Consider the following 115206-nt stretch of genomic DNA (forward strand, 5'->3'; position numbering starts at 1 on the left):
CTCCGTTCCACCACGTTCCAGCTGAAAAAAAGCCCTGGATCTAACCTCAGATTGCTTGTCGGGTTCCCAGGCTGTGACCTCCAGGTGAAGTCCTTTTTTTAGCCTGCTGGAAACTGAAGTGTCACTGGGAGGAAACTGGGGAGAAATGGGGACTTTACCATAGAGTTTTTGCAAATCCTATAGCATCTTCCTGATATCATGCTGTCACTTGAGGTTTTCAGCGGAAGTGACATCATCAACCAGCATGTCAGTGCCCACCCCCAAAAGGCTTCCAGAGGTTGCCAGCTGTGGTCTGGCAGCTCTAGATTTGGTAGATAATCATTGGTGGCCTGGAATGTAATCATGAAAACAGGCCAAGCTGCACATGTGATAAAATGGGAACACGTGGAAGTCCACACATTAAAATAGCTGATTTTCAGTCTCAGCCATGACTATCTTAAGCCCTGGACGCAAGCCAATGTGTATAGAGGGGTGGTTGGGAGCATGCATGCTGTCCCCATTTTCTGCCTTCACCTGATAGCGCTGGCCTTGCCTCCCCTCCCCCACTCATGCATGTTTACCAACATGGATGCAGCATGTCTGCATGTTCAGTGTAGGGTTGTCAATCTATGGTTGCTGCATGTTCAATCTAGGCTGGCAACCTCTGGGAGCATTGAGAACAGGGTGGAGATGCTGGAAACTGGCATCACGTGATGCCACGGCACCACTTCCCGTTGTGTACATCACAACATCATGTGATGTTTTCCCCTTCCCCTCCCATTTTTGCTCTTGCTGCTTCATCAAGTAGGAGCTTGAAACGCAAGGGCTGCAGACAACCCAGTTCAGTCTGTGCTCACAAAAATTGTAGCCCCAGGATCCGGAACTTCCGAAATATTTCCAGACATAGGGATGAAGCCACAGAACATGCAGTCGTAGCTGCTGAGCATACAGTGCCTAAGCATTGTGTCTATGGGCCAAGCTACACATGACGAATGACACTTGAACGGCAAGTGTATTTCTCCCTGTTCACTTGCCCTCCACTCAATCCACTTGCTGTTCAAGTGTCATTCGTCATGTGTAGCTTGGCCCTGAGTCCAGGTGAACACACATAGGAGGGGGTGAGGATTGATCCGGCTTGCTTATTCTCAGCCTTCCACCCCGGTGTTCTTGGGCTAGTTGCTGTATGAATCCATTAAACAGAGTTCATTTAATGTACTTTTTTCCATAATAAAAGGCCCATTTGATAGCCGCTATTATGCTATTTCTTTCATCAGGGTATCAAGTACAGGAAATATATATATTTTTCATGGCCACTGAGTCATTACTATAGAAAAAGCATCCACAAAGGTAGCTTGGCTTAGTCAGCCGGCCCAGAGCAAGCTAGGACGGTGCTGAAAAGGAATTGTAGCCTGTGTCATAAAGCAATGCTTTCATAATTCATGGCTGGGGAGACCCTGCTGAGCCTGTCTCATTTTTTCAAAGACTTCCCGTTGATTCAGAATGCTGTTTTTTATCAAAGTGATTTTCTTTTGTACTAAATAAGTGAGCTGCTCAGAAGATCATTGGACACAAATAGAATAGAAGTTCATCCGTTTTGCCCTCCCGTGGAGAACGTCGATGCACCAGAAAATCTATCTGTTTCTACTGGCGTGGATTTCTGCAGTTTAATAAAAATATATTAAGGACGTTTAAGCGAGAATCAATGTACTGATTCTCTGTAATGAAAGCCCATTATGACGCTTAGAAAGTATTCAAGTACTCATACTCTGGGACTTTATTCAGGAGTGTTTTTGTTGTTTTTGATTTTTGATTGTTGTTTGTTTTGATTGTTGTTTGATTTTTTTAGTGAGAATTTCTCGCTCTTATTTATTTATTTATTTATTTAATCATATTTATATCCTGCCCTCCCCACAAACAGGTTCAGGGCGGCTCACAACAATAAAAGAACGATACCGTTTAAAAACAGAATAGAATTACAGAAGTTAAAAGTCACAAAACTCCATAGATAAAGGCGTCAAACATCAAATGGTAAAACTGCGGTATAAAAGACTACAAGCGCCACCTTGATGCAGCATCCAGGGCTTCTACACGGAAGCGAATATATACAAGCTGGACTGGGTAAATGAACAGAGGCCGGATCACACTATGGCTGGAAAGAAGCAGACAGAGAACCCAGAAGGACATTGGAGATGTGTTACTATTCATTCCTCTCGGACACCTGAAAAGATTAAAAGCAGGTGATTAAAGACTTCTGTGGATCATATCACAGGAGTGAAATCTCATGCAAAATCTCCCTTCCCAAGCAGACCTCCCAATTCCTATGCTACATCACAGGCAACTAGGATTGTCGGGCCGTTTTCACACGGCCATGCGCCCGGAAGATCGTGCGAAACTCACTGCATAAAAGCGTCTTCCTAGCGCAATTTCCTGGCACAATCCCATTTAATGGCCTTTTTTCTGATGTCATCGGGCCATTAAAGGGGATCGTGATGGGAGATCATGCTGAGAAGACGTTTCATGCTGTGAGTTTGTGCCATCTACCTGGGTGCGTGTGAAAACGGCCCTGGCTTCCTGGTAGGGCCTGGAATTCTTCTGGAATTACAACTGATCTCAAAGCTACATGGATCCTGGAGGAAATACCAGCTCTGGAGGGTGGACTCTATGCCACTACATCCCTGCTGAGCTCCTTACCCTCCTCAAATTCCATCCTTCTCAGTCACCACCCCCAAACCATCAGGAATTTGCCAAGCCAGAGGTGGCAACTCTAAGGCAACCCTCTGTTGACTGCAGAAAGCACTATAGATTGAACCCTCTCAGACAAATGGCATCAACTCAAGTGGCGTTAAGTTGTCTGAAGGACTTCAGCATTACAGTTGAATCCAAAGCCCACATACATTGGTCAGGTCATGAAAAACAGTTGGAGAGTGGACAGACAGCGATGGGCTGGGGCTTAGGACTGGTGGAAGCCATGCACTCTATAATCTGTACTGATGGAGGGTGAGGGCAAGGTTGCAGATCTGGGGAGAGGGAGAATAGCAGGAGACAGATGGGTTTGCCACATGGCCGTAGCTCAAAAGAAGAACGCAAGTTTTTCCTGCAGAAGTTCCCAGGTTCAATTTTTGCCTTCTCCTAATGTAAGGATTTCAGGTGGCAGTGCTGGAGAAAGATGCTCGCCTGGGACCCTGGGAGAGCCATGGCTGTTCAGAGTAGACGAGACTGACGTAGAGGATCTGACTCAGTACAAAATGTTTTCATATACTCCCTTCGTAGAACTCTTCAAATAATCAGTTCACCACCACAGCGGTCCATGTGGTTGCTTGCAGCAGCATAAATAAAAGACAGCACTGCAGTGGAAGATCACGGGGACAGTGGATCCATTATCATCTTCCAGAACTGTGCCATTGCAGGTGGGGTCCAGTGTAGGTTACTGAGGTGCTGGCAGACCCTCTGTGGTCATTCTTGTCCCTGGAGCTGATGACATAGCCTATGCGTCCAAATCTGCAACACCAACACCCAGGTCCTGCTAACACCACTATGGCCTAGCTTGTTCTTATTAAAAACGAAGAAAAAAAAGGGGAGGGGACTCAACCCAGAAAAGTGAGTGCTTTTTAATTAACTCTTTGCATCAGTTTATATTTATATATGCTTTATTTTAACTGATGCATATTTATTTTCAGTACAGCATTGAATATAATAGCCAGATGTGTAGCTGAAATTACTATGAGAAACAATGCAAGGTTCTGTGTCTAAATCCTAACCACACATCATGTAAGTTAATAATGGTTAAAACTTTGGTTTATAAATTCCATAAAAAGCATCAATGAGTTTTGAATATATAATAGTTTCGTTTTCTCTTCCTCTCTTTGACAGTTGCAGACAGTAACGCCTGGCTTTTAATTTTTAATTTTAGTATAACTATTATTGGGTTTATTTACATTGACCACTGAGGAAGGCATTTTAGGGGCTGAAACGCATATGGTCCATTTGTTTTTCGGTAGTCTATCAAGTGTCTATGAGATACTATTTATTTGGATGTAATTGTTATTGGTCGTTGGGCAATCCATCTTTATGTATGAAGCATTACAATCATGTATGTACTTACTTGTGGTCTAATATTTAGACTTTTATCTTTTTAAAATTTTTAAATTGTTGCTTTTGTGTACACTCTATAATAAACACATCTAATTTTGTTATATTTTTGTAGTGCTAGCTTGACCTTCTCATCCTACTAACTTGTTCTTGCAACAAGCATTGGCCCTGCTTGGATGGCAAAAAGACTTTGAGCCACCTTGTCTCTGAGAAGGTCTCCAGTGTAAGCCCCATTGAAAACAACCACACTGTTCTTTCTCATTTCAGTTCACCTTGCCCTTCATTAATTATTATGCACGAGTGTTTGGCTTTCCACCTCTGGCACCAAAATATCTTGGGCCAACCTTGCACGAACGTCCTTTCTCTTTGGTGCGGGAGTGAAAAAGCTCCCAAACCTCTCAGTTACAGGGCTTCTATAGAAAATCTCACTTGCCTTTGGCAGGAAATAGTAGTGGGTGGTTAAAAAGATGAGACCATTGATGGTGAAGAAAGCCCCACCAGTGGCCAATATCCGTCCCCAATTGGTGCCTAGGGAGGTGAAGAGAAGAGAGTTGCTGGTTATAGAAGGTAACGAAAAGTTGCCACATCCATCATCTTCTGCAGAATGAGCCAGGTGCTCTTATTCATCATCACGTCAGACCGGCAGGCTCTAGTATGATTCTCCCAGTGGTTATTACTCATTGTTAAGAAATCACGTGCTGTGATTTACCATTCCTATCTCACCCCTATCTCGCAACCATCTTGTGAGATAATTAGCTGCACCATGGGGTTCTTCCCCTCCGTCCGAAGCCCTCCAGACAAATGTTGAAGAAAGAATAACTTCACACAACTCATTGTGAAGTTATGGAATTCACTGCCTCCTGGTGCAGTCTCAGCCTTTTTAACTTTAAAAGAAGGGTTTAACAGATTCGAGGAGGACTCCTGAATGTTCGTTGGTTACGATGGCTACACACAGCTTCTAGGTTTAGAAATACTGTTCTTTTGTGCATTGGTGTATCAACATCAAAGGGAGTTTGAGGAAGTTGGGAAGGCAGGATGGAAGGAAGGACATTCTCAAGAAGTTGTCAGGGGCCACTCAGAACTTACCTGCTGGATCAATAAAGACAGGGTCGCTCTTCTCAGAACGGACATTTCGCCCAGAAATTAACTGGATATAGGCGCACATGAAGTTCCCTGTGTCCTTTGGTTCTATGATGTTCAGATTGTATGTGTCTGTAACAAGATCCACACTTATGGCTTGGATCGTCTGTCTGTCTCCGTAGTACTGGAATTCCTTGATGTCCTTTGTTTCATTTGGAGCTGAACACACCAAGTTCACAGAATCGCCCCACTTGTACTGCGGGAGTGTGTGATTCAATGTAAGGGATGGCTTTTTAGGGGCCTCTGCAAAAGAGAAAGGTCTGTCGTCAGGATTTTTTTTTCATGTCATGTAGAGACAGAAGACAAGCCCACCACTCCACTGAAGCGTGGATTTTCCACATCCATTTGGATGCCAATGTTTTCTTCCTAAAACAAACAAGCAAACTAACAAACAATGGGAAAACTGTGATGTGATTGTTCCCAATTTCAAAATCTCCTCATATTCCCAAATGGGCTTTCTGAGGCGGTCAAGGTGCCAAAAAATGAATGCAGCATAGTCACACAAATAACAATAACAACAACAACAATATTCGATTTATATACCACTCTTCAGGACAACTTAATGCCCACTCAGGGCCAAGCTACACATGACGAATGACACTTGAACGGCAAGTGTATTTCTCCCTGTTCATTTGCCCTCCATTCAATCCACTTGCCGTTCAAGTGTCATTCGTCATGTGTAGCTTGGCCCTCAGAGTGGTTTAAAAGTCTGTCATTATTATCCCCACAACAAACACCTTGTGAGGTGGGTGGGGCTGAGAGAGCTCTGAGAGAGCTGTGACTGACCCAAGGCCATGCAGCTGGCTTCAAGTGGGGAATCAAACCCATTTCTCCAGATTAGAGTCCCATGCTCTTAACCACTACACAAACAGAAAAAGACCAAAAGGTTAGGCTTTATCTGCATATCTTTTTATTTATTTATTATTCTCATGGTACCCAAACTCTGAAACTTTCTCCCAGGTAGATTCCTCATTTGTTGCCATCTTTCACCAGCAGGTGTTTCATTTGGCAGTCCTTTAGTGATCCCCTCTTCCTTTCCATTTTTTAAATTGTTATATTTTTTGTGTGTAGTTTTAGCTCTGTTTTTAATTGCTTTAATGGTATGTTGTTTTTTTGGGGGGGGGGAGGTTAATGGTTTTACAATGTGATTTTATTATGTATGTTTTGTTAGCTACCCTGGTGGCCTTTATGAGGGTAGACATGGGGGGTAGACATTTTGTAAAACAAACACCTCTGTTTACCAATTCACACACAGTGTTCAATGTAATGCATTTATATGCATTGATAAAAATCTCCCCCCAAAAGCAATCAATTAGTTTGTATGTATGATTGTATAAAGATACTTTTGGTGCAGTAGAACAGCAGGATTTGAGTCCAATGGCACTTAGAGACCAACAAGATTTTCAGAGTATCACAGAATATAACTGTGTGTGTGTGTGTGTGTGTGTGTTTGTGTGTGTGTGTGTGTGGTGTTCTACATACAGAGTAGTGTGTCAGGTTATGTAAGTTAGGTATAATTGGGTTTCCCTAATCCTGTTCTTTTATTTTTTGGGATTTTTTTGCTGTATATTGCATTTCATTCTCCCTGAATTCTAGTAGAATTTCTAAAAATAATTTCAGAGTAGAGCACTCTCGGTCTGTTGCTATTCCCTCAGAATCTCCTCACCCCCACATATGTACATATTCATATGCACCTAACAATTGCTTTTTTTGTGGTGTTTTATCAGTGCACATTTTAAGCTTCAGTAATGTAGAAGGAAAAATATATTTCTGAATGGGAGGAAGTAGGTGTGGCAAACTGCCCATGTACAGTTACAAAATTCTAGATGAGATTGTGTGAAGGGTCAGAAAATACCACCCTCTGACAAGCTGCCTGACAGTGGATAAAATGTCCTCCATGGCAGCCATTTGCACACAGGCAATTGCATGAGCCTTACTTCTAATTCAGCAGTTTCTCCCTCTAGGGTGGAGAGACAGAGGTAGAAACAAGTAAGTCACCAAGGGCCAAGCTACAAGTGACGAATGACACTTGAATGGCAAGTGTATTTCTCCCTGTTCGCTTGCGCTCCACTTAATCCACTTGCTGTTCAAGTGTCATTCGTCACTTGTTGCTTGGCCCCAAAACATGAAACAAACACTCATGTCTGATTTGCAACGTGTGTGGTATAATGCATTTTCTAATTTTTTCCTACTCCACACACCAGTAGAAAACGTGTCTGCCTTAGGAATCACACTGTTTCCTACTCTGAAGCCGCTGATTTATAACCCAAATGTACCAACCAGCTGTGAAAGAATTTGAAAGCACAGATAGCAAAAACTGGTCTTTGCTGCCATCCTGTGGACAAACGGTTTTCGGTAGCCCCGTGAAGGCAGACAGGAGAGGTAAAAATCTTGCAAATTGTAACATAAAGATACATCCCTATCTTTTTTGCAATTTCATCACAAGTGGCTTGCTAATAATGAAAACAGAAATAACAGTAATTAATTTTAGATGTGAGTGGTTTGGAATTTCCGCCCCCCCCCCCAACTCAAATGAATCGAGAGCTCTGCTTTTATTTTCTGATCAGCAGAAATGCCCTCAGATGAAGCTTGTCGGACATATCATAATGTGAACCAAAACTATACCAGTAAAATGTGGACATCTGTGCTTTGTAACCCCCAAAAGGTCGCTTACTCTGCCCGATGTTATTTCTGTGGCTTGGCTTCTATGAAGGATGTGTAGGCCTGCTGTGCATAAATGGAACATTGTCTTCCTCCCTCTCTCACTGCAGTTTATAAACCCTGAAATTGTGCTTTTGTGGGTAGTTGGACACCCTGGGAAACTCTGGGGGTTGAAGTGGAGGGATGCAGTGTGAGGCAGGAATGAGCAAAAATCACCCTGCTGAATGAAATGACTTTGCCTGACTGGAAAGGGAAGTCAGGACTGGGGAATGTATATGGAGCCATTCCTACAGAAATGGTCTCAATAGCAACTGGGAGTGGTTAACTCTTCACCTAAGGTTATTGTCCACAGGTTTATGCACGCTATTCATTCTCTCTGCCCACTAATCACCCGTCTGGAATAGTGCACTCCAGTTCAGATTGGACTATTTACTCTTCTGACTTGATCTTGTTTTTGTCCATGCCCCATACGGCCATGTAGTATGCCTGTCTCTCAGATGGCAGAACTGTACAGCCTCACCCCTTATGCCCTGTTCCTTGTGCATATTTCCATCTGTCAACAACAGGTAATGCTGCTTTGATGAAGGAAGTGATCTGTGGCCGACAAAACCTTATATCATAACCAGTGGTTTTCAGCCATCACAAGACACTGATGGGCTGTGATGGACTGGGATCTGGAAACCTGGCTTCAACCCCCCCCCCCCATTCTGCCCCCGAAGCTTGCTGGGTGGCCTTGGATCAGTTGCACTCTCTCGGCCTATCCTACCTCATAGGGTTGTTTTGAGGATAAATGGAAGAAAGAGGAATGATGTAAGTTGCTTTGGGTCACCATTGGGAAGAAAGGGGGGTATAAATGAAGTGTGTAAGTGAGTGAGAGCCAAGCTACGGGTGATGCCTGACATGAGTTAGACACTTGTCAGCTTCCCTTAAGTTTTGATGGGAAATGTAGGCATCCTGGTCTTGCAGCTTGGCTCTCCATTTAATTAAAGTTTACAGAGAGGCAGTCTATAGGAGGGAGAACATGCAGTCAAGAGGGGAGTGCAGGCGTCGGGCTCTTGCTGGGCGCCCCCCTTCCCCTCTGCTGTGTGTGTGTGTGTGTGGGGGGGGTGTCTGTAAACTTCAATTAAATGGAGGCCAAGTTGTAAGACCAGCATGCCTACATTTCCCATCAAAACTTGAGGGAAGCTGACAAGTGTCCAACTTGTGTCAGGGGTCACTTGTAGCTTGGCTCTGAGTGAGTGAGTGAAACCTTCAGACCAGAATCCTGGAATTGGAAGAACCACAGTGAAAGACCATAAAAGCAGTGTTTGTTTTTCCCCAAGTCAGCTTCAAAATGTATGTTTCTCCTTTCTCGAGAAGCTAAAAGGAGTATGAGACATATGCTCAAGGGATACGCTTGCTCCACAGCTTTGAAGCTGCATTGGAAGAGGTCCTGCTACTTCTTACAATTAAACTAACCTCTTACTGATCTCTGACAGGTGAGTGTTGCAGGGGCTCAGATGGGGATCAGGAAGAACATTGCCTCCTCCAAACCAATTGCTGCTTGCCATCTTCCTTCTCTTCAAAATGGTGGCAGCCACCATTGGTCCCTGACAAGCATTCTCTTTGCCCACCCGGGCCCAATATAAAAAAAAATCCCAAACATTCATACATGATTAAAATTTGCCTAGGGAGGTGGTGAGTTCCCCTTCACTGGCAGTTTTCAAGAAGAGGCTGGATGAATATTTGTCAGGGATGCTTTAGGCTCATCCTGCATTGGGCAGGAGGTTGGACTAGAAGGTCTGTATGGCCCCTTCCAACTCTGTGATTCTGTGAAAATAGCACACACGTTTCCATAATCTGAAGAGTAATCAGGTCTCCTGGGCTGTGTCTCTTTCCTGGCAACCCTTGGAAGCTGCAGGCTGTTGTATTCAGTATCCCATGACACTCCCATAATGCCATTTCGAGCACTTGGAAGACTTGTAATGGTGTTCAGAATACTCGTGGTTCACAGTAGCTCATGCCATATTATGAGCAAGCACCCTGGATTGTCCATCTTACCCATCATTGTAGGAAATATAAACCTACCTGTCACTTGCAGGGTGATTATATTGCTTTGTGGCGATCGGACCTCTTTGTCAATCTCCCCTGTCCAGTAACCGCAGCTGTATTTTCCAGCTTTCTCCTTTTGAACTTTGACAGGCAGCCAGCCATTCCCAAAGCCATCTAAGTCCATTTCATGTATCACAGCCTTGCTCTCGTTAAAAAATCTATATCCTTTCACCGGCTTGTTGATCTTAGCAGTGCAAATGAGATCAATATTGTCACCTTCATAATACTGACGATAACTTGGATTCACAGAAAGTTGGGCGGAAATTAGCTGTTCTCCTAGAAGAGAAACTGAAACTGAAGCTCAATCCGGACAAGACCAAGGCAATGCTAGTTGGGAAGGCTGATGTTCTAGAGGGATTGAATCCACTTGTCCAGGGGAGAGTGAAGCTGGCTTTCTCAGAGCAGGTGCTAATAAATCCCGCCTTGCTCTTTGAAAAGCAAGTTGGCATGATAGCAAGGGATGTCTTCAATCAGCTGCATTGAGTTCACCAACTCTCTCATTATCTAAACTCAGCTTAACTGGCCACACTGATCCATGCTTCTGTACCCTCAAGGTTGGATTACTGCAATATGCTCTATGTGGGGCTGCCCTTGAAATGACAGCTGGTCCAGAATATGTCAGCCCAACTATTGTTAGGGTCCAGTCTCTGGGAACGTATGCTGACCATTTTGAAACACGATGGTTACTGGTCTGTTTTCAGGCTCAATTCAAGGTGCTGATTATCAGCATTAAGGCTCTTTACAAAGTGGGACCCACATACTTGAAGGACCATCTCCTTCCATATGTCCCTGTTCACCAACTACTGTCCTCAGGCAGCCATTTGTTGGCTGTCCCACCACTTAGGGTGGCCTGTCTGGCACAGACTGGAGCCTGGGCCTTTTATATCATGGAACGGGCTTCTTGAAGAGGTGAGGGGAGCCCCCTCCTTGGAGATCTTCAGGAGGTGCTGCAAGCTTTGCTTGTTTGCCAGGGATTTTGAGGGGGCATGTCAGGTAGACTTCTTTTAAGGAGGAGAAAGAGGGGGGAGTAATTATTTTATTTTGATAAAGGTTTTTACCTTGCAAATCCTGTAGGTCTTCAAGGTGCAACTGGACTCTAATCTTGTTATTTTATTTTGGTTTTAATTGGAAATGGGTTTTTTTAATGATTATTACAAGTCATCTTGAACCATGTGGAATGCAAGTTATAAATGTTTTAATCTTTAGATAACATATATTTAAATGAAGGGGTCTGTTTAGTGGGCAAGATGTAGAAGGAAAACATGGTCCCAAATACAGATACAAAATGAGAACACGAATGTTGGCACAATGGACTGGATCCAGTAGTTCGGGGATGCAAAGATTGCAGATATTTCCTGCATTCCCCTTCGTCCAGTGATCCTGTCTGACTCTGAGGGCCAAGCTACACATGACGAATGACACTTGAATGGCAAGTGTATTTCTCCCTGTTCACTTGCCCTCCACTCAATCCACTTGCCGTTCAAGTGTCATTCGTCATGTGTAGCTTGGCCCTGAGTCATTTGACTCACACAGGAAATAGCCACATGTTTCAGGAAGCTGCTATGGGATTGGGAACACAATTGTCCTCTCCTCCCTGTTCTGTTTGCCTTCCTCTGTGCATAGAGCAGGGGTAGCTGGGGGAGGTAGCTGTGAATTTTCTGCATCGTACAGGGGTTGGACTAGATGATCCATGGGGAAACTTCCACCTCTGTGTTTCTATGTCAGTGGAGATAGAACAGGCAGGGGGCTGACGGAAGAGGCAGAAATGGCAATTTTGCCCCCTTCCTCTCCCAACTCCAACCTACAGTGATAATTGTTTTATGTGTGCTAGGGTTCCCAGGTGCCCATCGGAGGTGGGCAAACTCCCAAGGGTTTGCTCCCTTTTCCGACAATCTTGCAGCAATCAGCCTCTGGAAGTCACCTGCCACTGGCGGACAACCCCAGGTAGCCCACACGCTCCCAGAGAAGTGATGCCGTTACTCCTGGAAGTGACATCGTTGCACCAGCTGCGGGAGCACTCCCACACTTTGTTTTGGGCTGATTTTGGCTCCAAACAGGCTGGATCAGCCCTGCATGGAGCACAAGAGTGCTCCCATGGCCGGTGCAATGACATCACTTCCAGGAGTGATGTTATCGCGCCAGCACCAGAGCTGGAAAAAAAAGACCACACTCACAGCATGATGTAAGTGCCAGGTCCCCCTTCTCTCACCAGGTGGGTATAGGGACCTGGCAACTCTTCCCTCGACCTGGGGAATAAATTTTCTAGGGGTATAGAAAGGACTTCTGCTCTGGGGGAAGAGGTGTGTGGGAAAGATCTATGATTATCAATGCCCTCTACAGTGTCTGGCTGGACCCAACTCAACATTTCCTGGGAGATGCAGAATCAGAACCAGGCTGCATGTTACATGGAAAGGATGCAGAAGACTGAAGTGGCAGGAATTTGGATGTCAGCTCAGACAACAGATTCAGATCTTCATAATTTGGAACATTGTCCTCAACCCAGGAAAAATAAAGACCCTGCATGTTATTGAAACCAGGGGACAAGCTATCTAAATCTTTCTCCATACTGTACCAGCTTTTATACAGTAAAAGAGCTGTGGCTCTCGAAAGCTTATGCTACAATAAAGTTGGTTAGTCTTCAAGGTGCTACTGGAATCTTTACTGTTTTGTAACTACAGACTAACATGGCTAACTCCTCCGGATCAGTTTTTATATGTGCAGGGAGTTTTATTTTATTAATGGGGAGAAAGTTCCAAATGAGGATGCTCACACGCAATCTGGAATTGTACGATGATGACCAACTTATGCTCTTACCCATGTTTCCTGAACAGCATGAGTCACCACCCCATGATTTGAAAGGGATTTTGAAACACATCTTTCTCAAGAAAGTTCCTCCGTTTATGAAAATTAGAAGGCATGTTTTCCTTGGTTAGTTCTGTTCTCTAGTGGTCCTAGTTACGCCTCTAGCTGAAGTTAGGGGTGTGATCTCTGCACCTTTCATAAAGCGCAGAAAGAGGGGTTGTTAGTTTTGAATGCCTCCCTATGTTGATAAAATTCCCTGCATGTAAAAATACTTACAGTGCAATCCTAAGAAGTGTTACTCCAGTCTAAGGCCATTGGAATCAGTGGACTTAGACTGGAGTAACTCTGTTTAGGATTGCGCTGTTTGTATATCAGGGAGAAAGATTTAGTGCAGGTTTCTCTGTAATGCACTAGCTTTCTGCAAACAATTAAAAAAATTAAATTAAAAATTAAAAATACTGATGTTGACCAGATGCAAACATGCCCCCGTAAGCTACATGTTTACACATATATGTAAATATTCAAATTCTAAAATTAAGAATGATATATTTTGAGAAATGTTACCTATTGTTGTCTAGGGGTAACCTTTAAAGATACTCTGAATTGGAAGATACATCTTGCATTGGTTAAATCCTCAGCATCAAGGATTGTAGGGTCAATCATACATTTCTTTTATACAAAGAGGGGTCGGCTGATAGATCCAGCACTGAAATTATTTAAGAGCAAGGTAGTCCCTCACCCCCTATATGGAGCTGAAGTGTGGGGTTGGAAGGAAGACATTCTAACCAGTCTTGAGGTAATCCAAAACCAATTATTGAGATGGATTTTGGCTTTGCCCAAAGGCGCTCCTGCCGCTGTGATGAGGGCTGAAACAGGACTCCCCTCCCTTAGGGCGTGGGTACACCTTGCAGTATTAAAATACAGGAAAAGGATCAAATTTTCCAGTTCTGACTCCTTAACTTGCTAATCAGTAAATTACTTACTATCCAAAGACCCCCCACATGCCCTGGCTTTCTATCCACCATTTGCCAAAGGTATACCATCCCGGATGACCTGTTAGGGGTCTCAGCCAACAACCTCCCACTTAAGGAGTAGATCTACAAGTCAGATGCAGTGATGGATCGGCTATCAATATTAAAATCTAAGGCAGCTCCTTGGTAAAAACTAATCAAATTTGACCATTCAAGATCTCCCTACCTAGCCAGTATTTCTCATTACAACCTCAGAGTGTCTTTCACTGCTTTGTACTTTCAGGTGATGCAAACAGCTCTTTTGGCAGGGCGTTATTCTCACATCCCTATGGAACATCACACCTGCATTTGTGGATTACCTACAGTGGAGAACCTTTCCCACTACCTACTTTATTGTCCATTATATAGTGTACCCAGAACTAATTTTTTGGCTAGAATCTTATCAGTGACAAACACATAATCTGAAATCGAGAAGATTGTGTTTTTGTTATCTGACACTGATAATCATGTGTCCTATAGAGTCTTTCAGTTTGCACTCACAGCCAAAAAGATAAGATCTAAGGTGGTACTGAATGAGGCTGTTTTGTGACTCCTGTGATAGTTTGGCATATGTACTGTCAGAAGCCCTGGGTGGAAGACCTCTCCTTGCCTACAGACAGCCCCCCAACCTTAAACAACTTCTCACTTACAATCATGAATCGGCTAGCAGAGTCACCAGCACAGGTACCAAGCCCTGCAACAGACCCAGATGCCAGCTCTGCCCCAGGGAATACAATTACAGGACCCAATGGCATCAACTACACTGTTTCTGGCTCTTACAGCTGCTCATCCTCCAATCTGATATATGCCCTCATGTGCCAACAATGTCCATCTGCTCTGTACATTGGACAAACCAGCCAACCTCTACGCAAAAGAATAAATGGACACAAATCTGACATTAGAAATGGCAACGTCCAGAAACTAGTGGGAGAACACTTCAATCTACCAGGACATTCCATCAAAGACTTAAAGGTCACTGTAGTTCAACAGAAACCTTTCAAAAACAAAATCCAACGGGAAGCTGCTGAATTGGAATTCATATGTAAATTTGACTCTGTCAAGCTGGGACTGAATAGGGACTATGAATGGTTATCTCATTATTAGAGGTAACTGATTTCCTTAACAGAAGCAAATTGATCTCCATATCAGAAGGAGCTGTTTGCATCTCCATATCAGAAGGAGCTGTCTGCATCTACTCCGCCCTCCCCACTCCTCCTCTATATCTGACCAGTTTCTTTTTGTCCTCCATGCATCTGAAGAAGAGAACTGTGATTCTCGAAAGCCTATGCTACAATAAAGTTGGTTAGTCTTAAAGGTGCTACTGGACTCTTGTTGATTTTGTATTGTTTTAATTAATTTTAGTAACCTATACAAACTGTGATAAGGGATTTAATTGTTTATTAGTCAATGTTTGGTGAATTGTGACGGCCTATGGCTATAGACAATAAACTCTTTTGACTTTGACTTTGACTATTGGCTGATTCTGCACACGTTGGATAATGCACTTTCAATGCACTTTATCAATCGTTTGAGGCGGATTTCTTGTTCTGCACACAACAAAATCCGTTCCAAATGATCTATAAAGAGGATTGAAAGTGCATTATCCAACATGTGCGGAATCAGCCATTGTTGCAGATCTTACAGTGCAATCCTAAGAAGAGTTACTTCAGTCTATGTCCATTGGATTCAATGGGCTTAAACTGCAGTAACTCTTCTTAAGATTGCACTGTTAGAGTCAGAATCCTTCCCTCTTGGAATTGCAACCCACTTGTCGGAGAACTGGCCCCGCGTTAGTGTCACAGCCCACAGTTTGAACCCCTGCCACAAACAAGAATCCTCCCATCAGTTCTCCCTCAACTGACATCTCAATGCAAAAAAGATTGAACGTTACCTGCAGTCGAGGCTGGTGAGATCTCAGCATGGAGGAAAACTGGAGAAGAGAACGAAATAGAAAAGGAGGAGAGTTGAGCAATTCCCTTGACTTAATTAGTAGATTAATCAGCTAGTGCCTTGAGTTTTTGTAAGAAAGCATGGATTATAGCTGATAAAAAGAGTAAATTAAAACTGTCAATTCATAGCACAATCAGGACTGGACCCACCATTCAACTTTCCATGATATTTCTCAATGGGTTGCTAGTACCCTCGAAGGCTGCTAGTGTTGAAGACTATGCAGAGCCAAGCCTGGAGCAAGTGAAGCCGAGTGGCTGTTTTGGCACTGTGAGTTATTGCTGTAGGGGCCACTCATCTCTGGCTCAGCACTGGCGATCTGTGCCCGTTTGTGGAAAACCACAGTGCTTGAATTGATGTCTTTGTCCTCACTGCTGGCTGGGTCTATGCTAAGCACTCCCTGCCCGGTTTGCCGACACACAGTGCTGCAGAGTCCATTGCAGGTTTGCACTTGGGCTATGTTCCCAGTCTGCCCCCCAAAAGTGTATCCCCCCCCCCAAAAGTCATGTGCAACAAACTGCAGGCATGGCACATAGGCCTGTGCAGTGTTAGAATGTAGTAATAAATATTTGGCGAATGCCCAACGGCAAATCTCATGTTCTTTTGGTCTGCCAAACTATGCTTTCCAGCTTCCACGGTTAGCAATGAAGGACTCTCTCTCTCTCTCTCTCTGGGCCAAGCTACACATGACGAATGACACTTGAACAGCAAGTGTATTTCTCCCTGTTCACTTGCCCTCCACTCAATCCACTTGCTGTTCAAGTGTCATTAGTCATGTGTAGCTTGGCCCTCTCTCTCTCTCTCTCTCTCTCTGTGTGTGTATAAAGTGTTGTCAAGTCACATACAGTGAGCCCAGCACGGGGTTTTTAAGGCAGGCAAGAAGCAGAGATGGTTTGCCATTGCCTTCCTCTGCAGAGTCTTCCTTGCTGGTCTCCCGTCCAAGTACAGACCCTGCTTAGCTTCTGAGATCTGATAAGATTGGGCTATACCATGCTGCCTTCCCTCCCCATAGAAAAAAATATATATATGAGAAGAAAGCTGAGAACCTAAGGGGAAAAAGAGGGGAAATCTGGAAGAAAAAATGGGAGGAACTGAACAGGTTTTTTTTTTTTTTTAAATGTGTCACATACCAAGGATAGGAACCAGGAAAAGTTGCTCCATGTTGTAGAAAGATCTCTTGTCCCTTTGAAACGCAGTTTGGATCCTGTCCTTCTGAAGTCTGAGAGTCGATCTTCCTCCTTGACAGAGCCAGTCCAAGTCACTTCTAGAGAAGAGAAAGCTGCCTGTTTCAGACTTGCATAATCATGCTGTTGGGAAATGGTGCCATTGATGGGAAGATGGCCAAGGGTCCCCTGCACAGTGTCACTTGAAACCGAAAATGGAAATGGTTTGGGTGGATTGGACGAGTCAGCAGTTGTTTTGACTCTCTGACCACTAAAAATCAGCAATTCCGGTTTTGTGTGGTGAAGGCACTTCATGCAGCTAGCATGCAGCGAAGGCTTGGATGGGTTTTTTTTCTTTGATGGGGGGATGAAGTTTCATTGACTGTATTGAAACTCTGCCATTATATACCAGAGAGGTTTAGGAGGCATAAGAAATGTAATATGTCCACCTGATCCAACACTTGATATCCAACAAAGAACCAACGTGATGCATGGAATGATGTATTGGCTGTCGAATGTATGAAGCTGCTGTATACAGAGTCCGGCCCTTGGTCTATCAAGTTCAGGATTCTCTCCTCTGACGGGCAACAGCTTTCCAAGGTCTCTGCTGGAAGTCTTTTGCATCATCTACTACCTTTTAACTGGAGAAGCCAGCTGAACTCAGGTCTTTCTGTACGCCAGACAGATAGTCTGCCACTGCATCACAGCCCCTTCCCACATTCACCAAGTTGTCCGAGTTTCTGAGGAAGAGTTGCCAGGTCTCCGCACCTCCAAGTAGTAAGAGTTTACCATCCTACTGCTTGTGGATTCTCCTCGCACTCACGGCCCCATGCCGGTGTGCTGACGTCACTTCCTGAAAGTGATGTCATCGTGCAAGGCTGGGATAATGTGCATGCTTCACTGCAGGCCAATTTGGGCCCCAGATGGGCCCAATTCAGCCCATGTGGGACCCCAATTGGCCCGCAGCAAAATGACGTCTATGACATCATCGCACCAGCCCTGGGAACATGCCCAGGAGTCCCGTTCCCTGCCTTCCCCCCTGCAAGGGCAAAAGGTGGGAACAGGGGATCCCCTGGCCCCACCGGGGAATGGGATTCCTATTCTGAGGTAAACTAATGAAATTGATTAGAGTTGCTGTAGCAGAGTGATTAAATGGTTGGTCTGCAAATCAGCACTCTGCTAGTTTGACTCCCGCTACTGCCCTGAGGTCAGCAGGTGGCCTTGGGGAAGGCACTTTTCTTAGTTCCAGCTCCCCAAGTGTATTGTAGGGATAATCATGTTCACTGCTCTGAGTGGGGCATTAATCTTTCCAGAAGGAGGTGTATAAGCACAGTGTTGTTGTTATTAAAGGTAAAGGTAAAGGTGCAAGCACTGAGTCATTACGGACTCATGGGTGGACGTCGCATCACGACGTTTTCTTGGTTGTTATTGTTGTAGTTATTATAATCCTCGGTGGTGTCATGTCATGTCTGGTGGAGGGGATATAAAATAATATCAAAACAACCCAGGTCAAATTTCTGTGCCCATGCCTGATAAGTTTATAAGAATTTTCTTTGGATATCTGCTTAGGTGAAATCTAGAATTTGCGAAAGAGAGAGGTCTTTGTACCACCAAAAAGAGTAAGCCACAGATCATGACAGCCACGTAGGCATCAGTGTAGACAAGAATCAGATGAAACACAGAATAAAAATACAGTGGGATGAAGCTCCTATTTTCTTAGAAAGCAAACGTTGATCATATAAAGATTATATATTTATCATGATTTTTAGAAAAAAATATCTCCTGCCCTTTTGGTTTGCAATGGGGGAAATTATCCCATAGTTGCTATTGTTTAATCAGTTTGTTAAATGATACTATTATTTTCCCAACAAGTATCTGAAATTAAGAGCATTGCTTATGCCAACCACACATTTATTTTATTTTATTTCAGTTCAGCGAAACATGTTGAAAGAGGCACTGAAATTATCCTTAATATTCTGTCAGAAAAATCAAGATGACTCTCACTGAAATGCTGCATGCTGGTAGGCAAATATCAAACGCTTGCTGTGTTTCCAAACCTGTGATACAGGCAGTATTTATTTATTTACTTACGACGTTTGCCTTTCTCACTGCAGCTCAAGGCGGATCACACAGAGTAAGATAATTAAATCCATGGGAACAATTTGTTCACCAGGCTACTAATTTAAAACACAGGCGCATATTTGAAATAGAGAAGGGAAGCACAGAAATAGATTTGAGAAAAATCACATTTTTTTGCAGTCAGCTCTTAGCAGCAAAAAAGCAAGCTACCTTTCTTTCTTTCTTTCTTTCTTTCTTTCTTTCTTTCTTTCTTTCTTTCTTTCTTTCTTTCTTTCTTTCTTTCTTTCTTTCTTTCTTTCTTTCTTTCTTTCTTTCTTTGGCAGGTGTTGGTTGCGGATGATTTTTGAATTTTTCTTCCTATTTTGCTTTAAGCAACCAACCATCACTCCATTTCTGTGTTGCTTCTCCTTTCTGTGAATTCAGTTCATGGAGTTGGATTGAGCCAGCTTTTCTCTGGGTGAAAAAGCGAGGAAGAGTTCCCTTTGGCTACCCAAAAGCATATGCTAGGAATCACGGGACGTCTATTGACAGAAGTCATATGGAATTGGGGCTGTAATAAGGGTAATAAAGGGCTGTAATAAAATTGGGTAAGATTGAGTGGCAAAGTTGGCTGGATCCAATCCGTTATTGTTTATTTCAAACCATTTTCCATGTCTTTGCCATGAATTTATAGGAAGTTTATTTTTATAAAATTGATGCATTTTTTAGTGTTGCTTGCACTTCAACAAATCAATGTCATACAGAATGCAAGAAGTTCCGCTCAGTGCACAGTGGGACTTTAAGGTAAAAGAGGCACGTTCCGCTAGTGGAAGGCTTCTTGCCCTGTCGGAAGGTTTGAGCAGTAGTGGAACAGGTGATGCAAGGTAAGAGTGGAGTAGGATTTCTGTGCTGCTGTCCCTGCCACCTCATAGGTCTTCCAATGAGTTCTATAGCACCCCCATTCAGATTCAATTCATGTTGTTTTCCGACTCTACCTAATAGTAAGGAGTCCAGTAGCACCTTTAAGACTAACAAACTTTATTGTAGCATAAGCTTTCAAGAACCACAGCTCTCTTTGTCAGATGCATGGCCCATGCATCTGATGAAGAGAGCTGTGGTACTCGAAAGCTTATGCTGCAATAAAGTTTGTTAGTCTTAAAGGTGCTACTGGACTCTACTATTTTGCAACTACAGACTAACATAGCTAACTCTTTTGGATCTATGGCATGACTCAAGACGTCTTCCAATTCTCCCAACTCCATAGAAATCCACGACTCTGAATTTTGCCTCAAGGCTGGAAGAGATTGACAGGGGGAATAGCTTGTAGGAGCTTCTCATTCTAGGCTCCTACCAAGGCATCAACAAAGCTATAAACTGGGATCTTAGAATCTCTCATGGCATTCCAAAAAACAGTGTGGATCCATTCGTCTCTGCAAGTGGACCATTTTAACCAACCCCTTACTCTGGCAGAGTAGTATTGCAGGAGTTCACCTGCCACTTGAAGTGGCAGTGGTCAGACCATAGCACAGTCTGAACCTCCAGACCAGAACTTCCCCAAAAGATTCAGGGCAAAACAACAACAACAACAATGAGGAGGAGGAGGTATGTCCTTTGCATAGCATCCCATAGAGCCCCTATTAAAGTGACAGGACATCCCCCCTTCCCCTAAGGTGTTGCTAACCCTAGACATGACAGAAGTGTGCCTGACTGCTTCCTATCTTACCTTTGATAGGCTCACAAATGCTACTTACTGGTGAAGGAAGGGTGACTCTCAGCTGGAGCTGCATCAAATGTTATTATCCAGGCACTGAAGGAGATGCTTCACCCAGTGATTCATCTTTTTTCTCCCTTTCGCAACATACCAAAATGTAATGGCTCAAAACAGGGAGATCGTATCAAACGTTTTTCCTGGCAACAGACTAGAAGTCACCCTAACCACTAAACTCGAGACTGCAGAGCATCTTCTTTCTACTGCTGGCTAGGATGATTCATCTTCTTTCCCCGTTCAGATCGTAGTAGGAGAGCAGCTTTAGGCACTATACATGCTCTACAGCCTAGTTGCCCTGTGTGTGCAGACGGACCGGAGCCAACCCCCAAGATGCCTGCCCCCCTGTTAAGAAAGATAAACAAATTTATCTTGCTGAATCATGTGTCCAGCCCTGCGCCCGCCCCCCGTGTTCCCTCTGTGCAGGCAAGAGCACTAGTTATCGTCATGCTTCAAGCTGGTGTCCACTCAAAATCGAGGGAGAGTTGGGAGTTTTCTGCTGTTTTAATCTGAACATCTCTATTTTGATTTGGCTTTTCCCTTCTGTGGATGGAAACTGTTGCAGCTTTTGTTTCCTCGCATAACTGACACTGTTTGCTCGTAACTTCAATTAATATTCAGTGCTGGAAAAGGATTTCTCAGAGACGTAGTAGACTGGGAAACAGCATCCAAGCACCATGAGTCGGAGAACATCATATTCCAGTTCAGCTAGTACGACACATAGAAAAGTTGCCATCGTGTTTGAATCTGAGGTAAAACTTCTGTCATGTTCCCGCGGCAGGATTAAATAAAATCTATAGGTTAGAATTTTGGAATCTATTCAAAGGCAGATTGGCTGTTTAATTTATGGGAAATTTCCTGGTGGGCCTCTGCTTGAGAGACAGGATTGCTCACCTCCAGGTGCATCTGACAAAGAGAACTGTGGGCCAAGCTACACATGACGAATGACACTTGAACAGCAAGTGGATTGAGTGGAGGGCAAGTGAACAGGGAGAAATACACTTGCTGTTCAAGTGTCATTCATCATGTGTAGCTTGGCCCTGTGGCTCTTGAAAGCTTATGCTATAATAAAGTTGGTTAGTCTTAAAGGTGCTACAGGTGAGGTCTGGAAATTTCCCAGGATTATAACAGATCTCCAGATGACAGAGATCAATTCCACCTCCCCCGCTCCAATGGCTGCTTCTGAGGGAGGACGCTATGGCATTATACCCTGATGAGATCCCTTCCATCCCCAAATCCCATCCACCATAGGCTCCACCCTAAAATCTCCAGGAATTTTCCAACCTGAAGCTGGATACACTACCTAGAGGGGCATTGGTGTCCCGAAACAAAGAGCCAAGCCTCAATAACTCTTCCCAAGCCAAAGGAGCCACTTCTCCTTGGTGATGGCAGTTCGTATCAGCTCAGAAATTGACTTCTCTGGTGCTGCTTCCAGCGAGTGTTTCTGAGAGTGTTTGATAGGCAAAATGGGCTCAAAATGGGCACAAGCAACCACAAATACAAACCCACACGTTCCCCACTCGTTCCATCTCTCCTTTGAGACACAAATGCTTTCCAAAATGACAGAGGAGTAACATGTGAAGGCATAGGCATTTTTGAACAGAGGAGAAGCCTCAACTAGGATACAATTTTTACTGCAAACTAATCTTCCCCATATTTTCCACTTCTACTTCCCACCAGAACTGATGAGAATTATACTTTGAGTGGCTTCCTTATCCTAACTGGAACATTAAGATTCATCCCCAGCAATATAATCAGTTATGAGCGAATGCAAACATTGGCTAAAAGTTGGTGTTCTTTATCTATTTTATTTCATTTATTGTGTATTTTATTTTATCACATTTATACCCCACCCTCCCCACGAACGGGCTCAGGGTGGCTAACAACAAAAGGATACATTATGAATTACGACCATACACAAATGTCTAAAAACAATTTTAAAAGCTAAATACAATACAAAAACACAAAAACTGGTGCCATGAAAAATACAGGCTACAATAAATATCTAACAAAGCATGGATACATGATGGGAACATTCTCAGTTGCATGCAAACGAATGCGCACAAAGCATTGTTCATTTTAAAATATGAACAAAATCATTCATACAAGAATACTGGATGCTCAACTTGGCAGAAAATGGGCATTGTGATCAAGAAGCCAGGTTGACTTTTTGAACATGTTATTTACTAGGATTTCAGCACTTGAGCTCAACATTCTGGGGAGACGTGGAGCTTCTGCTCTTCTGCAAAGAGCCTTCCACCCACAAAACCTCCTTATCGACTCAAGGAAGGCTCCATCATTAACACAACAGAAACACAACAGAATCATTTGTTCAGAATCCTTCTGAACAAATGGAAGAAACAATATATCTAAAACTGATGCCCAGTTTGCTCAAAAATAAGGAAATAAACTGTCTTTGTTTTTAAAAAACTATTGGAATCTTGAGAAATCAATGCTTACGTTAACAAATGTAATACTCAGAGAAGTTAAACCATTTAGTTATTAGGAATTGGCTATTACTTTTGAGTAGACATGGGCATGAACAGAAAAAAATACCCCGAACAAGCTGTTCATTGTTCGTTGTCATCCACGAACAACGAACAGTAACGAACATGACCCTGTTCACAAACATGTTCGTTGTTCGTGGCCCCTTAAAGATCCCTTTAAACTATCAGCTGGCAGGTGGCAGGGGGGATTCCCCCCTGCTGCCTGCCAGCTGATAGTTTAAAGGGCCCTTTCCTGCCATGTGCAAGGGGCAGGGCCCTTTAAGCATCCCACAAACTGACCTTCCCAATGTACAATACCCACCAAATTTTCAGGGGACATAGTCCTCACTGTCCTCTGAAGACACCCCAAGTTTCAGAGCAAGTGCACCCTGGAAAAAACATGATGCATGGGTCCCCCCCTTTTGCTGTCATTTTCTCTTCACAGTGGCAAAAATGGGACTGCCTGTTGGAAGGCAGCTACTTTGAGAGGTTACAAACTGACCTTCCCAATGTCCAATACCCACCAAATGTGCAGGGGACATAGTCCTCACTGTCCTCTGAAGACCCCCCAAGTTTCAGAGAGATTGCACCCCAGGAAAGGCATGACCAATTGGTCCCCCCCTTTGCTGTCATTTTCTCTTCACAGTGGCAAAAACAGGACTCTCTGCTGGAAGTACTTTGAAGGGTTAAAGACAGAAGGAAAGCCAGAAGGAGTTCAGACAGAGTTCAGTCCCTGCCTCTGTTGCCAGGGGAATTGATTGAAAAGCGCCAGGCTGTCTGGCTTGACAAACGGCTGATGAAGGCAATGACCGAGGCTTGCAACGACCACTTGTTCATTTAAAATGGGGCCTCACGAATGGCTTGTTCACAAACAGATGAACAGGCTTTTCGTGGGTTTTTTCTGTTCGTAATGCTGTTCGTGCCCATGTCTACTTTTGAGTGAAAAAATAATGTACAGTTACATATTTCTTTAGAATGTTTAGAAACGTATATATTAGTTGTATAATTTTGGCTGTCCAATATCTTTGTATCTGCGAAAGAATAGCCATCAATCTAAATGCAAAACAATAAATTACTGAAGAATCTTTTTCAACAGTTATACACTTAAAAAGTTTCATTGTTACAATTTTGCTTTCACTGGGACATTTTTTCAACTGAATAACCAAAGTTCAGTCTTTGCACAAGACACGTGATTTGTTCTATAGACTCCATGGGGTAAACAAAATTAGCTATAAAATGGGCTCCCAATACTTTAATGTTTTCTCCTTATTAGTTGTTCCCTTTTGTTCATATTAGGCCTCAACACAATAATGAAGCATTTGGGAGAAAAGATACAGCCCAGTAACCCAGCGCTGGAAGCCAAGATGGAGAAGATCTCCACCGCCACCATCTCTCTTCCTCTGGTGCTCAGGTAGGTTGGGACAAAGGACAGCCAAACACTGCAAAAGACCAACATGCTGAAACTGATGAACTTGGCTTCATTAAAACTGTCAGGTAATTTCCTGGCTAGGAAAGCCACAGTGAAGCTGATGGTGGCCAGAAAACCCAGATAGCCCAGGACACAGTAAAACAAGATAACTGACCCTTCATTGCATTGCACTATGATTTCTCTGCTCAGAGTTTGCATGTCCAGATCTGGAAAGGGAGGAGAAATTCCCAGCCATGCAGCACAGATGCCCACTTGAACAAGAGAGAAGAAAATGACAGCAGAATGTGCAAATCTTTTCCCCATCCATTTCCGGAAATTATTTCCTGGCTTGGAGACCATGAAAGCTACCACCACCGTGACAGTTTTGGCCAAGATAGAAGATACAGCAACTGAGAAGATGATGCCAAAAGCTGTTTGCCGGAGGAGGCAGGTCATCTCATTAGGCTCTCCAATGAAGAGCAAGGAGCAAAGGAAACAAAGAAGGAGAGAGACAAGGAGAATATAGGTGAGACTCCTGTTGTTGGCTTTGACAATGGGAGTGTCCCAGTGCTTGATGAAGATTCCAAGCACTATAGCAGTGATCAAAGAAAAGGAAAGAGCCATTAAAGCTAAAACAATGCCCAACGGTTCTTCTAAAGACAGGAAGTTTGGGGTCCTGGGAATGCACTGATTTTGGCCATTATTTGGACACTGATCTTCTGGGCAACTGACACAGTAATCCATGTCTGAAAAAGAAATTTATGCCTACATGAATGCTAGCAAAATTGCTATCAGCAGTTCAGTATTTTTCAACCCTGAAAGTCGGCAGAGTGGCCAATCTAATGTAGCCTGAGGGCCTTTAGCAAGTAATGTCTTGAAGAGAGGACTGAAAATCAGGACTTTTATTGAGAAGGTACTCACTAGTACTGAGTACCGGCTCCTTTAGAGGGGCTATTCCAAAGTACTGATCCTTGTATGTCAGCCAGCTCCACTCAGCCAGAGAAAGAGTGAACCCACAGAAACAACCTAGTGGGATCTGCAGGCAGAGAAGGGAACTGGACGAAATCAACTCAACCCTATATATGAGTACTGGCAACCCCCGTCCCCCCTGTATACCAGTGGCAATGTGGATGAGAATATAGATGAGATGCTTATCAAATCTACAGAAGACACAAAGCTGGGAGAAATAACTAAGATGGAGTCAGGATTCAAAATTATCTTGACAGGCTGGAACACTGTGCTAGGACCAACACAATTAATTTTAATAAGAATAAACATACAATCTTACGGTTAGGTACCAAATAAGGGCATGATCCTAAGATGAGGAAAACCGGGCTTGGCAGCAGTATCTGAGAAAAGATTCAAGGCTTCTTAGGGGATCGCAAGCTAACGTGATCTAGTAGTGGGAATGTGGATGTTAAAAAAGCTAATGTGATTTTGGGCAGCATTAACAGAAGTAGTGTCCAGGTCACAGGAAGCAATCACTTTCCTCTTCACTGGTCAGGCCTCATCTTGAGTACCACATCTCAACAAGCTACTGTGTCCCTGAGATTGTGGGGGGTCTCAATGTGTGGTATAGCAGTGAGCTTTGATCCTTGCTGGTGATGGAGAGTGTCCTCAAGTCAGAGTTGACTTATGGCGACCCCTGGTGGGGTTTTCATGCCAAGAGACTAACAGAGGTGGTTTGCCATTGCCTGCCTCTGCAACCCTGGTCTTTGTTGGAGGTCTCCCATCCAATTACTCACCAAGGCCGAACCTGCTTAGCTTCTCAGATCTGATGAGATCAGGCTCACCTGGGCTATCCAGGTCAGGGTGGATATTTGATTACATTCATATATTTAGCAGTAAGTCCCTTACCCTTCTGGTCTGAGATCATGTCTTCTGGACAAGGAGCACAATCGTAGCAGCAAAACTTCTCTCTCTCCTTCTTTTTCTTGCTGTAACCAGGATGGCAATGGTCATTGCACACAGAGATGGGAGGCACCTGTCCTTGGGTCAAGGAAGAATTTATCATTGAGAAAATGTTTGGGGAAGTTTTGGTTTACAAAAGATCTATAAGGAGGACTGTGATGTGACAATAAAAAATCGGTGACCTGACCGATAAATGGTAGAAAGGGAGAACTATGTGGTTCCTTAAATGAAAGGTGGGATTTAAATGCATTAAGCAGATGAACAGCGGACACATTTCATGGAAGGAATATTTACTATTGTAAGCATAATATGGAAACTTAATTTCCACATGAATTTGCCAAATGACAGAACATCTAGCTTAGTGGTCAGGGAGAACCCTCAGAATCCAGGTATGAATGGGAAGATTATCTAAGTTCTGTTGAAGACCATTCCTTGGTAGTCAGAAATGACTGGTTATCATGGCCCATCAATGAAGAAATCCATCTTCCAGACCTTGGGCCCACATACCTGAAAAAGCAACTCTCTTGATATGTGTTTTGAAAGACAGGTCTGTGTTGAATTTTAATTTTAAAGCTTTCCTGCTGAATATTAAATTACTCTTGATTTTGAAATTTTGTTATTTTGTGCTGATTTTATTGTTATTTGCCTTGGGTCTGAGTGATCTTGAAGAAAGTGGCAGGGTCATAAATGCTTTAAACAGTTGATGGTATTGTAAAAAGTCTTTTCCAGCAGAATTCTAAGAAGTTGCACCTTTCTTAGCTGATCAATTTCTATCCACATGAAAAAATGAAATCCTGCCCTCAAGTCTTAGTTGACTTATGACAACCCCTGGTGGAGTTTTCATGGCAAGAGACTAACAGAGGCGGTTTGCCACTGCCTGTCTCTGCAACCCTGATCTTCGTTGGAGGTCTCCCATCCAATTACTAACCAAGGGTAATCTTGCTTAGTCAGTTTGGTGTAGTGGTAAAGAACAACAGGACTCTAATCTGAAGAAGCAGATTTCATTCCCCACTCCACCGCTTGAAACCATCTGGGTGACCGTGGGTCAGTCACAGCTTCTCAGAGCTCTCTCAGCCCCACCCACTTCGCAGGGTGATTGTTGTGAGGATAATAATAACACACTTTGTAATCCGCTCTGAGTGGGCGTTAAGTTGTCCTAAAGGGTGGTATGCAAATGAAAAGTCGTCGTCGTCATCATCATCATCTTTGATGAGATCAGGCTCTTCTGGGTTATCCAGGCTAGGATTCAATTGGCATAGAAGGTTGAAATTCTTCTTAGGTCTCTACTTTGGACTTCTTGAGTTCTTGTGCCCAGATGACTAAAAGGTACCACCACACCTGTTAATACAAGTTCTAGAAAGCAAAAGGAGAAAGCCTTGGTCTCTGGGCCCTGTTTTCTGGCCCTCCTCTGACGAAGAGAACTGTGATTCTTGAAAGCTTATGCTACAATAAAGTTGGTTAGTCTTAAAGGTGCTACTGGACTCTTTTTGATTTTGCTACTACAGACTGATACGGCTAACTCCTCTGCATCTAGGGTAGTTAGTTAGCCACTGTGAGAAACGGGATGCTGGACTAGATGGACCGCTGATCTGATAACCCAGCAGGGATCATCTCAAGTTGTTATCTTGGATCCTACCCAGTTTTCTGTTACTGCAAAACGGAAGGCAGGACAATCTTCTGAAATTGTCCTCTTCAACGCTTCCCCAGCCTGTGTGGCTTTTTTGTCTGCAGGAATCCCACAATACCCGCCCTTGCTTTCAGGGTGATGAAAAGGGGGCCCTCTCCCCTCTTATGCTAGTGAAAAAGCTAGCCAGACCCAGCCCTCTAATGATACTTTCTAATACAACACATCCTGCCAATGGTTGTTAGAAGGTTCATGATGCATTACATGACAAAAGACTTCTGTTTCTTCAGCTTTAACTTTATTACCTGGCCATTGCAGTGGCTGACTTTTTTGTATAACTGAAGAAATAGTGCCTTGAGTATTTTCCCCACCTGTGTCAAGTTTCTGTGCCACTCAATTTTGCTGTCTCTGATGATCAGCTCTTGGCCTGGAGGAGCCCGAGGATCCAGCCTTCCCACTTGGACTCTAACATAGGAGTTATTGGGGAAAGTGACCAAGTTAGTAAGATGAAACCCAGCTTCTAATTCTCCATGATCGTTAAAGGAAACTTCATCTCCAGAACTGGTGTTGAACGAGATCCTCTGAAGAAATGAATGGAGCTACGTGGAAGGAGAAAGAAATTTAACATGTTGGGATTGGGTGGTTGAGATTTTCAAAGCCGTTTCCTAGCTCCCTTGCTTTCCACCAAAACTTGCTTATGAATCCAACTTATTTTGCAACTGAAAAGTCAGGAGAATGGAGAACATCCCACTTTAGGAACCAATATGGGACAAGAGTGGTAGGAATAAGCATAACTTTGTCAGCTTGTTCTGTAGTTGAAAGAGGAGGAAAAGGTGGCGATAAGCAATTTGTTTTCATGGCACTAATATCTGCAAGGATCACAAAAGAGTCTGAGAAGGTGGGACAAAGGATAGGTGTCAACTCTTTATAATAATATTCAATGTATATACCGCCCTTCAGGACAAACTTAGAATCCACTCAGAGCAGTTTTCAAAGTATGTTCTTCTTATCTCCACAGCAATCACCCTGTGAGGTGGGTGGGGCTGAGAGAGCTCTCAGAGAGCTGTGACTGACTCAAGCCACCCAGCTGGCTTCAAGAAGAGGAGTAGGGAATCAAACCCAGCTCTTTAGATTAGCGTCCCACCGCTCTTAACCACTATACTAAACTAGATAGATATTTGGTGGGCAATTGCATATGGACCACGGTATGTAAAACTTCCATTTGGTATCTAGGCCGTTATTTTTCTCAGTGAGGTTGGATTACCTGCCAGGGTTCTAAGTTCGTAGTCTCCAGGCTGCCTTCTTCCTTCAATGCTCTGTGATTTGATCTAGATGAGTACATGGTGTGCAGTGCATGTGCCACAACATAGACAGCAGTATAGATGCTGTAGCTATGGCTGGTCATGCTCATTTCAAAAAAAGGACCAGGAAGACTTTCTAACTTCTCTTTCCCAGTGCATGTTATATTGTCTTCTGTTGGCTCCGAAGAGTTTGAACAGTCAAATGCTTGCTCCCAGAAATCTTTGAAAAAACCATTTCCTTTTGCCCCCAAACATTCTATAAACTGAAGAAAGTTCTGAAAGCCAGGAGGGTTATTTGAGTGAGGTGTGAAGGAAATAGAACCATGGAACATCTGGATGTCCCAGTCCTTTTGAAAGTGACTGAATGTGAAATCGATCTGCGCTGTTGTAATCCACACCTTTCCTGCCGAGATCTTTCCCTTATAGCTGAAGTCTGTCATAGGAATCACCAATGCTGTCACCCACACAATGGTTGCCAACCATGTAAAGGCTGCTGTTTCTCCATACACAATGAATGCATTCACTTTGCTCTCCATCACAACTGGAATGTGACTCATCATGTCTTCAATAACAGCAGCTATGCTGTGTAAGCGCATGTTTTTGGGAACTGTTTCTCTGAAGGCCAAACAGACTCCATTCTCGGAAAGCCTTGCCTCCAAAGTTTGGAAGAAACGTTCTCCACTTTCATCATCCATGGTCATGAGTCCAACCCATTTCCATCTGAAATGCAGAAGTAACTGGACAATTCCTACATACTGAAGGGCTTCATTGGGGGCCGTGCAGTAAAAGGGAGGGAAATGGGCATTAACACTCCTTCTTGTTTCAAATGAACCATAAGAAAACTTGGAGAGAGAAAAAAAGGAAAGAAAAAACGTGTTTTAGTGAATAATAGACGATCTGAGTATTCCTGCATCTGGTAGCTCCCACAGAACACCAAGAGATCAATCTTCAGCAGATCTACTCAAAAGCCTACTTAGCTCTATTTAATGAGATTTACTCCCAGGAAAGAGTTCTTAGGATTGCACTGTAAGTTAAGTGTATACAAGCTCACTGAACTCAGTGGGGCTTAGTATACTCTACTGGATTATGTCCACTGAGTTGGCTCCACTGCAGATTTCCAGTGATGGAGTAATCTTTCATTCTCAGATAGCTCCTTCCATCAATGGAATATCCTTTCGTCAATAGAAGGGCACAACTGAATACTTATTGAATTTCTAACTACCAAGGAAAAGAGGTGAGAAGAAGAAAAAAGGCTAAAGATGTATTTTTAGAGGAGAAGGAATTCTATCTATACTAGTGACGATCATGACCTCTGAGGGCCAAGCTACAAGTGACAAATGACACTTGAACGGCAAGTGTATTTCTCCCTGTTCGCTTGCCCTCCACTCAATCCACTTGCCGTTCAAGTGTCATTCGTCACTTGTAGCTTGGCCCTTAGACTCTGGAAAAATGATCTATCCAATTATGAGACATAGTACTTGTAGACTGCAGAAGTAGTACTTCTATACTGGTGTCTGAAGAAGGGTGCTCTGACTCTTGAAAGCTTACACTGCAAATCTTGTTGGTTTCTAAGGTACCACTGGACTCAAATCTTACTGTTCTTATTCAGACCAACACGGCTACGCACCTAGCTTCTATACTGAAGCTTTTGGAGACTCTGAGTTTTCCTGTAGATTTAGGGGCTCAAGCTAGGCATGCAGGTTGCCAGATCAGTGGGCCAAAAATGAGAGGAACACCACAGTTTCCGTGAGGAAGACAATTCCCAGCACTGTCATTGAGAAATTTATCACTTCAGTAGCAAGAGAAATTTTCTGGATTTCATCTTTCCCTCTATGGCCTCAAACTCATCTCAGCTTCCTTCCTCCTCTGGCTCTTCAGGCAGAAATTGCCAAGCAGCTGATCAAGAAGTGTGTTGACCCCTCCACTTTTCATGTCCAACCTAATCTGAAAATTTTTAGAATAATCTTGCTAACGTTTTGTTTATATGCATTACACACCCATAGGTATACTTTACCTCCCTGAAACAGTACATATTTCAATATCGATCATTGTTGCAATCGTCAATCCATTTCAAAATCATCAAGTTTCTACCAGAAACAAAAAAAGCAAAGATGAGCAACTCGTTTCTATAAGGATTAGGGAAAAATTTCCACGGCCTGCACCAATAGCTCTTACCTGTGGAATTTTGTAAAGATACAAAATGTCTGCCATGCAAGAGGAGATATCAAAATCAAGTCCTCCAATAACTCCTATTAGATTTTTTTGGTTCCTGCATCTGTAGTTGGGTAAAAACCTATGAGATGTGAAGAGCAGGCTCAGAGTGGTACGATAGGTCATTCTTGCATCATAATAGCTGTCGTAGATATGGAACCCAAGAGTGATATTGGGCAAGATCTTGGGATTCTTGTTGATCTCATGGATAGCAAACACTAAAGATAGAACATGCTGGTGGAACTTGGTCACCATGCTGCAAACAGAATTAGATGTTCTTTCATGGGAGAATTGTGCAGTGCATGAAATCATTTTATCATAGTGTCAGTTATTATACGCGGTAGTTCAAGAACTCAAGATACTGACAACGAGCCAGTAAATCGAAAAGAGGCAAATTAAGTTTGTACATGGCTTGTTTATACATTGTATAATATATGTTGCACATTGCAGAGGAAAATCAGATTAATTTACAATCTTCAGGAAGGGCGTTTTGGCAAGGCGCCTGCTAACCCTCTCCACCTTGAGGCAAGGCTGAAGAGTCTGGAACTATTCAGTTTAGAAGATACTAAAGAGAGACATAGTAGAGGTTTATAAAATTAGTCATGGGCTGGAGAAAGTGGATAGAGAGAGAGCTTTTTCATTTTCTCCCAGTACTTGAACTCAGCGGTACCCAGTAAAGGCAATGGGCTTTACTGGATTCAGGATGGACCAAAGGAGATACTTCTTTACTCTCAAGTCTCAATGAGTAATTAAGCTATGGAATTCACAGCTAGTGGACGTAGATGGCCACAGGCATAGATGGCTTTGAAAGAGGGTGACTCAACCAGCCATGGTGAATAAAAGGAACCTCCATATTTACAGGCAGTAAACCTCTGAAACCCAGTGCCAGGAGGCAACATCGGGGAAGGCCTTACCCTCTTTACTTTGTTTGTTGGCCCTGCAGGGCATATAGTTGGCCACTGTGTGAAACAGGATGCTCTTCTGATGTTCTTACAGTCCTCTCCCAGACATTGTCATGACCCACCATTTTATTGTACCTGTAGCACCCTATCATCCATCTATCCATCCATCCATCCATCCATCCATCCATCCATCCATCCATCCATCCATCCATCCATCCATCCATCCATCCATCCATCCATCCATCCATCCATCCATCCATCCATCCATCCATCCATCTCTCTCCCCAAATAGCTAGCTAGCTATTTGTGCACATGCAAATGTCCCATCACATTCAATTGACTTATGGTGATCCCAGCAAGGAGCTTTCAAGGCAGGTTAGCAGCAGAGGTGGTTTGCCAGTGCCATCCTCTGCAGAGTCTTCCTTGGAGGTTACCCATTCAAGTACCAGCTCTGCTTAGCTTCTGAGTTCTGATGAGATTGAGCTCCACCATGCTATCCAGCTATCTATCCATCTAGCAATCTGTCTGTCTCTGTCCATCTGTGCATCCTTGAAGCCATTTGTCTGGCAAAAGAGGGACAAGGGACTGACTGCTAAAAGGCTAGGCCAGGTATTGGGGTACCCACATGGGCGGAGGAGAGGGGAGCCATTCAGGAAGGAGAGAAATTAGAGAAGATTGCCTTTGGTTCCTCTCACACCTAGTTGGATCCAACCACATGGGATGAAGGCTGCAGGGGCTACATTGAGGAGGGGAACCAGGTTAGGTCAAGTAAAGAAACTGGTGAGATCTGACCCATATATATTAATTTTTTAAAAAAACCTTCCACATGGCTTTTTCTCAAAAGGGTGGAAGTAAAACATAGGCAAATCACTGAATCAAATTACTCCATTTCTAATGAAGAAGTAACTTCCTTACAGGGGAACGTTAATCTGCTCCTGAGAAGGATGTCTCTCAAAGGAAACTTTGGGGAAAATGTAAGTGACGTGAGATACAATCCCACCAATGAGGAGTTCACCTGGTTGGTACCACTCATGAGGAATCTGAAGAGGATGATTTCCGGTGCACTTCATAGTATGTACCATGCTCACAAATTGAGGAATCAGCAGCAACATCACGGATGCCATTCTAAGGTGTCGATTCCATTGGCTCACTCTATAGTTTCAGCCAGCAGGTTCCAATGGATGGTTTCTCCCCCAGCACAATATTTAAGCAGCCTAATCTATAATCTTGGAAGACAAAAGGGGCTGAACCAGCAACGGAACCAGCAAAAATAGATAATTACTCAAATCATGTAATGTTAATATGTAAACGTTCTCAATTTATGTAACATGAATATAAAAGTTTCAATGTAATATTCAATACAATCTATAAATACAACAATGAATCACTTCAGTTTCAGCCAGCAGGTTCCTATGGATGGTTTCTCCACCAGCACAATATTTAAGCAGCCCGATCTATAATCTCAGCAGTGTAACAAAAGCAAGCCTGAAATTTCAATCAACAGACGCTAATCTGAGGAAAACTTTTAATGATTCAAACAGACAGAGTTCAACCTTTCTCTCATCTTTAATCATTGCTGTGAATGGCATAGGAGAGTTTTTAAAATAACCATTTCGAACTTGTCAGAAGAATTTCACTGCTCAGTGCCTTCTCAAAAACCACTGAAGCTTTGGTCAGGTATGTGAATTACCATGATTTTTTAAAATCACAAGGCGGAGATAACCACTTTTGCAAAAGTTTTGGGCCCTGTGAGACATTATCAGCAGTGGCTGGGAGGAAAAAAAACATGTTTGTCAGTTACTGCCTCTAGGGACTAGCCCTTCTGGTTTCTTTTTGCTTTCTTATGTGTTATCATTATTATCTATTTACTCTCATTGATGGATCATTTGTTTTTTTAAACAGTAATTGATGTATTGTCGAAGGCTTTCACGGCCGGAGAACGATGGTTGTTGGGGGTTTTCCGGGCTGTATTGCCGTGGTCTTGGCATTGTAGTTCCTGACGTTTCGCCAGCAGCTGTGGACAGAGATCTCTCAGTTTTTTGGTGCTACACCTCTGAAGATGCCAGCCACAGCTGCTGGCGAAACGTCAGGAACTACAATGCCAAGACCACGGCAATACAGCCCGGAAAACCCCCAACAACCATAGTAATTGATGTCATGCGTAGGGTATGGATATGCCATTTATACATACATACAGGATTGCCTGGCCTTCTGCTGTGGCTGAAGAGACCTCTCACCACCAGCCCTCATTGCCCACTGCTGTTCTGACCATGGCAGGATTAAAATAATAATTTTTTAAAAATTGGCATTGTGTGCACCAAAATGTCACTTCCAGAGAAAACTCAGAAGTGACATCAGTTAGCTCTAGGAATCGCTAGAAACCTATGGTTTTACCATAGAGTTTGTGGCTATTCCTAGAGCTACCTGACATTGTGGAATACACAATGCCTCAGCACCCCCATGCCCTCACCCTCAAAGCTTTTGCTTGTTGTCAGGCATGGTACAGCATGGCAACCCTACATATATACCATGTTTACATGATTTATGCTCATTTGGCTAAGCAATGTAAAATAGGCACATTTTTAAAGGGAAGAACAGGCACAAAGAAAGAGAAAATGGAGTGGAAGTAATGACATGTCACTTTGCATGAAGAAGTGAAACTGAAATATGGAAAATGAATTGAACCCACAGTCTTGTGAAATAGAGACTTTTAAAATTATTGTTATTTTTATTCGAGTTTTTAGTATCTGTTGCATATGCAACATACATTGTTTGTATATCGTTCGTTTCGCATTGCCATTTTTGCCCTTTCCTCCCCCCCTACCCCTCCCCTTCCCCTTATAGTCTAATAGAGACTTATCCTTAATAGCAACATTGTTCTGCTATTCTGTTGGGGGTCTTAAACTGAGCAGTGAGCTCAGAAGGACCCATAATGTCCTCTAAGATTGATTCCACTGAGTGAAAGGAAGTGGCCATGCTCGGAATAAGTTTCCTTCTATGTACAGGTGCTCATCTCTCCTTCTTGAACATCGCCATTACCACTGGCTGGTTTGAAACAAGCTGGCTTGGATGACATCTACTTCTCCCAATATATATATTTAGATGAGAAACATATTGTCATGTCTGCACCCCTACATCCATAACATTGTTCTGTGCGTCAAACCATTGCTAATACTGTACCTTGTTGAACCATTGCTAAAGCTGTAATGCTGCTAATGCTGTACCTTGTTTGCATTTTGCAAATGCTCTAACCAACAGTTTCGTTTCTCTAACAGCCTGAGAACCCAGCTCTGTTATCTTGTTTCTTTGACCCTCACAGAAGTGACCTTGTACTGTCTGAAATGTTAGAGTTTACTTTCATGCATTCGCAGGCCCTTTTCCACGCAAATCTGTGGTCTAGCTGGGAGGGGGGGAAATGAATAGGTATTTAGAGTTGTACTTTCCTCAAGTCTCTATTCCTGTCAAGGAAGTATGTACTGCTGAGATGCTTTCTTGCCTCTGAGTAATTCTATGGAAATAGATATGGAAAGATTGGATTTCTGAATAAAACCATTTAACCAAGAGCTTGGACTTCTTGTTGCAATGGTGCAGGGACCTGTCTACCATATCCTGTCATCCATAGCCTGACTTTAAAGACTGTGCCAAAGCATCCCCCACTAAAAAGCAAAATGCGAAATGGGATTGTGTGGCATCCACAATGCATCTCTGCACTTCTGCACCATTTTGACTCAACATAGAAAAGATACTCATGCTGTGCTATGCAATTGCAGCTGTTACCGAAATAGTCTACATGTGCCTGCCCTTTATTACTGTACTGCCCCCTTCTTGGTGTGTCAAGCATCGACAAGTCTAACTGGACAGTTTATGGGATTTTGCCTATTCATACCAAGGTCTCAGTTAAAGTTTTAAAAGTTTAAGATTTTGGATTCTGGAAATTCAGTGCTTACTGGATGGATAGATTTGTAAACAATATGGTTTACTTTGACTGTAATAATTAGTTTGTATGTCATTACTCGTTTGGTCTTTGACCGTATCAAATATATTGATTGATACCAAGGTCTCAGATCTGGACAGCCTTTCATATCAGCGTGGGGAGCTTCCCAGAAACAAGTAGGCAGAAGACAGAATAACAATAAAATCTTTGTTGAAAACTAGCAACAAAGCCCATTGTGGGAAAAAATACAACGGGCTCTAGATAGGGGAGGGTGAGCAAGTGGGCATTCCCTCCTCCTCTATCACTGACCCTGGCTGGATGAAGACAGAGGGGGCGGGCATGGCTACCTCCTCGGCACCTGATCCTGGCCGAGTGAAGGAAGGGAGAGCATGTTGAACAGCGTGTTCAGCATGACTGCACCCGCTTTAGGAGAATCCAGAAAGAGTCCGCACCTTGCTTGTTTGGTAAAGGTGTATAATACAATTTATTTACAGGTGGATAAAGAGCAATATATATACAAGTTATAGTCCAGAGAGACAAAGTGCTTCGCCTACACCTGGACTCGAAAGAAGCCAAACCATAATGTACACAGTAGCAATTTATACATATAGACAACCAATCAGATGCATGAGTGAGTTTAGCTGAGTCATTCCCTCATGGTCTCCTGACCTTAGAACTTGACCACCTGACTCTCAGTCACCTGATGTGTCTAACTGTCATACAGATCGTTTTGATCTAGAGCCTCTGCACACTGGCTTTTGACATTTAGATTACAACAGAGCATTGCCACCTGATTTGCGCCTGATCCTGTCAGGGTGAATAGGCAGTGGGCACTGCCACCTGCTCTACTCCTGCTCCCAGCTGCATAAAGGGGGTTGGGCACTGGGGGTTGGGCATTGCCACTTGCTCCATTCCTGATCCCAGCTGAGTGAAGAAGGGACAGACATTGCCTCCTACTCTGCACCTGATTCTGGCTGGGTGAAGTTGTGTCAGGAATTACCTCCTGCTCAGTGCCTGATTCAGGCTGGGTGAAGAGGAATGGGCATTGCCTCATGCTCCACTCCTGATCCTGGCTGGGTGAAGAGGGCGGGCATTGTCACTTGCTCCTCGCCTGATCCTGGCTGGGTGAAAGGGGGACATTACCACCTGCTTTGCTCCTGATATCAACTGGGTGAAGATGGGGGGGGGGCAGGCATTGCCACCTACTCTGCGCCTGATCCCAGCTGGGTGAAGACGAGGGTGGGCATTGCCCCTTACTCTGCTCCTAATCTGACCTGATAGCAGGGAATGGGCATTACCTCCTGCTCCTCTCCTGATCTCAGCCAGCTGAAGGAGGGAGTGGGCATTGCCACCTGCTTTGCTCCTGATCCAAGCTGAGTGAAGAGGGGATAGGCATTTCCACCTGCTCCTCTACTGATCCTAGCTGGGTGATGATGGGGGCAGGCATTGCCACCTGCTCCACTCCTGCTCCAAGCTTTGTGAAGGCGGGGGTGGGGGCAGACATTGCCTCCTGCTCTGCTCCTGATCCCAGCTGAGTGATGGTGGGCATTGCTACCTGCTCTCCTCCTGATCCCAGCTGGTTGAAGGGGTGGGGGTGGGGGGGCATTGCAACCTGCTCTGCTCCTGATTCCAGCTGGGTAAAGGCAGAGGGCAGGCATTGCCACCTGCTCCTGATCTGAGCTGGTTGAAGGTGGGGGGCAGGCATTGCCGCCTGCTCCACTTCTGATCCCAGCCTGGGCTTCCCACTGTGGCGCGCACTCTGGAGGTCTGGCTACCTCATCAGGGCTTCCCTCCACAGCAGCACCTTCTGGTGGTGCACCTGGGTAGGAAGTAAGTTGTCTTGAATACGCCTATTTTCTTATATAGTAGGATAGTGAGAGGCACACAAGAATCCAGACACGCCTGCAAGCACACATACAGAGTAAAAATGATGAACCTAATACCTAAACAATACACTGAAAAGAAAGGTTGATTGTGTTCACATAAAATCCCTGACCAAGGCAGGATATGAGCCTTGGATGTTCAGCAGGCTTTTATTGGATCCCCCCTTCGATATGTCTGATAATTTGTACACTGGGTCACCCATCCTTCCCATTTGAATAGTCCCTTCTGGACATGGGATACCACAGTACTAACAAAGGTTTCCTTCTCCTCCTTTATCTTCTGATGTTCTAGGTTGTAGTTATCATTACATAAAGAAGGGGAAGGCTATAACAGTCTTTTAGGGATGAAGGCATGCAAATTTCGTTCCTGCACCTGCCTCGTCTAACTAGTGGCCTGCTGCAACAAGTTTACAGATAAAGAATATGATGTGATAACAGCCAGTATGATTTTTCTCCAGTACAGCAGATACAATCTTTGCTGTCTGTTTCCTGTGTGATAAAGAACGATTGCAGACTATTCAGGAAGACACCATCCTCTGCTCAGTCATTCGCTTTACCCAACAGATATTTATGCTTGTTGCCTTCAAAACATGCTACTCCAACACGTTTCAGATGTGAATGATGCACCATCGATTCCATGGTGGAACCCAACTACCTTTCCTGCGTGTGAAAAAAGGGTCGGCTAAAATTTCCAGCTGAAATGCAGAAGTAGCTTGGACAATGTCTTAGTACTGATGGGCTTCATTGGGGACTGTGCAGTCAACGGAAGGGAAGTGGATTTTGTCACTGTCTGCTTTTTCAAATAAGCCGCATGATAGCTAAAAAAGAACAAAAATGTGGTCAGATAGTTCAGACATGCAACATGAGTGTCTGAGGGTCTTTGTAAATATTAAGACGGGATCCTACACTTTTTCAGCTGTTTAAAGGCTGAAGAAGGGTTCCTTTGACCACCCAAAAGGATATGCCCGTGATCATAGGACACCCATGGACAAAAGGCACTTGTGCTTCTCGGAACAGATGCTCTGGAGTAGAAAGAAGTGGGCCCCAGGAAAAAAAAAACATTTGCAGGTATGGGTACCTCCTTTGGAATCTCTGCTACAAATCATTATACACATAGTGCTCTGCAAATATATATTCTAGCTTTAGTAAATCAAAGAGCTTTCTTGGATTCACAGAGTGGCATAGCGTGGGTTGCCAGTGCCCAGGGCCAGGCAAATATTGCACCCCCTAACCCATGGACCATTAGCACTCCCTGAGTCCCTTCCACCAGTCCAGTATTGAACCCGTTACTCCCCAAGCACATGTATTGTATTTTAAGAAAATACTGATATAATTGAAGTAAAATGAATTTAATGCCAATATATTTAAATTTATTTTAAATCACCTGATTTAAATTTCTGCAAATTTTTCAGTAACAGTATTGAAATCTACATTGATCTCTCTCTCAGGGCCAAGCTACACATGACGAATGACACTTGAACAGCAAGTGTATTTCTCCCTGTTCACTTGCCCTCCACTCAATCCACTTGCCGTTCAAGTGTCATTCGTCATGTGTAGCTTGGCCCTCAGTTGACAGTATTGCTAGACTACTCATTCTTTCTTTGCTCATTGTAGATCACTGATACACTTTGATTAAGTTTTGAGAACTTCTTCACAACTGGCACTTGAAAGAGTGAAGGTTACAAAGATTCTTAATGTTGCAACCAATTCTTAATGTCACAACAAATTGGTACTCCATTTATTAAAAGGGGAAACATAGTTTGATATTTTAAGATGAGATTGACTAGTAGGTGTGCCTTATGGCTGCAACAACTCCGTGCTGAGCTTTCTAGATCTGTATCAGTTTGTTCATCTTCACTGTAGACTGCCTCAAGGGAACTATAGATTAGAGATGGTCACGAACTGAAATATGAACCAAAATCAAGCATGAACCAGGCTGGTTCATGGTTCACGAACCACAATTTGCCAGATCTTATTTCTGACGAACCACCATGAACTTTTAGGCTGGTTTGTTTGGTTCAGTTTCCTAGGCAACAGGGAATGGACTTCCTGCAGACCTTCTGCTGACCTGGAAGTGATGATTTTCTGACCTGGGTGTGGTGTTTTCACGAACCAAACAAACCGGTTCGTGAACCAGGGGCAGGTTCGTGAAAGTTCATGATTCATGGTTCGTGAAATTTGATGAACCACGAACCACATGTTTCAGTTTTTTTCAGTTTGTGCCCATCTCTACTATAGATTGCCATCTGCATCTGCTAAAAGCTGTTAAAATTATATGGATATCATGAGTTAACAGTGTGAGTAAGCCTTTTGCACCTGAGACATACTTCTGAGTAATTCTTTTATTTATTTATTTACTTTACTTATAGTCCACCTTTCTCACTGAGACTCAAGTCAGATTACAGTCTGAGTCAGTACAGTCAATTCATTTTGAGCATTTTCAAATTGCCTCATAACACAGAAGTTATCAATGTAACTTATTTACAAAGCCATTTTTTTAGCATCTGCCAAAAGTTGTTAAAAATTTGAACTAGTAAAAGAGAGGTCTCAGGGATTTGCAGTAGCTGCTTGCATGGGCAGAACATGGTAAGAAGGGCAGAGTGAAGGCCCTGCTCCTGCGTGGAGGACTCCAAAGTCGATGGTGGGTCCTTGCCTGCCTGCCAATCTGAAGAGCATGAATGGGAGAGCCACCGTGATGTTTCTTGGTGGCTCTGCTGAGGTGACTTTTGTGAGCTCATCACCTCCCCAAAGCTCCTTCCTCTATTCTAGCCTTGGTGGCTCCCGGGGGCTGAGATGTCAGTTTTGCAAGGCAGCCTCCAGGAAATGCTGAAGTGAGAGAGGGGGAAAGGATCAGGTGGAGAAACAGGATTGCATATGTGAATCCATTGGGAGGAAAATTTTGTGCCCCTAAGAAATTGCACCTGGGGCAACCACCCCTCTTTCCCCACCCACGCTATGCCACTGGATTCACAGCCACTTGTGTCAATCTGTTCCTCACCTATGCACCTAGCAGCTCATCCATTAGCTAGTACTCTGCATATGGTCAGTGGTGTTGGGAGCAACATCAAGTATACAATGATAAAGAGAAGAAGACCCACCAGGGGGCAGCAAGGAGGAGTTAGGAATGTGAGGTCAGCACCACTCTTTCTTTGTGTCCCTTCCTTGTCTTGTCTCCTGATTGGTACTCACAGGGCAATATCCTGCTTCTTCTCAGTACTCTCTCTCTTTCTCTCTCTCAGTTAACTAGATAGCTAGACACTGTCTCTATCTCTCCTCTTCACTATCTAAGCATATAAGTTCCTAAATACCCTTTTCGTTACACTTAAGCAGTAATGCGTGGCTATTGCTGTACGAGGCTATAAGGATCTGCCAAGTAACTCTCAACAGACTTTACTGCAAGCAGTAAAAGAACGTTATTGATTAGTGATGATCTTACACCATCTTTGCCAGGAATGAAGGTTACAAGTAAGCGTCGGACAGATATAGGTTTCCTTAATGAGGCTAAAGTCTAGCTAAAGTCTCAAATACCTCCCCCCCTCCCAATCTATTCAAGCACCTAAGCGAGGAAAACATCAGGAGTGATGTATGGAGTTTTCAAGGTCGGAAAGGCACCTCTTTCCAGACTCAGGAGGAGAGAGGCTTTTGGTGCAGTTCAGAGAGGAGCATATAGATAACAGCAGGAACAAACACGTCCCTTGCATATTTTTCCCATTGTGGATACAATAAAGTGATTAACAGGTGCAGTTTAAGTAAAGAATAACTTTGGTGTTTAACTGTAACATAAAGCATTAGTCGATCTTCACAGTAGAGCATGGCTGGGCACGACAGGTGATGTCAAACACCTGACAGAGGCACACAGCCAACAAGCGGTTCAGCATTTTTCAAACTGCTGGTGAAGGGCAACCTTTTTTTACATCTGGTGGTGGCAAACCAAAGTAAGGGGAGATGGAAATGTTGATACTCAGCCAGACTCCGCCAGTGCCCCACATTATCCCCCTGGCCACAACAGGCAGTCTTGTATAAAACCAGCACTCCCGGAACGCGCGCAGCACGCTCATCTGGGTGCCGCCATTTGCCTCCCTGCATGGAGGAAGAGAAGGTGGCAAGTTCCCGGGCATCTAGGAATCTGCAGAGGTGGGGACTAGGGCCTCGGCTTTCAGCGGGGACACGAGCTGCGGGAACAGAGGCAGCGGCGGCACGGTTTAAACGGTGCAGCCTGGCTCTCCTGTTCCCTTGGTGGTGAGGCGCTGTGGTGCCGAAGGAGCGGTGGTGCAGTTTTCAGGGCGCAGCTCCTCTTTGAAGGTGGTGTGGTGTTTGCGCCGATGAGTGTTTCCCTTGGCAGGCTGAGAGGGGAGCATCCTGGGGCAAGGGTGGTTGGCAGCACTCGTCTGTGTGGCGGCGCAGTTTTGGGGAGGTGTGGCTGCTTTTAGCACTACTTTTTAGTTTCACTTTGGGGATTCAGGGCAGTGGGGATATTAGTCCCCTCCATTTTCTTTGGCAATCTGGTTTATCTGGCCTCGTTTTTTGCCTCCCCTCCCCACATTAAAGAGGTGTTGCAGCTTGCGACAGAGGCCTCTGTTGGGCCTGTTCTTTTTGGGCAGGCTCTTATTGTTACAGGAAGTTGGGATAGGCCTTGCTTTGCTTCTTCCCCCCTCATTACTTGGTGGCGGACATTTTGTCTTGTGCAGAGGAGCCTTCTGTGTGGCTGCCATCTCAATTTAGGCTTGGGTGCCTGCTGAACAGAAGGTCATTTTGCTTGCCATCAGTGGGCCTGCTGGGAGGTTAAGCTGCCTTTTTTCACATTGGGTTTTGTGCCAGTGAATTGGAAAAGGGCTTTATAATTTTAAGGTTGTTCTTTTTGGAGGATGTTGCTGGTCGCCACCATGCTTCCTAAAATGGGCGGTGGCATGAGTAAAGGCAAGGCCCCCTGCGAAGAGGGCTCTGCCATCAAACTCATCTTCCGACAATGATGAAGTGGGTAAAGACAGGCAGGAAATTTGGACAAGTTAGTGGTGCTTGAGAGGGCTAGAGGTGTGGTGCCTAGTCGGGCTTCTGGAGGCAGGAGCAATAGGGCAGCCAGAAAAGTTTCTGCTGCGACTTTTCACAGGGATATTATGACCCGTTTGTTTGCCCTTGAAGGTGCTTCATCGATGGACAAGGATGAAGTGAGCGGCCACCTGACTGACTGTGAGGTGGCTGGGACGAGTGGCAGTGCTGACCAGGAGGCTGGCTGGGGTTCTGATACTCCACCAGTTGCATTTGTGGTGAATCTGCCAGAGACTGAGAGTAAGTCCCCTGTGCAGCAGGACACACACACCCGACCTTGGGGACCTTTGGCAGCTGCCCAGCCCCCTGCAGGGGTTGGGGCAGGGCAGCAGCACAGCAGACAGCAGCTTACCCAGCAGCCAGCTTGTTCCACTTAGGCAGGCCTACCTTACTACTCTAGGCCGGCCAGTGCCAGTTCATGGCCTGTTTGGGGCCAATAGGCTTGGCCCTGGCAGTCAGTGGGCAGGGCACCTACCATAGCCCCACCACCGCCTGCGGGCTCTTCTGGCAGTGCAACTGGCAATCACCCTCTAGCACCTTCACCATTGGTATGGCCCGCTTTCACCGTGGGGCCTTATTATCAGGCATCTCCTTTGGGGGCTGTGCCTTACAGGGACATGACTTTTGGGGATACTGCGTTGTCCTTGGGGGATCATTTGACTCCTTCCACCAGGGATAAGATACTCCGTGGGGAGTTTGTTGACGTCTTTTCCCTTTTCTTCAGGGAGCTGGAGAAGGAGGATAAAGAGGAAATGGATAAAAGAGATAAGGAGTGGCTTAAGCACAGAAAGGTCATCCGCACCTGGGTGAATTGGTTGCCTGGCATGTTTACTTATGCTGGGGTCATTGATTGTGCCCAGCCCCTTAGAGCAGCCCCCTTGTTTTAATACATAGATACTATTTACAGGGGGTATATGGACTTTGTAGGTGCAGCCTGGCTGCAATATGATGAGGAGTTCCACATGTGGGCTGCAGTTAACCCCAATTTGCCATGCAACCAGATTCACCAGCAGCTTTGGCTGCAACTTATGGCCCTGGCAAAACCCAATCCTGGTGATAGATCTGACAGTGTCAGTTCTATGGTTGACAGGCAGATAGACCCCTGTACCCTCACAACAAGCACTCCATGGTCTTGGTTGAAAAGGCTTTATTCTGGAATCAGATCATGTTCATAGATATGTCCACAGGTTGATCAGAAGGTGGACAGGAATAACAAAATCGATACAAACTATTGTTCATATAGGTTCCAAGCACTCTCCCCGCTCCCAATAGGAAAACATAACTTTTGGCCCGAAGCAGCCCTGAGAACTCCCTAAATAGTTTACATGCTTTGTCTAGGCATAAGAGAGGCAATACATTAAGAATGAAACATGGTTATTCGTCTTCCCCCTGAGAACCATCAGGCTTACAAGGTCAGAGACACAGAGCTTCAAAGTACAAGAGATACAGCAGGCCTGTGAATGCAAGGCAAGTTATGGAATTAGCAATATGATATCAAGACACAGCATAGAACAATGGTTCAAAGTAACACACCAGCTGAAAATAATGGCATGGATGGCTGACAGACATGACAGGCAGCGGGCATTTAGTGCAGTGCCTTTCCACCCCTTCTGGCACCCACGCCCCCACGGGGCAGTTGGTTCAGCCCCGGCTGCTTTGATGGAAGTTTGCTTATCGGGGGTGTGTTCCAGAAAGGGGTGCTGGTTCAAGCACGGATGTCCACGGTGCAGTGGCTCCCACTCTTTCTCAGCTTGCACCAAGCCTTGGCAGTGGGGGAGCGGTAGGGGCTGGTCAGTCTTCCTCTGACAAAGGGTCCCTCTCTCATAAAACTGAAGGCACTTAAGCACTTATTGTGAGGCTATCCTTATCCTGTGGCTGCTAGGTTTTGGTTAGATGTGCTTACGGTTGGGTTCTGTATTCCATTTCAGGGGTTGAGGGCCCCCTTCATGACAGCCAACCTGCGTTCGGTGGTATGGCGTAAGATTTCAAGGGAATGTTCCAAGGGTAGAGTATTGGGGCCTCTTCCGGCCAGGTTACAGCCATGCACTTGGATAGCTCACGCCTGGGGCAGGGGGTGCTCACCCAGGCAGGTCGAGGAGGAGGTCCAGTAAACCCCTTGGCTCGTCCTCTACCACTAATTCTTAATTTACTGTTGGCCAAGAAATGGCCCTGTTTTCACCCAAGCCTTGTGTCTGTCTCTTCATTCTGAAGGGGGGGAGGGAAATGCATGATGATAGTCTTGTCTTGATGTTACTGAGGCACGGATTCACTTGGCCAGATTGGCTAGGTCAAGGTAGCTATTGCTGATCTCTTTTGATGATGTACGAACTTTTTTGTTGTTTATGCCAGATGCTGGATAGAATAGTTTTAATGTACTTGGCTTTGGATGGTTGTTATATTTTGATTATAGGTTTTTATCTATCATTTTACTGACTTTTAATATGTTAAATTCTGTTTTGTTGGCCTTTGAATGGCAGAAAAGCCGATACCATCAGTTGTATTTGATTCGTATCCATCCTACCACACCTATTTCTTTAAGCAGGATGTGTTTCAACATGCATGAGATTCTATCTTGGCTTCTCTTTCTTTTTTCTTTCTTTTTTTTATAGATCCATGTACTGTAGAAACATGATGATGATAAGGCTTTGGCTTCCTTTTTATCTTCCATGAGCAGATGTGTCTTTGATATCACTCTGAACTGAGATAGCCTAAAATATATATAACAGAAACTTTAATGTGCAAACGAGATAAGCATAACGCCTATTTTCATGTAGCCGTCAAAGGTTTTGATATGTATAGCGCTGCAAACTTGTCAACAGGGAACGAGAGTATATTCCAAGGGTGTATTTTATTATTGGCTTTAACTTTTTTAATGATGCATGTTTGATTTATAATGGTTTTTAAGATGGGTTTTTACCAGTATGTTTTTAATCCATGATGAGGGCAGAAAGGTGGAGTATGAATTTTGTAAATAAATAAAATAATAGTAGTAGAAGTAGTAATAAATTCACTGGAATTCCTCTAACTTAGATGTGTGTTCCTATTGTAAATACCTTGCTCCCTTACAAGGCTGATCCAATATCTATAATCCCATTGCTCTCCTTTTAACCCCTATGAATAATTTATAGTACTATCCTAAAAAGAGTTACTCCAGTCTAAGCCCTTTGATTTCAATGGGCTTAGGTTGGGGTAATTCTCCTTAGGATTGCTCTGTTAGTTTCCTTTTTATTAAGAGCGCTCCTCTCAATAAACTAAATTTAATTCTTCGTATCTGGAGAAAAGAGCTTTGACTCTCAAAAGCGTACACTCTGAAAATCTTGTTGGTCTCTAAAGCGTCACTGGACTCAAATTCTACTGTAGACCAACATGGCTACTCACCTCAATTTAATTTAGTGCAACTGTGCTGTGATTGTTTTAGTGTTGGACTTAAGGCTGTTGATCATGTTCTGCCCCTTTAATAGATGTTTAATATGCAGAAACTGTCTGCCGAAGCTTTTCATGGCCTGGAGATAAACAGCATCACCTGATATTGGCTGCAGATCAACAATATTAAAGGGATAGCTAGAGAGGGCAGTTCAGAATTCAGCAACCTTCTCTGGGCTTGGAGTAGAGTGACCAGTTTGAGATGCTCAGGATATTACTATAAGGAAGAAAGGAAGGAAGAAAAATGTTGGCAGCATTAGCCATAATCATAGGTGTAAAGTTAGGAGGACCAATAACAAGAGTAGAAATTGGCATGATAGTCGCTTCAAACTTTGCATATATGAACCTCAATTTTTGTTCTTTCCTTATCAAACAAACGTTGCTGTTTTTTTAAGCCAGCAATACAAACTATAAAACCAAGCTACAAGGGTTGAATGGGGGAACTCACCACAGGAGATTATGGTTTCTCATGCCACACTAGGGTAATCATCTTTTTAAGTGGCCCCTCTAGCTGCCCATTTTTGCATACTAAACCTCTATTAAATTTCTATTCAAGGGACAGGACATTTTTACCCGGCCAGTTGGAAACCTTACATGCCATGTTTAACATGTGGGAACAAAAATATCCTCCTTTTGTTACCCAGCCTGCTTTCATTTTCAGAGGCAACCTATGACTTTTTGAACTGGAAGAGCCTAAATACACCCACGTGCTAATGAAATATTGATAGCAATTCAGCTGTCAGTGTTTGTGAGAATTCACTTCTTTTAAAAATGTTGCGGTGTTTCAGGTGCTCTGTTTCACTCATGGAAACCACTGGAATTTTCTTTTGGGTGTATCTGGGGAGGGGGTGGCATATACTCATAAGAGGCTAACTTGAAGAAGCAGAGAAGGAGGGTTGACTGGGGCAGGAAGGAACGGTTAGAGATCTCAATTCTGATTTTTTTTTAAAAAAAATCTTATTTATTTAGAACTATCCATGGCTTTTCCAAAGAAGGTGTCCAAGGAGGCTTGCAATGTAAAGAATAAAACGCTATAAAAGGTTAACAATGAAGAGACTATTAAAAACCCAGGAATACATTCAAAACATAGAGAAGCTTGAAAGTCTCATAAAACAGTTCTCAGGCTAGAAGCGGACTATATAAATGATGTTGAAACATCAACAGTTCCATTTAAAACCCGGATTTTTAAAAAAAGGTTTGGCCTGACTTGTAAAAGAGAACAGGTGTGCCTCAAAGAAGGATTGCTGACCCTGGGTTGGGAAATTCTTGAATATTTGGGGTAGAGCCTGGAGAGGGTGGAGTTTGAAAAGGGGAGAGAGTGCAGCAGTGATGCGATGTCATAGAGTCTACCCTCTAAAGCTTCCATTTCCTGTAGGGGAACTGATCTCTGTCATCAGGAGAGCAATTGCTATTCAAGGTAGGGTTGCCAGCCTCCAGGTAGTGGCTGGAGATCTCCCAGAATTACAACTGGTCTCCGGGCCACAGAGATCAGTTCACCTGGAGAAAATAGCTACTTTGTGGGATGGACTCTATGGAATTATGCCATGCTAAGGTCCTTTCCCTCCCCCAAACCCACTTTCTCCAGGTTCTCCAGGTTTCACTCCTCAGATCTCCAGGAATTTCCCAACTTGGAGCTGGCAACCCTAATTCCAGGAGATCTGTAGGCCCCACCTGGAGTTTGGCATCCCTACTCCAAGGGAAAGTGCATTCCCCAAGTGAGGCACCACTGTTGAACAAGCCCCTTATCTGGTTGCCACGCTCCTCTCATCTGAAGGGGGAGGCACAGAGCAAGGCTCGTGAGGAAATTTGGTGAACCAAACTTTCTTTGTTGCAGCTGTTTGTTTCTGTATTTGCCAAATAGAACATTTACAGCAAAATCTTAAGCAGTTACACCAGTCTAAGCCCATTGATTTCAGTGAGCTTAGACTGAAGTAACTCTGTTTAGGATTGCATTGTTAATGTGGAAAGCACCAACTGAATAAAAGCGATCAGTCCTTTGATAACCCCTCCATGTATTAAAGACATATAATTTTACGCTGACTAATTTAACCCAGTTTTTAACATGGAATTTTTTAAAGGTTGCCAGCATCTGGGGGGTGAGATGGGGTGGAGATCTCCTGGAAGTGCAACTGATCTTCAGACTGTAGAGATCAGATCCTCTGAAGAAAAGTGCTGCTCTGGAGGGTAGGCTCAATGGTATTATGCCCCACTGAGGTCCTCCTCCTCCCCAAACCCCACCCATCTAGGCCCTATCGCCTAAATCTCCAGGAATTTTCCAACCTGGAGTTGGAAGCCCTAAATATTTTATGCCTTCTCTACAAAAACAGCTCTTGTAAGCTTCTTCTTCTTCTTCTTCTTCACCTTTTGCGATAGCCTAATTATTCAGGTGGCCGTTTCTGGCTGTGGTTCATCGCAAAACTTTTATCTCTTGCTGTACCCTAAGGAAGACTTAAATAAGAATTTTGCTGAGATGTAATCAAGGTATTGGTTTCGTTATTGCAGAGGGCTTTGAGTCTGAGCAGATTACTACTTCCCCTATAATTATCAAATAACCCATCATCATTTCTGTTTTTCTGTGCTTCTAGGGAGTTTCAGAAGCCACTAGCAAAACTATGAAGCAAGTCTTAAGGATGCTATTGATATCCCTCTTCCATGAAGAGACAGTGAGACACACAGGTCTGACCTTGACACTCAAAAGTTAATGGAGGAAGACATGAACAAAGATTGTACTAGAAGATGTTGCTGTTCATTGCTATGGTGTTATTCTCTCTGCCTCCAGGACGGTGCATTACTCCAGTGAGGAAATGTAGCATCAGCAACCTTCTCTCTGTGCTTCACAAGTATTATCAGTCAGGGGACCTTATCCTCTCTGGCATTATTTCCCAGTTCTTCATATTTACAAGTCTGATAACCTTTGAAAAATATCCTTCTCGTGGACACTTTGATAATTTGGTGTAAGAAATTTGATGCATGTTTGATCTATAATGGTTTTTAAGATGTGTTTTTACTAGTATGTTTTTAATCCATTATGAGGGCAGAAAGGCCCTCATCATATTTGAAAAATACCCTTCCCATGGACACTTTGATGATTTGATGTAAGAAGTTGGATTTTTTTTTTAAAAAAATATACATCTCACCAGATAATATTCTGGGAAAGGCTGAGTTGATAGACTTGGGTCACTTAAGTGGGGTAAGAAAGGACTGTTACAGCAGAAACGAAGCCAACTTCTCCCTTTGCCAATAATGATAATCATTAATAAATCATTATTGGTAGGAACACACTTTTGGCTCTAAAATAGAGGAGCCAGTTGCTGCCTTGGGGAAATTTCCCTTGGGGAAATTTCAGGATCCGTATGGGGAGATGGGGAGCAGGGCCAGATTTGTGCACAAGCTATATAAACTAACTATATAAACTGAGGCTGTCATACTTTGGTCACAGCATGAGAAGACAAGATTCTCTGGAAAAGTCAGTTATGCTAGGAAAAGTGGAAGGCAGTAGGAAAAGAGGAAGACCTAAAAGGAGATGGCTTGACTCAATAAAAGAAGTAGCGTCCTCCAATTTGCAGGATCTGAGCAAGTCTGTTTTGGAGGTCTTTCATTCGCCATAGGTCGGAGGTGACTTGATGGCACATCACACACATATAAACTAAAGCTTAGGTTCTCAGTGTTGCATAACGCCTCTTTAAGAAGCTAATCCAGAAGTCCTTGGGGCAAGCAGAAGAGTAGGAGGGACAAAGCATGAGTGGCGGGAGTTTGGGGCCTACATAGAGCAAACTGTTCAGAATCAGGCCAGGACAATACTGGGCCTAGTGGATAAGAGACATCTTATGTATGGTCCTCTCTCTTTTTTCAAGCCAAATTATCTGCCCTGATGTTCCAGCATTAATAAATAAACCATTAAATTAAAGGATCCCGCCGTATGTTGCACCAATGCTCTGATAGCTGTAATTAATAAAGTCCTGGCTAATTTTATCCCAACCCAGTGTGGAGGGTTCTCTGTGCTATGGTGCTCCCCTGCCCGTCACTTCACCTTTGGGCCCCAAAGAACTCCTTTTAGATTTTTCTAGGAGTCAAGATGTTTGGGGCTGACTCAGAACCAAGCTACAAGTGACGCCTGACACAGGTTGGACACTTATCAGCTTCCCTCAAGTTTTGATGGGAAATGTAGGCATCCTGGTTTTACAGCTTGGCTCTCCATTTAATTGAAGTTTACAGAAACCCACACACACACACCCGGCGGAGGGGAAGGGGGGCGCCTGGTGAGAGCTCGATGCCTGCAATCCCCTCCCGACCGCATGTTCTCCCTCCCATGGACTGCCACTCTGTAAACTTCAATTAAATGGAGAGCCAAGCTGCAAGACCAGGATGCCTACATTTCCCATCAAAACTTGAGGGAAGCTGACAAGTGTCCAACCTGTGTCAGGCATCATTTGTAGCTTGGCTCTAAGTTGTAAATTTTAAGCTGTCTAACCCATACCGGAAAGTTCCTATTCAGTTTGATATACTTTTGCATCAGCAAGTGACCCTAGTTCACACTTCTCGAACACATAGACAGAAGATGTGACGCAAATCTCTTAAAACAAAGTTAATGGGTTTGCAGTTGTTCTTGAACATAGTGCATGTGCATAATGTAGTGCATGTCATAAATGGCCGCGTCAAAAGTTGGGATGCTGTTCAGCTGATTCTGAGTACTTGAGAGCCCAGTGGTGTGAGCCAATGTGCCTCCATTCTTCTGTAGACTTGGGACTGTGCAACTATTTCCTGTAACAAAGAAATTTTGTACTGAAATATAAAAAAAAATTCTTCTTTCTAAGAATTTGATACACAGATTAATTCTCATTGCAGGACAATAACTCAGGTCTACCAGCACATACTTGCCTTGGCATTTGCTGTTAAGGAGATTAATGAAAATCCTCAAATCTTACTCAACTTTACCCTGGGCTTCCACCTCTGTAACAGTTATTTCAGTGCAAGCTCAATCTATCGGGACTCAATGGAGCTTCTATCTACACGGGAAAGATTCATCCCTAACTACAAATGCGATATCCAGAACAATCCACTAGTCGTTATTGGAGGACCCAACTCTGACGTCTCTTTCCACATGGCAAATGTATTATGCACTTACAAGATTCCACAGGTAGCCTGGAGAAGAGAAGTTTAACATGCTATGCATATTTTTCTTGCCCTTTTAGATGTAGTTTTGTAGTATGAAGATACAAAATGGAATGAATGAAGAGGCCCATGCAAGATGTTGCTTAAAGGACAGATTCTGAGCAAGGAAAAAATCCTGTTTTGATTCATTTGAACTTGTGAAATAAAATAGCTGATGGATATGTTTTTGATTAATATGTGTTACCAATAGAGAATGTGTTTACATACTCCTGGGCGACAGGAGTGTAAACAGTAGGTATTACTGTGAACGCAGATTGAGTTTTGTGATCTAATTTCCTGTGGTGGTGTAGAGTGCTGTCAAGTCATGGCTGTTTTATGGCAACAACTGGTGGGTATTTCATGTCAAGAGACTAGCAGAGGTGGTTTACCATTGCCTTCCTCTGCAACCCTGGTCTTCATTGAAGGTCTCCCATCCAATTACTAACCAAGGCTAACCCTACTTAGCTTCCAAGAGCTGACAAGATGAGACTTGCCTCATCTTTCCAGCTATCCAGGTCAGGGTGATCTAATCCCAACCCGCTTCCCAATGCTCGCTGGTTTGAGGAACTTCATATTTTTTTCAATCATTTCCTCCCTCCAACCTATCCTCTAGAAATTTATAATAAAGTGTCTTTCGGTAAGCAGTGGATTTCACTGCTGTGGAGAAAGGGAGATTATAGCTGAACGTGTGTTTCCAACTGAAATGACTATGACTGGTTTCTTAATATGATAACTTTCATTCTGATATTCAAGAATCTGACTCAAATGGCAGCATGCTCTGATTCATGGTGGTTCTAGCTTTCATGGCCATCAAGCCAGGGTCCAGAATGAGAAAATGAGTTCCGAATTGGCTGACGTATTCCATTGCTCTTTCTCTATTTGTGTTGAATGGCTGACAACATTCCCTCCACTCCCAGATTTTGACATGTGTTCACTGTCTGAAGAAATTATACTAGAATGTAATGAAGGATCAGTCACCATATTTTACTGTATCTTGGGCTCCATGGGCTTCCTGGCCATTGTTAGCTTCCCTAGTAGGTGATGGAAAAGCTGCAGGTGAGGTATGTTATCTCCTAAAATATTGAAACAAAATCTAGAATGGTGGGGGCTTTGTGAAATTTGAGAGGAAATTTCAGCCAGAATTGGACCTTTTGTGTAGTCGTCCCAAATATTAAAAAGGAAATAATGGTGACCCTCAAAACTGTCCTTTAAACTCGATCATTGTGGCTTATCAATTAAATCCCTGTTATTTATTGGATAAATGAATGAGGAACCAAAATTTTTAAAAAATATTAATGAGAAAGCAGCAGGTTTCTGCAAGAACAGAAGTACCAAAGATTGAAGTTTTGTACTGCAGGATCCTCTTCAGTGTGCTGTTCTTTTGTAGTGTCTGATTGGCCTTTATTGTGATGTATTTGAGCACCAAAGGCTAAAAATATGTTGTGATCTCCATTTTGGCTTCCAGGTTTGTGTGACTAGACGTTATATTTTTTCCTCTCATATGCTATATTATTGTAATGAGGCCAGAACTGATCTACAAACAGAAAGGACATGGAAAAAATAACAGATACAACTAAATTTTAAAATTATTAAGTCCCAGTATAACTAGACATGGGCACGAACAGAAAAAAAATGAAGATGGTGTTTGTTGTTCATTGCCATCCATGAACAACGAACAATGAACACTGACGAACATGATCCTGTTCATGAACATGTTCGTTGTTCGTGGGGGCGAGCAGGCTCTCCTCCAGCCATCAATCCCTACTGCACCACTCCCAGAAACCCTACTTGAGCAGGCAGCAGGAAATGTACTAATAATAAATAATAGCTTGGCTCCAGAGCCTGGCAGCAGCCCTGGAACTTGAAGGGGTAAATCCCTACCGCACCACTCCCAGAAACCCTACCTGAGCAGGCAGCAGGAAAGGTACCAATAATAAATAACAGCTTGGCCCCAGAGTCTGCCAGCAGCCCTGGAATCTGAAGGGGTAGATCCCTATCCAACTACACACAAAGAAAATTCAAGCTCCAATGCACAAGATTGAGCTAGCCTGAGCTATCCCGGTTGGGGTGTGAAATAGTTGCTATAATGAAAAATAAAAACAATAAGGAAAATAGTATCTTTGTCAACTCTTGTCCATCCAGCATTATATTTAATGTCTTTTTGCATACAAGACACAAGAGCTATGGTAAGGGATCCAGGTTTTCATTTGTCAAGCCAACAACATAGCCTAGGGTGAGTATGTTGTGCTAAGTGTAGAGGACGTCTATGGGAAAGGAAGGTTGCTAGGATAGGGTTGAGAAATTCTTGAAGGTTTGGGGGAGTAGAGCCTTGTGAGGGTAGATGTTGGTGAGGGTAGTGACCTCAGGAGGGTATAATGTTATCCTCCAAAGCTACCATTTTCTTCAGGGGAAGTGATCTTTATAGTTTAAAATAATTCTGGGAGGTCCAGATACTACCTGGAGGCTGGCACCTTTAGGTCTAAGATAGGTATGCTGAGAATTTCCAGTGAATACAGTTACCAAGTTCATATGCATACATGAGCAGAGCCCCATGTCAGTTTGTCCCTATAGATTGTCCATGGTAGCCCTTGTGGGAGCAGAAAGATGAGGATATGAATTTTATAAAATAAATAAATAATGTTGTTCATTGTCCTACTTTTATTTTGCATTCTCTTTTCCTGGGCATGCATTTGGCAAGATGCTAATTGCTTTAGGCTCATCCTGTATTGGTCAGGGGACTGGACAAGAAGGTCTGTATGGCCCCTTCCAACTCTGTGATTCTGTGAATTATTTTACTCTACTGGAGTTGAACAAGCAAATGTTGTTTACTGGAGAAGGACAACATAAATTGGAATATCAGTGGCTACTGCTTTAGGATCAATGGAAAACACTTCCAAATCCAAATGACATTTCAATTATTTGGATTTTGAAGTGTTTTTCATTTTGAGAAAGAGGCCCAGTTTGTTATACGGAAAGTTTTACTCTGTCTCTAAAAATTCATTTCGGAAGGCCTTGTTTTTTCTGGTGTCCTTTCTCGTTGTTCATTACAAGTCGGTGTCCCATTGAGGAAGTCCCGAGAACACATCCACTAAGATGTAATGAACAGTATTTTCTGCCAAGTTGGAGAAAACATATTCATCTGAGTAGATAAATTACCTCCTCTGTAATCAGCAAATTAATCGTCATTACTTTTACTTTTTTCTCCATCCTTTGAGAGTTTCAATGATCACTAAGAAAAAAAAATGCCACTCCAAGAGGCTATTAGTGTTCCCTCTGCCATTAATAGTTGGAAATAGAGAGCAGGACTATCTGTTTGCTGGTATTTTACCACTGAACCAGTCTATTGAGTGCCTTCCATCTCAGCATTTGCTACAAAGGAGTACTTGGATATTAACAAGAGAAAGGATGAATTGGTGTCTGGAAGAAAAAGTTCCATGGAAGGTGGTGCTAGTTGTGCTGTTAATAGTAGTGTTGCTGGTTCAGGCTGTGTGTTCATCTCCATCGATCCAAAGTCCCATTCCTAACCCACTTTCTATCGCTCACAAGTATTATCAGTCGGGAGACCTCCTCATCGCTGGCATCGTTTCTCACGTGTTTAAGTTTTCAGATCATGTAAACTTTGAAGCACAGCCCTCCCACAAGTTCTCCGATGGGCTCCTGTAAGAAGGATTTTCATTCACAGTATTGTTTTATTATGTTATTTCTATTGTAACGAAAGGCTTAAAGTGTGCTTTCCTTTTTTTTTTTTTTGAAAATTTTTTTATTGGGTTAGAATCCATTATTTTTACATTTACATTCAATTTTCCCCAATTTTTTCATCTCTAACCCCCTCCCTTTCCCCCCCTTTTGTTGACTTCCAACAGCTTTCCAACCCTTTGTCCCCTTTCCCTTACTTCTATTAGATTCCTCTATCTAAAACAAATATATATTCTCCATTAATCTAAGCAGTACATCCTTAACTATTTTTAACATTGTATGCCCAAACTGTAAGTCTTTGTTTCCATCTTAGATAAACAATTTATCCCATTTTTCAATTTCAAATATTTCTATATATCATAAACCATGTAAATCATACATTCATTTAGATCAAACAATTTGGCTTATTCTCTATATATTACTCATTCTATCTTTTTGTAATAATTCTATATATCTCTCATCACGTAGTCAATCAATTTGACTCATCTGTATCTTCAGACATTCAGTTTGGTACATTTTACAAAACTTACCAAAAAAAGAAAATATTGTTAGTTAATCAATCCTTATATTTAATCCTTATAGTTAATTATTTTCTATCTATATTCTGTTTGTTATATATGTCAATCTATTAGTCTAACTGCTTGTTAATTCACATTTATCTCTTCTCCCCCCGGTAAAGTCTCCCCCCTCTACTTCATTACTTCAGTAGTTCTCAAACTGCCACAGTTTTCCTCCCACCTCCCATTTCTTCTCCAGGTATTGTTTCAGCTTCTCCCAGTCTGTGTTGAACTGCCCTGAGTCCAGATCTCTCAGTTTTCTTGTCATCTTATCCATTTCAGCCATATACAGCAATTTGTAAATCCAATCTTCAATAGTTGGCACTTCTTGTACTTTCCATTTTTGCGCATACAAAAGTCTAGCTGCTGCTGTCATATAAAATATCAACGTCCTGTGTTGGGCTGGAATTCCCTCCATTCCCAAGTTCAGTAGCAGGAGTTCTGGGTTCTTATTAATTTGAAATTGTAAAATTTCACTCATTTCTCTTATTATTTCCCCCCAGTACTGCCTGGCTACCTCACACGACCACCACATATGATAGAGGGAGCCCTCATGCTTCTTACATTTCCAGCATTTATTAGAAGTATTCAAATTCCCTAGCGCAATCTTCTTTGGTGTCATGTACCAACGATAGATCATTTTGTAAATGTTCTCTTTGATATTAGTACATGTCGTTGTCTTCATTGTAGTTTTCCACAAGTATTCCCATGCCTCCATTGTTATTTCTTTATTAAAATTTATAGCCCATTTCACCATTTGTGTTTTAACTGTCTCATCCTCGGTATACCATTTCAACAGTACTTGGTATACCTTGGATATTCTTTTCTTATCTTCTTTAAGAAGGGTCTGCTCTAGTTCCGAATTCTCTATTCATATACCTCCCTTTACAGAGTCCGAAGTATATAAGTCTCTGATCTGTCTATACTGGAACCAGTCGTAGTTAGGTGATAGTTCCTCTTGCGTCTTTATTCTAAGTTTGGATGCTTCAGTTTTAGTTATTTCTTTGTACGTTAAACATTGTTGTTCATTATCAACAGCTCTCGGGTCTATCACCTCATACGGAACCACCCACAAGGGAGTTCCTTCTTGTAGATAAATTCTGTACTTCTTCCAGATTATGTATAGACTTCTCCGTACAAAATGATGCAGGAACATCGAGTTGACCTTTACTTTGTCATGCCATAGATATGCGTGCCATCCAAATATTTTTTTATATCCCTCTAGGGCTAGAAGTTTCTTGTTCCTTAATGTCATCCATTCTTTCAACCAAACTAGGCAGATTGCATCATGATAAAGTCTCAGATTGGGCAGTTGCATTCCGCCTCTTTCCTTTGCATCTTGTAAAACTTTCACTTTCACTCGAGGCTTCTTGCCTGCCCAAACAAAATCTGATATTTTCCTCTACCATTTTTCAAATTGTTTAGAGTCTCTGATGATTGGTATTGTCTGTAGCAGAAACATTACTCTTGGTAACACATTCATCTTAACTGCTGCAATCCTGCCCAACCATGACAAATTCAGTCTGTTCCATTTAATCAAGTCTCTCTCTATCTGAGTCCATAGTTTTTCATAATTGTTTTTGAATAAATCTATGTTCTTTGCAGTTAATTCGACTCCCAAATATTTCACTTTGCTTGTTACTTCACAGTCCGTTGTTTCCGTTAATAATTGTTGTTTCTGCTTAGTCATATTTTTACATAATATCTTTGACTTCTTTTTGTTGATATAAAAACCTGCCAAGTCTCCAAACTCCTTGATCTTATCTATCACTCTTGGCATGTTCTCCAATGGGTCCTCTACAATTAACATTATGTCATCCGCAAATGCTCTGACTTTATATGAATAGTCCTTTATTTTTATTCCACGAATTTCCTCATCTTGACGTATTTGTATCATCAGAATCTCCAATACTAGAATGAACAACAATGGAGACAACGGGCAACCTTGTCTTGTTCCTTTACTTATCATCAATTTCTTGGTCAATTCATCATTCACCACGATTGCTGCAGTCTGGTCTCTGTAAATTTCCTTAATTGCTCTGATGAATCTTTCTCCCAATTGTAGCTTTTCCATAGTGGCAAACATAAAGTCCCAGTTTAAATTGTCAAACGCTTTTTCAGCGTCTACAAAGAAGAAACCAACCTCTTTGTCACAACGCTTGTCATAATATTCAATAGCATTGATCACTGTCCTTAAATTGTCTCTTATTTGTCTGTCTGGCAAAAAGCCTGCTTGTTCCTCCTCTATAACTTCCGAGAGCCACCCCTTCAATCTCTCCGCCAATATCTTCGCAAAAATTTTATAATCATTATTAAGTAGCGATATAGGTCTATAATTTTTCACGTTAGTCAGGTCTTGGCCCTCTTTTGGGATCAATGATATATTCGCTTCACTCCAAGTGTCTGGAATCCTTTGATCCCTTAAAACCCCATTCATCACCTCTTTTAGGAATGGTGCCAGTTCATTAGCCATTGTCTTATAAAATTTAGCCGTAAGTCCATCTGGCCCTGGCGCCTTTCCTAGATTTGCAGATTGTATTGCCTTACTTATTTCCTCGTCAGTTACTTCACTGTTCAACTTATTCCTCCAAGCTTCCGAAATTTCTGGAAGTTTGGTTTTCTCCAAATATGACGCTATTGATTCTTTATTTACTTCTTTCTTATTATACAGCTTAGCGTAGAATTTATAAAAGGCTCTACTAATGGTAGTCTGCTCCAAATACGTTTTGTTGTCTTCACAAATTTTATTTATTATTTTCTTTTCCCTTTTCTTCTTCAATTGCCATGCCAGGTACTTCCCAGGTTTATTAGCGCCCTCAAACGCTTTTTGATTCAGTCTTTTAAGATTCCACTCCAATTCTTTATTACTCATTGCTGTTATCTGTTCTTGAAGTATTTTAATTTCCTGGTATACTTTCTTTTTCCCTGGTCTCTTTTTTAGCTGTATTTCTTTGGCTTTTATTTTCTCCTCAATCTCTTGTCTTTTCTCCTCTTTCTTCTTTCTTGCTCTACCATTTAAGTCCATTAGTATGCCCCTTATAACCGCCTTGTAAGCATCCCAAACTTTATTGGTTGGTACTTCTTTATTCACGTTGTATTGTATAAAAAACTTTGTCTCTCTTCTCAATATTTCCATATTCTCTCTTTCCTGTAACAAGTCCTCATTTATTCTCCATGATTTCCTTTTTCTCCTTTTTCCTAATTTCCACATAATTGGGTTGTGATCTGAGCCTACCATTGGCATTATTTCTACCTCCTTAGTCCATAACGCTAAGTCTTTTGAGGCCCAGATCATATCAATTCTTGATAATGTAGAATGCCTTGTAGAATAAAAAGTAAACTGTCTGCTTTTAGGATATTCTCTCCTCCATACATCTTCAAGAGTCTCTTGTTGAATCAACTCAAAAAAAAGCTTTGGTAATAGTCCTCTTTTCTTTTGTGCCGTTGTAGTCTTTTTATCTAGTTCCAAGTCTGTCACTCCATTGAAGTCTCCAGCAAGAATTATCTGGTCATATGCAAAATCGTCTAAATGCTTCCTCAAGTCCTCAAAGAAGCTTTCTTTTGCACCGTTAGGTGCATAAAGTCCGACTACCAACACTCTCTTTAAATTCCAAATACATTCCACTGCTACAAATCTAGCTTCCACATCTCTCATAACAAATTTTGGCTGTAGCTCCTCTTTTATGTACAGCACCACTCCTCTTTTTTTCTTGTTAGAGGCCGCTACAAATTCTTTGCCCAGTTTTCCAGATTTTAAATATTTTACATCCTGTTTTCTAATATGGGTCTCTTGCAAACAAACAATGTCACATTTTTGTTTTAGTAGCCAGTGAAAAATGTTTTTCCTCTTATTCGGTGAGTTTAGTCCATTTACATTCCAAGATAATACTTTACACTCCATACTCATAATCTTGTTGGTAAGTCTTTTTCATTGTCCTTAATAAATCGCTCCATCTCTCGCTCAGATCTGATGCGTTTTTTGGCCCCTCCAAACTCAAAGGACACTCCTTCTGGTAACTCCCATCTGTACCTGATTTTCATGTCCTTCAAAATCTGAATTAGCACTTTGTATTTTTTCCGATCTAATAACACTGATCTGGGCAGTTCCTTCATTATAATGATCGTCTTGCCATCAATCTCCAATGGATCTTGAAACTGTTTTGTCACAGTCCTCTCTTTCATATTTCGTGTTGTAAACTGCACAATCACATCTCTTGGTAGTTTCCTCTGGGTTGCAATTCTCGAATTCACACGGTATGCCACATCTAGGATAGCCACAACTTCCTCCTCCTCCTTCCCCAGGTATTCAGCCAACACCTCAGTCATCTGTTCTTGCGCTGACTTTCCTTCCACTTCTGGCAAGCCACGAAAACGTAGCTGCTTCTCCATATGTTTAGTTTCTGCAACTGACATTCTCCCCTTCACCAATCTCATCTCTGTTTGTTGCGTGTCTGCTAAATTCTCCATCGCGTCTTCTACTGTTTTAACTCTCTGCTGCGTTCCTTGTAATTCACTTCGTATTGTTTCCATACCTTTTTTCACTTCTGACAGCTCCGATTTTACTGTCTGTGTAACCTCTTTAACCTCTTTAATCAGCTCCAATTTCGTGTCCTTAAGTTCTTTAATCATATCTAAAAGTTTTTTGTCCAGGTTTTTATCCAGGTTTTCTATTGCCGATTGCCACTCTTTTTTTGACATCGTGGGGCTTGCTTTGGCTCGCTCCCACGAATCCGCTCTCTTCCTTAACTCCGTGGCGTAAAATTTAACGTTTTTCTGTTTTAAATGTCCCGGTCTTCTTGCAAAAATTAAATTTTAAAGAGTCCAAAATGTCGGGCGTCTTTTCTCTATGGTTTCTCTATAATTTTGTAATCCAAGATGGCCTACTTCCTTTTCCGCTGAAGCCGCGACCCTTCCCCTTTCAAAAATGGCGATTCCCTACTTCCTGCCCTCCAGCAAGGGCCGCTTCTCTCCAGCCGCTCTATTGTTATTACGCACTTCCTGTCTCCCGTCTTCCCACAGCAGATCTCGCAATGGTGTCTTTTTCTCACAGCTCCAAAGCCACAGGTATTCAAAACAATAGTCCGATTTCTTTAATAACTTCTTTAAACTTAGTCTCTTTTCGAATACAATTCCTGCCGAGTCTTCCCCTCCTTTTCGCTAGTCTGTTGCAGTTTAAAAATCTACTTTTTTTCCTCTCTGTTTTTATCAATCTGTCCCGTATCAGAAGATAATGATCTTTACCTTCTCTTCACTTTTCTCGGGTTGTAATCGCTGTTTCGATTTTAAGTTCACCTCTCAGCTTCTTCCCCCAATCGAAGCTTGGGTATGTAGGTCTTATGCCAGCTGAATTGGCCCCAAAACTGCCGCAGAGATTGTAGCCGACCCGTCGCAAGGTGGGACCTCAAGGATCGGGAGGGGACCCGTTGTGTAGAGCCCCCCCTCGTCCGAGATCTAGCTCACCCTAGGGTCTTGAGCGTTCTTTGCCTGCTCCCCGCCTGAGAGCAGTCGGCCGCAGGCTATTTTCACCCCACCGGCCGGTTAAAACGGCAGTCCGGTCAGCTCCGCAAATGGACCTGCGTTAGACCTCCATGAATCCCAAACCGGAAGTCACAAGTGTGCTTTCCTATACATTGCCCCCCTCCCAAGAAATAGTCCTCTGAAATTCTGTGGGTTTCTTTATTATATTCTTTATTATAAAATAAACTTTCATCTTCTGAGTGTTGATGCTTACACTTTGTAGAACTGGGAATTGAATCCTAAAGTTTGTTGTTGCATCTATGGTGGAACCTTCTCTGGGGGGGAAGATGACTTCCACCTGCAGAATGCACTTTCACTGGACAAGGGTCTAGTGTTAGTGGAATAGAACCTCAGCAGTCAGGATCTAAATCTGGGGGTTCGGAGCTGCTTGTGTCTCAAATGTAAGATTCCAAAATTTTATCAAAGCAGCCTATCGGTTTTGACCTCTCTTGTTAACATTTCTATTATTTTAGAGGTCAAGATGGGTAGCCATGTAGTGTGTCTGTAGCAGTAGAAAAGAGCATGAATCCAGTAGCACCTGTAAGACTAACAAAATATGTGGTTTGATATGAGCTTTCATGAGTCACACCTCTTCAATATCTGATATCTGAAGAAGTGAGCTGTGACTCATGAAAGCTCATATCAAACCACATATTTTGTTAGTCTTATAGGTGCTACTGGATTCATGCGCTTTTCTCTTATTTTAGAGGTCATTAATTCATAGGGTCACCATAAGTCAGAAGTAACTTGATGGCTCATAACATACACCACCCCTAAACAAGACTGCAATGAACAATTTGAGAATGTATTGCCTATGAGTGCACTTGCTAACTAATATATTTCAACATTGTTCCACTGTTCCAGAACTGTTTTGAGAAGTCAGAAGTCCAGCAGTGGGGAGCCCTCATAGTTACTGGGAGAACTTGGGGCTGTAGAAATTGTTTATCTTCCTTTTATTTAGTAAAGTGATATTGAACTGAAATGCATTCATTATTAACTTCTGAAGTCAATTTGCTGTGATACAGCACATCACTATCTTTGCAGAGTAATGACTCAACTTTATCAGCACATCCTGGCTTTGGTGTTTGCTGTAAAGGAAATCAATGAAAATCCTGCAATCTTACCCAATGTCACTTTGGGTATCCACACCTATAATAACTATTTTAGCCCAAGCTGGACTTATCATGCTGCAATGGAACTTCTCTCCACAAAAGGGATATTCATTCCTAACTACAAGTGTGACATCCAGAACAAATTAGTAGCCACTCTTGGGGGACCAAAGTCTAATTTCTGCCTCCACATGGCAGACGTTCTGTGCATTTACAAGATTCCACAGGTAAAATGTATTCGTGACTCATAAAACGTTAACAAGCCGTTTACATTAACTTTTGGGAATGGTTTTGTGGCCAGAAGGCAGAAATTGGCATGTTTGACATCCTGCGTGCTAACCAAGAAAAGTAATAATGATAGAACCAAGAGACAAAGTAATTCAAGGATATTGGGCTATGCAGATAGATATCATTATGATCATGGAAAACATTTGTACTGTTTCAAGACTCAGGCCATGTTATTGTGAAAAATTACACAAATTTATATCTTCAGCAAAATCCTGGTTTTCAGAGTGCCATTGTGTGTTTCTATGTTTTACCAGTATGCCGCAAAGGAAAGCTTAGCTTTCTGCATGACATGTATTTTCTTTGTATAGTGAAAATTTCCCATGGCATGGCATTCCAATATACTATTTCCATGGGTACTGCCATCCCATCTCCCTACTGAAGTCTGGAGTGGTCCAGTCCAGGCAAAACATGTACACTTGCTGAACCAAAAATCTGCCGCTTCTTAACAAACTTATTTTGTTTTATATGCTCGTGTATGCTTTTAAACAGAGAGGACTGTGGACAGAACAAGACTAGGTATTAGGAGAAAGTGTTGCAGCAGTTTTGGACCTGTGTCACAAATTCTAATTCTCTTTTATTATGTTCATATGGACTTTCTTCTTGTGTCCTGCTAATTAATTTCAGAGAGGAGATGATGGATTGATGGTTTTGAGGAAAGTCTCCATGGTTGGCCATCAAAGATCTAAGGAATAACCCATGAATAAGGTTTTTTTTAAAAGGACAATATTTGGGGACTGGTTGACAATAAAGTGGGCAATGAATTGTAATAAAGAACGTAGAAAACATTGCTAAAGGAGATTCCAAATGGCCATCAAGTGGGCATAACATCATGTTACCGTTCTTATATATATATGTCATCTAAAGAGGTGGAATATCTTCCAGAAACTAGCATAAGGGAATGCTCCAAAGGTTGACAACATAGGGAGTTGGATCCAACCAGCTTTTCGACTGGCACAAAAGGAAATAGGGGTCCTATTGACCACCCAAAAAGGGTATGTTGGATATCACTTTACCTACATGGATAAAACCATGTGGGATGGGAGCAGTAGTCAGGTGGAAATTTGGGTGAGAATGAGTGAAAAAGCTGGCTTGATCCAACCCATCATTTTTATGCACGGTCTTTCTCCCAGTCTGATAAACTCTTTGAAAAAATGTCAAAGTGTTTGTTCTGTATTAATTATCATTAGCCCTTCAAAGCTGAATCCTTTTAGGGAAGATATTGTTGCCAATTATTTGAAACTGCATGGTATCTGCACATTTCTCTTTCCTTATATGTAGTGATTTATATGAAATTTAATTGTTCAGTTATCATATTTGTTTGTCTTTACCTTATCTGAAAACTCCTTAAAAATGAAAATACAAGAGCAGAATAACTGCACTAGTTCCAGAGCCACATTGGGTGAATTTTTGGCTCTCAGATAATGTTGTTCCCAATCCCATTTTTCAACTGAGCCATGTTTCAGAGGATCTCTGTGTGTGCATGGGCTTGCATGTGTGTGTGTGTGTGTGTGCTTTTAGAGAGCCAAAATTCAAGTGGCCTTGAGCAAATTACTAGGTCTATTTTAAGTGTTGCTAGACATGCATTGCTAGAGAACTGAGACCAGTATTTTCACATTTCCCCCTTTTTTGGACAGATGCAGAACCTTCTACTGAGAACTATGCTAATGAAGAAGCCAGTTACTCCTGTTTCCAGCAGAAACAAGCTGTGCAGAGTCCAGATATGATTAGTTATGACTGCAGTATTTAATGCATGTTTTAATTCCCTGGGTGTTCTTATGCAAGCCATTTTTTCTTGACTTCCTAAAGCTTTGGAGATTCAGATCTCCTCCTTACAGTACGGTTGTAAAGATTACAGTGATATTGTATGTGAAGATATTTGAACACCAAAAGCATTTTACATGCTAAGGATTATTAATGAATACTAAGCTGTGAAGGCAAAAATTGCATTCTGGATTTCGATAAAATCTGGCATGTACATCATTCCTTCCAGATGCAATCATAGCCTTCTGTTCTCTCCTTTATTTCCTTTAGCTCATATATGGCTCTGCTCCAGTGATGAACAACAAAAACAAAGCCGTTTTTCTCTACCAGATGTTCCCCAATTGGGCCAATCAGTACATGGGGATTATGAAATTACTACTTTACTTAAGGTGGATATGGATCGGGGTGATGTATGTGGATAATGAACACGGACAGAGATTTGTACAGGAGGTGCTTCCCATATTTTCTAAACATGGGATCTGCTTTGATTTCATAGCAAATTTCCCAAGAATGACTTTTTCCAGTGCTTTTTCTGAAATGTTGGTCGGACGCAATGACACATCCACGATTGTCATGGGAAGCACAGCCAAAGCCGTGGTGATACATGGTGAAATTCAAACCATGTTAAATTTGCGACTCTTGCTGAAGGTTGCAGAATTTAAGGAGATACCAATGAAGACGGGAGCCAAAGTCTGGATTTTGACAGCTCAGGTGGACTTCACATCAGTTGAAATTCAAAAAGATTGGGATTTAGACTTCATCCATGGTGCTTTATCTTTGGCAGTTCACTCAAGGGAGGTGTTAGGATTCCGTAAGTGTCTTCAGATGAGAAACCCTGCTAGTGAAAAAGAAGATGGCTTTATTGGGGACTTCTGGAAGCATGCTTTTGGTTGTTCATTCTCCAGTACCACAGAAGGCAACTCTGATGAAGAACCCTGCACCGAAGAGGACAGGCTAGAGAATCTTCCTGCATCTGTCTTTGAAATGAGTATGACTGGTCACAGCTACAGCATCTACAATGCTGTCTATGTGGTAGCACATGCATTACATGCCATGTATTCATCCATGTTCAAACACAGAGTGGTGGCAGATGAAGGGAGAAAGAAACTTACGAGACATCAGCCATGGCAGGTAATACAGTGAAGGTGCTAAATGGAGGAGACCTCACCCAAATTGGGGTGCGGCAGACCTCAGACTGCAAAACACACCCTTGGCTCAAAGGCTGATGTTTTAGCTTCTATTTCACAATTGTTCAATGTTTACATTAAGGCAATAGCAGATTTGATTGCTTTCATTGTGCCCAGTGGCCATAACCCATTACTAATATTCTTACATACGGATCTGGTAAGAATGAATGATTCTTTCTTGCTTGCCTGCTTTTTTGCAATCAATTAGTTATCATATTCTTGATTTGGCTAGAGAGGAATAGTGGAGAGGTAGTAACAGAGACCATTACAATTCATTTAGGTTGTTTTTTTTAAGGATCTTGGATGCTGAGCAGAGTCAGCACTTGGAGGGAGGACCACCAAGGAAGACTCTGCAAAGAAAGGCAATGGCAAATCACCTCTGCTTCTTACTTGCCTTGAAAGCTCCTTGCTGGATTCACTGTAAATCGATTGTGACTTGATGGCACATAAATCTATATATTTTTTAAAAATAGGCTAAATAAATTGTAATTACATTTACATATTTATTTAGGTATTTTAGGTGTACCTTACTTTTCTCTCCAAGGGGAACCCAAAGAAGCTTCAAACATGGTTCTCTCCTCTTCCATTTTATTGTCACAACAACCCTGTGAGATAGGTTTTGCTTAGCTAACAAGCTTCCAAAGCAGGGCTGCTGTTTTTAGTCAAGAATGTATAACATTATGTCGACGTATGTAACTATCTGCATCCAAACAATAGCTACCTCTCGAAACCTGAACCCTGCCCGTCTGCTCATATGCTCCCACCCAATATGAAATTGACCTATCTTGGCATGCCTTTACTCCAAGTGGAGTCTTCTGGCACATTCAAGTTATTTTGTCTGCTGTAGTTTTTATTCTCCTCCACCACTCCCGCTGCATTGTTTAAAGCATGGCTGAGCAGTACCTTATCCAGAACGCGGTCCTCTGCTTCATACCTTTTCTATCCTTTCATAGATCCTTGAAGAAGTTCCATCTCACCTGCCAGATCTGCTCCTTTCCTTCAACTCCCCAACATCACTCAACCACCCCCAGCATTCTCCCATTCTCCCATGTCCTTTGAATCCAGAACTTCTCGGAAACCTGATGCAACATCATCAGTTCCAATATAAGGGTCACCACTATTCTTAATAGATTACTAGCCAGAACTCTCAAGTATTATTTGTACATTGTTAGGTTTCTTTTTTTTCCCCCTTTACAAATATAGTTGCATGAGTTTTTGAAAAGAGTCTCATTCAACAACAGCGCTGGGGATATGATTTCCTTTGACCAAAATGGGGAGTTAGCAACTGGATTTGATGTCATCAACTGGATCACATTTCCAAACGAGTCCTTTCTTAGAGCCAAAGTTGGAAGGATTGACCCAAAAGCTCCCCAAGGCAAAGTGTTCACCATTCATGAAGATGCAATCATTTGGCCCCATGTGTTTAGCCAGGTAGGGTCTGTCTGCTTTTCAGGTCATATGATCTTTATTTCCTGGTGTTCCATTAGTGGTTCCTCATTCAGACTCGAAAACACTTTTGTCTCTGTGTTCTGCCATCAGATAAGTCCCGTTCAGATCATAGTATTCAATTTGAAATCATAACATTTCAAAATTTGAACCCATGTTATATTAAACATTGGCATCTATTGTACATCTACTCAGAAGTAAGTCATGCTGCTTACAGTAGGTCTTAATTTCAACTAAAGCAAATAGGATTTGTTAGCCTTGTGTTGGTGGACATGTTTTCTTGAGATCAGTATAGTATACAGACATGTTTCTAATAATGGAAGAAATTCAAATATCCAATTGCATAGGTCTCCCGAAGATATGGTGTTATGTCATACCAGTAGCAACCAATTATTTACCAATGAAATGTGAGCTTTGAAAACATATTAGCTGAGAGTAAAAAAAACCCAAACCCATTCTCCTCTTTCATTTATGGACAGGAACAGCCCCTTTCTGTGTGCAATGACAAATGTCATTCAGGCTACAGAAAGAGAAAAAAGGAAGGGGAGCCATTTTGCTGCTACGATTGCCTTCCATGTCCAGAAGGGAAGATTTCAAATCTGGATGGTAAGGGATGTACACATCAAGTTTATCAAATGCTCCTTATGCTTGTTCTAACACCTGATTGGAAGTTGACTATTTTAATGCTGGCTTTTTGTGGCATTTACAGCATCGGATGTATTGTTGCTTTTTAATTTAAGGTTTTTTAAAAGAAGTTATAGAATATGATGTCTTGGAAAAGTGCAGCTAAGAGAATGCAAGATTCACTTTGTTCATATTAAAGAAATAAGTATATTAGCGATGAAAACTAATTTCCTTTTTTTCCCCCAGTGGTGGTTGTTGCAGATTTGATATAACAGGCTATTACAACCTCTGCTGTATGTATGATTTTGTGTGCTGTTTGTGTGATCCAACAGATTACTGGATAGAAATGAAAATGTATTTATATTCAGATAAGATAGAATTGTTTCTGAAACTGAAAGATGTGTTAAATGCTGAGGTTTAGTTTATTTATAAACTTTTCTAACAATATTAAACAAAAACAATACAACTATAACTTTGTTCCAAACATTAGTTTAATACATTATGAAAAATAACTCGATTACAAAACCAAATGATTAATATAAATAAAATTTGACATATTTCTTAGGCACAACAGTCTCTTGAGAGGTAAACCTTGCTATGAAGTTCAAAAAGGAAAGCCATCTCTCAAGAAAAAATGTCAGAAATTTTATACAAACTGTGCTATTCTTGTATCATTCATTAGCATGGCTTAAAAAATGCATTAGAATCATGCAAGGTTGAAATTTCCATGTAGCAGCCCTATGAACCCCATGATAATATGGAATTAATGCAGCACGCTATACAAAGTGCTAACATGTATCCTATACCCATGTTTCTTTTTCAGATATGAATGATTGTTTTCAGTGCCCAGAAGATCAATATCCAAATAATGATCAGAATTCATGTCTGCCAAAACATATAAGCTTCTTGTCTTATAAAGAACCTTTGGGGATCACTTTGGCCGTTTGTGCCCTTTCCTTTTCTTTCATCACAACTTTGGTGCTTGGGATCTTTATCAAGAATCAGGAAACTCCCATCGTCAAAGCCAACAACCGGAAGCTCTCCTACGTCCTCCTCTTCTCTCTCCTGCTCTCCTTCCTTTGTGCTTTGCTGTTCATTGGCCGACCTGAGAAGATATCATGTCTCCTTCGACAAACTGCTTTTGGCTTCATCTTCTCAGTGGCTGTTTCTTGTGTGTTAGCCAAGACTATCATTGTGGTTCTAGCTTTCATGGCCACCAAACCAGGGTCCAGGATGAGAAATTGGATGGGGGAACGTCTGGCCAACTCCATTGTTCTTTCTTGCTCCTTTATCCAAACTCTGATTTGTACAGTATGGTTGGTAACCTCTCCTCCCTTCCCAGATTTTGACATGCACTCAGTGTCTGAAGAAATTATATTGAAATGTAATGAAGGGTCGGTCAGCATGTTTTATTGTGTCTTGGGCTACATGGGCTTTCTAGCCACTGTGAGCTTCACTGTGGCTTTCTTAGGCAGGAAGTTACCTGACAGTTTTAATGAGGCCAAGTTCATCACCTTCAGCATGCTGGTCTTCTGCAGTGTTTGGCTGTCTTTTGTTCCCACCTACTTGAGCACAAAAGGAAAATACACAGTGGCTGTGGAAGTCTTCTCTATCTTAGTCTCCAGTGCAGGGTTGCTGGCTTGTATTTTTTGCCCCAAATGTTATATTATTGTGATGAGGCCTGAACTGAACAACAAGGGCCAAATTATAAGAAGACAGAATGAAAGAATATAAAAGCCCACAACACCAATACAGTTGAAGTAATTGATAGCAAAGGACTTAAGTTTAGCATGACTAAACCCTTTTCTTTCAATGGGTTACAATAATGTCTTATTCTAGCTGGACTGAGGTGAATGTTTCCTGCTGTGGTATTTATGTCCTCTGTAGAGTATCAGTAGTGAAGACAGATGGAGAAAGGGCAGCAGAAAGGCCTTGTTCCACTTTCCTGGATCTAGCTTTAGCCAATCGTCTCCTTCTTTCAGATACCATTTGCCAATAGTGAGCCTAAAAAGTGTAAGAGCTAGGCAGTCTTTCATCTTGCTTCAGATGAAACCATCCGAAAATGAAATTTGGCTTGTGTATATGTGTAAACCTGTGAGACTGGCCTTCTGGTAGAGATTGTGAGGGAATTTTACTTTCCCTCCTAAGGGGGAGATGTCTGACCTCTCTTGAATAAACCCTGTTTGTACTTTAACTTTTCCTTCTGAAAGATAAATATAATTAGAGGGCCTGTGGATTCATTCTGACAATTTGTTTTTTCTTTATTTTACCTGTTGGTTATTCCTCCTCAGTTAGGTGCCTTGAGCATCTACTCCCCCCCCCCCAATTCATATTTTTTAATTTCTTCCCTCAGCAATGTGTCACTAGGAGTAAGTGGATTTACTGTTCCATGATGTTCAGCTATCTGGGCAGCCTCTTTATGTTGCATTGACATACATAAACAAATATATATGAAAACTGTGGATACGATCTTGAAATGAATCTACTCACCTATCTGTACTTTCACATTTCACACTGAAAACAAAAATTATATAGCAAATTAAAGAGTTTTATTTTCCTAGTTCAAAAACCATGATCTTCTATTTCTACCATCCTTGAAACTATATTTTACAATTATTGTGCAATATTCAAGTCCAGTAACACCTTAAAGCCAACAAGATTTCCAGGTTATAAGCTTTTCAGAGTTAAGTTCCTTTTGTCAGAAACCCAACATGACTACCCACCAGAAACTAAAATTATGGTGAAGAGAGATGTACAAATCTGTCTTTTTTCTTTTATTCCATTTTCATTCCTGACTGTTGGACTTTCAATTTATCCACATTCATTGCTGATGTTCCCAATTAGTTTGTTTCTTTTTATGAAAGACATATTCTTTTTAAAGAGCCCCGTGGCGCAGAGTGGTAAAGTGCAGTCCTGTAGCCCAAGCTCTGCTCACGACCTGAGTTTGATCTTGGCGGAAGCTGGGTTCAGATAGCTGTCTCAAGGTTGACTCAGAGCCGAACCACACGATATGAATTACATGCGAATGACACGAAAGCTTACTTATATGTGTTCCAATGTTGTTTTCAACTACACGCGCCAGGACTGCAGGACCTCCATCGAACCCATGTTCGCAGTGGCACAGGTTTTCTCCATGTACCTTCAAGATATCCCATCATGCATCTCCCCTTTGCACAGATAGGAAGATATAGAAAATAAGGATGCTCTGCATTGCCGACTTACTGATCTTGACTGCGTACATGTGCCATCGCGGCTACACTGGAGCAGAAAATTTTGAATGTGTGCCTGGACCAGGACATGTGCTTATCGATAGAATGCTGGACATGGGCATTTGGGGTAGGACAGGACTCCTGACACTTGCATGATCTTGTGTAATTCATATCGTGTGGTTCGACTCTCAGCCTTCCATTTTTCCGAGGTCGGTAAAATGAGTACCCAGTTTTCTGGGGTTAAAGCGTAGATGACTGTGGAAACCAATGGCAAACCACCCCGTAAAAAATCTGCCAAGAAAACGTTGTGACGCAACATCCCCCCATGGGTCAGTAATGACTCAGTGCTTGCACCTTTACCTTTACCTTTATATTCTTTTTATATGCAATTGATAATAAAGTAATATTAACACTCAATACATGTAAAGGGGGAGATGAAGACTTATGGGTTTGAGTCACACAAGGATGAAGTAGAATGGAGCGCGGATTTTTATGACGAGACATGTGACATTGCCAGTATCCCAGTATTAGGCTTGGATCCTACACCTGCATTCTGGGCATCCTTCTCTTCATTGTGGTGGAGGAAATCCTCTACCACCAAGAGTGTCTCTATTATCTCTAACAATTTCACCTGCAGATGCTCATTGAGAAAAACTGATCTTGTGCAAGCAGTACTGGTGGCAGAGGAACTGTGTTTTCCACCGCAATCAGAGATAAGTGTGCATGGAAACGAGGCAGAGGATGCAAGTCATAGAACTTTTTTTTGAAATGTTCTTTTATGAAGTCCATAAATAGGAACTAAAAGATAACCCCTCAGAAAATTGCAAGTAGCTGAACTAATTGCAATTCAAAATGTCTTCGATCTTAACAATTTTTCATTTTCGAGACTGTAATGAAGAAATCAGAAGAAGATTGAGATTTGGAAGAGAAGCTGTGAGGGAGCTAGAGAAGTTCCGTAAAGATAAAGATGTCTCTCGGGGAACCATGAGCAAGATAATCCAAACTACGGTATTCCCCATTGCCATGTATGGACATGAAAGTTGGACAGTGAAGAAAGCTGACAGGAAGAAAATTGATTCATTTGAAATGTGGTGCTGGAGGAGGGTTTTGCGGATACCTTGGACAGCCAAAAAGAAAAATAAGTGGACACTAGATCAAATCAAGCCTGAATTCTCCCTAAAAGTTAAAATGACAGAACTGAGTATTTTACTTTGGTCACATCATGAGAAGACAAGATTCTCTAGAAAAGTCCAAGACCAAGATGGCTTGAGTCAATAAAGGAAGCCACGTCCTCCAGTTTGCAGGATCTGAGCAAGTCTGTTAATGATAGGACATTTTGGAGGTCTTTCATTCATATGGTCGCCATAGGTCAGAGGCAACTTGACAGCACATAACACACACACATCATGTCAATAAGTTAGAGTCAATGTCAATCCCCAGGCACAAACTAGTTAACTATGCTAACTAATTACTTTTCAATACTGGCAACTGATAGGAACACAGCGGAGTGGCTGCAGGATGGGAGTGATATTCCTGGTCCTGCCCATTCCCAATAATACCCGAGCTGCAGAATTTTGTATTATTATCCTCACAATACAGCTGGGGAGATGGAGCTGAGAGGAGTGGCTTGCCCAAGGCCACCTGCAGAGTTCATGGCAGTAGAGGGAGTCAAACCAGCAGAGTGCTGATTCACATCCCAACCACTTAGCCCCTACGCTACAGCAGCTCTGCTACATTGTGCTACAGCTTGTCCCCCGGCTTTGCAGTTGGTTTCCTTTCTGTGCTGAATGATTGATGCCACCCCTTGCATTGGGGGTCCTTATTATGTATACCAAGGGTTCATCACACTTTCGTAGCCTTGACGTCCATATGACTGAAATATATTTATTTCTCTTGTCATTAGAACCAACATGAGGTTTTAATTCTAGCAAAAGTAGTCTATAATTCCCACCAGAGGAAAAAAATTGTGAAAATTCCCTGCTGCCTGTACATTTCTCCCAGTACTTAGAGTGTTCGTGAATATTCCAAAGCACTCCATCTGCTCATCAGATAAGAGCAGTAAAGTGGGGGTGGGGGACACTAGAATCACATTGTGCATGTCTTGGTTAACGGAGCTCATGAGTACTTCTCAGCAAGCCTGACTCCAGCTAAACTTTTGTCATTTCTTGCTGCCTCCTTGAGTATGTCTTATGCGACATTATTGTCCTCTCTCAGGTCTGCCAGATAATGTCTGCTTGTGTGAGTGTGCAGGTGTGCATAACAAGTAGGCAATCCCTTTCCTGCTTGAGAAGAAATTTTGGGAACTTCCTTTTCCTTGGGAAGCAAGTCACTTTTCTTGTCTCAGAACCAGGGCTGCCAGCCTCTAGGTAGTGGCTGGAGATCTCCAGGAATGACAACTGGTCTCCAAGCCACAGAGATCAGTTCACCTGGAGAAAATGGCTACTTTGAGGGGTGGACTCTATGGAAGTATGCCATGCCAAGGTCCTTTCCCTTCCCAAATCCCACTTTCTCCAGGTTTCTCCAGGTTTCATCCCCCAGATCTCCAGGAATTTCCCAACTTGGAGCTGGCAACCCTACTCAGAATCCTTCACAGGTGAATATTTCCTCCAGAATAAAAGATCCAGTTTAAAAGGTCTGCCTCAAAGCAGATACAAAAACTGAAATGAGGGAACCAGTGTTGGACAATGCAGCCCTCCCGGCCAGCAGGCCTGATTGCTCTGGCTGGGGGCTGGGTTTGCCACCCTGGAAGGGGGAAAAGGCAGTCTGCCTCTTCATGGGCATCCAGGCATTGCTGGGGGGCGGAGCTGAGGGCTTATAAACTGGCTCCGCCTCTTCAGCCCTCAGTTGTCGCCTCATGCTCGGCCCACCCACCTCTCCCTTTGTGCAGTGCAGGATTAGCCGGTCACTGTTTATCGGGGCCAAGTAGGAATTTCTTCTTCTTCCCTAATTGGCTCTACAGGGAAGTTGTTTTTCACCTACCTTGCACTGTGAGAGTTTGTAATTGAGGTGTTGTGGTGATAATGTACATAGCTGGCCCCTGGCAGGGTAGGATAAAATTAGCAAGCCGGTGACCCGCTTGGCACATTCCCATTAGTTGGGAATTGGGGTCTGTCAGGAGCGGCTGGTGAGGCTGTACGGCTGTCAACTGCAAGGTCAGACTGCCTGGTGGGACCCCTAGACCAGGCCGCCCCCTGGGCTCCACAGCTGGTGGGGGCTGGTGCTTTAAAGGGGAACCACCTGCCTGGCTGCTGGGTCCCAGCCATCCTTTGAATGGAACACCCCCGGGGCAGTGGGGGCTTGATAAGACAGGTCAAGGCAGAGTTCCGGGGGGGGGGGGTCCCAGAGCTTGATCTGTACTGCAGTTAGATCCCTTGCCACAATGACAGGTTATGTTATGTTGTAGTCAATAAAGTGGCCCTTGTTTATACCCCAACCTTGTCTCTGCCTTTTACTTCGACTGAGGGGGCAATGCAGAACAGAGGAAATAAACGCAAACAGGCTGTCTGGGTGACTAAAATGTTGCCGGTTTTTCTGGCGATCGCGTTTCCCCACGCAGGAGGGCCAGGCAGTACTCCCAAGGGTGACCAAATCCCCTTGGTGCTGATAGCAAGTTCTCTCCCTTCCATGCCATGTCCAGCTTCCCCTAGGGAGGAGGTGTTAGCCGTGGGCAAATCAGAAACCGACGGAGAGGCTTTCAAATTTTCCCTCCCGGGGATCATGTTGCAGGGCAGATGATTGAGGCATCCCTGTCAGACTGCAGGAAATGCAACTATGGGCCAAGCTACACATGACGAATGACACTTGAACGGCAAGTGGATTGAGTGGAGGGCAAGTGAACAGGGAGAAATACACTTGCCGTTCAAGTGTCATGCGTCATGTGTAGCTTGGCCCTCTGATTGCCCTTGGGGTGAAGCTTGTCAGCCCACTGCAACAATTGACTGTGAGTCCCTCTACACGAGGTGCCTCAGCACGTGTTCATCAAGTATAGGGAGATGCAATGTTAACCTGGAAGCGTGGTTTTAAAAGACAGAGCTGGCAGAGATCACTCCTCAGAGGGTTTGTTATTTTCGTCTTAGCTTCTGGAAGGTTCTGTCAATCTCACTCCTCTAGTCTAAAACGGCGTGGGATCACAACCAGAGGCAGCGAGGAATGGAAATGGGCTGGAGCTGCCTTCCAGAGGCGGCTTGGACCTGAAGAGGTTATAATGGGCAGAAGTTTCCCTTCTGGCATTTCACAGCCCCTTCACACAGCTCCTTTGTATAGCAAAACCTTTGCCCTGCTGCTGGCGCTGTCTTTTAAAACTACTCTTCCCGGCTAACATTGCATCCCCCAACACACATTCTTCATGCGTCGGATGTCTCATGTAGAGAGATTGAGAGCGTCAAATCAAAGAACCACATCCTTTTCTGTCCCTACTTGCATACCAAGCCCCTGGCAGCAACATGCCCATCCCATGCCCCATTTCCAAAAGGTTCTGTTGCTTATGGTAACAGGCCAAGTAACAGATTACAGAGAGGCTACAATAAGTTATCTGTGAAGCTCTTGGCTGAAACATTAAAGCATTTGGTTGGGAAGGTTGGAAGGTCATCTGAGTTGCAATCCTCTCTCTTTGCATTGTGCTTGATCTTTGAGAGCTGTGGGTCAAGACTCATGGGGTGCCCCCTCTGACCCACAAATGCCAGTCTGTTTGGTCCTCGGAAGAGTCGAAGTGCTCAGCCACAATTCTGATTCTCCACCCAGTGGCACACTGCTCTCCCAAACCATCTTGCCCCTGAAAGGGTTTCCTTCTCTCTGTTCTCCAGTATGCTGCCACCAGCTGGTTATTTTAGTAACTACTAGTGGTGTGCATACAGAAAATTTTCATTGTGATTTCCTACTCTGAGCTGCTGAGTGAAATGTTTATTGTGACTGAGTTTTCCAGTGGGGTATTTCTGGGTTGGGGTAGAAATTTGTTAGTTTTTCCCCCCAGTTGAATTATTTTTGTTGTCGTTCTTTTCAAAGGGGAAAAGGTGGAGGGACTAACTGGATGATCTGTGATAGCTGTTTTTGTACTTAATAGCAGCAAACTTGCACAGAACACAGTTCGCTCTCCAATCTAAAGAACCTCTAAGGGCCAAGCTACACATGACGAATGACACTTGAACGGCAAGTGTATTTCTCCCTGTTCACTTGCCCTCCATTCAATCCACTTGCCGTTCAAGTGTCATTCGTCACGTGTAGCTTGGCCCTAAGTTTCAAAGAGATTGAACAAAGGCAGGGATTTTATAGACCCCAAAAGTAGGCCCCTCTCCGTGGAGCTGTATATTGTTCTCTGTACTCATTCCTAAAATGCCTGTCACGCTTCAGCCAGAAAGCAAGCAAAATATTAATTGTTGTAGCCATGGGCAATAACAACCTAACTCCATAGCACAATTCGTTTCAGTACAAGTTAGACAGCTTGTCATAACAAAATACAGGTAGCACAATTCATTTCAATAGAAGTCAGTCAATCCATCATAACAAAATACAAGTTAGTAGACTTTAAAATATCTGTAAAATGATGCAATAAAGCCCTGTAATAAAATATATTTATAATTTGGATAAAATTCTTGTAGAAACTAAAAGCCTTATAGGGAGAGCCAGGATTAGTCTCTTTTTTATGATAGATTTTTTGATAGAAAGATAAAAGTGGCTACCTTAAAAGTAACATCTGGGATGGCACCTGGCAGTAAAAACTTAATGCATTCCTCCTCTGAACCAGAGAAATCTGTGAGAAATGTATGAGCTAGTAGGAGAGCTCCAGCCAGCCATGTACACTTACAGAGGCGGGGTCTGGGGGAGCCCAGTGGCACCTGGCGTGGGCTTTCGGGGACCACAGATCTCTTTGTCAGATGCATCTGACGGGGAGAGCTGTGGTTATCGAAGGCTTATACTGCATTGGAATTGGATGGTCAAGCTGTTTTGCTGCTACAAACTAACACAGCAAACTCCTTTGAAGCCAACTGACCCCCACGCCAAAAGGAGATGTTTACATTTACTAGCAAAGGAATGTTTTGGTTGCACCCTCCCTCTCCCCCCTAACTGCATCTTCTCTCTCCTCCCCTCCTCCCCCCTCCTCTTCTATATTTGACCAGTTTCTGTACTATGCATCTGACGAAGAGAACTTGATTCTCGAAAGCTTATGCTACAATAAAATTGGTTAGTCTTAAAGGTGCTACTGGACTCTTTTTGATTTTGCTACCACAGACTAACACGGCTAACTCCTCTGCATTAAATAAAGTCCTGTCTGCATTAATTTCATTTCCCTACTCTTACACTGACTAACATTTTTTTTAACGTTTCCACTGCACTTCTGTGTTTTCCTTCCTTCTTTGGTACTTTTCTCACTTACGGTCTAAACCGCCATTTATGAGAATTCGCCCCGATCCCAGTGGCCTCGGCATTGCACCTGTTCGTTTCACACTTTTCTGTGTCAGCCTCAATTTTGCATCTGAGATGCGATTTGAAGCCTCGGTTCAGTTTCGTGTTTTCGGGGCTTCGAGGTGCACATCACTTTTTAAAAACTTTGCTTGTGCATTGTAATATTGTGACATTGCTCCCTCGTCTGCCCGACAGGATCTCGCCCCCACCCATGCCAATCATTCCTTCATTAAACTGAAAGAATCCCACCAAAATTGAAACAGCGAAGATTGGCTGTAAACCTTTGGCAGGAAAAATCCCAGTGCAATAAATAGGTACTGCACAGCTTCCCTAAAGTGCAGGTCATCTTTTATTTTTAAATTTGCCCAGGTGTTGTAATGTTGTGACATTGCTATCTTGTCTGCCTGACAGGATCCCACCTTCCCATGCCAATCATTCCTTCATTGGAAATAGGAAGCGTCCAGCAGTAAGCATATGTGTAGAAAGCACTCCCCATGGAAAAGAGCAAACATCGGGGAGTCTCCGCAAAAGCTTTTCCTCCCACTACAGTAACGATTCAGCGTTGCTTCCTCCCCACACATTTAAAAAAATAAGATTCAGTAATCGCTGCAAACAAACCTGCTGGAGTCCCACCATTTACTTCTGTCTTCTTAGCAAACATAATAATTTAAAATTACCTTCTAACATTGTAATGCAGCAACGTGGCTGTCATTTCAGGAAAAAAAACCCAAAAGGCAGAAAAAGTGGTCGAGGATCTGTGGAGGGTGGGTGTGGTTAGTTCCACATGGACCAATCACTGTGAACAAACCCGCTGGACTCCCACCATTTACTACTGTCTTCTTTAGGAAACGAGATAATTTAAAATTACTTTCTAACATTTCAATGCGACGACGTTGCTGTCCTTTAGAAAACCCCCAAAAAATTTATGGAAAAAGCAGTCGAGGACCTGTAGAAGGTGGGTGTGGTTAGTTCTGAATGGACCAATCAGCTCCCAGGGTAAAGTGGAGGGGGGAGAAGAGAAGCAGAATGGGAGTATAAGCATTCATACTGGCATTGTTCGTGTCAGCTACGACTTGCCTGCGGCTTCAAAATAAACTCATGGTATGTGTGCCGGGGGGGGGGGGGGAATCAAGGATACTGCATCTCATGACAACCTTTCAAATGTGAAAGACATGCAAACATGGGAAGCAGAAGGTTCTGAAACCATTTAAATTCCCAATGTGAAAAATACCTTTGTTGTGGTTTGTTGTTTGTTTCCTTTCAGAAAATGAGAAAGGCTTCCATTGAAACGCCTCCTGCCATTGTTTCACTTTCATTATTCCCCTCCTGGGAGTTGGAATTGTTGTTTGTTAATCAAATGCCATCAAAATTGCAGCACAGCGTTCCCTGCAAGACTGTCCAAGAACTACCAAGATTCAAGCGAATTGGACCAAGCCTTAGGATTCTACGGACCCCTGAACAAGCCAAGTTTCTCTCCAATGCATCAGGTGAGGAGAAGGGGGAAGGGAAATGGCAGGTGTCTTTGAGATTGGTTGGGTGCTCTTTTCTCTGCCCTTGCAACTATTTGATTGGAAGGGAGAAATTCAGTATAGATTCAAATTGCAGTACACTGCAGTACACTGCAGTACACTGCAAGCTCATGTTGCAGTGCTAGTAGTAAACGCTAGAACTTGCAAAAAAAAAAATTGGCAGTAGGGATTTCATGACTACAAAGCAGCTAGTACTAGTGTTTCCATACCAGAGAATCACAACAAAGAAACAAAAGCAGTTATTTCTGAGATTCTTAAAGCTGGTGATTTTCATTACACAGACCCCTAATAGAGACACAAATCTTTTGGTTACAGCTTTCTTCTTAATAACTGCCCTCTTTTGTTCAATTCAGGTCTTAGTAAAATGATGTAACATTTTGGAGAAAAGATACAGCCCAGGAGCCCAGCACTGGAGGCTAAGATGGAGAAGACCTCCACAGCCACCATGTATTTGCCCTTGGTGCTCAAGTAGGTGGGAACAAAGGAAAGCCAAACACTGCAAAAGACCAGCATGCTGAAGGTGATGAACTTGGCTTCATTGAAACTGTCAGGCAACTTCCTGGCCAGGAAAGCCACAGTGAAGCTGACGATGGCCAGGAAGCCCATGTAGCCCAAGACACAGTAAAACATGGTGGCTGACCCTTCATTACATTCCAGCACAATTTTCTCATTTATAGAATGCATGTCAAAATCTGGGAAAGGAGGAGAAGTTGCCAACCACAAGGTACAAAGAGAGACTTGAATAAGAGAGCAGACAATAACAATGGACTTGGCCATTCTATTCCCCACCCATGTCCTCATTCTGGAGCCTGGCTTGGTGGCCATGAATGCTAGAACCACAATGACAGTTTTAGCTAACACACAAGAGACAGCCACTGAGAAGATGATGCCAAAAGTTGTCTGTCGGAACAGACATGTCGTGTCCCCTGGCTGGCCGATGAATAGCAAAGCAGAGAGGAAGGAGAGCAGGAGGGAGAGGAGAAGGGTGTAGGTGAGGTCCCGGTTGTTGGCTTTGACGATGGGAGTATCCCGGTGCCTGATGAAGATCCCAAGCACCAAAGATGTGAGGAAAGCTAAGAAAAGAGCAGAAGTGGCCAAAGTGATCCCCAAAGGGTCTGCATAAGACAAGAAGCTGATATGTTTTGGAAGGCATAAATTCTTGTCCTTGTTCGGATACTGTCCTTCAGGGCATTGTAAACAGTCATTCATGTCTGAAAAAGAAAAGTGGAGATAGCTACACTAAAGTTCTTTACAGACCAAGTTGCAATCATCAGTGGTACGGGGCCCTCAATGAAGACTGATAGGTTAAAGGATGCATGAGAATTTTACACCTTGCTCATTCATTTGTATTTGCAAAGTGACATTCTCAGTAATGATCAAGGATCTTATAAAGAAGAGATGTTCACCCTCATCAATGAAGCTGTCATCTCTCACTGAATAGCACAAATCAGCAATTATTGCAACCTTTGCCTTTTCTAGATATGATTTTTTTTTCTAATACGAGGTAAATGCTTTTGCTAAAGAGTTCAAAAATGTGAACTAATATATTAGAAGAGATCCACTTTTCTGTGTCCATGGCCATCTCTGAGTTTTAAGTCACTGCTTGAATGTCAGGAAAATTAAGATCCATACGCCCTAATACTATATTATACACAAGATCCAGAGGAGTTAGCCATGTTAGTCTGTAGTAGCAAAATAGTAAAGAGTCCAGTAACTCCTTTAAGACTAACCAACTTTATTGTAGCATAAGCTTTCAAGGGCCACAGCTTTCTTAATCAGATTCATGGAGTGGTTCTTGAAAGCTTATGCTACAATAAAGTTGGTTAGTCTTAAAGGTGCTACTGGACTCTTTACTATTTTATTCACAAGGTATCCATAAACTCCATACATGACATCTCTTACCCTGTTTGCTTGATATCTTTCCTTCTGGACATCGAAGACAATCGTAGCAGCAAAAAGGCTTCCCTTCCTTCTTTCTCCTACTGTAACCGGAATGACAATTGTCATTGCACATGGAAAGGGGCCTTGCCTGCCCGAAAATTGAAGAAAGGAATTTGTTCATAGTCATAATAAATGTTTGGGGATTTATATTTTATTGGTAACATTTCAGTTAAAAATAGATTGGAGGCATAGTATGATGTCGTTGTTTCTAGAGCACTTCGTGGATTATTTAGTTTTTCTCATTTAAGGTGGGTCTTGGTGAATTGGGACTGCTGCCTCAAGTTTCCATCCAGTATCCAATGAAAAATGCTCAGATGTATTATAATACATTATGTTGTGCTTTGATGCAACCTGTCAGTTTTGCTTGATCAGTTTTTCTCATTGATTTTCATGCTGTTGAATGTTTATATATTCTTCGGTTTTAACTAAATATCTGAATGATTAAGTGATACCTTAATCCTTCTAAGACTGTTGAAATCAATGGGCTTAGAAGCATATAACTCTGTTTAGGATCAAACTGTTAGTATTCAAAAAGTAGTTAAGCATTATGTAGTAGTAGTAGCAGCAGAAGTAGAAGTAGGAAGTAGCAGTAGCAATAGTAATATATTAAAGCTCTTCCCAGTGAAAATATGAGTAGAAAATCATAGTTTGATTCTTCCTCAACTGGGCTTGGATCCTATGAAAGAGTTCCATGAAAACTAGGTGTTCCATCTTATGAAAGAGTTCTATAAACACTACATAGCCTCTGTTCCAGAGTGTTCTTTATATTACTGGTGCTTTGGTTCACACAAGATCCATGATTTTCATTGAGCCCTGGCACACAGGGAAGCCCTAGAAGCGGAAGTGTGCTGCAATGTAGAGGCTGTTTAGGGTGCTCAGAACACATCTTTTGGATCCCAGCCTCCATCAACAGAACACTGAGGGCCAAGCTACAAGTGACGAAGGACACTTGAACAGCAAGTGTATTTCTCCCTGTTCACTTGCCCTCCACTCAATCCAGTTGCTGTTCAAGTGTTATTTGTCACTTGTAGCTTGGCCCAGAGACAGAACCATTTCTGTGTGTGAACATAGGGATTCTATGTCAATTTTTAGGTGGGTGGGGATGACTACACATGCCCAAAGTGAAGACACATTCTACCTGGTTGAAGCTGGTGGGCCATACAATGGTATCCTCATGAATAAAGATTCTTTTATCACTGGGTACTTTGAGGTCTGTCTTTCCGACTTTGACTCTAAGAAAGGACTGGTTTGGGAACGTGACCCAGTTGACAATATCAAATTCAGCTTCTCTTTCCCCATCTTGGTCAAAAGACACCTTTTCTCCAGCACTGTTGTTAAATGAGGAACCTCTCAGAAAATGGTGAAGCTAAATAAGAAATCAAGCAACAGTATATAAGAATGAATAAAATATGACAATATTAAATAGGCTGATAAATGTTCAGAAATTATTATCTGAGTTCATGACCCTGTGAAAAGCTGTAGGCAGACTCATTATACTAGTAGTAGGGAGGATACTAACCCAAGCTTGAAGAATGGAAATTTCTAGCTGTCTTATTCCTGCAGTCAACTATTGTGCTCCCCAAAATACAATTCGGGAGGGGGGAGGTAACTGGAAAGCTGGGAATAGCATGAGGTGCCTGCAGGTGAGTGGGTGGGTATTTGTATTATGAGAAGCAGTGCTTTTTTTCAAAAAAAATGTTTAGGGGTACTCTCAGTTTGACTCAAGAAAATCACCATTTTATAGTTCAAATCAGAAAAAATAAATGCAGTCAATGGACAAAATTACCAAGAACATGCATTATCACATATTACACAGCTCACATTAACTTCCAGATTGGCATGAAATACTCGCTTCCATCTGAGACTCAGGAAACACTGTGAAAGGAAATGATGACAGAAGACTGTCGGTGATGAGAATTATGGGTATCAATATTGCCAACCAAGCCCCTCTATAGTGACACATGGCCACAACCAAAGAGTTTCGGTATAGACAAACTCTTTGCTCTCTTTGGGCAAAACGTACACAAATACACAAATTGGTTGCCGTCATCGGGGGTAGCAACAAGACTGACCAATCACCATGCTAGATTCCAACTACCAAAGCAACAAGTGGCTTAGAGAAGACTTGTTTGGACGTGTCTGCACCCTAATGATCACCGATTATGCCAGCAATCTCGGTGGCGTGTTCGATGCTCAAAGATGTTCCATTTTTTGTAAGATGAACAGCGCTCCTAGTGGGTTTAAATATAACTAAAAACATCTTTGTTGCCAACATACGCTACATAAAACTTAACAAATCACATAAATATCCATAATACATTTGGAGTTGGTTTAGCGGGAATGCCAACATTTTAAAATTTTTACTTTCTCTCGTTAGATTCACAAAATGGTTGTTGGGGTTTTTCCGGGCTGTATTGCCGTGGTCTTGGCATTGTAGTTCCTGACGTTTCGCCAGCAGCTGTGGCTGGCATCTTCAGAGGTGTAGCACCAAAAGACAGAGATCTCTCAGTGTCACAGTGTGGAAAAGATGTAGGTCATTTGTATCTACTCAGGAGGGGTGGGGTTGAGCTGAGTCATTCTGTAAGAGTTTCCCAGGGTGTGGAATGCTAATGGCGGGAGGCTTCACTGTAACCTGAGGAGGTTCTTTTGCATATGGATTGGTGCTTGATGTGCTAATCTTCTCTGCAGGGCTATTGTCGGGTGTGGAGTGTTTTGTTGGCCTGGTGTTTTTCAGAACTGGAGCCCATGCTCTGTTCATTCTTAAGGTTTCTTCTTTCCTGTTGAAGTTTTGCTTATGCTTGTGAATTTCAATGGCTTCCCTGTGCAGTCTGACAAAGTAGTTGGAAGTGTTGTCCAGTATTTTGGTGTCCTGGAATAAGATACTGTGCCCTGTTTGAGTTAGGCTATGTTCAGCCACTGCTGATTTTTCAGGCTGTCCAAGTCTGCAGTGTCTTTCATGTTCTTTTATTCTTGTCTGGATGCTACGCTTTGTGGTCCCGATGTAAACTAGTCCACAGCTGCAGGGTATACGGTATACTCCTGCAGAGGTGAGGGGGTCTCTGCTGTCTTTTGCTGATCGTAGCATCTGTTGTATTTTTCGGGTGGGTCTGAATACTGCTTGAAGGTTATGCTTTTCCATAAGCTTTCCCATCTGATCAGTAATTCCTTTGATATATGGCAAAAACACTTTTCCTGTAGGTTTTCCTGTACCTACAGGAAAAGTGTTTTTGCCATATATCAAAGGAATTACTGATCAGATGGGAAAGCTTATGGAAAAGCATAACCTTCAAGCAGTATTCAGACCCACCCGAAAAATACAACAGATGCTACGATCAGCAAAAGACAGCAGAGACCCCCTCACCTCTGCAGGAGTATACCGTATACCCTGCAGCTGTGGACAAGTTTACATCGGGACCACAAAGCGTAGCATCCAGACAAGAATAAAAGAACATGAAAGACACTGCAGACTTGGACAGCCTGAAAAATCAGCAGTGGCTGAACATAGCCTAACTCAAACAGGGCACAGTATCTTATTCCAGGACACCAAAATACTGGACAACACTTCCAACTACTTTGTCAGACTGCACAGGGAAGCCATTGAAATTCACAAGCATAAGCAAAACTTCAACAGGAAAGAAGAAACCTTAAGAATGAACAGAGCATGGGCTCCAGTTCTGAAAAACACCAGGCCAACAAAACACTCCATACCCGACAATAGCCCTGCAGAGAAGATTAGCACATCAAGCACCAATCCATATGCAAAAGAACCTCCTCAGGTTACAGTGAAGCCTCCCGCCATTAGCATTCCACACCCTGGGAAACTCTTACAGAATGACTCAGCTCAACCCCACCCCTCCTGAGTAGATACAAATGACCTACATCTTTTCCACACTGTGACACTGAGAGATCTCTGTCTTTTGGTGCTACACCTCTGAAGATGCCAGCCACAGCTGCTGGCGAAACGTCAGGAACTACAATGCCAAGACCACGGCAATACAGCCCGGAAAAACCCCAACAACCATCGTTCTCCGGCCGTGAAAGCCTTCGACAATACATAGATTCACAAAATGTTTAGGGGTATGCGTTGCCCCAGAAAAAAAGCACTGATGAGAAGACTAGAGGAAGAAAACTTTGATCCCAATATTCTATTATTAATAGTAACAAAATGAATGGCTAGAATTATTTTTAATATTATTTTTTAAAATAATACTATGCAGCTGAGCATAATCACCACTGTCTGATCAGAAAACATTGGCTCTCAGCATGCTGAAAGAGCATGGGGCAAATTCCATTTGGGCACTTGGAGAATGACCTCCTTCATTGCACAGTTCTACATAATGTGGGGAACAACTAGCCAAAGATAAATCTGTACTGAAGCCTTGGCACATTCTCTGCTCACCAGTTGTCCTACGATGGGTCTTCCCAACTTTCCATATTTCCCCTGTGTGGCAATTCTGTCTTAGGGTGGTTATTTTGAAGTTTTCCCTCTGTTAGCCAAACTGCCTTAAAGATGGGGAATTAATGGACAGTAGGCTGATATCAGGGATCTTGACCAATGTATACCAAGGTGAGAGTTCCTGGATTCCGCCCAATAAGAGAGGAGACAAATACCTCAATGAATCAAGGTTTTTACTTAATAACTTCTGAGCCTGCAGAGTACAAGAATCATACACACATTCAATGCAAGGCTAGGAAATAAAAGGGTGGAAAGCATGCAGTTGCATTAGCACAAATGTTATTGCAGGGCAATACTCACTTGTCTGTTGAGAAGCAGAGATCTTAGCATCAAGGAGAGAAAAGCCTAACGTGGTGCCTGCACTACGTTGTTTAGGATGGGGGGAATGGCGGGTTCTCCAGGGAGCGTTGGCCTCTCCCTTAAATAGCCAATTCTCTGTCCTGGGGTAGTACTATTGGATTGGGCTGTGCCTTGTTGATGGTTCTCAGGAAATTTACCAAAAGCAATAAATGTGTCAATTTAGCAGACACTTGATATCCATAAAGGATAATTTGGGATCTAATGTTTTCTGTTGTGACACCTCCATAGAGGGAAGGAGGGAGGGGAAGGAGAGGGGAGGAAGCAATTGAGTTTATTGAAGGCACTTTGTGTCACCTCTATGCAGAAGAAAAGATACAAATGGGGCATCATCTGCATTTTACTGAGCTCCGTTGTTTTGATAGTTGGAGGCGATCGTTTCAATGGGTGATTCCCAGAGTCAGAGGCGCATTGTTTCCTGGCCTTTGCTTTGGGTATCTACACATCAAAGGTGTAATGTGTAAACAGTTCGTGCCAGCTGCCCTGGCTGGCTATGGCGTCCACAGGAAAAGTTGTTGTCCTTTTGAAACTGCTCTTAGAATCATGGCTTCTCTCTCTCTCTCACTGCTAGTCTTGGTTCCTACAGGCACCTCAGTAGTGGCTGGCATCTTGGCAAGCAGGTCCATTCATCTGGGGGCAGTATGGCCACTCGAGAGTCTTTGCAGAAAGGGTGGCTTGTGGGCACTGAACAGGGGGTCTCCCTGCCAGTCCCATGATGTTCCCTTCTTCATGCATCATATTGGCCTCAGTACCTAGTCATGCATAGACTATATATATATATATATATATATATATATATATATATATATATATATATATATATATATATATATATATATATATATATTTAATCACATTTCTAGACTGCCCTCCCCGTCAGACGGGCTCAGCGCGGTTTAACAACAGTTTAAAACAGTAAAAAACATTATAAAAACATTAAAAAATTATATCAAAACAATTAAAATTGGCGGGTATAAAATATTAAAATACAGCATTTTCCTGCATGGGTGGTGGAAGGTCTTCAGTGGTATGGCCGGCAAGAGGACAGCCTAGCCCCCACCAAATGCCTGGTGGAACATCTTCTTGCAGGCCCGGAGGAAAGATAACAAATCCTGGAAAACAAATAAAGTCTATGTTCAGATTCTGAGAGGGAGCTTCAGGCAACACCTCTACTGCTGTATTGCCTTAAAGTGGAGGGTTTGGAGCCTACTTTACCGACCCTTCTAATCTTTAATATAGAAGCAATGCAACCTGTAATAAGCCATCATATATGCTTTCTTCAGAATCTATGTAAAGATTGATTCACTATCTCATTGCTCACATGTATCTGGCATGCCCACTATATATACATTCACTACATGACCTCTGTATGCATATTTTATGTTATCCCTAAGGACCCCGATGCTCATCTTGGATCGAGTGCTTCTTGTGTTAGGAGGTAAGCACCTGTTTCTATCTGGTCTTCCCTTCATGTCTTTCAGGTGTGCAATTTCTGTATGACCCAGCACCATTTCACCTGCATTTGAACTGCCAAATTGTATCATAGCTTCACTTAGACAACATGAAATATTTACCACATTATCTGGAAGATATGATGTGCTCTCAGTGGGGTTCTTCTCAGCTTTCTGTTCACTTTCCCATGAAATTCAGCAAAAACCAAACTCCAGCATTTCTGGATCTCTACCTCAATTCTATTTGTTCTGATATTGTATCCAAAGATGGGGCACATTCTCTTGCATTTCTGGGCTTAGGTTGTTACCTGCCATAGTTGTTGATCTCGAAGATCTAATCTTCTACCATCTACTATCCCTCTCTGTTGGTATCTGGAAAACAGCATGTTCTGCAGTGCATATGCCAGAGCATAGACCCCGTTATAGATGCTGTAGCTGTGGGCAGTTGTGATTGTTTCAAAAACAGATCCAGGAAGAGCTTCGAGCTTCTCCTCCCCAGTGCAAATATTATCATCGTTCTGGTCTACCACAGAGTTAGAGAATGCACAATTAAATGCTTGTTGCCAGAAGAGTCTGATGAATCCATCTTCCTTTTCTGAGGTCAGATTTTTCTCCCGAATAAATGTCTGGAATCCAGATAGCTGCACTGAGTGAATGGCAAAGGAGATGGCTCCGTGGATAACATTAATGTCCCAGTCTCTTTGAAAGGAAAGTGAGGTGAAGTCCATCTGAGCCATCATAATCCACACTTTTCCTTTTGCTTTAACTGATACATCCTCAACTTCTGCGAGGTGGAAGAATATTCTGAAAGTTATCATAGTCTGAATTTCACCGTGTAGAACCAAAATATTGGCACTGCTTCTCATGACAGTTTTGAATATTTCTATCTCTTTTGCCGCCATTTCAAAAATCCCACTGGAAAATGCTATGGCTGGGATTTTTTCTGTGAAGTCAAAGCAAATGCCGTTCTGAGAAAACATGGGAATAATTTCCTGTTCAAACCTCTCTCCAGTTTCATCATCCACAGATATCACCCCAATCCATGTCCACCTGAAATACAGCAGTAAGTGGACGATTCCCATATTTTGATGGGCCTCTTTTGGGAACAGCGGATGGAAGAAAACAGATTGGGCTTTGTCAGCCATCATTGGGGCAGAACCGTATGAAAGCTAGAGGGGAAAAAAACCAGAAGTGAAAAGAGATTTCTGAACTAAAACAATATGTAGACTTTATTTTATTCTATTGAGTGAATAAATCGGCTCACTATGGAAATCATTGTTTACATTAACATTCCATTCTTCAAACCACATTTCAAAGACAACTGGGGTGCACAGAGCTGTTCTTCTCCTTGACCACACCTTACCTGTGGCATCTTGTAAATGCACAGAATGGCTGCCACATGCAGACCAACATCAGAGTTTGGTCCCATGATGACTGCAACTGCATTGTGTCGGGCATCACACTTGTAGTTGGGAATGAATCTGCCCTGCATGCAGAGAAGTTCCATTGAGGCCAGAGAGGTCCAAGTTGCAGAGAAATGGCTGTTGTAGATGTCAAATCCGAGAGTGGTGTTGGGTAAGATCTGGGGGTTTGCATTGATCTCCTTCATGGCAAATTCTAAAGCCAAGATATGCTGGTAGTTCTGAGTCAGAAACCTGCAAGGAAACTTTCATGCTTCATCACAGTGCATCTATGTCAGAATTTAACAGTCTCAGTCCCTCTGTTCAATACAAATTGCCTATTCACATCACACTATAGTAGATTTTATTGTGGCACACTGGAAAATTGTGAAGGTACGCTGTCTCAGAATTAATGAAGAACCATGGTTTTATTAAAGTAACCACTTAGCATGACTATCATACGCAAGCCATTGCACAAGCTACAGACAATTAGATCAAACCAGCTTCTAAAAGTATGTTTTTTTTAAAAAAAAAATATCCCCACTTACTTTTAACTATGTTTTTGTGGGATGAATATTGATGCTTAATCCTGACTTCTGCTCCATCCCTACTCTTGCAAACTCGCTGGTTACGAAATGACTGGATAAAGGGATGGCAATGATGCGTGCATTTATCAAGGCAAACCAGGATTTAAATAAACCCTGGTTTAATGTTATGCCTGAATAGAGCTGTTGGCTTGCAGACTCTTGTACTTTCGAATTCTGCAATCAGCAGACTAAGGCCTGCAGTGCTTTGCTTGCTGCTTGTTGTACAAAACCATGCAAAACACTCCGTGCTAAAATTCAATATATTTATTTATTTATTTTATTTGACTTATATCCCGCCCTCCCCACGAATGGGCTCAGGGTGGCTCACATCATCATTAAAACACAATAAATTAATAGTCAACTTTAAAAACAGATTTAAAAACTTATATTAAAATACTCTGGCGCCATTATACATAGCCTACTTTGGATACTAATAAGAGACCTGCATATACTGCTTTATTGAATAATTTGCATTGTTTATGAGTTTATAAACGACCTTGTTTCTAATCATTGCAGAAAAAATTATTACTCACTGTCTTACCAAGTTGGTAGGATATATTCAACAGAAATTTGAAACATAGATAAATCATTCTACAATGATACTTGGAAAAATCTGTAGAGGAGATGCATTTGTAAGTAACAGTAAATGCTCAAGATATGGCTGACAAAACATTATCACAAACAAGAGATGAAACATTGGGGTGTGGAAGATGCTTTGTCACTTCTCCCATGTGAACCTATCTGGTGTCGATGAGGACAAATTTAAGCAGGAATGGAAAAGCCCCATAGCACAGAGTGGTAAGCTGTAGTACTGCAGCCCAAGCTCTGCTCATGTAATGACCTGAGTTTGATCCTGGCAGATGCCGGGTTCAGGTAGCCAGCTCAGGGTTGACTCAGCCTTCCATCCTTCCGAGGTCAGTAAAATGAGTACCCAGTTTCCTGGGGGTAAAGTGTAGATGACTGGAGAAGGCAATGGCAAACCACCCCGTAATAAAAGTCTGCCAAGGAAATGTCATGATGTGACATTCCCCCATGGGTCAGTAATGACTCAGTGCTTGCACATGGGACTACTTGTACCTTTACATACAACCATTAGCAAAAGGCAGATTCAACAATCTTCTCAAAGCATGAAAAGCTGGATTGCCTGCCTATACAAGACCTGCAATTACTGAGAAGAAAAGCATTAATAATAATAAATATAATATAGCTGGCAGGACTTCCATACTGAAAAGAGGGAGTGGGAGAGGGGGAGAGGGAGAGAGAGAGAAAGAGAGAGAAATGCAGCGCCAGTCACTCAATATCTTCCAGCATGTCAGTTACACCTGCAAGCACTACTTGTTTTCAAACTCTGTTTTCTTACAAAAGGTCATCCATCAGTTTTTCGGAGGGACGTTTTTCAAAAGTGATCGGATTCATAAATATGTAGATTTGGGATGTGATGCCAGCAATGACGAGGTCTCCTGATTTATAGTATTTATGAAGGATAGGAAGAGGATCCGCGATGGGACATGTAGCAGGAGGAGTTCTGCATACTGCCAGAGGCAGCAGCACCAAGATCAACACCACAAATGCCACCATCATGAGTGAACATTTTCACTTTGGACTCCAGATGAAATAGTCAAACTTTGCTGTGCTCATGTCCATGAATTTCTGGACTTCAATGCCGCACAAAGGCTAATTTGTACCTTGAATGCATAAAACAGTGGATATCAGAGTGATAGAGCCCTTTCTTTTTTTACTATTAATGCCAAATAATACCAGGGATAATAATAACACCCTTCATATCTGGATCACCTAGATGCAGCTGAGTGTCCCTAGAGACATGGAGAAGATGTAGAAATAATCATGGCCAATTTGATAATTGCAGGGGAGATAATCTCCTACCAAGAAAGAGAGAGGTTCTCTGTGAGGTTGCAAGGGGGGGAGGATGTTATGGCATCATTTCTTTCATACATTCATCTAATTCTTCATATGGATTTACTTTTTGAGTTATCAGTATAGGGAATATTTGTTAGCTGTTGTATCAAACTTGTACAGTCAGGAAAATGTGGAATGATGCATCATGAAATGTTCTTTGAGCCAGTACATTGCAATAAATAAAACTTACGTGTATTGAAGTTGATTCACATTCACCACATAGTAGCAGAAGAAAACACAGAAACATAATCTAAATAACAGTATTCTCAATTACAAATGGCCTGCTTATGTGGCTGGATGTGAATGGGAGTATGAGAGCTGCCTGTTGCAAGCTTGCACAGAAGAACTCTGTGTAAGCCTCTTGCTCCTTGCAAGACCAGCAGGAGAGAGAACAAAGGCATAGAAATAGAGGGAGGACTCAGACAGAAGCAGAGGAACATAAAAATATAGAGCTGGAAGGGAACCCAAGGGTAATCTATAGACATGGGCACGAACCAAAAAAAAATTATCGAACCAGCGCATCGTGGATCGGTGTGGACCACAATCCTGTATTCCTGAACAGCAACAAACATCTCCCGATCCCGAACCAAACTGGATCGTGGTTCGTGGAGGGCAAAGCGGGGCGCGCCCATGTTTCCAGCGATACAGGAACGGTGGGTGATGCCGGCAGCCGCTGGGCCTGGTGGGCACGGGAAGGAGGCGGGGGGTCTGCCCACTCACTGGCAGCACCCCCAATGTGCCCGCCCACCAGGCCAAAGTGGAGCACCTTGGTATTCCCAGCGAGGGCAGGAATATGGTTGAGGCTGGCGGCTGCCAAGCCTGGCAGGCACGGGGAGGCAGCAACGAGCCACGTCCCCTTTAGGGGGCGGGGGGTCTGGCCACTCGCCGGCGGCACCCCCCATGTGCCTGCCCGACAGGACAAAGAGGAGCATGCTGGTATTCCCAGTGTGGGTGGGAGAGGACATGTCATTTGGATGGGGGCCTGATCCCCCAGCAAGTGAGGGTCCTCACCCGAGGGTCCCACTGAGGAACAGGGAGGCAGCAGCCAACAGCACCCACCTTCCTGCCTTGCCAGAAAGGATGGGTGGGAGAGGAGATGTCATTTGGAGGGAAAGTGGGAAGATCCACCAACAGCCACGAGGCCTCCTCCAAAGCTCCCACTGAGCTACTCTGTGGTGGCAGCCAACAGTACCCACCTTCCTGCCTTGCCAGAAAGGATGGGAGGGAGAGGACCTGTCATGTGGGGGGGTAAGTGGGAAGATCCTCCTGCAACCACCAGGCCAAAGTGGAGCATGCTGGTATTCCCAGTGCAGGCCGGAAGGAGGGTGATGATGGCGGCCGCTGGGCCCGACGGTCACATGGAAGCAGCAACAAGCCACCTCCCCTTTAGGGGGCGGGGGGTCTGGCCGCTCACCGGTGGCACTTCCCATGTGCCCGTCCGACAGGACAAAGAGGAGCGCGTTGGTATTTCCAGCGTGGGTGGGAAAGGACATGTCATTCAGACAGGGGCCTGATCCCCCAGCAAGTGAGGGTCCTCAACTGAGGGTCCCACTGAGGAACAGTGCAGCAGCAGCCAACAGCACCCACCTTCCTGCCTTGCCGGAAAGGATGGGAGGGAGAGGAGATGTCATTTGGAGGGAAAGTGGGAAGATCCACCAACAGCCGCGAGGCCTCCTCCAAAGCTCCCACTGAGCTACTCTGTGGCGGCAGCCGACAGTACCCACCTTCCTGCCTTGCCAGAAAGGACGGAAGGGAGAGGAGATGTCATTTCAAGGGGTTGGAGTGCTTCAGAGAGGGACAGGTCGAAAGAGGGTCTGTGATGTCAGAAGATCCTACAGCCGCGAGGCCTCCTCCGTGGATCCCACTGAAGAACTCTGCAGCAGCAGCCAGCATCAACCACCTTGCCTTTGCGGAAAGGATGGAATAGGACAGGACCGGAGAGGTCGTTGGGAGGGGACTGAGCGTTCTGCAGAGGGCAAGGTGAAAAGAGGGACCGTGTACTTGTGTGGGAGAGGAGGGCCGAACCCGAGGCTTCCTGGCCGCATTGTGCAGCAGGACTGGGACAGAGGGATTCCACATCCACTCTGAAGGAGTGCGCAGACTGCTGCGGCAGAGGCTTGCCCACTCCCCCTGTGTCACAGTGGAGGCTGTCACCAGCATCACTCACCTTTCTGCCTTTGCGGAAAGGATGTGACTGATCGTGGTGGCATTACCTATTCACCCCTGCCCAGAGGGGACCGCTGCTGCTTTTGGCAGGGGCCACCGTGACGTGCAATTTTATGCACAACAGCAGTTGATCTGTCCCTCGTGGCCCAAAGCCGAAGCACTATACAGCACCCACCGTCCAGCCTTCATGAAAAGGGTGTGAAGGCGAGGGACCCATTCCCCTCTGCTCAGAGGGCGCAGCAGGTGCCCATGGAAAGGGGGGGGGGGTACCGTGCGGTGCCATGCTAACACCAGCAACAGAAGTAGAGCTGCTTCTCATGGCAGAAAGCAGCATCAGCTCGCAGCACCACACCTTCCTGACTTCGTGGAAAGGACATGACTGGTCATGGCAGCATTACCCATTCACTCCTGCCCAGAGGGGAAAGCTGCTGCTGTTGGCAGGGGCCACCGTGACGTACAATCTTATGTGCAACAGTAGTTGATCTGTCCCTTGTGGCCCAAAGCCGAAGCATCATACTGCACCCACCGTCTGACCTTCACAGGAAGGGTGTGAGGGCGAGGGACCCATTCCCCCCTGCTCAGGGGGGACACCATGGAAAGGGGGGGGGGTTCCGCACAGTGTCACTCTCACATCGGCAACAGTGGCTGAACTGTTCCTCTTGGCCAGAAGCAGCATCACCTGGCAGCATGGCACCTTCCTGCCCTCGCAGAAAGGACGGGGTGGAAAGAAAGGAGAGCTTGGGAGGAATCTGAGTAGATCCAGAGAGGTAGAGGTGTGAAGAGGGAAGGGGAACTTGACAGGGAGAGGAGGGCAAAGGGTCACCATCCATGGAAGCAGCCCCGAGAACTGAGGGAGGCTTGAGCCCGCTGTGGACGAGCTGGGCTGGCTACCACCCCAGGGTGGCTCAGACCCCGGGTAGGTCCAGGTCCAGGTCCAGGTCCAGGTCCAGGTCCAGGTCCAGGTCCAGGTCCAGGTCCAGGTCCAGGTCCAGGTCCAGGTCCAGGTCCAGGTCCAGGTCCAGGTCCAGGTCCAGGTCCAGGAGGGTGCCCCAGTAGGTTGAGGTTGATCTTGATGAAGGTCAACATGTCCACCAGGTCTGGGTGCAGACGTGAGCGGCGGGGATGGAGGAGGTCTCCCAGGTGGGAGAACACCCGCTCACTCTGCACGCTGGTGGGAGGGCAGGAAAGGATGTTGGTGGCGACGGACAGTTCTGGCCATCGGTCCAATTTCCTCGCCCAATACTGCAATGGGTTGGCATGGGGGGGGGCGGTGGGCTCCAAAAGGTACTCGTGCACCATGGCCCCCGCAGAGTCCTCCACTGGGTGGGATGCGCCTGCCGTGCTGCGGCCAACCACGCTGCCCACCAACGAGGCCCACAGATTGAAGGTGTCCGTTGGGGTGGCTCTTCCCTGCGTGGCTCTCTTCCCACCTCCTGCCCCTCACCCTCACCCTCCTCCTCCACCGCCTGCTGCTCGCTGCTGCCCGGTTCCTTCTCTCCTGCCCTCTGTCTCTGGAAATGGAGCACTGCTCTGCAGAGCTCCTTTTTCCAGTGCTGCATCTGACCCGCCTGGGTGGTGATGCTGCCCTTGCTGCGGGGGTCACAGAAGGAGGCAAGTTGGTAGGGCGCCTCATGGCGGAGAGGATGCAGGCATTCGGCAACACAGGCCTGGATCCTCTGGACAAATTCCCGGACCCTGGGGAGCAGCTCTTGCCCTTGCTGGAGCTCCTGGGCCAGAAACTGGTCAAGGCCATGGATCAGAGGGAGGACCTGACCCAGGCTGGCCTGGTAGGAGCACAAGAGCTCCGTGGCATCCTTGAATGGTTTCAGGTTCCGGTACATCTGTGCAAGGACTCACCAGTCCACGTCGCTGAGGCCCAACTCCTCTCCCCTCCTCAGCACATCTGAAGAGGACAGGATGTCTTGCACCATGCACCTCTGCTCCACCAGACGACATATCATGTCGTAGGTGGAGATCCAGCGGGTGAGCAGGTCCTGGAATAGTTGGTGCTCGGGGTCTCCTTCCTCCCCCTGCCTCTGGAGCAGCTCGTGGGATTAGTTGATGCTGAGGGAGAAGTGGGAAGCGATGCGACGGCAGCTGTCCAGCAGACTGCACATCCGCAAGGTTCCCTCGTCCCAGCTGTCCCTCGGCTTGCTCCCCAGCCCGAGCACATCCCGCATCACAAGGTGCAGCTTGTGCACCATGCACACCAGGCCCGGGAGGGATGCCTCTTTCAGGGCTGCCAACATGTTGGCTCTGGCGTCCATGACCATGAAGCCACGGACAAACCCTTCCACCGTGGACGCCCACTCCCTCAGATGGTGGTGGTGATGTTCTTCCATGTGTGGACCTCGTCCATTGCCCGAGACTGAAGGAGAACCACCCTGTAGCCCAGGCTCAAGCTGGGCACCTTTTTACAGCTGCCAGACCTTGGCCTGGGGAGGCGGAGGTCCTCTGGTTGCCACCAGTGGGCGGTGATGGCGAGGTACCCGTGATGGCAGCCATAAACAAGGAGTAAAACCAGCATCAAAAAGTCAGCTAAAATTTGGGGAGGCTGCCAATCTCTCTCTCTCTCTCTCTCGGATGGAAGATTTGGGGCAACTTGAACACAAAAATAACAAACAGCTGACAAGTTTTTGCAAGCCTAACTGTGCATGTGATATTTCCATTCCAGATTAAATAGACTCCTACCACTTAGTACATGCTGTAATGGAGAAACTAATACTGTAGGAGAATACATAAGCTAAAATGCCAGTGATTACAATTGGATATATTCCTGAGAGCTAGTCATAAGATTTAATTCTTTGTTTTATTAATTGTCCTCTTTTGTTCAACTCAGGCCTTAGTACAATGATGTAGCATTTTGGGAAAAAGATGCAACCCAGGAGCCCAAAACTGGAGGGTAAGATGGAGAAGATCTCCACAGCCACCATGTATTTGCCCTTGGTGCTCAAGTAGGTGGGAACAAAGGAGAGCCAAACACTGCAAAAGACCAACATGCTGAAGGTGATGAACTTGGCTTCATTGAAACTGTCGGGCAACTTCCGTGCTAGGAAAGCTACAGTGAAGCTGACGATGGCCAGGAAGCCCATGTAGCCCAAGACACAGTAAAACATGGTGGCTGACCCTTCATTACATTCCAGCACGATTTTCTCATTTATAGCATGCATGTCAAAATCTGGGAAAGGAGGAGAAGTTGCCAACCACAAGGTACAAATGGAAACTTGAATAAGGGAGCAGGCAATAACGATGGACTTGGCCATTCTATTCCCCACCCATGTCCTCATTCTGGATCCTGGCTTGGTGGCCATGAATGCTAGAACCACAATGACAGTTTTAGCTAACACACAAGAGACAGCCACTGAGAAGATGATGCCAAAAGTTGTCTGTCGGAACAGACATGTCGTGTCCCCTGGCTGGCCGATGAATAGCAAAGCACAGAGGAAGGAGAGCAGGAGGGAGAGGAGAAGGGTGTAGGTGAGGTCCTGGTTGTTGGCTTTGACGATGGGAGTATCCCGGTGCCTGATGAAGATCCCAAGCACCAAAGATGTGAGGAAAGCTAAGAAAAGAGCAAACATGGCCAAAGTGATACCCAAAGGATGTCCATAAGACAAGAAGCTTATACATTTTGGCAGGCATAAATTCTTGTCATTATTTGGATACTGATCTTTTGGGCACCGTAAGCAGTCGTTCATGTCTGCAAAAGAAAAGTGGATATAGATATACTTTGTGCAGCACATTGCAGCCATTGGTATTCTGCAACCCTCCATAAGATCAAAGGACGAATGAGAAGTTTGCACCCTTCTCATGCATTTGTAATTTGAAAGCGTCATTCTCAGTAATGATCAAGGATCTCAAGAGAAATAGGAGATGTTCAGCTTCATCTGTGAAGCTGCCATCTCTTACTGATTAGCACAAATCTGTAGTTATCGCAACCTGTATCTCTTCAAGATACATTTCCTAATGTAGGCTATGTGCTGTTCCAAATAGTTCACAAACATGAACAGAAATATCAGAAGAGATCCTCTTTTCTGTGTCCATGGTTGTCACTGAGTGTTAGGTAACGTTTTAAATGTCAAGAAATTACACACAAGGGTAACTCCATAAACCATGTCTCTTACCCTTTTTGCTTGATATCTTCCCTTCTGGACATGGAAGACAATCATAGCAGCAAAAAGGCTTCCCTTCCTTTTTTCTCCTACTATAACCAGAATGGCAATTGTTGTTGCACACAGAAAGGGGCCTTGCCTGTCCAGAAATGGAAGAGAGGGATGTTTTCATAAAAAATCTTTAGGAATTTACATTTTATAGCTTGATACCCATGCATCACTAAAGTACGTGACTACTTTACATCCAGTTATAATATTTATGAGTATGTAACAGTTTATAATTTGTGGTTTTGTAGTATAATACCATAGTACTCAAGCTTCACAAAGGTGTTTAAAGGAAAGTGTGTCGATGCTGAAAACTGATAAAGTGAATTTTGAAATGTAGCATTTATTGAAGAGATTTTTAAAAGAAAAAGACTGTAGTGCAATAAATAAAGGGAAAAATATGTACTACCTACCTACCACCTACTTACTGAAGCTTTTAAGTACCTGCCTACATTTCTATCTATCCAATCTACCTGTGAATAAACCTTCTGTTATCATTTAAACGTCAATAAGCCTTGTGTGCCAATTTCATTTCTAAGGGAAACGTAAATTCCTGTATTTCCTTCTACTTCAACTTGGCTGGGTAACAGCACAACGTATATGTTCCTTTTGGGTGGGGGTGGGGGGAAAGGTAAGTTAAGTTACAGACACAAACACACTACTGAAGGCTTCCCATCCCAAGAGACAGCTTCATATGCTTTGGGAGGAAGATTTTACCTCAGAGTAGGGAAAGGATAGCACCAGTTAGAGAAAGCAAAGGCAAAATGAAAACTCATTGTACCTGGTTTAAGCTGGTGGGCCATACAATGGTCTCCTCATGAATAAAGTTCCTTTTATCACTGGGTGCTTTGAGGACTGTCTTTCCGACTTTGACTCTAAGAAAGGACTGGTTTGGGAACGTGACCCAGTTGATAATATCAAATTCAGCTACTCTTTCCCCATCTTGGTCAAAGGACACTATTTCTCCAGCACTGTTGTTGAATGAGAAGCTTCTCAGAAAATGGTGACGCTAAATAAAAAAAAACAAGCAACAGTATGTAATGATGAATAAAACATGACAATATTCAAAAGGATGATAAATGTTCACAAAGTAGTATGAGTTCATGACTCTGTGAAAAGCTGTTTGCAGACTCATTATACTAGCTTTAAATTGCTTTTAGCTATATGTAATTTTATTGTATATTGTATTGTGTTTTAATCAGGTTGTGATCCACTTTGATCCTGCATTGCGGGGAAAGCGGACTATAAGTCTAATAAATAAATAAATAGTAGTAGGGTAGATACGCATGCTTGAAGAATGGAAACTTCAAGTTTCCCCTTTTCTGCTGCCCAGTATTGTGCTCCTTGAAATGTTGTTTGGGGGAGTGAGGAGGTTACTGGAAAGTTGAGAATAGCATGTGGTGCCTGCAGGTGAGTGGGTGGGTATTTGTAATCATAGGGCCAAGCTACACATGACGAATGACACTTGAACAGCAAGTGTATTTCTCCCTGTTCACTTGCCCTCCACTCAATCCACTTGCCGTTCAAGTGTCATTCGTCATGTGTAGCTTGGCCCTAAGAAGACTTGCCCCGTGATTAAAGGAAGAAAAGTTTGGATTCAATATTCTACAATTAATAGTAACAAAAATCAATGGCTAGCACTATTTTTTATATTATTTTTTTAAAATAATACTCTGTGAGTGAGCATAACACAAGGAGAAGACTCCTCCTCTGACTGAGCAGATAGCATTGGCTCTCATCTTGCTGAAAGGGCATGCAGCAAATTTTGATGTTCGGTTTGGGCATTGAACCAACTCTATTGCACAGCTGTACATCATATAGGGAAGGAATGGCTGAAGATATTTATTTAGTAAATTGATAGTCCACTCTCCCTACAAGCAGGCTCAGAGTGGATTACATCAGTTTATAAGACATCAAATAAAACAGATAAAACTGGTAGCATAGGAACAGGTAACATTTACAAATTCACGCTTAGCACATTCAGTCCCGTATACAGCTATTCCGGTTCCACGGGGGCTGTTGACAATCATTAATAACATTCTTCAGATCCAGATCATATTTTACCTAGTTGCTTCTGAGTCTCCCTAGAGATGTGGAGAAGCTGTAAGAATAAATGTGGATAATTTGATAATGACAGGGGAGATAATCTTCCCAGAGAGAGAATGGTTCTTTGTGACATGGCAGGGATACAAAATGTTATGACAAAATTTCCCCCATACGTCTATCTGTTTCTGCATATGAATTTGCTTTTTACGTTATCATTATTGGGGATATTTGTTAGTTATCATATCGAAGTTGCACAGTTGGGAAATTGTGGAATGGTATGGGGTGAAATAGTCTTTGACCCAGTATATTGTAATAAATAAAACTTAATTATATTGAAGTTGATTCACATTTACTTGCAGAGTGTCAGAAGAAAACATAGAAACCTAATCTAAATAACACTATTACAAGCGGTGTGCTTATTCGGCTGCATGGGAATGGGAGTATGAGAACATGAGTCTGCATCTTGAGAGCTTGCACAGAAGAACTCTGTATAAGCATCTTGCTTCTTGCAAGAACATTAAGAGAGAGAGAAGAAAGGGACCAAAATAAAAGAGGGAGTCAGATAAAACATAGAGACCAGGAGCTGGCTGGTATCCCTAGAATCATCTAGTCAAACCGTCGTCACAATGCAGGACATTCTAAAGCTATTGTCGAAGGCTTTCACGGCCGGAGAACGATGGTTGTTGTGGGTTTTCCGGGCTGTATTGCCGTGGTCTTGGCATTGTAGTTCCTGACGTTTTGCCAGCAGTTGTGGCTGGCATCTTCAGAGGTGTAGCACCGAAAGACAGAGATCTCTCAGTGTCACAGTATGGAAAAGATGTAGGTCATTTGTATCTACTCAGGAGGGGTGGGGTTGAGCTGAGACATCCTGTAAGAGTTTCCCAGGGTGTGGAATGCTAATGGCGGGAGGTTTCACTGTATCCTGAGGAGGTTCTTTTGCATATGGATTGGTACTTGATGTGCTAATCTTCTCTGCAGGGGTATTGTCGGGGATAGAATGTTTTGTTAGCCTGATGTTTTTCAGAACTGGAAACCATGCTCTGTTCATTCTTAAGGTTTCTTCTTTCCTGTTGAAGTTTTGCTTATGCTTGTGAATTTCAATGACAAAGTAGTTGGAAGTGTTGTCCAGTATTTTGGTGTCCTGGAATAAGATACTGTGCCCTGTTTGAGTTAGGCTATGTTCAGTCACTGCTGATTTTTCAGGTTGTCCAAGTCTGCAGTGTCTTTCATGTTCTTTTATTCTTGTCTGGATGCTACGCTTTGTGGTCCCGATGTAAACTTGTCCACAGCATGAAAGAATTCAGGACTGGACACACGTGCCCCGCTGTTGCTTTCAGTTTCTGTCTGAGCTGGAACCAGTAAGATGACATCCCTGCCCTATCCTGCTGCCGCCCCACACCTTCCCTCACCCCGCATCAGTCGAGAGAGTGAGGCCAGCCAAGCTGGTTCCAGCTCAGACAGAAACTGAAAGCAACAGCGGGGCACGTGTGTCCAGTCCTGAATTCTTTCATGCCCAGGATGAAGTGAGTTTCACTCACGAAACAGGTTAATGGTACTTGCCTGCACATTCCCGTCGGCGTTTTTTGAATAATTTAAATTATTGGACTGTGAATGACATAACACCTCTCTATGAATCTCCACCTCCGGCTTTCTATCAAAATAAGACACTTGGCACTATAACTGAATGAAACGAACTGTACGGACGACAAGGATTTTTCAAATGATAGGTTTACTGAATATGACTGTATTTTTGTATTGTGTATTTATTAACTGTATAATTGCACTATTGCACTTCTGCACTTTCATATGATATACAGATTACACAACTATTGTGAATTGGTTCCCTGGAGTTGTTGTTTGTTCCCTGTTATTTACGTTCCAGGGTTGCCCGTATTCTTTCCTCCATATATCAAAGGAATTACTGATCAGATGGGAAAGCTTATGAAAAAGCATAACCTTCAAGCAGTGTTCAGACCCACCCGAAAAATACAACAGATGCTACGATCAGCAAAAGACAGCAGAGACCCCCTCACCTCTGCAGAAGTATACCGTATACCCTGCAGCTGTGGACAAGTTTACATCGGGACCACAAAGCGTAGCATCCAGACAAGAATAAAAGAACATGAAAGACACTGCAGACTTGGACAACCTGAAAAATCAGCAGTGGCTGAACATAGCCTAACTCAAACAGGGCACAGTATCTTATTCCAGGACACCAAAATACTGGACAACACTTCCAACTACTTTGTCATTGAAATTCACAAGCATAAGCAAAACTTCAACAGGAAAGAAGAAACCTTAAGAATGAACAGAGCATGGTTTCCAGTTCTGAAAAACATCAGGCTAACAAAACATTCTATCCCCGACAATACCCCTGCAGAGAAGATTAGCACATCAAGTACCAATCCATATGCAAAAGAACCTCCTCAGGATACAGTGAAGCCTCCCGCCATTAGCATTCCACACCCTGGGAAACTCTTACAGGATGTCTCAGCTCAACCCCACCCCTCCTGAGTAGATACAAATGACCTACATCTTTTCCACACTGTGACACTGAGAGATCTCTGTCTTTTGGTGCTACACCTCTGAAGATGCCAGCCACAGCTGCTGGCGAAACGTCAGGAACTACAATGCCAAGACCATGGCAATACAGCCCGGAAAGCCCACAACAACCATTCTAAAGCTACCTCCCTTCTCCCCCCCTCCCTGTGACTGCTTCTCTATGCCTAGAAAGTACAAAACCTCCAGGATCCCTAGCTAATCTGGCATGGGTGAAATTTCCTTCCTGATCCCAAAGTGGCTATCAGCATTACCCTAGGCATAATAGAATGGGCAACATGGCCTTGACATCGGCTCATTCCTTCTTGCCCACCCTAGAATAGAGAGGAGCTTCCAGATTAAATAAAGAGAAGCATCACACAAATACACAGTCACACAGTTTGATTGTAGTAAAAGGGAAAATATAGCTCCCCACAGTGTCCAGGCATGATGAGTTGCCTCTATACCAATAATAATTGGTATTGATATATATATCGACTATAACAATTTGCAGAGTACGAGGAAATGGCTCCTTGAGTCCAAGGTGTTCCATGCGGCACCACTGAAATCAAGGGCATTGCTCATCCAAAATCTTGTTTTCTTTATATACTTGACATTTTAGACCTTCAAAAGAAAGAAAATAGTGCACCACAGCCTTTTATCAGCGTTTGGGGATTAAGTAGTATTTTTTTTTTCGTGCTGATCTGCTGGTTGATCCTTCTTTTCTCATTTTGATCACTGATTTCTTCAAGCTTGTAAATTAGGGGCTAATAAGGAGGTTCCAGGCAGGCTCCAGGAATGCAGGGAATTTATTGCCGTTTGGAACCCTTCAATACTATGGAAAGTGCTTTGCAATCAGTTTGGGGCTGTCAAATAACTATTTCCAAGGGATCGAATAATTTATTAAGCAGCTGTAGATACAATCTAAACATCTGGGGATGTTACAGTCAGTCAGAAACCAGAAAACACTAAACATTACAGCCATAAACAAGAGGTAAATCCAGCATTAAAAAGTCAGGCAAACTCTTTTTTTTTTTTAACATATGTAAGATTTTGGGCATCTTGAAAAAAAACACCAGATAGTTGACAAGTTTTTGCAAACCTAACAGTGAATGTGATACTTCATTTCCAGAATAAATAGTCTGTTTCTACAACGTAATGCAGAAACAAATATAACAGGAGAACACATAAGCCAAAATACCACTGATAACAGTGGAATATATTCCTGAGATCTAGTCATAAGATTTAATTCTTTGCTTTACTAAGTTGTCCTCTTTTGTTCAACTCAGGCCTTAGTTCAATGATGTAGCATTTTGGGAAAAAGATGCCTCCCAGGAGCCCAGCACTGGAGGCTAAGATAGAGAAGATTTCCACAGCAACCATGTATTTCCCCTTGGTGCTCAAGTAGGTGGGAACAAATGAGAGCCAAACACTGCAAAAGACCAACATGCTGAAGGTGATGAATTTGGCTTCGTTAAAACTGTCGGGTAACTTCCTGGCTAAGAAGGCCACTGTGAAACTGATGATGGCGAGGAAGCCCAGAAAGCCCAGGACACAATAAAGCATGGTGACCGACCCTTCATTACATTCCAGCACAATTTTCTCAGTCATTGAGTGCATGTCAAAGTCTGGGAATGGGGGAGATGTTGCTAACCACACAGTACAAAGAGTAGCTTGTAAAAGGGCACATGAAAGGACAATGGCATTGGACAGCTTTTTCCCTACCCATCTCCTCATTCTGGATCCTGGCTTGGTGGCCATGAAAGCTAGGATGACAGTAACAGTTTTGGCTAATACACAAGAAACAGCCACCGAGAAGATGATGCCGAAAGCAGTTTGGCGGAAGAGACAGGTCACTTTCTCAGGCTGGCCAATGAATAGCAAAGCACAAAGGAAGGAGAGCAGGAGGGAGATGAGGAGGGAGTAGGTGAGGGCCCGGTTGTTGGCTTTGACTATGGGGGTGTCTCGGTGCTTAATAAAGATCCTGAGCACCAAAACTGTAATGAAAGAGAAGAAAAGAGCAACAGTGGCCAGACTGATCCCCAAAGGTTCTCCATAAGACAAAAAGCTTATGTCTTTGGCCAGGCATAAATTCTGCTTTTTGTTTGGATACTGACGTTCTGGACATGGAGAACATTTATTCATGTCTGAAAAACAAAGAATCCTTTTTGGTACACAGAAATCCTATGATCAATTCATTCCAATTTGAGAAAGTCTTGAAAGTGAGCTACTCAGTCGAAGCCAAAACTAGAGATGGACAAGAACAGCAATACGAACAAAACAAAAAAAGCCTCAAGCATCCCAATCTTCTGTTTGCGAACAAGCTGTTCATGAGGCCCCATTCTAAATAAACAGGTGGTCATTGAAAGCCTCATTTGTCGCTGTTCGTTGCTGTTCATCAAGCCAGACAGTCTGGCACCGCAATCAATTCCCTTGGCAACTTAGGCAGGGATTGTCTGAACTCTGTATGAACTCCTGCTGTTGCCCTGGAAAACCCAATCTAAGGCCAATTTTGCTTGATAGGCAGGTCTTCCTTTCAAGTGTGGAGCTCCAAATTTGTTACAACAAGGGAGCAAAGACCAGAGGGGAGGGGGGCTCCCAGCTCTGACTTTGCAGACGGTAAAGAGACAGTTACTGTTGGCATTTTGATAGAGAGGCAAGGAGAGTGCATTGGAGCTTGAATTTTCTTTGTGTGTGGTGGGATAGGGATCTACCCCTTCAAGTTCCAGGGCTGCTGCCAGGCTCTGGGCCGAGCTATTATTTATTATTGGTACCTTTCCTGGTGCCTGCTCAGGTCAGGTTTCTGGGAGTGGTGCAGTAGGGATCTTGACTTGGATGATGGCTGGAGGAGAGCCTGCTGGCCCCCATGAACAGAAAACCATGAGCATGTTAGTGAACAGTGCCATGTTCGTGGTTGTTCATGATTCTCTGTTCGTGGATGGCAACAAACCACGAACATCATGTTTGTTTGTTTTTTCTGTTTGTGCCTATCTTTAGTCAAAACAGCTAAGCTTTCTGCTTTTACATTTAATAATGCAAGCAAGATTTTACACTCATTGTTTCCCGTTAGCATACTAGGACTTCCTTGATTGTTCCAAAATATTTTTCATTCCACTCAAGACATTGTAAAGTAGATTATTGCCTCCAACTTGCATGGATATTCTGTCCTTCTTTTTTCATTGAGCCAAGTTACTGTTTTTAAGAGTGCTTGTATATCTGTCTGTACGTTATATAGTTTCTGTTAGCAAAACCCAACACTGAATTGAAAGCAACGAGAAGGAACTGAGGCTGCCATCCTAAGAAAGCTCTCCTGGAAATAAGCATCATTGAATAAAATAGAACTTACTTTGGAGTAAGCCTGCCTAGGATTGTTTTGTGTTTCTACTTGCATTTGTTCATATTGAATTATAATCAGTATATCTGATACTTGGATCTCTTACCCAGCTCATTTGAAATCTTCCCTGCTGGACATGGAAGGCAATCATAGCAGCAAAAAGGCTTCCCTTCCTTCTTTCTCCTGCTATAACCAGAAGGGCAATTCTCATTGCAAACAGAAACAGGCTGCACCTGGCCAACATGGAAATCTTAGATGAAACTTATCTATACTTATAACACATGTTTCAAATTCATATATCCTTGGTTGAGCTGCATTTTAAACAATGTGTGGTAGTGGGATAGCATTACTTCTAGAGAACATTTGGAGAGCAATGGTTGGTTGAGTATCTTGGCAATGTCATAGGTGAGGGAGTCTTTGGGAAAATCCCTAGATCCCTAGTTGGTCACTGCAGACCGTGACCAACTTTGATTGAGAGTTTCTAGCAGCGGGTTTCTGAGACCGTTAAAGAATCTTCCTGGTCTACATTTCTTCTGGCAAACAGAAGATATGTTCCATGGGTCAGCTGACTTACATGAGCTGAACTTTGAGATGGATATTGCTGGTGTTGTCCAGAGGGATTTTACCACTTATATTAAGTCTGCTTTGTCTGAACATGCATTGGAATTCATACTTCCCCTGTAACTAAAGGATTTCCCCCAGCTGTATTAAGCCCGATTAATAAAAAAAGAGCTTCTTATGGATTGACTCTTCTGCATTAGGCAAAAGCCTCAAAATAGTAACTTTCTTGTGGATCGATTATAATCTATGAAACACTTGGGTGGGATTGGGGTCATGCTCCGCTACACAGGTGCTGTGCCCCTTTAAACGGTTTTGCTTCCTGAGATGTGTGGGTCCTATAGGTTTCCAGAATGTACTGACAGGTTCCCTTGTTTCTATGGCATTTGCGTTAATTGAAAATGACTACAAAATGCTTTTAATCTGATCTCATTCATGTAACTCAGTTTTACTGGATTTCTGTTTATTTTGGCTTTTTCTTTCTCAGCCAGAGTGAATATTTAGTAAAGTGGGTTAATTTTTTTTCAAAGCATAGAAACGTATGCAATTTCAATGCTTTGTCCAGTGTCCATTTCAATGGAAAACACTGTAATAGTTGATCCCATAAGCAGGAACCTGTGAGAAAAGCATGGGGAAATTTCCTCCCTTCTCCCTACTTCCTCATCTGCATTCTAACACCAACTTTCTCCACTCTTTCCTCCCACTGCCACCTTCTCATCCCATATTTTCTCTCCCATGTCATAGTCCTTCCCCTCCTTTTGCCAAACACTGCTCCCCACCTCCCCTTGTTCTCCTACTGCCCCTGCTTTTCTCAATTTGACCTCCCGACCACCTAACCCTATCATGCTCACCCCCTCTTTACCATTCTGCCCCCCTCCCCAACTCTCTCCTCTCCATGGGTGCCATACAGGCAGGCAACCCTCCTCACCGGCTCCACATCACCACCTTCTTTGTCCCATGTCCATCATTCTGATATGGCCCCCTCAGACTCTGCAGTATTCAGCACTTTAGCTGGACCCAGAGGTTGCTCAGACATGGGCTTGCTGAGGGAGATGGAGAAGGAAGCAACAGCAACAGTGGCTTTCAGAGGCATGTGGTACGCACATGTGCAAATGCCTCTTCATTTTGGCTGATTTCACTACTATCTCTCTATAACACTCAGGGTTCCAGTTTTTTTGTCAACCTTGGAGATCCCCTGAGGAGAACCAGTTTGGTGTAGTGGTTAAGAATGGCAGGACTCTTATCTGGAGAGCAAAGTTTGATTCCCTACTCCTCCGCCTGAAGCCAGATGAGTGACCTTGGGTCAGTCACAGCTCTTCTAGAGCTCTCTCAGCCCTACCCACCTCACAGGGTAATTATTACAAGAATAACAATAACATATTTTGTAGACAGTTCTGAGTGGGCGTTAAGTTGTCTTGAAGGGCGGTACATAAATCAAATGTTGTTGTTGTCGTCATTGTTATTGTTGAAAAATATATCTAGTCCACACATTTTCCTGATCTGTGGATTTAATTATCTGCAAATTTTGCCAAGCTGAAAATTAAATATATTGAAATGCTGTGCTGTGCTCATCCATCAGGATGTAGCTAAATTTGGTAACGTGTTTATATAATAGTTTCATAAACCTAATTATACTTATATGTTCCCCCCTCTTGATTTATGACTCACATGGGATCTTGATGACATAATGAACGTGGTGCAGTACAGTAGTATTTTTTCCCAAGTTTGCCCAACAAAAATTTAAGGAAGAAATTATTTTTTGAATGAACCTCACCTAATTAAGAGAACAAACATAGAGAACAACTTTCATGTTGTTTAGTTCTGAAGAAGTGAGCTGTGGCTCATGAAAGCTCATACCCTACCGCAAATCTTAGAGGTGCTACCGGACTCTTGTTCTTTTCTACTTTCATGTATGAACATTATATTTTGATTTCAGCACTGAGGGAAGTTACTTGAGATGTATCAAAGCATACACAAATCCTACCTGGTTGAACAAGGAGGGCCATGCAATGCTATTGTCATGAACGATTAACCTTTTGTCTGGGGGAGCAGTTGAATCTGTCTTTCCGATTTTGACTCTGAGAAAGGACTGGTTTGGGAATGTGACCCAGTTGACAATATCAAATTCAGTTACTAATTCCCCATTTTGGTTGAAGGAAATGGTTTCCCCAGCACTGTTGTTGAAGGAAACACTTCTCAGAAAAGCATGCAACTAAATGGGGGGAGAAAAACAATCAGTTCCCATGCAAATAAATAATAGGATGATATATTTTTAAACATGAAAAGTGGCACTATTGTTCCCCTTCAAGTGACGCCAAGACTTACAGCTGAGAACCTTATAAAATTTAATTCATTAAAAAATACAGAATTAAAATACATATAAACCTTAAAATATTAGTTAGCCATCTTAAGTTTCTAGTGAAAATCAGGGTACAAATATTTTAAGCAATAATTTGTTGTAGAAGTGAGTATACTTAGAATTTATTGTATTTACTTCAGTTATACCCCTCCTTTCTCCCCAGTGAGGACCCGAGATATATTATTCTGTTCTCCTCCATTTTATCCCCCCAACAAGACTGTGAGATTGGTTGGGCTGAAGGAGTATGACTGGTTCACAGTCACCCAGCAAGCTTGTGTGGCAGAGCGGGGATTTGGATCTGGTTCTCCAAGATTCTAGTCTAAAGCTCAAACCACTACACCACACTGTCTCTCATAACATTACCTCCCGCCATTCTTGATCTAGAAGATTCCATCCCCCACCATGTATTATTGCTCTGCGATTGAATCTGGAGAACAGCATGTCTTGCAATGCATGCGCCACAGCATAGACACCATTATAGATGCTGTAGCTATGAGCAGTTGTGATTGTTTCAAAAACAGATCTGGGAAGTGCTTCCAGTTTCTCCTCTCCAGTGCAGATTTCCCCATCCTCCTTGTCCACTGCAAATTTGGAAAATGAGCAAAGAAATGCTTGTTGCCAAAAGTGCCTGATGAAGCCATCTTCCTGTTCAGAGGTAAGACTTTTCTCTTGAAGAAATTTCTGGAATCGTGAGAGCTCCACTGAGTGAATTGCAAAGGAGATGGCACCATGGATAAAACTGATGTTCCAATTTCTTTGAAAGGGTAGTGAGGTGAAGTCCATCTGAGCTGTTAAAATCCAGATTTTACCTTTTGCCTTTACAGGTATATCTTCGAGTTCTGGAAGTTGAAGGAACAACCTCAAAATTATCATCGTCTGAATTTCTCCATGTAGGACCAAAATGTTGGCAGTGCTTTGCATAACCATTTTGTATGTTTCAACCCCCTCTGCCAACTTCAAAGCAATTCCACTGGCAAATGTAATTGCTGGGAAACTTGTTAGGAAATCTATGCAAATATCATTCTGGGAAAATATGGGAATAATTTCTTGTAGAAATTCCTCTTTAGTTTCATCATCCACAAAAAGCACCCCAATCCATGTCCACCTGAAATACAGCAGTAAATGTAGAATCCCCATATTTTGATGCATCTGATTTGGGAACATCCGGTGGAAGTAAACAGATTGTGTCTTGTTATCCATCTTTGGTGCAGAGCCATACGTGATCTAGTTAAAGAGAAGAGGGAAAGTGATTTCAAAACTAAAACTAGCGTCTATGTGGTTTCCAAATCACATTACTGAATACATAACTCATGTGGCCCAAGAAGGGTACATTCTTGCATTATCAGTACACAGTTAAGAAGAGTTAGCTAGAAATCATTTCATTTCACAAGTACCAAGGAATGTAATTAATTCTTTTCCAGGTACAGAATTTGCCTTTATGCTGCACCTATCTTTATAATGGTGCCAATTTTGGTCTCCATCCTAAACACATCTAAAATAAATAAATAAAGGTTTAATGGCTTGTTAAAATTTCATTCTCCTTGGGTATGCCTTGCCTGTGGCATCTTGTAGATGCAAAGAATGGTTGCCATGTGGAGACAGATGTCAGAGTTCGGTCCCGTGATGACTGAGACTGGATTGAGTTGGGCATCACACTTGTAGTTGGGGATGAGTCTGCCCTGTGTGGAGAGAAGTTCCATCGAGGCAAGGTAGGTCCAACTTGGTGTGAAATAGCTGTTGTAGATGTCAAAGCCCAGCGAGATGTTGGGTAAGATCTGGGGGTTTTCATTGATCTCCTTTACAGCAAAGACCAAGGCCAGAATGTGCTGGTAGTTCTGAGTCAGGAACCTGCAATAACAATAGATAACATCAAGCTGTAACATAAGGTTTCTTCTCTCTGATTCCAGCCAAGTATGATTGCTACCAATACATATCTAGAACCAAGACAGCAGAAAGATGACTCCTGTGGAACACAAAAAGTTATATTTGAGAAAACAGACTGCTGCTCTGCTCAGAGAAATAATATATTTCCCTCCAGGAAAGCAGCATAAAAATCTTCTAAATTACAAAAATCTTTCCAGAGATCATCAGAGTAAAAATAAAATAAAACCCATAAATACACTTTCCAAGCCAGCAGATGAGAATTTTTCTCAAACTATATATCTGATCTATATCTGATGGGAAAGCAAAGTAGCTCTATTTTGTCAGAGGATGATATACTAGATACAATTTTGCGGAACAAATTTTGTAAAATGGTTAATATCATAGTCATAGCTCTTAAATAACACTGAAAAGAAGGGAAAAGAAGGAAACATATACCAACAACTCCTGGGCTTGGAAATCAAAACTGAAAAGAGAATAAAACACAACGCCAGCCATTCTCCACCCCAGTGAATGTCAGTGCAGTCAACATGCGGGATCTGATTTAAAAGTCCAGTTTCTTACAAAAGTTCATCAAACAATTCCTCAGAGGGACGTTTTTCAAACGTTATTGGACTGGTAAACAGGTAGATCTGTGATATAACGCCAGCAATGATGAGGTCCCCTGATTTCTGGAATTTGTGAAGGATAGGAAGAGGAACCTTACACATTGCCAGAGGCACTAGTACTAATTCCAGCACCACAAATACTACCATGGTGGGTGAAATATTCCCTTCTGCGCACCAATTCAACTCTTCTGACGATGTTTTCAAGCATTCCTATATATCCTGACTTGAACAAACACCCAGCGAAGTGTAAGCTTGTGTTGCGTAGTGTCAAGGATCAGATTAATGAATCCATCTTCATCCATAGCCTCTGCTCTGAATTCCGCAGGGAATATTAATAGTGGGCTTCAGTCTTGGATTAAAGTTTTGCTGGCAACAGCTGGCTCCCTCTAAGGACCTGGAATAAACGTAGAAGCAATCGTCGTTAATTTGATAATTGAAGGGTGATGATAATCTACCCAGACATTGCAAAAAAAAAAAAAAAAAAAGGATTCCGATGTCATTTTCCTCATAGGGATTTATTTGGATTAAAATTGTTGTTGTACTTATTTATATAATGCCATCAAAATGCATATTTATTTATGTACAAGGTAGCTCTTGGCCCCAAATAACTTACAGTGGGGCCATTTGGAAGTAGGGTTACCAGATCCCCGTGGCCTCCTGGCAGGAGGTGGGGGACCCAGTGCTTACCTTTCTGGCCTTCCCATGATCCTCTACTTCCTTCTGGGAAATGACATCATTGCACAGGCACGGGGGTGCACATGCACTTCACTGTGGGCTAATTTTCGTTTCAAACAGGGCCTCTTCACCCATCTTGGATCAGGAGCAGAGCATTTGACAAAGCCTACCCCCCCCCCTTCAACCAGCTGGGATCAGGAGTGGAGAAGGTGGAAATGTCCACCTCCCTTCACCCAGCTGGGATCAAGAGTGGAGCAATGCCTGCCCCCCCCCCTTTACCTGGCCAGAATCAGGCATGGTGCAGGAGGCAATGTCCGCTTCCCACTTCAGCCAGCTGGGATCAGGAGTTGAGCAGGTGGCAATGCCTGCCCCCCTTCATCCAGCCAGGATCAGTGACCGAGGAGGAGGGAATGCCTCCTCCTCGGTGAAAAAAACATGGAAGATAGCATCTTCTTGCCCGAGTTTTCCGTGACATCACGCAAAACTTGTGCAAGAATACTCTGTCTTCTGCTTTTTTTTCACAATGTTCTGCAGCATTCCAGATGAAGGTGAATAGTGTGGTGAATAGTGTGGAAACAGCCCAGATGTGCAACTCTGCCATGGCAGAACATAAGAGGAGAGATAGTCATACAGCTATGAGGAGACAGACATGAAGGGCTTTGAATGACCTTGAATTGAGCCTGGTAACTGATGGGAGTTGGTCGATCATGGTAGGTTGGAGTGAAGATGCCTCTTCAATTACAGCATCTCAACTATAGGCTCTCCGTAACATTTCCAAATAAAACCTGTTTACCTCAGTAGAATTTTTCTCATCCTGAATTTGTTAGGATTAATCCAGAGGTTAAGGAGGACCATCTTTTCACAGCACATACAGTGCCATTCAAAGCCGAGCTGCAGTTTTCTCGATCCCTTAAAGTCAAAGGGCGTAGAAGCTTTCAACTGCTTATGATGGCACTGCTGCACTTGCTAATAATGAGATACATCTGACAGCTGAAAGCGTAGGCCTTGGAGAGAACGAAAAGGTACCATGAAGACATGTTGTGTAGGAGTCACATGATTTGACAGGACTGTGAAAAAAAGGTTACGCAAGTTTTGTCTGGAAGGAAGCGATGGTAAAATGCACCTCCCCTTATCTGTTTGTGCTGCCAGAGGCCCGTGAGCTTCATCACAGTCAGAGCTTGTTTTAAACACTCAAAGGTTTACAAACATATTTCCACATGAGGTGGATGTCTCTGGCGAGCAGATTAGCCACACCTTTTCCCATATTAAATCATTGACATTGGGTCTGTGCAACATTTTCTGTCCATTGTTTTTAAAGGAAGGATCTCCATTAGTCCAGTCAAATTAGCAGTTCTTTCTTGGATTGGTGCTTTTGCAGGGGGGAGCCTCACAAGACACATTTCCCCCTGAAGACCCCCAATATATATGACATTTGGGGGAGAAAAAACGTTTCCAAAGCATGAAACGGAAACATTAGTGTTGGGCTGTTGTATACCCCAGCTGCTTTTTCTGATTTCAGAAAGAAAACTATTAAGTTTTAAGTGCCTGTACTATGGGGACATTATGGATCTAAAGACGAGGCATACAAATTTACAAAATGAATAAATAAATGTAAAGGGGACAATGTCCTAAAGGACAAAGTTCTATAGTTAGCAATTTCTTCATCCAAGCTGCCTCCTCAAAAATGCAAATTGGAAAGGATTTCATCCTAGAGTTTTTGAAATGTAGTATAAGCCTTTGATAACCACAGCTCTCCCCATCAAATGCATCTGACAAAGAGAACTGTGGTCCCCGAAAGCCCACGCCAGGTGCCACTGGGCTCCCCCAGACCCCACCTCTGTAAAGGAAATCTGTTACCTATGATAATGTGATAACCATTCATAGTCCCTATTCAGTCCCAGCTTGACAGAGTCAAATTTGCATATGAATTCCAATTCAGCAGCCTCCCGTTGGATTTTGTTTTTGAAAGGTTTCTGTTGAACTACAGCGACCTTTAAGTCTTTGATGGAATGTCCTGGTAGATTGAAATGTTCTCCCACTGGTTTCTGGATGTTTCCATTTCTAATGTCAGATTTGTGTCCATTTATTCTTTTGCGTAGAGGTTGGCTGGTTTGTCTAATGTACAGAGCAGTAGGGCATTGTTGGCACATGAATAGTTATCACATTATCATAGGTAACAGGCACTCATGAAAGCAACAAACAAGAAGTAAAGCTTTTGGAGAATCAATTGATAGGGTTACAAGTGGATCGTGCTCAGACGGTACTGCGTCTTCAGAATGTGAAGGAGGAGGAAAGTGAAAATTTAAAGGACTTGGTGTCGGAACTTTTGGCGTCACCCGCAAAGGCAACTAAAGAAGAGTTTAAAAGCAATATTCTGGAAGACCGTCGGACATCTTCAAAATATGCAACGAAGCGTCAGCTGCCTCACAAGATTATTATTGATTTTTCATCTAAGAAGACTTGGGACACCATCTTATATAATTCGCACAATGTGGACTTGGACTTTCTGGGCAACAAGGTTAAGATATTGAAGGACGTTCCATTTAGCTCGGAAAAGAAGATTCAAATATAAAAGGTTTGCAGCTCTCCTGAGGAAGCTTGAAATAAAATACAAATGGTTATTTCCGGAAGGTATCTGGTTCAGTTATAAAGACCAAGCCTACAAGATATCATCGGAAGCACAGCTGAGGGACTTTGTGTTTAATCATCCAGAGTTCCAGCAAGGAGAAGATTTAGAATCTGAAGGGGGGAATGGGGAGGAGGGAGGGAGCGCAGCTACTGTAGCTGTTCAGAGAGAGCTGCGACCGAGACGCGGGGGGGGGGGGGGAAGAAGACCTGATCCTGACTGTAGTTTGTATTTTATAAGATCTACCAATCTAATAGCATATTAGAAAGTTTAACTTTAAATAATTGTATTATGAAGGGAATGCAATACTTGTAGATGTAGTGTGTGTGTTTTTATATCTTGTCCTTTCCCTTTCCCCCGTTCCCTTTTTCCCTTTTTTTGTAGTTTTAGATGTTAGTAATTAAAAATAAAAATTTATATATATATATATATATATATATATATAAAGTAAAAAGTAAAGTAATGCCCACCCTCTTCAACCTACTGTAATATGCCACTGAGCAGGTGGCATTGCCCACCCTGTCTTCACCTTGCCAGAGTCAGGAGCCAAGCATGCAGAAATGGCTGCCTCCCCTTCAACCTGCCAGAATCAGGAGCAGAGCAGGTGGCAATGCTCGCACCTCCTTCACCCAGTTGGGATCAGGAGCAGAGCAGGTAGTAAAGCCCACCGCCCACCCGTCAGGATCAGGCACGGAGCAGGAGGCAAAGTCTGTTTCTTTCTTTACTCAGTAGGGAGCAGGTCACAATGCCCACCCCTCTTCACCCAGCTGGGATCAGGCTCAGAACAGGCAGCAATGCCTGCCGTACTTCACCCAGCCGTAGTCAGGCACAGAAGAGGAGGCAAT

The 115206-nt window shown here is 43.1% G+C and overlaps 6 protein-coding genes across 8 annotated transcripts; 1 reads left to right on the top strand and 5 right to left on the bottom strand.

The window, feature by feature from the left end:
• Positions 1 to 1841: 1841 nt before the first annotated feature.
• On the bottom strand, positions 1842 to 20840 carry LOC129340264 (uncharacterized). 3 transcript variants are annotated; one of them, XM_054994954.1, is made up of 7 exons: positions 20692 to 20840; positions 16850 to 16983; positions 15664 to 15702; positions 9937 to 10236; positions 5155 to 5451; positions 4502 to 4596; positions 1842 to 2197 (listed from the first exon to the last, which is right to left on the bottom strand). In XM_054994954.1, the coding sequence occupies exons 2-7, from the start codon at positions 16878 to 16880 to the stop codon at positions 2177 to 2179; spliced, it is 783 nt and encodes a 260-aa protein (XP_054850929.1). In that variant the 5' UTR covers positions 16881 to 16983; positions 20692 to 20840; the 3' UTR covers positions 1842 to 2176. The 3 variants fall into 3 exon arrangements, with proteins under 3 accessions (XP_054850929.1, XP_054850930.1, XP_054850928.1); XM_054994955.1 differs by lacking the exon at positions 4502 to 4596; XM_054994953.1 differs by lacking the exon at positions 1842 to 2197 and having other exon boundaries at positions 4095 to 4596.
• Positions 20841 to 24443: 3603 nt separating this feature from the next.
• LOC129339670 (vomeronasal type-2 receptor 26-like) lies at positions 24444 to 30130 on the bottom strand. The gene is made up of 4 exons (XM_054994252.1): positions 29399 to 30130; positions 28440 to 28733; positions 26457 to 26583; positions 24444 to 25345 (listed from the first exon to the last, which is right to left on the bottom strand). The coding sequence occupies exons 1-4, from the start codon at positions 30128 to 30130 to the stop codon at positions 24444 to 24446; spliced, it is 2055 nt and encodes a 684-aa protein (XP_054850227.1).
• Positions 30131 to 49570: 19440 nt separating this feature from the next.
• LOC129339671 (vomeronasal type-2 receptor 26-like) lies at positions 49571 to 69904 on the top strand. The gene is made up of 6 exons (XM_054994253.1): positions 49571 to 49788; positions 62914 to 63091; positions 65184 to 66044; positions 67304 to 67531; positions 68026 to 68152; positions 68994 to 69904. The coding sequence occupies exons 1-6, from the start codon at positions 49571 to 49573 to the stop codon at positions 69902 to 69904; spliced, it is 2523 nt and encodes an 840-aa protein (XP_054850228.1).
• A 9712-nt stretch (positions 69905 to 79616) lies between these two features.
• On the bottom strand, positions 79617 to 91077 carry LOC129339672 (vomeronasal type-2 receptor 26-like). The gene is made up of 7 exons (XM_054994254.1): positions 90860 to 91077; positions 88876 to 89053; positions 87821 to 88681; positions 82387 to 82614; positions 82299 to 82303; positions 81210 to 81331; positions 79617 to 80518 (listed from the first exon to the last, which is right to left on the bottom strand). Exons 1-7 carry the CDS (start codon positions 91075 to 91077, stop codon positions 79617 to 79619), a joined length of 2514 nt encoding a protein of 837 aa, XP_054850229.1.
• A 5288-nt stretch (positions 91078 to 96365) lies between these two features.
• Positions 96366 to 99775, bottom strand: LOC129339674 (vomeronasal type-2 receptor 26-like). Its single transcript, XM_054994256.1, has 4 exons — positions 99698 to 99775; positions 98518 to 98745; positions 97704 to 97830; positions 96366 to 97279 (listed from the first exon to the last, which is right to left on the bottom strand). The coding sequence occupies exons 1-4, from the start codon at positions 99773 to 99775 to the stop codon at positions 96366 to 96368; spliced, it is 1347 nt and encodes a 448-aa protein (XP_054850231.1).
• Positions 99776 to 103565: 3790 nt separating this feature from the next.
• On the bottom strand, positions 103566 to 111207 carry LOC129339675 (vomeronasal type-2 receptor 26-like). Its single transcript, XM_054994257.1, has 6 exons — positions 111017 to 111207; positions 110128 to 110305; positions 108935 to 109795; positions 108197 to 108424; positions 105761 to 105887; positions 103566 to 104467 (listed from the first exon to the last, which is right to left on the bottom strand). The coding sequence occupies exons 1-6, from the start codon at positions 111205 to 111207 to the stop codon at positions 103566 to 103568; spliced, it is 2487 nt and encodes an 828-aa protein (XP_054850232.1).
• Positions 111208 to 115206: the final 3999 nt, after the last annotated feature.

Source organism: Eublepharis macularius, chromosome 12 (assembly GCF_028583425.1).
Source record: "Eublepharis macularius isolate TG4126 chromosome 12, MPM_Emac_v1.0, whole genome shotgun sequence".
NCBI classification, from domain to species: domain Eukaryota; kingdom Metazoa; phylum Chordata; class Lepidosauria; order Squamata; family Eublepharidae; genus Eublepharis; species Eublepharis macularius.

What these genes read in the sequence shown, in the direction of transcription:
- LOC129339674 (XM_054994256.1), bottom strand. Translation starts at nt 99,775, where the DNA reads ATGTTATTAATGATTGTCAACAGCCCCCGTGGAACCGGAATAGCTGTA. An exon ending in AATGTGCTAAGCGTGAATTT is followed by an intron (nt 98,746 to 99,697) that starts GTAAATGTTACC and finishes TTTTTTATTTAG; the next exon opens with CGTCACCATTTTCTGAGAAG. An exon ending in GAAGATATCAAGCAAAAAGG is followed by an intron (nt 97,280 to 97,703) that starts GTAAGAGACATG and finishes TTTCTTTTGCAG; the next exon opens with ACATGAACGACTGCTTACGG.
- LOC129339672 (XM_054994254.1), bottom strand. Translation starts at nt 91,077, where the DNA reads ATGGTGGCATTTGTGGTGTTGATCTTGGTGCTGCTGCCTCTGGCAGTA. An exon ending in AAACTGATGGATGACCTTTT is followed by an intron (nt 89,054 to 90,859) that starts GTAAGAAAACAG and finishes CATCTACAACAG; the next exon opens with CCATTTCTCTGCAACTTGGA. An exon ending in GCATTTACAAGATGCCACAG is followed by an intron (nt 88,682 to 88,875) that starts GTAAGGTGTGGT and finishes TTTCCCCTCTAG; the next exon opens with CTTTCATACGGTTCTGCCCC.
- LOC129339670 (XM_054994252.1), bottom strand. Translation starts at nt 30,130, where the DNA reads ATGGATGATGAAAGTGGAGAACGTTTCTTCCAAACTTTGGAGGCAAGG. An exon ending in CGAACTTAGAACCCTGGCAG is followed by an intron (nt 28,734 to 29,398) that starts GTAATCCAACCT and finishes CCTTCCACGTAG; the next exon opens with CTCCATTCATTTCTTCAGAG. An exon ending in CATGATCTCAGACCAGAAGG is followed by an intron (nt 25,346 to 26,456) that starts GTAAGGGACTTA and finishes TTTCTTTTTCAG; the next exon opens with ACATGGATTACTGTGTCAGT.
- LOC129340264 (XM_054994953.1), bottom strand. Translation starts at nt 16,880, where the DNA reads ATGGAGCAACTTTTCCTGGTTCCTATCCTTG. An exon ending in TTTCCTGGTTCCTATCCTTG is followed by an intron (nt 15,703 to 16,849) that starts GTATGTGACACA and finishes TCTCTTCTCCAG; the next exon opens with TTTTCCTCCATGCTGAGATC. An exon ending in TGTCTTTATTGATCCAGCAG is followed by an intron (nt 4,597 to 5,154) that starts GTAAGTTCTGAG and finishes TCACCTCCCTAG; the next exon opens with GCACCAATTGGGGACGGATA.
- LOC129339675 (XM_054994257.1), bottom strand. Translation starts at nt 111,207, where the DNA reads ATGGTAGTATTTGTGGTGCTGGAATTAGTACTAGTGCCTCTGGCAATG. An exon ending in GGCCCTCCTTGTTCAACCAG is followed by an intron (nt 105,888 to 108,196) that starts GTAGGATTTGTG and finishes CATGTTGGCCAG; the next exon opens with GTGCAGCCTGTTTCTGTTTG. An exon ending in GAAGATTTCAAATGAGCTGG is followed by an intron (nt 104,468 to 105,760) that starts GTAAGAGATCCA and finishes TTTGTTTTTCAG; the next exon opens with ACATGAATAAATGTTCTCCA.
- LOC129339671 (XM_054994253.1), top strand. Translation starts at nt 49,571, where the DNA reads ATGTTGCTGTTCATTGCTATGGTGTTATTCTCTCTGCCTCCAGGACGG. An exon ending in GCATTTACAAGATTCCACAG is followed by an intron (nt 63,092 to 65,183) that starts GTAAAATGTATT and finishes TATTTCCTTTAG; the next exon opens with CTCATATATGGCTCTGCTCC. An exon ending in GGCCCCATGTGTTTAGCCAG is followed by an intron (nt 67,532 to 68,025) that starts GTAGGGTCTGTC and finishes ATTTATGGACAG; the next exon opens with GAACAGCCCCTTTCTGTGTG.